This window comes from Rhinolophus hipposideros (assembly GCF_964194185.1).
Source record: "Rhinolophus hipposideros genome assembly, chromosome: 10".
Taxonomy (NCBI): domain Eukaryota; kingdom Metazoa; phylum Chordata; class Mammalia; order Chiroptera; family Rhinolophidae; genus Rhinolophus; species Rhinolophus hipposideros.
The window spans coordinates 12,144,439-12,277,854 of NC_138056.1; the positions used below are offsets into that span (position 1 = coordinate 12,144,439).

The 133,416-nt window shown below is 37.7% G+C and overlaps 7 protein-coding genes and 3 pseudogenes across 10 annotated transcripts in view; 5 read left to right on the top strand and 5 right to left on the bottom strand.

The window, feature by feature from the left end:
* Window positions 1-1,150: 1,150 nt before the first annotated feature.
* LOC308503361 (uncharacterized protein) lies at window positions 1,151-29,215 on the bottom strand (the record flags this gene model as incomplete). The annotated part of the gene is made up of 7 exons (XM_081062681.1): window positions 1,151-2,132; window positions 5,669-5,848; window positions 7,775-8,147; window positions 9,900-9,918; window positions 21,947-22,081; window positions 23,392-23,656; window positions 28,272-29,215. The coding sequence occupies 7 exons, from the start codon at window positions 29,213-29,215 to the stop codon at window positions 1,151-1,153; spliced, it is 2,898 nt and encodes a 965-aa protein (XP_080918807.1).
* A 6,379-nt stretch (window positions 29,216-35,594) lies between these two features.
* Window positions 35,595-52,003, bottom strand: LOC308503362 (olfactory receptor 5L2-like; the record flags this gene model as incomplete). The annotated part of the gene is given in 3 exon segments (XM_081062682.1): window positions 35,595-36,280; window positions 36,283-36,284; window positions 51,759-52,003. Coding segments are annotated over 3 exon segments (933 nt in total).
* On the bottom strand, window positions 38,816-39,727 carry LOC308504326 (olfactory receptor 4C12-like; the record flags this gene model as incomplete). The annotated part of the gene is made up of 1 exon (XM_081064670.1): window positions 38,816-39,727. One exon carries the CDS (start codon window positions 39,725-39,727, stop codon window positions 38,816-38,818), a length of 912 nt encoding a protein of 303 aa, XP_080920796.1.
* Window positions 52,004-63,352: 11,349 nt separating the features above from the next.
* LOC308504313 (olfactory receptor 5W2-like) lies at window positions 63,353-64,291 on the top strand (the record flags this gene model as incomplete). The annotated part of the gene is made up of 1 exon (XM_081064661.1): window positions 63,353-64,291. One exon carries the CDS (start codon window positions 63,353-63,355, stop codon window positions 64,289-64,291), a length of 939 nt encoding a protein of 312 aa, XP_080920787.1.
* A 2,755-nt stretch (window positions 64,292-67,046) lies between these two features.
* Window positions 67,047-69,398, bottom strand: LOC308503363 (olfactory receptor 5I1-like; annotated as a pseudogene). The gene is made up of 2 exons: window positions 69,372-69,398; window positions 67,047-67,965 (listed from the first exon to the last, which is right to left on the bottom strand). The product of its transcript is annotated as an olfactory receptor 5I1-like (transcript).
* Window positions 69,399-76,021: 6,623 nt separating this feature from the next.
* Window positions 76,022-76,900, top strand: LOC308504327 (olfactory receptor 4C45-like; the record flags this gene model as incomplete). The annotated part of the gene is given in 3 exon segments (XM_081064671.1): window positions 76,022-76,106; window positions 76,109-76,190; window positions 76,192-76,900. Coding segments are annotated over 3 exon segments (876 nt in total).
* A 4,481-nt stretch (window positions 76,901-81,381) lies between these two features.
* LOC308504337 (olfactory receptor 4A47-like) lies at window positions 81,382-82,305 on the bottom strand (the record flags this gene model as incomplete). The annotated part of the gene is made up of 1 exon (XM_081064682.1): window positions 81,382-82,305. Exon 1 carries the CDS (start codon window positions 82,297-82,299, stop codon window positions 81,382-81,384), a length of 918 nt encoding a protein of 305 aa, XP_080920808.1. The 5' UTR covers window positions 82,300-82,305.
* Window positions 82,306-94,148: 11,843 nt separating this feature from the next.
* Window positions 94,149-95,134, top strand: LOC308504334 (olfactory receptor 4C5-like; the record flags this gene model as incomplete). The annotated part of the gene is made up of 1 exon (XM_081064679.1): window positions 94,149-95,134. Exon 1 carries the CDS (start codon window positions 94,196-94,198, stop codon window positions 95,132-95,134), a length of 939 nt encoding a protein of 312 aa, XP_080920805.1. The 5' UTR covers window positions 94,149-94,195.
* Window positions 95,135-129,504: 34,370 nt separating this feature from the next.
* Window positions 129,505-130,048, top strand: LOC308503364 (olfactory receptor 10AG1-like; annotated as a pseudogene). The gene has a single exon. The product of its transcript is annotated as an olfactory receptor 10AG1-like (transcript).
* A 2,773-nt stretch (window positions 130,049-132,821) lies between these two features.
* The window catches only part of LOC308504343 (olfactory receptor 10AG1-like), an 847-nt pseudogene continuing 252 nt past the window's right edge, over window positions 132,822-133,416 (top strand). Inside the window, exon 1 of the transcript in view lies at window positions 132,822-133,416. This exon is cut by the window's right edge and continues 252 nt beyond it. The product of the transcript in view is annotated as an olfactory receptor 10AG1-like (transcript).

Consider the following 133,416-nt stretch of genomic DNA (forward strand, 5'->3'; position numbering starts at 1 on the left):
AAAAGCCAATGAATGGGTCTCTGTAGATTTGTGACCGCACACAATTTTATTTGGATCAGAAATATTTCCAGAATAAAAGTCAGATCAATGACAGCAAAATTTATTTTTGCAAAGAATGGAAGAAGGGATAGATCACGAAGAATGAGAAAGAGAGTGGGTAGAGAACAATGGCTTTATTTTCTATTTGAATTTTTTTATATTACATTTAAATTTCATATATAGGAAAATTAACTAGAATATAAAATTTATTTTAAATACTCTGCTCTGTGTTACATCAAAGCATGCATTATAGTTATCATCAAGGTCTAAGGGCTAATGTCAGCAATACGTACAACCTTTGCCAAACTTGACTCTTTAGAGTGTTAGTGTTAAAGAAAGGGTTAGACATGAATATGGGAAGGTACCTCATTTATTCATTTATTCAACAGATATTGACTAAGCCCCTATGTTAATCTATTCTAGACACTAATGACACACCAGTGAACCAAAGAGGAAACAAAAATTCTCTGACTCGTAGCTTCCAGTGTAGGAGAGGACACAGACAAAAAAAAAAAAGTATGTAAATTATCTAATAGATCAGAAAATGATCAGTGCTTTCAATAAAAATAGATATGGAGGAGGTCTGAAAGCCAAGGCGTGAGATGCTGTTTTTCAAAGCACAGAGTAGTCATGTGACACAAAAATACCTACAGTGAGGGAAGGCTTGGATCTCTTCCCTTTCTGAGTTCTAAGTTTTTTCTTATCAGTCACTGACATCAAATGTCCTAAATATAAATTTCTATTCTCTTGAAATAATTTGGGTAAATTTCTGTTCCTAATCTCTAAGGTATTTTTATATTCCTTCCACAAAGCATGAAATGAATGCCAAGAGGTCTGCTAAGTCATTTCTCTTTTCCTTCTTTTTGTGATTTTTAGATTCTAAGTAAGCATAAAATTCAACTCTTTAATTTACACGAGGATACTGAATTGTCAAATCAGAGTTGATAAGTGATCTAAGGGTGAAAACATTACTTCCTGATCCATGTTAATGCTTTTTATATTGCATTCCATTACTTCCTGTCACACAAGGCCCATCCACAAAAAGTTTTATCTAAAACAATTAAGACATTTTTTTACTCTTAAATTTATTTTTTTTTCAAAGTTTAATGTTTTATCTTTCATTACAAACCCCCATTATTCTGTCCCACACTTTCCTCATGGCATTTTTCACTTCCTTGTTCCGGAAGGTGTAAATCAAAGGATTGAGCAAGGGAGTTAGGATGGTGTAAAATATTGCCACTATTTTGTCAAAGGGCAAAGCAGATGGAGGTCGGGCGTACACAAATATGCACGGGACAAAGAATAAAACCACAACAGCAATGTGAGAGCCGCAGGTGGAGAGAGCTTTCCGCTGCCCTTCAGCACTGTGGGTTCTCAGAGAGAGCAAGATGACACCATAGGAGACAAGCAACAAAGAGAAGATCACGATGCAGATAAACCCACTGTTGGCGACCACCAAAAGGCCCAAGACGTAAGTGTCAGTGCAGGCAAGCTCCAGTAGTGGATACAAGTCGCACATGAAGTGATCAATGACATTGGGGCCACAGAAGGGCAGCTGGAAAGTGAAGAGAATTTGGATCATGGAATGCAGGAAGCCCCCTGTCCAGGCCACCCCCATCAGAATGCCGCACAGTCTCCAGTTCATGGTAGAAGAGTAGTGCAGGGGCTTGCAGATGGCCACATAGCGATCATAGGCCATGGCTGCGAGGACAATCACCTCTACCCCAGCAAAGAAGTGCTCGGCAAAGAGCTGGGTCATGCAGCCTTCAAAGGAGATGGTTTTCGTCTCATAGAGAGAGTCCACAATCATCTTTGGGGCGATGACAGTGGAGAAGCACGCATCCAAGAAGGACAGGAAAGCCAAGAAGAAGTACATGGGGGAGCCCAGGAGCGCCGGGCTACTGCCCACGGTCACCACAATTAGCAAATTGGCCCCAACAGTGGCAATGTAGCCGAACAAAAATACAACACATACTATTTTCTGAACATTGGGATTCTCTGAAAGCCCTAGGAGGACAAACTCGGTTACAAAGCTTTGGTTTTGCATGATTTCCAAGGAGAAGTTGAAAAGTGCTACAGTAAGCATGTAGAATCTGCAATTATGAGAAAAGACGAATTCACCTCCGAGCAGTTTAAGGTATTATAGTCAAAGACGTGTTGGTGCATCCATATGAAAAATTAAATTATGCTTCTCTCGTAAGTGAGAACACAAAATTAGAAATTTTTAAATGTGGTCATGAGAGGTCAGGCAGAATTGAGGAGGAGATGGATTACTAAATACATCAAAATAGCCAGAGCTTTAATATAGGAGAAGGGATGTATCTGCCAACTCTGGTCAGTGGTTTCCTGGAGTGACCTGTTGAGAAGGATTCTGAAGGCACATCCAAGTGCTGAGGTGGGAGGGCTGTAATTAGTGACACCTGCCATTAGCAGTGGATGTGAGCTGGGATGACCTGGGCGCCATCCCTGATCAGGAAACTGCCTTATCTACAAACAGAAGAAGAAATAACCGCCAGTTTAAGAGGTGCTATAAAATTATAACTCCATTCCCAATTATTTTTTTACAGTCTGAAATGTCTTGGACCTTTATGATGAATTAATTCATTGCCTATAAAAGAGAACGATTTATGGGAAAGTGTCTAGCTCTATACCAACACATAACAAGTATGCAAGTATCGAATTGGGGTTTTTTCTTCATTTATCATTTAAAATAAGAACAGAAGTTTCTAAAAAGATAATAATACCTATTTACGAGCACTGTCATGATGACTAAGTTAAATAATGCAAAGAAAGCAACTGTTCAGGTCTTAGGGAGTGGGAGACAGTTCACATCACATCTTATTCCTATTTTGCTGGCCAGCAATTCATGCTTCAAGAGCTAAGGCCAAACAAATAACAGAACCTCTGACTCCAGCACCCAAGTACTTTCACTGGATCAACAGAGAGGAGCAAGGATTCTTCTTTTCAAGCTAGCAATTAAGAGCAGGAGTGGCCTTTCTACTGTCTCCCTCCAACTACAGAAATTAAAGCCTCCCGATTCCTTTTTTCATGTTTGAACGAGGCCCCTTATAAATGACACAGAGGAAATGATACAGAGTCAAAAAGTAACGTCCTGTTATTACAGATACAAATTGGCAACACACATGTAGGTAAGGATTAGAAATGGTGTATTGAATACAGCCAGAGTCTTGAGACGTTTTAATCATTTACTAATTATTTATACTACGTGGTCCAATCTGATCAAGTACAGCTTGCCATTCATATGACTATTGTACACTAGGGATGTTCTTACATAACTTACTTGCTCATCTCACAGGAATATAAGGTCAAATTGACAAAGGTAAAAGTTGTTTGTGATAAATGTCCTCACCAATTGTAGTCACTATTTTCTCACTTAAAGCGTCAGCAGCCTTACCCCCAGAAAACTCTTCCATGAGTCACCCCGATAATTATTCCAACTTTTGACTTTGTTTTCCATAGCAAGACAACAGCTTCCGAGAATGACTGTGTCCTCACCTGTACATATCACAGAAATTGATTCATCAAATGGCATGTGTGTGTGTACATATGCATATAATGTGTTTCTTAAATAGGTGAATAACATCAATGAGGTTTAGCATGAACATTAAAACTAATCTGATTTTTGTGAAATCCACTTAGAGCTAACAAAAACAATTTATAATATTGATAAAACTAAAAAAATATACAATTGTGCATACTAGTATCTGTCTTTATGTTTACTTTAAAATAACCATTTCCATGATGTTTCCAGGGTACGAGATGTTCTTAAACAGTGCCTGCAGTATAAACGCCATATCAAACTACAAGCTTTCACCAAGAAAACAGGAATATAAAGTAAACCCTGTAAGGTCACTGGATCAGTCACTAACCATTTATTAAAAAGAAAGAATATTAATGTATGATCCAGAAGTGATCAGCTTATCCTATGGCCAAAGGAGGAGAGATAATGAATTGAAATAAGTACATCAGTTCCAACAACAAACAAAACAGAAACAAATGCATAGCTACAGAGAACAAACTAACAGCACTTCCGTTACTAAGAGTAATACCATTTTTCAATTGAAATGTTCATTAGATGTAAGCAAATCAACCCCCTCTTTTTTTCAGATAAAAGGAAGTTCCAAAGTTAATGTTAAATCTTTGACAATGGAGAGTACAGTGTCCTCAGAGTTTACCACAGCAAGGCTTACGATTTTAAGTCATTTCAAAGGTAATTGTCCTAAATGCAATGTGTTATCCTAGAGTGAAACCTAGAACAAAATAGGGACAGTAATAGAAAAATTAGTGACATCTGATTAAAATCTGGTGTTTCATTAAGAGTAATGTATCAATATTCATTTCATAGGTTTGACAAATACATTCATGGCGATGTAAGAAGATAATACTAGGGAAAACTAAGTGAAGAGTATACAGGAACTCTATACTACCTTGGAAACTTTTCTATTAATCTAAAATTATTCCAAAATAAGAAGTGAATTAAAAATAATATAACAATTGTTCAGTTTCTGCCTTCAAAAAGCTAGCAATTACAGCTTGATCATTTGATAGTCATGTGTCATTGAAAAAGTTACTAAGCCTGAACATTCTCTCCCATGAAATCTATGTAACAACACTAGTCAGAGCTGCCTGGCCCATGAGAGTCAAATTAAGACAGTTATTATGAACATGCTTTGCAACGAGTAATTCAAAAGGAAGATGTGAAATATTGATATCAGCATTATTTTTCAGCAGTGTCTACACACACAGAGTGAGCTAGAAAATTGAATGAATCCTAAGAATGAAATATGTGTTTTAAAATCATGCTTTTTAAATTATACTAATTCTAAAATTGCAAATAAACTACTTCATTCATGTAATCCTTTTGGAAACACTTTACCAAGCATTTCCAGAATCATAGACATGTTTGTATTCCTTATACCAGTAACCCAAACCTAAAAAAAATTTTTCCAAGTGAAATGAGATGGTATAAGTTTTATAATGGAAACCTGTGTGACTTTTATGAGAGAAAATTTAGAAATATCCAAAATGTTCAATAATAGGAGAATGTTTAGGTAAATCAGACTACAAATTAATAGCATATGATGCTATAAATACTAAATAATATGAGGACATGGATGGTGAAGCATTTCTACAGTAAGTTAAGGAGAAAAAAACTGAAATAACTGCCCATTTTTACAGACATTTTAACATAATTTTAAAATATACAAGGGAACATATCAAAATGGCAGACTTATTTTCAATATGTATCTTGATATAATTTTAAGAAGAGTTAACATTCAAAATCAAGTTTAAAACCTATAACATCATATTTTTCCATCATCTAAACAGTTCAGAAAAGGAGATGGGTTTTAAGGATACTTTTATTATCTCCAGTATAATTAATTTGCACAGTGGAACTAACATGCTAATATAATGTAGTATCTTATACTAAAAATATTAAACTATTGTAAACCTTCCAGAAACAGTGGTATCACAGGCCCAGCCCTTCTCACCCTCTATACTCACTTTGATATCAATCCTAAGTTCATATAGTCCTATAGCAAGCAGCTTATTCTGCTCAGGATTCTCCTAGAAGATTCCAAGATCTGTCCTTTCTTGACAGCCGTACACTGTAATATACTGGAGCTGCCACAGAAATTGCTCAGGGCCCCTCCCAGCCAGGAACTGTAGACTCTGGGCCATCTCTTGGGGCTGTGGCCTTGGGAGTTTTGCCTCCCCACCATCCCCAATGCCCACTATTTCCTTCCCATCCATTTTGGCATCAAACTTAATTCTAGCACGAGTCATTCTGAAAATAATAGAAATTCCCGTTTCAACTTTGAAGTCCATATAGTATTTAGGACCACATGACGAATTAGCGGTAAGGTTTTCATAACTAGTGTTCTGTAATTACATTTCAAGCAGTAAAGTTTAGATGCATTTCTAGGTACCTACATGTGCACATCAGTTACATTTGCATATATTTTTCTAAGTAAATATAGTGATTACAAACTAAAAGAATAGCTGAAAACCCCATTCTTAACTACCTTCCTTGTTCTTTAAATCCACTGTATTTTTGATCCAGGATTATTATTTAATTCAGCAATAAAGGATTTTATTTCTTGTCTCTCTACCTAAGCATGTTCCTTTCCCCAACAATCTGGGAAGTATGTTCTCTTCAGATTTCAGGTCCCTTTCTCTCCCCTCCATGTTGCTCTACTAATGGCCCTAAATGTCTCAGCTATTTCTCTTACTATTTCTGGAAATTCAAAAAGGAAAAAAATTTCTCTGGTTCCACCTATGTCCTTTCTGATGCCTGAACCTTCTCTTTTCTATTGTCCTAGTGATTTAGTTCATTTTAAGAGACAAAGCCACATCCACTAGCACTAAAGCATTTCTGAAATTCAGCCATTTCAATATTCCTGAATAATTCAGATGCAGAAACCTAATGCTATTTATGACATCGAATACACTTAGAGGAAACTAACTGAACATATTTAAAATCTTCAAGACTGATGAGAAATTTCTTATCTAGGGACATAAATATGTCACAGACAACTGTGTTTTATCCGAAAGAAAGTAGGACTGAAATTTGGAAGACCTGCATTCAAATTTTTTAGCTGAAACTCTTAGATGTGTGAACTGAAGCAAGTAAATTAGAAAAAAATCCCTTGTCTTCAATTTGCTTCTCTGTAAAATAAGGATAGTAGTATTGGAACTACCAATTTAGTACACAGATACCTCACCTACAGATAAATCATAAGTACAGAGCAACAGCTTTGGAACCTAACCATAGGCCTTTTTGTTGAGATCAAGTAAAAGAAAAGTACCCTTGTCACTTCAAATGGTTCCTCAAGTCTTTGCATGGAAAAAACATAACTTCCTTTATATTCAAGAAAAACTGTGAGCCATAGGACAATTAAGAAAAAGAACAAGTTAAAAGTAATTTCACATTTTCTGGCTTATTATTTTTGTGCCAAAAAAAATTGAGATAGGTTATGAATTATTATTTTTTCTTAAGTGGGGTGGGGGTCTCTCTTTTTGCTTTAGGGAGATTCATAATGCCCCCCAAAAGAAACTCATCAGTGATTTTTCCACTCACGAGCTGTCCCTACCCCATATATCTAAGAATTTTGTACTCTTTTTTGCTCTACCAAGAGATAAGGAAAAATAAAAATTCTGAGACCAAAGTCCTATTGAAAAGCCAATTTCAGCCAAGTAACATACATGTATGAGGAGTTTAATAAAAGATCAGGGAGACACTGGAGAAAAACATATCCTAGAACCATCAAACTATGGATTTATGGCTGTTTTTTCCTTTGTATATCCTGAATATATGTATGTATATCTATATGCATGTATGTATACCATTACATTCTTGGAATTATGAACAGCCTGTTAGTCTCCTCTTCAACAAACTCCTCATGGCATCTTTCACCTCTGTGTTTCTCACTGTGTAAGTGATAGGATTAAACATGGGAGTGAGGATTGCAAAGAACACAGTCACCAACTTGTCCACAGGGTAGGTGACCACAGGACGCATGTAGGTGAATATGCAAGGCATAAAAGAGGGTACAACTACAGTAAAGTGGGAGCCAAAGGTAGAGAGGGCTTTGCACCGTCCTTCGGTGCTGTGGGATTTCAGGGAGCTCAGGATGACTATGTAGGAGATGAGCAGTATGGAAAAATGAGCAAACACACGGCCCCACTGTTGGCCACCACTACTATTCCGAACCTATAGGTGTCGCTGCAGGCAAGTTTCAGCAGTGGGAAGAGATCACACATGAAGTGGTCAATGATATTGGGACCACAGAAGGGCAAGTGGACTATGAAACGAGTCTGTACAGTGGCATGCAGTAGCCCCCCAATCCAGGTTACCATCACCAGGAGGCGGCAGAGCCCTAGTCGCATGATAGTCATGTAGTGCAGGGGCTTGCAGATGGCCACATAGCGATCATAGGCCATGACAATGAGGAGGAGGATCTCTGACCCTCCCAGGAAGTGCTCCACAAAGAGCTGAGTTAGGCAGCTACCCCAGGAGATGGTTCTCCTGGGGTAGAGCAGGTCCATGATCATTTTGGGGGTGGTGACAGAAGTGTAAGAGGCATCTATGAAAGACAAGTATGTGAGAAAGAAGTACATGAGAGCCAAAAGTGTGGGCCTGAAGGAGATGGTAATGACAATGAGCAGATTGGCCAGCACGGTAAATAGGAAAATGAACAAAAAGACAATGAAGAGAATTTTCTGCAAGTGCGGATTCTGTGTGAGTCCCAAGAGAATAAATTCAGTCACATTGTTGGGAGGCGTGAGACGATCCATTCAGGAAGTATTAATAACACCTTCCTGGGCCAAAATTACCTACAAAGAGATAAAGAATGATACCTGTGAATCATGAAAGGATTGTAGTCTGAACTTCATAGTTCAGACACAGGATAGTCTCTGTAACTGGGGAGCATGTCCTTGGCACCCCTCACCCCAGTAATTGTTTCAATTCTTTCTCACTTCCTCCATAACGCTTTCCAACTCTTCAGAATACCTAGTATCTGTTACCTAGAAAACATCTATAGGACAACATTTCATGTATAATTTACTGAGATCGGGATTCTCTTTCTGGTTCCAACTCTCCATGACGATGCTAAGTCAGTTCAGCTCCCCATGCTGACAAGCCCTCCTCTGTGTCCGTGAGCTTACAAATTGCAACTCTCACATGTATTTCATAAGCTGTAAAGTGCTGTATACAGTAAGTTATTTCCTCTTCTAGAAGAATTTACATGTGAACTCATAGCTCTAACTGCAGAAAGAAAGATGTGGTCGATAAATATGTATGATAAGCAGGCAGTTTAGAGAAATGCATAAGTGGTTGGAGACACACCCTCCCTGGTACCTACCATAACACATATATGATCATGTGTGTTTCTCACTGTGCCTGTACAGTCCCTGGCATCACGTCTGCAGTGTCTGGCACCTATTGAGTGATGAATAAGTGGTTGGTGAATTGCCATACTTCCTTCATCTCCACGTGTAAGACTATGCATGCTTTCCCAGCCCTTACGCCTAGGAATTCCATCATTCTCATGCTGGTTAGCATTACTCTCTACTTTATGAGAAACATAAATAAACTTTTGAGAGGAAGCTACATTCCAGTTAATAGTTTCTGACATTTTATAGGATAAGTATGAAAATATTAATTGCCTCTAGGAAAGAATATGTTACTGAGTTATTTTACTTTCATGATAATTACAGTGTTTGTTAATTAATATTTTTTATTCTTCAAAATTCTGTTCCACATACAATTTTAACAGTCACATGACGTACATTTATAGCTTCAGTAGCTGGGATTTAAAAAAAAACAACAGACTATTAGATAGGTGTTCAATACATGAGGATCTATCAAGCAAAGGAAGCCCTGTTTTCAAAGTTTTAAAAACAGAAATTTAATGTACAGAACAGAAACAGTCTAGAGAACATACTCTGTCCAATAAATTACGATGCTTTTGTTTCCTCCTCATCTTAAAAAATCTGTTTTTTAGATCCAGAGTGTTTTTCATAATCTTCCTTAGATTGAGTTTTGATTTGCAGAATGACCCTGAAACCTAAACATGGCAGAAGGTCTCCAAATAATGAACTCTACAGTTTCAAATAAATCTGGGGAATTTTGCCTTGCATCATGCTCTGTTTTATCCTCCTCAGGATATTCTTCTTCCTTCCTGTTTGATGATGTCCTTAGACAATTCTGTTTCAATGTAGTATAAGCTTATAGTCTAACTGTCAGATATATCTTACTGGAACCTCCAACATTCACTCAGTTCAGTTTTTTCTGCAATGTGACTACATCATTCTTAATTTTAAGTTGAATTCACCTGATGTTTTATATTCACCCTGAAACAAAATAAAGACAACAAGAATAATGAACTCTGAAGCTTAGTTTCATCAGATCAAATGACTAGAGAAGACATATGTGAGAATAGACTCTCATGAATTCAAGCCTCTACTCCTCTTATAGGTCCTTTCTTTATTCCTGTTTTCTGTGGGGCAAATAGCAATTGTTGGGAGAATATCCATTCATGTACACTTACAGGAAAGGTGTCTGGAATGTCAACAGCCATAAAACCATGTTTATAGATATGAATCAGTGTGTGTGTGTGTGAGAGAGAGAGAGAGAGAGAGAGACATAGGGATAGGGACAGGGACAGAGAAAGAGAGAGATAGAGAGAGAAGGGCTATGTGTTCATTATGTGACTAATTATAAGGCCCAACTTTAAGTCTTGGGTTTCTCTGCTTGAGGTTTCCACAGTCTTACAGAAAACAATCCTGATAGAAATTACCTGATAGAAATGTAATTGATCAAAATTTATCTGCCACAATTTCAATCCATGTCCTATTCACAGATAAATCAGTTATCCTAATGCCAAAGTGGATTCATGGAGCGAATGAACGTGACAGAATTCATCCTGCTTGGCCTGACACAGAACCTACATGTGCAGAAGTCTTGTTTTCTGTGTTTACAGTCATCTACTGTGTTTAGAGTCATCTACTTTCTCACTGTGGCAGGCAACCTACTAATTGTAGCGACAATCACCACCAGCTGAGCCCTGGGCTCCCCCATGTATTTTTTTCTTTCTTTCTTGTCCTTCATAGATGGCTGCTACTCTTTTACCATAGCTCCCAAAATGATATTTGACTTACTCACTGAAAAGAAAACTATCTCCTTCAGTGGCTGCATGACTCAGCTCTTTGCCGAACATTTCTTTGGGGGAGTCGAGATCATCCTGCTCACGGTGATGGCCTATGACCGCTACGTGGCCACCTGCAAGCCCCTGCACTACATGATCACAATGAACAGGCGAGTGGGTGGCCTCCTGGTGGCCGTGGCCTGGGCTGGGGGATTTCTTCCTGCTCTGATTCAAATTCTTTTTACAGTCTGGTTGCCCTTCTGTGGCCCCAATGTGATTGACCATTTCACCTGTGATCTTTTCCCTCTGCTAAAACTCTCCTGCTCTGACACTCACATCTTTGGATTGTTTGTTGCCGCCAACAGTGGACTGATGTGTATGCTCATTTTTTCTATTCTTGTCACCTCCTATGTCCTCATCCTTTGCTCCCTAAGAACTCACAATACTGAGGGACAGAGGAAGGCTCTCTCCACCTGTGCATTCCATGTTACTGTAGTTGTCCTATTCTTCATTCCCTGTATATTTGTGTACCTTCGGCCCATGATCACCTTCCCCACTGATAAAGCACTGGCTGTACTTTATACTATGGTAACAACCATGTTAAAGCCTTAATTCTACACTCTAAGTAACTCAGAGGTGTAATATGCCGTGTGGAACTTCTGGAGCTAAAGAGTAATCCTGTGTAAAATTCATGTGAAAAGAGAAGACAAAAACAAAATCTATACATATTTTAAGAACAAGTGTGACTGATAGAAAGGATAATGGTCTTGATGTCAAAATATGTGAGTTTAAGTACATTTTTCTCCTCTTACCTTCTGGAATCTTTCTTTTACGGTTTCTCTTTCATAAAACATCAATATTTGATTAAATGATGACTAAAGTTTCTTCCAATTAGAAACTTCTTTGCATTTACAAATTATTGATCAAAGAAACCTATGTAATTTAATTATTGTCACACCAATAAACAAATAAATACTGAATGAATGAATAAATTAAAAAATGGGCATTGTTAATCAACATGGAAATGGCACAATGTATGGAAAATCTCTGAATTTGTGTGTTCCGTAAAACAATTCTCTGTAAACCTTCAAGTATAGGTTATATATATAAAACCAAGAGGCCAAGTAATTAAAGTATTTAAACAAAAAGGCAGCAGTTAAGTATTTTGTTGAAAATGTATAGTTTTAATCTCAACAACTGTAGTTGAAGTAGATTTCTTATTGTAAGAAATAAAGATCAACCAACAATGACTGGGTTTTAAGGAATGAGAGAATGTCATTGAGGCAGGATATATTCCAAAATTAATGCTTCTGTGTTACACAATCCCAGGGGGCACCATTTACATTGTAATAAGGGCTCTTCCCAGAATAAATTATTTTCTCTGTCTAAAGCCATAGAGGGACAGAGAAGTCTTCCAGGTACAGCCAGAGAGAAATCTTGCACGTGATTTCCCAAGCAGAAAACAATCTGTGGAGCATTTTTTTCAAATCAAAGACATCCTATATACCATTTTGACTCCAAACTAGCTTTTATTGGATGGACTTGTGACTAATAGGAACAAAAGTATCTGGTACAAAAGACAGTTGATGACAGCTGAGCAATCAAGACAGATTGTCTGCACATTCAAATTTCAATAGAAAATTTCAAACCACCAATTGCAGATCAATGAGATGAGAGGTAATTTGGGATATAGACATACCATGTTTCCCCGAAAATAAGACCTAGCCAGACAATCAGCTCTAATGCGTCTTTTGGAGGAAAAATTATTATAAGACCCGGTATTTTATATTATATTATGTTATAATATAATATAATATTACATCATATTACATTATATTATATTATATATCATATATTAATTATATTTATTATCTATTTTATTTTATATAATGTCTTATTATATTATATTATACCCGATCTTATAGTAAAATAAGACCAGGTATTATATTAATTTTTGTTCCAAAAGATGCATTAAAGCTGATTGTCTGACTAGGTCTTATTTTTGTGGAAACAAATAGTGCCATTCTAAGAGGGAAAGAAAACCCCAGATAAAAGAAGGCAATCAATATATGGGCTACGACTGAAGTTCTGTAAAAGAAATGGAGAAAATCAAAGTATATCAATATGAAAAAGTCAACAAGATACAAAGGAAATCAGTAAGAAAGGAAAAGAGGGATAAACAACCTATAAGACAGACAGAAAACAATTAAAATGGCAATAGGAAGTCTTTACTTATCAATAATTATTTTAAATGTAAATGGGTTATGCTCCCCAATAATAGGCATAGAGTGGCTAAATGGATTTAAAAAGAAAGATTCAACTGTACAAGAGACTCACTTAAGATTTAAGGACATACATAGGCTCAAAGTGAAGTGATGGAAAAAGATACTGCAGGCAAATGCTAACCAAAATAGAGCAGAGGTGGCTATACTTATGTCACAAAAAATAGACTTTAAGACAAAAACTGTCACAAGAGACAAAGAATAACTTTCTACAATGACAAAAAGGGCAATTCACTATGAAGATATAATAATTAGAAATATATATGCAACCAACATTAGAATTACTAAATAAAGCAAAAATTAACAGTTCTCAAAGAAGAAATAGGCAAGAACACAATAATAGTAGGAAAATATAATACTGTAGTCTCAATGATGGATAGAACACCTAGACAGAAAATTAATATGTACACAATTAATTTGAACAACACTATAGACCAAATGAACCTAACAGACATATATAGAACATTCCATCTAATAGCAGCAGAATATACAATCTTCCCAAGTACACATGAAAGACTATACAGGAGAAATAATAGGTAACAAAACAAATCTTCAAAAATTGAGGAAGATTGGGATCATATAAAGTATCTTTTCTAAATACAATCAATTGAAGTAGATATCAAAAGCAGAAGAAAAATAGGAAAATTTCCCAATATATAGAAATTAGACAACACACTGATGTACCAACCTTGGTTTAAAGAAGAAACAAAACCGGGTATTACAAAATATTTCGGATGTCATCAAAATGGCGGTGAGAGGTGAGCCTCTGTAAAGCTCCCCTGGATTTACAACTAATCAAACAACAATAACTCCACAAAGGACTCCCTGCACAGCAGACAGGCAAGACCAAGAGGCCCACTACTAAATTCACCTAAAGGTGGGAGAATCGTGCAGGCGGGGCAGGAGGGAAGGGAGAAGTGCGGAGACGGAGCCACGCGGGCGCAGGACACAGACCTAGCTCAGTGCTCCAAGCTCACTGCATCCCAGAACTACTGCAGCTGCAGGAGAGGGAAGAACTCGGACTGCTAGGGCTCCGCTTATGGCCCACAGGGCTGAGGGGGCAGCATATAACACGGCTGAACCCAACGCTCATGGCAGAGACCTGGAGAAAAGACTGAGGGAAGAAGGCTGAAAACGGTGGTTTAAGCCCTCACTGCCGTGCAGAGAACGGAAGGCTTAGGCACTGAGACTAGCCGCCCCCTCCCTACCCTCCCAGAGCTCACTCTGCCCCCACACGCCTGGTGCTAGAAGCAGAACAATAGTAGTGTCAGATCAAAAGAAAAGAATATTTACTCTTCTGAGAACTGTGAACCGCAGACACAGATTCACAGCCCAACTAGTTCCGGCAAAAGAGAGGGAGCTGTGGAAGCAGGACAGGCTGTGGTGGAGGTCGCCTCCACTGCTCTGGGCCACCTCTCCGATTTCACCCCGCCCCTGGCCCCACCTATCTGGGCGGATCCCTGCAGGAGTAAACAGAACTGCTGAAACACATGGGCTCTGAATCTGGTGCAGAAAGACATTTGGAACTTCAAAAGCTCTCAGCATACCCACCGGGACACTACACCCTGTGACTAAGGTGAACTACTAACAGAGGAGAAGCCCGTCTCCCAGGGAATCCCCCCATTGTGTGAGAAGCTGGAATAGTGCAGAGAAAACATAGCACTACGGTGCAAGAAAGGAAAAAAAAGTTGCAGTCAGAGAGAAAATAAAACATTCTACCAACAAGTACTGGAGAACATAAGAAAGACCTCTTCCTATCAACCTGTTGCAGAAGCCACACCCTGTAGATGTCTAAGAAGAGAAATAATAAATCAGTAATTGCCATGAATAACCAAGGCAACAAGACAACTCAGAAAGAAAGTGAAAAGTCTCCAGAAAAGGAACTTAAAGATATGGAAATATATGACTTAAATGACAGAGAATTCAAGATTGCAATTCTGAAAAAACTCAACAAGATGCAAGAAAACACAGAAAGGCAGTTTAATGAACTCAGAAACACAATCAAAAAACAACACGAGCATTTTACAAAAGAGATTGCAATTTTAAAAAAGAACCAAATACAATTTCTGGAGATTAAGAACTCAATAGAAGAAATTAAGAATGAAATAACCAGCTTAGGTAGTACAGTTGGCCAGATGGAGGAAACAATCAGTGACATCAAAGATAGAAACCTGCAAATTACACAGATGGAAGAAGAAAGAGACTTGAGACTTAAAAGAAATAAAAGAACTCTACAAGAACTTTCTGTCTCCATCAGAAAGAGCAATGAAGAATAATGGGCATATCAAAAGGAGAAGAAAGAGAGAAGGGAACAGAGAATATATTCAAACAAATTGTTGATGAGAACTTACCAAACTTGTGGACAGAACTGGATCCTCGAATCCAAGAAGCAAATAGAACACCTAATTACCTCAATCCCAACAGGCCTTCTCTAAGGCACATTGTACTGAAGCTGTCTAAAATCAACGACAAAGAATCCTCAAAGCAGCCAGGGAAAAGAAGACGGTAACCTACAAAGGAAAGCCCATTAGATTATCATCAGATTTTTCAGCAGAAACTCTACAAGCCAGGAGGGAGTGGAACCAAATATTCCAACTTTTGAACGAGCGAATTTATGAGCCAAGAACAATATATCCAGCAAAGATATCCTTTAGTTATGAAGGAGGAATAAAGACCTTTCCAGACATATAGTAGCTGAGGGAATTTTCTAATACATGACCTGCATTATAAGAAATACTAAAGGAGGCTATTCGACCACCATCAACAGGGTCAGTTTGTGGCAACCAAAACATAAAAAAGGGAAGAGTAAAGGCCCGAACTGGAATATGGGAATGGAGAAAGTAAGCGTGCTGAAGAAAATGGAATACTCTAAGTATCAAACTTTCTTTTACATAAACTTAAGGGAAGCCACTCAAAAAAAATCCAGAACTGAAATATATACTGTAATAAAACAAGAAACAGAGGGAAACATCATAGAATACCACCACACAGAAATAATAGACAACAACAAAAAGGCAAAGAAGCAATGGAGACACACCTTACCAGAAAATTAAAGATAGAATGACAGGAAATCCTCACGTATTAATAATTACCCTAAATGTAAGTGGACTGAACTCACCAATAAAAAGGCACAGAGGTGTAGCCATAATGATATCAGATGAAACAGACTTCAGGGTGAAAAAGATAACATGAGACAAAAATGGACATTTCATAATGGTAAAGGGGACTACACAACAAGAAGACATAACAGTCATCAATATTTATGCCCCCAATCAGGGAGCACCAAAATATACCAAGCAACTACTAACAGAACTAAAGGGAGAAATTGACCAAAACACAGTTATACTAGGGGACTTAAATACCTCATTGACAGCTATGGATAGATCATCCAAACAGAAAATAAATAAAGAAATAGGAGCCCTAAATGACACAGTAGATGAAATGGACATATTAGATGAAATTGACATGTATAGAGAACTTCATCCTAAAATATCAGACTATACATTCTTTTCGAGTGTACATGGAACATTCTCAAGGATAGACCATATATTGGGACATAAAATCAGCCTCAGCAAATTTAAGACGATTGAAATCATACCAAGCATATTCTCTGATCACAAGGCTTTGAAATTAGATATAAACTGCAAAAAGAAAGCAGGAAAAAACACAAATACATGGGGACTAAACAACATACTTTTAAAGAATGACTGGTTCAAAGAAAAAATTAGAGGAGTGATCAAAAGATACATAAACAAATGACAATGAAAATACATCCTACCAAAATTTTTGGGATGCAGCGACAGCAGTTTTAAGAGGGAAATTTATATCATTACAGGCCTATCTCAAGAAACAAGAAAAATCCAAAATAAATAACCTCATGTTACACCTTAAAGAACTAGAAAAAGAACAAGTGAAACCCAAGGTCAGCAGAAGAAAGGAAATAACAATAATCCGAGCAGAACTTAGTGAAATAGAGAACAAAAAGACAACAGAAAAAGTTAATGTGACAAAGCTGGTTATTTGAAAAGATTAACAAAATTGACAAACCCTTGGCAAGACTCACTAAGATAAAAAGAGAAGAGAAAAGACACTAACAAAATCAAAAATGAAAAAGGGGAAGTTATCACGGACACCACAGAAATACAAAGGATCATCCAAGAATACTAAAAAGGACTATATGACACCAAATTCAATAACCTAGAAGAAATGGACAAGTTCTTAGAAACATGTAGCCTCCCAAGGCTGAACCATGAAGAACCGGAAAATCTAAACAGACCGATAACCAGTAAGAAATTAAATCAGTCATCCAAAACCTTCCCAAAAGCAAAAGTCCGGGACCAGATGGCTTCACTAGTGAATTCTACCAAACCTTCAGAGAGAATCTAATACCAATCCTGCTCAAACTCTTTCAAAAAATTGAAGAAGAGACAGTACTCCCTAACTCATTTTATGAGGCCAACATTACCCTGATACCAAAACCTGGTAATGACAACACATAAAAAAAAAACCACAAACCAATATCTCTGATGAATACAGATGCAAAAATCCTAAACAAAATTCTAGCAAATAGAATACAGCAATGCATTAAAAAGATTATTCATCATGACCAATTAGGGTTCATCCCCGGGGCACAGGGATGGTTTAACATCCGCAAATCCATCAATGTGATACATCAAATAAACAAAATAAAGGTCAAAAATCATACAATTATATCAATTGATGCAGAAAAAGCATTTGACAATACAACATCCATTTATGATTAAAACACTTAATAAAATAGGTATAGAAGGAAAATATCTTAACATAATAAAGTTCATATATGACAAACCCTCATCTAATCTCATAATTAATGGAGAAAAACTGAAGCCCTTTGCTCTACGTTCAGGAACACAGCAGTGCTGTCCCCTATCACCTCTGCTTTTCAACATAGTGTTGGAAGTCCTTGCCAGAGCCATCAGGCAAGAGAAAGAAATAAAAGGCATCCAAATTGGGAATGAAGAAGTTAAAATATCACTCTTTGCAGATGACATGATGCTATACATAGAAAACCCTAAAGACTCCACCAAAAAGCTATTAGAAACAATCAACGAATATAGTAAAGCTGGCTACAAAATCAACGTACAAAAGTCCATTGCATTCCTATATACTAACAGTGAAATCTCAGAAAAAGAAATACAAAAATCAATTCCTTTTGCAATTGCAGCAAAAAGAATAAAATACCTAGGAATACACTTAACCAAGGATGTGAAGGATTTATATGCTGAAAACTAGAAGACATTTTTGAAAGAAATTGAAGAAGACACAAAGAAATGGAAAGCCATTCCATGCTCATGGATTGGAAGAATCAACATAGTTAAAATGGCCATATTACCCAAAGCAATATACAGATTTAATGCAATCCCCATCAAAATCTCAATGGCATTTTTTAAATAAATAGAACAAAACATCATCAGATTTGTTTGGAACCACAAAAGACCCCGAATAGCCAAAGCAATCTTAAGAAAAAAGAACAATACTGCAGGTATCAATCTCCCTGACTTTAGCTTGTACTACAGGGCTACAATAATCAAAACAGTATGGTCTTGGCAGAGAAACAGACACATATATCAATGGAATAGGATTGAGAACCCAGAAATAAAACCACATAAATATGGACAGATAATTTTTGACAAAGAAGCTAAAAACATACAATGGAGGAAAGACAGCCTCTTCAATAAATGGTGCTGGGAGAACTGGATAGCCACGTGTAAAAGAATGAAACTGGACTGCTATCTGTCACCATATACCAAAATTAATTCAAAATGGTTCAAAGACTTAAGCATAAGTACGGACACAATAAACTGCATAAAAGAAAACATCGGTACTAAACTTATGGACCTTGGGTTCAAAGAGCATTTTATGAATTTGACTCCAAAGGCAATGGAAGTGAAAGCTAAAATAAATGAATGGGACTATATGAAACTTAAAAGCTTCTGCACAGCAAAAGAAACCATCGACAAAATAAAGAGGCAACCAACTGAATGGGAGAAGATTTTTGCAAACAGTGCCTCCTATAAGGGGCTAATATCCAAAATATACAAGGAACTCGTGAAACTCAACAAGAAAAATACAAACAACCCAATTGAAAAATGGGCAGAGGACCTGAAGATACATTTCTCCAAAGAGGACATACAAATGACAAATAGACATATGAAAAAATGCTCAACATCACTAATCATCAGAGAAATGCAAATAAAAGCCACAATGAGATATCACCTCACCCCAGTCAGAATGGCTATCATCAACAAGACAAATACTAACAAGTGTTGGAGAGGCTGTGGAGAAAAAGGAACCCTCATACACTGTTGGTAGGAATGCAGACTGGTGCAGCCGTTATGAAAGGCAGTGTGGAGGTTCCTCAAAAAAATTACCAATAGAATTACCATATGACCCAGCAATCCCTCTTCTGGGTATCTACCCAAAAAATCTGAAAACATTTATACATAAAGACATGTGTGCTCCAATGTTCATTGCAGCTTTGTTTAAGGTGGCCAAGGCATAGAAACAACCAGAATGTCCTTCGATAGATGAATGGGTAAAGAAGTTGTGGTATATATACACAATGGACTACTATTCGGCAGTAAGAAAAGATGATATAGGAACATTTGTGACAACATGGATGGATCTTGAGAGTATGATGCTAAGAGAAATAAGTCAGACAAAAAAAGCAGAGAATCCTATGATTTCACTTATATGTGGAATAGAAACCAAAAATAACAAAAGAACAAGACAAACAAATGAGAAACAAAAACTCATAGACACAGACAATAGTTTAGTGGTTACCAGAGGGTAAGGGGGTGTGGGGGGTGGGTGATGAGGGTAAAGGGGATCAAATATATGGTGATGGAAGGAGAACTGACTCAGGGTGGTGAACACACAATGGGATTTATAGATGACGTAATACAGAATTGTACACCTGAAATCTGTGTAATTTCACTAACAATTGTCACCCCAAGAAATTGTAAAATACTGATAAAAATACATAAATTTGAAAAAAGGATGTAACCACAGAGAGCAACAGCCTCATCATCAATGATTCTCAAGCCGAGGGGCAGACTCCGCACACCTACCCTCAGCCAGATTCCAAGACACAGTAGGTAAAATACACCTTAAAATATATTCGACCCAACAGGATTTTGGTTTTAACATGTGAATCCAATAAATTTTTTCTAAAAAATCTGTTTTGAAAAAGAAAATAAATCATAGCTCATTTTTTCTTGGGTTTTCATAATTCCCAAGGAAAAAAAGTGGTTTCGTAATTCTCAAAGAAAAAAACAACAACATGGTAACCAGGAATGTAGATGACTTGCTTATCACCCATCCAAAGCCCCTGGTAGCCCCAACTTCTCATTTGTCATGAGTTACATGTGCAGCTTCACACCCAAGGAACAATACCAGAATCTTGGGAAAGGGCAAAGAAACAATATGGAGATGACAATACACATGTACGTTTAAATAATAAAAGTCCTACAAGATTTTCTTGGCTAGTGAGGATATGCAGAATAAGAAGTAACTTGTGCTTCTCAGAGGAGGGGGTGGGTTACAGTGGGAATGATGGAGGTAGTGTTGGGTGAGGACCTCCATGCAGGCAAGCGTATCAGAATCTACAGGGAGCCACTAAAAAGAGGAAGAAGAGGTATGTGATGGCACCGAAACATATCCATGATGTTGTAAGAGAAAAAAATCACAGGGCAGCATTTTATATAAAATAGGATTCAATTTTTGAAAAATATTCTGTATGTGTTTTCTCTGTGTGTGTGTGTGTGTGTGTGTGTGTACACATGTGTTTTCCTACAGCTGTATATAAAGAAGCCTGTGAAGATATAGCCAAACTGTTAACACTGGCTACTTCTAGGGAGTGGGACTGGGGGAAAGAAAAATATATTCTACATAATTCTGCACTGTCAGATTTTTAAATATCAACAGGTTTATATTTTCAAAATATAAAAAAAAACATAAAAAGAATCTGTATGCAGGTATAAGATTCCTGTGTTTCCCTAAAGAGAATGAAAGATGGAGAACTGCTGCTCTATGGAATTATAGCAGGTAAAAGAAAATGTCTCTTGTGAGCAACACAGGAGGGAGATTCCACTCTTTCCATCACAACCACACCACTGACCCCAAAGCACAAGATGTATCCCGGCCTCTAGAACATTCTTTGCTGGACTCAAAAACAGAGCACATATTCACAGAGTTCTAAATTGGTACAGGGCAACAGCCTGATACAAAATTAATATTCCACTCTCATCCTCGTCAAGGCACATTCACCCTACAGCTTTGAGAAAGGCTATTTCCCAACATATTTGTGGAGACCATGCCTCAAAACCCATGTTTATCGGGAACAGTTCAGAGAAAGCCAAATCCAATAGTCTGACACAAATGATGCTGTGGATACTAGTATTCATTTCCTCAACTGGTCACCATCCTCCTGTAGCTACGATAGTTGACATTCTTCAACATTTGCAAGGCTGGGTGAGGACACATTGCTGTACTGATGCTCAAAGCAGCATTATGCTACTTCACATCATTAAGTTTAATAAATCCATTTCATTAGCTTATTTTAAGGATGCTAAGAGCTTCTTAGAAACATAAGATTGGAAAATGCTAGTTTTACAAGTTTAAAATCCGGACGCCAAAGTTCAGAGACTTGCTGAGATTATTTGGTGAACCAGGTAAAAATCCTGATAATATCGAGGTCTGTAGCTCCATGGCTGATATCGGTACTATGTGTCACTGTATTGGGTAGTTCAATCCCATGCTAGTTTAGGATCTAAAAGAAATCCAGTGTTGTGCCACGGCCCTGGGCCAGAAAGATCTGGAAGGGTGAATGGTTTAACACAAGTTTGTAACATGGTGCAATCTTTTAAAAATGGATGGGAAGGGTGGGCTGTCAAACACAGATGTTGATCTCACCTCTGTTTGCACCATTAAAGGCCTGTGCATTCGAAGGTCATACACAATCCCGTACACATCCACAGTGTTCTCATTCTCTATCTGATAGATAAGACGATTGATGGCAATGAAAGTCCCGTCCTTCCAACCCCCGCCCTGAGAGAAAGGGGAAATGAGCACGTCACCATGTTACCTCTACTGTACAACTCACACATTGCCCCATTCCTGCATATATGTCTGCTCTCTTCCACTACCAGGCTTGCAGTGCAGTGCCCAAGATCATTAAACATTTGTTCAACTGAAATCTCAGCAAGTCACACTGCACTAGCTTGGGACTGGGGTCCAAGTCCTAAAGTTCCTTTGGAGTCAAATGACACAGATAAAACACCTTGCTAGAGATTCTTGAATCCCAGTACCATTCAAGTTGCCACCGTAAACTAGGATGGAAAGTTTCATCAACTTATTCCCCATACGGCAACAAAACCCTTCCGTTCTAATGTCTTAAATTAATTCCTTTAGCATTAAAGCTAATGTCTTACTATTCTAGAGGAGGGAGTGGCAACTTTTTCTGTGAAGGGCCAGACAGTAAATATCTTTGGGTTTGAAGACCAAATGGTCTCTTTCTGCCATTGCAGCATAAAAGTAACTATAAGATAATAGGTAAACAAACGACCATGGCAGTGTACCAATAAAACTTTATTTACAAAAACAGGCAACCAAATATATTGTGGTGATGATTTCATGGGCATATAATTATCCCTAAACTCATCAAGTGGCATAAACTAATTTATGTACAGTTTTTGTATGTCAAAAGTATTTTAAATAAATAAAAGGAATAGAACTATGTATTTCAACATTGTTAAATAACAAACCAACAGGCTGAATGAAGAAAGCAGATGTACATGAAGGATGAAGAATGATGTATATATAGTAAAATCTGGTAAAAGTTTAAAACAATATAAAACCATAGAGATATATGTATGTAATAAAATATAAAAGCATGCAAGGGAATGATGCAGATCAACTTTAGAACCATGTTCACCTGTGTAAGAAGAAGAATGGGATAGGAGGTAAATAGAGACTTTATGTCCATAATGTATCATTAACAAAAAAGGAACATATATTGCCTGATGTTATGCTTTATTAAATTGTTATTCTCTATATTTTTGTAAGGTTGAAATATGTTACAAGAAAATCATATAAATGAGAAATAAATTAAAATACATTATGGCTTAAAAAAGGAAAACACAAGTGCCTACCAGATCTGGCCCCCACACTGTAGTTTGCTAACCCCTGTCTCAGGGCTTAGGGAAAAGTCCATGGACACATATCCAAATCTTTCTTGAATTTGTAAATGCCTACTGCATTCAATCCCACATCTTGCTTTTCAAAAGTGTCCATATTGATAATTGCCTTGGAAGTGTGTCACACATGGAGTGCCCACCACCTGCCTACCTGCAATGCACCAGAACTGGCGATTCGGGGGGACATTGCTTCATGTAGTCACAAACAAGATACCGGAAGTTGATGAGCAAGTCCGTGGTGTTGGGAATGCCATGGTCAGGCCAGGAGGCAGTGGAACTGTCACAGGGGGTGACTTTCACTTTTCTGGTTCTAAAAGCTAAGAAAAGAGGTGAGATCTGGGGAGAAAGGCTGCCTAGCAACATCAGATAGATGAGTAAAATCAAGCAGTACCTGAATGCTGAACCACACCGGATAGCTGAAAGGCACCTAAACAGGAATGGTTACAAGTAAAAATTAGACTTTTACTTTGCTGCAACAGCTAATAAAGTGCTTGCATGGACTTCGACATGATCACTAAATCTTCATAACATGTCCAAGCAGGAGGGTTTATTATCCCCCTTTAAAGACAAGGAAGCGAAGGTTCTGAGAAGTAACGTGACGTCTCCAACACTCAGTCCAGAAGGAGAAGTCCCTCATCCTCTGATTTTTGAGTTCAGACCTCTTTCCTTTTCACCAGTTTCCTGCCAATTGTGTGCTCACATTCTTGTACCTACACCTCCTTAGCGCTTCATGAAACCCATCCCTGAGCCCACCTGGGAATGTCACTAACTACAAATAAATTTACATAAACACAAGTATGGGGCAAGAACTGCCTCATAATTCACACCTTCCAAAGAATCTAATAAAGTGATAGGCAACTAACAAGCACCAAGGAAATATTTAGAATTGTAGGCATTTGAGAAAGGAGCCCAACCCCCCCAAAAAAAATCTATTTCAATGTCCCACAGATGAAAGAGAGTAGACCTTGTTACAACAGTTGTTATTACACAAACTGGTTTCCTACCATGGACCCGAAGCATGGACCTTTAATGACCAGAACTCCATCCAGGCTGGGCCATTCCTGTCCCTGATTCAACTGGACTCAGTATGCCCACAGCTGGGCACTGCCCTCACCCGCATATACCTACATCTGGACTGCAGGCATTTCCGTCTCCTTTATGACAGCTACCCAAGAAAGCTTATTTACTTGTATAAATTCATATATGTTATAAAAGCAGTGCATTCACATTATTCAAAATATGAAAAACAGTAAGGAAAAAAGGCACAGAGAGGGGAGAAAGAACTGTGAAGTCTCATCATGCACAAACACAACATTCACAAAGTTAACCAAAGTATTCATCCAAAGAAAGAAGCCAGCCAGGAGAGGTAAGGGAGGAGAAAGTCAGACTTTTCAGTATTATCTCCACCGAGGGGCAAAGAAGCCCAGATTAGAGATGACAGGTTAAACATTCCCAGGAAATGTTTAACTCTGTCTGTTATGTTCCCACTTTTCAAGTGGAAAACATACTCATGCATTTTCTGTAATCAAAAGGTAATATTTTACTAAATGCCACGTGAAACCCTGGAGGGGATCCTGGAACAAGAAAAGGCTTTAGTATGAAAATGGGAAATCTGAATAAAGCCTGGTGTTTAGTTAATAAAAAATAGCAATAGTAATAATATTTTTCAAATGATGTGAACAATTCCACCCACGATTCTCTTCCACAAGGGTAAATCCTAAGCAGGAAAAGAAACTAAGGATATGTCAGTGCATTTAAAAATGGGTGAAATCTATAGGAATAAGTATGATATTTTAAAGAATTCTGAACTATTGTGAATTGCATTATTTATGCGGAAGGTTCAGTGTACCATAAAAGCTTTGACTGCATTTCCAGGAGAGAAATTGAAATATTATTGGAGGCCAGAGCCACTGAGACATAGCAATAAGTAAAGAGTTAATACTTAATATATTGCACCTATAACTTAAAGAATCTTCAAGGATAATTCTCATAAACTAGAACCTAACCCACTAACCCTCCCATAAGATTCAACTCCACAGAATTTGCTTCCAGGCTTTTCTTTTATGCACTGTTCATAATATGCATAAGATTTTATCTCCTAGTATAATTCACTTAAGGACATTTTAACATCTCTGCATGGTAATTATATAGTCTACATAGCTCACTATCATTTCTAATAGCTGAATAATGATACAGTGACTAGATAACCTACAGTTTAGTAACCCAATCTCCAAAAGCAGGATTTGCATGGTTTCCAAATCTTCCCCTATTACAAATAATGCTGAGATTCATCTTTATGAATAATAAGCCTTCTTCTCCTGTGTTTCAGATTATTTCTTTGGGACAGATTCTCAAATTTAGAATCACCATATCAAAGGGGAATGGACATTTTTTTGTATGCCCTTGATATAAACTACAAAGGATTATACCAATTTACACGCTCACCAAAAGTTATCAGTGGCACTTCCTAACACTGCTTCTACTGTATTTCCACAAAAATAAGACCTAGCCAGACCATTAGCTCTAATGTATCTTTTGGAGCAAAAATTAATATAAGACCTGCTCTTATTTTAATGTAAGTCATTTTGATTTGGGGAAGAGCCAGAAATTTCATGGTGCCAGATCCAGTGAATAAGGTGAATGAGGACACACCATAATGTTTTTATTTGACAGAAATTGACATATACCAGAAGTGATGTGTGACATGGAGTGTTGTAATGATGAAGGATGATTTATGGCACACTTTAAAACACACCTTCTCTTAATCGTAGCTCACACCCGACTGACTGCACAAAACACGCTGAAACTTACCACACTCTGTTACTAGGTTGATACACTGATTCCTGAATGAAAATTCCTGCCTTTCTTTTGGATGGCAGCAGCATTCACCATATTGTTTGATCACAACAGAAAGCCTGCCTGTCACACATTGCTTCTGGTACAGCAATTTCTGTCAAATAAAAACAGTATGGTCTGTCCTCATCCACCTTATTCACCGGATCTGGCACTCTATGCTACTTCTGGTTCTTCCCCAAAGTCAAATGACTATGAAAGGTAAACATTTTGAATCAATTTAGGACATCGAGGCAGCCACGACAGCACAACTAAAGACACTCACGACAGAGGACTTCCAGAACTGCTTCAGAAAGTGGCTGGAGTGATGGGGTAAGTGTGTTTGAAGCAAGGGGGAGTATTTTGAGGCGGATCAATAGCAATGTGTCTTTCACTGTAATAATTTTTTTATAAATTTAAACCTTTACGCTATTTTGTGATCACAGCTCGTAAATCCACCGATAATCTCTAAGGCTCCCAGTTTATCCGCAGTTTACATTTGACAGATTTGAGGTTAAGAAAGTTTAAGCATCTTCCTCAAAATTATTCCTCAGGGTCTGAACCTGCACCTAGGTATTTAATCTCAAGCCACATGCTCTTGCTACTTCACTAAATAACAAGGACCTATGTTGCATTTAAATAAGTGACCCTACTAAAGATATGCACAATAACAAATACCAAATGAAGTGTTAAGAAAGTAATAAAAACAAATGAAGTGTTGACATTGTAGGAACATAGAAAAGGTAAATTATGACTGAGTCTCTAACAGATGGGTGTGATAAGTTTGAAAATGGACTCTCATATAGATCAGGTTCTAATCCCTGGAACCTGTAAGTGCCTCCTTATTTGGAAAACAATTATTTGGAGATGTGATTAGGTTAAGGGCGTAAAATGAGGAGATTTTCCTGGATTATCTAGTTGCTCTCTAAATTCTATCACAGGTATCCTTAGAAAAGAGAAGCAAAAGGTTATTTCACACACACACACACACACACACACACACACCACGAGAAAATGTAGTAAAAATGCAGCAGAGAAAGGTTTGAAGATGCTAGCCTTGAAGAATGAAGTGATATGACCACAAGTCAAGGAATGTCTGCAGCCAACAGAAGCTGAAAGGAACAAGACAAACAAACAAAGAAACGAAAACTCATAGACATAGACAATACAACGGTAAGGGTTACCAGAGGGAGGGGAGGGTAAATGAGGTCACATATATGGTGATGGGAAGAAAACTGAATCTGGGTGGTGAACACACAATGTGATATATAGATGATGTATTATAGAATTTTACACTTGAACCCTATGTAACTTTACTAACCATTGTCACCCCAATAAACTTAAAAAATAAAAAAGCTGAAAGAGCTAAGAAAGGATTGTCCCCAGAACCCCATGAGAGAGTGTGATCTTCCCGACTTCTTCATGTTGGCTCAATGATATCAATTTCAAATTTATGAGCTCTAGAACTGTAAGAGAACAAAGGTCTCATGTTTTAAGACACTAAATTTGCTATTTTTTTAATAAGCCATAGGAAACTAATATAATGGCTTACTATATAATACATTTAGAAAACTTAATGGATGCTTAAGATAAATTCAAGCAGAGCAAACAAAAAATTAACACAGATATAAGACAAAGGTATGGTATCAAATACACGATCTACATTTTTAATAAAGAATTAAGGTAGAATAGAGAACAAAAGGTAAAAGATAAAACAATAGCAATAGAGTGGTAACGAAAAAGAAAATAATCATAAATGGCTAAAAGATAATACCCCAAAATACACATAAACATATAGAAAATTCACTCTAAATTTTTATGAGAAAACAGACTATGAGACAAATGTATACTCATTCCATATAAAAAAATGAAGGCACTTTAACAAGAATGGTTGCATTCATTAAGGATAATGAAAAGATACGACTCTAGATAGATTTATACGACCTCAAACCAAAAAATTGAGTCTAACAATACAATTCCAAAACCCCATTTCAAGCAATTAGAGATTGGAGACCTACAGCAAAGGCAGTAGACGCATATGAACCAGCACATAAAAAGAAATGGATAATAATACAGGAACATGGAAAACAAAAAGAGCATGCATAGTTCTCCCACATGTAAAATCCTTCCCTATTTTACTTTTCTTTCACATCCACCCCAACAAGGTCATCTTTAAAGTCCACTGGAGAAACACTGACTCTAGCTAAAACAAGAGCTTCTCAAAAAGGAATTTGGAGCCCACCACTTTTCTGAGAGCTTCTTTCACGTCCTTGTTCCTCAGGCTGTAGATCAGGGGGTTCAGCATGGGAATCACTACGGTGTAGAACACCGAAGCCACTTTGTCAGTATTCACACTGCTGCCAGAACCAGGCCGGCAATATGTGAAAAGGATTGTTCCCTGGAGGACAACGATGGCTGTGAGGTGGGAGGCACAGGTGGAAAAGGCTTTGCGCCTTCCCTCTGCAGAGCGCATCCTCAGGATGGTGATGACAATAAACAAGTAGGAGGTGAGGATGATCATGCTGGTGATGACCTCATTAGACGTGGCCACAATGTACAGCAGGAGTTCATTCATAGTGACATCAGAGCAAGCAAGAGATAAGAGCGGGGGCAGATCACAAAAGAAGTGGTTAATCACATTGGATCTATAGGACAGGATTTCAAGAGCTAAACACAAGTGAATCAGAGAACACACAGTCCCACACAGGTAGCAGCCAGACACCAGCACCATACGGAGTTTCTGGGACATGGAGACCATGTAGAGCAGTGGGTTACAGATGGCCAGGAAGCGGTCATAGGCCATCACAGCCAACAGGAATAGGTCAGTGATTGCAAATGCGCAAAACAAGTAGAATTGCACCATGCATCCCAGGAAGGAGATGGTTTTTTCCTTGTTTAAGATATTGTACAGCATCTTTGGCACGATAATCGTGGAGTAGCAAAAATCCACAAAGGACAGATGGCTGAGGAAAAAGTACATGGGAGTGTGAAGTCTAGAGCTGACCTGAATCAGTGCAATCATGCCCAGGTTGGCCAGAAACGTGACTCCATAGATCAGAAGGAAGAGCAGGAAGAGAAAGACTCTCAGCTCAGGGACATCTGATAACCCAAGAAGAATGAATTCTGTCACAATGGTACAGTTCTCCTGCCCCATTTCCACCACATGTCAGGTTTGGAAAACCAAATAAGTTTTGTGTTTCTTCTGAAATGGAAATAACACAGAAAACACACATTCATATTAACTAAAGAAAAAATAATACTGATGTTAAACAGTGTATTTGATGTATAATTGTCAATTAATTCTAAATGTTCAGTGTCTCAATGAATCCCACTGAGCAAATTGAAAGTGTCAACAGAAAACTACATGATTCCCAACTGTTATCCCCCACAATAATTGAGTTGATCAATTAAATTAGGTGTTTTGATGGACATTAAAATAGATGCAGTGATGTATTTTTAAAGCCACATGTGATCAGCTCCTGTTCCCTGAAAAATGTAGTAGGTTCTGTTGAAGTAAGATAATAGCTACTGTGACCCTATATACCATACATTATTTTTTTGTTAGGTCAGTCTATCAGTAGCCTAAATTTGCAAATGTATGAAGTCCTGTTCAATTCCTTTGTTAGGGATTGTGACAGTTTCTTCGAGATGAGTGGCTCATGAGTACTTTCTAAATTTAGAATTATGCCTAATTAAAAAAGAGACAAAGTATATACTGAAATCCGTCATCATTTTTACATGTGAAATTAACAAAATGATTTGATTAATCATAATGATAGTGATCAGTGTCCATAGAGACACAGAAAGATATAACTCTTATATAAATTTTTCTGGAAAGCAATTAAGCAACATATACTGAAAGCCCTCACAACAATAAAAGCGGTCTTATGTTTTTTATGGGAGATTTTCATTCTTAGTAAGCTGTCATCAAAAATGTGTAATTACACTGACAAATTGTGAAATACTATATCCAAAGTTACACTGCAACATTGTTTGTTATATTCACAATGGGTAAATTAATTTTCAAAAACAGAGCAATTCTTAAACTATGGTATGACATACCTAGGCAGAAAGTTACATTATTTAAAACGATGTGGAGGTGGCAATTTTTTTAAAAATACCTACTATACTTTTTACATATATATATGTAGATTTAAACAAAATGTACATTTTTGAGGTGTGAATACATATGGTAGAACTATCATATTTGTATGTTATACTTTGATTTGGCTACAACCCTAAAAAGATATATTCTTTACCCATATTGAAAAACAGGTAAGTGAAAACTTTCCCAGCTTCTCTCAAGTACTTGCTTGGGTGAAGTGGTTACATTGAATATTCTATATAATGGGATCTACTATTCAGGCCTGTCCTTAAACAAAAGGTATATGAAAGTTGAGAGGCTTCAACTCTGCCCTACCTTCTTGACAGCAGGAAGACTTTACCCATGACGTCATACACCTATACGTAATGAAAACTAAATAAAGAGACTCTGGACTGAAGCATAAGTTGGCATTTTCTCCGTATCTTGAACTGTTTTTAAAAAAGTGAAATCCTTCCTGAAGTCAAAAAAAACACCTGATTTATTTGCCCACTTAAAAGTTAAAACTGGAATATATAATTGGAAAATTGTCTTCCTAATGATCTAGGCTGAAAATAAGAAATTAGTTTATGGTAAGCCCAAAATAAGGAGCAAGGGGAATGGTAGAGGAGGGTAAAGAGGTTCTAATATAAAGTGATGGAAGGAGAACTGATTCTGGGTGGTGAATATACAATGCAATATATAGATGACAGATTATAGAAATGTATACTTGAAACCTACATAATTTTGCTAACCAATGTCAACCCCAGAAATTTGATGTAATACAGAATTGTACACCTGAAATTATGTAATTTTATTAACAATTGTCACCCCAATAAATAAATTAAAAAAAAAATTTTTAAAGTCTCCAGACATTGTCAAAAGAGTGGGTATGGGGCAGTGTGGAGGTGCATAATGAACAGCTGTTGAGAACTATTCCTTATTTCCTTGATTCTGGTAGATTTTCATATTTCTTCTGTTTGAGTTATTAATATACAAATTAAATACCATGTTTCCTTATATCTTAAATGATGTTATTACATGGATTCAAAAATTTGTATTACCTTTGAATCTGGGAAATGTGGCATGTAAAATTTTCTTCCTAATAATTTCTTCCCAGAAATTTTTTCTTTTTGCCCGTGTGAGCCAGAAGAATTTTTCCCATGGTCTAGAATGTTATTCTGAGCTGTTTATATTTACTAAATTTCTTCAGAAGGTTCACTTTTCTTCCTTTCAATTCAAATTTATTTAAGTACCTGACTTTTCTCCCTTGCACAACCCTTTCAAAAATTCACAAAAGCAGAGAGATACATACCTGAAAACTCTCAGGGTCCTTCTTTCTCCCACTCGCAGGAAACAGTTGTGGGGACACCGCTATGGAGGAGCTCAGTAGCCAGGCCCTCTATTCAAACCTCTGTAGAAAGTGAGCACTTCCTGTTCCAGATAATTCATGTTCTCAGTGTCTCAAATTTCCCCCAATTCATTTTCCATAAGAAAATGAATCTAGGGCACTTTCTAAATACCGTTCATAGAAAGAATATCCCTATTTTCTCAGATCTGACAGTAGAAAAGACAAATCTCAAATAAAAAAGACAGCCCCCTTCTGCCTCTGGAGAAGGCATTTAAGGGACATGCTGAGACTCTTATGTCTACTTCCAATCCCTGTGGGACGAGGACCCAAGAGGAAATAGTTTTCTTTTTCTTGAGGCCTCAAAACAAGCAATTAAAATTAATTATTGTATTCTGGAGTAATTCTGGTTCATTGGGAACCCTGTAGAAAAACAACAGCAGCTTTAGAAACTAAATTATATGCAAGTTATTTAAATGACTTCTCCCCATGTGTCATCATTCCCATATTCTCCAAAAATTTTTGTATAGCAAAAGTTATCTTTATTTACTCAACAAATATTTCTTTTTTAGCACATTGTTTTATTTGATTAAAATTATTATTCTAAATGGACTGAGGTATAATTAACACAAAGTTGTATATATTTAAGGTGTACAACATTGTGTTCTGACATACATATACATTGTGAATAATCACCACAATCAAGCTAATTAATATATCCATTCCTTCACATAGTTACCATTTTCCTTTTTTTTAGGGATGAGAAAACTTAAGTTTTAGCCTCTAAGCAAAATTCAAGTATACAATATAATATTTTTAATACAATATAATCTTTTATGGTGACATTGTTGTACACTTTATCTTAAAAATTTATTCATTTTTCTTAACTGAATTTCATACCCAAAGACCAACATTTGTCCATATTTCCCTCTTCCAACCCCTTGAAATCACATTCTACTTCCTTCATCCATGAGTCTCACTGTTTCAATTACACATACCAGTGACATCATGCTGTACTGGTTTTCTATTAACAAATATTTACTAAGTTTCTACCATATCCTGGTCCCTGTGAGGCATAACCACTCTCTGATTACACTAATCACATTAAGAAAGTGGGAAGACCTGCCTCAGGTCCCTCAGCTGGTCCCTGTTTCACTGTGATCCCGCCAATGGTATTAGGCACAGAGAACCCCCTCATATATATTGTCCCCAAACATGAAGAGTAATGGCTGTTCCCTGCAGTTAATAATCCTTAAATGCAATCATCTGTCGAAGGACACTTTGGTTGTTTCCATGTCTTGACCACTGTAAATAAAGCTGCAATGAACATCGGAGCACATATATCTTTATGGATAAATGTTTTCAGATTTTTTGGGGGAGATAGCCAGGAAAGGGATTGCTGCGTCATGTGGTAATTCTATTCTTAATTTTTGGGCAAACCTCCACACTGCCTTCAATAATGGCTGCACCAATCTGCATCCCCACCAAAAGTATATGAGGGTTTCTTTTTCTCCAACCTCTCCAACACTGTTTATTACTTGTCTTGTTGATGTCAGACATTTTAACTGGTGTGAGGTGATATCTTATTGTGGTTTTTATTTGCATTTCTCAAGTGATTACTGATGTTGAACATCTTTTCATATATCTATTGGCCATCTGCATATATGCACAATGGAATACTATCCTGCCATAAGAAAAGATGAAAAAGTGCCATTTGTGACAACATAGATGGATTTTGAGATTATTATGCAGCAAAACAAGTCAGACAAAAAAAGTTGAGAACTATATGATTTCACTGACATGTGGGATATAAAACTGAAAGAAATAAAAAAAATCAAGACAAACAAAGAAGCAAAAACTGACAGACATAGACAATGGTTTAGTGGTTACAAGAGGATAAAGGGGGAGGAAGGTTATAGAAGAGGGTAAAGGGGTTCAAATATATGGTGATGGAAGGAGAACTGACTCTGGGTGGTGAACATACAATGGGATATATAGATGATGTATTACAGAATTGGACACTTGAAATTTATGTAACTTTACTAACCATTGTCACCCTAATAAACTTTAATTAAAACATAATAATCCTTAAATTAACAACTAGTATCCCCTTTGCACTCTTACAGGCTTCCACATCTAATATTCCAGGTATTAAAGTCCATGGAAGATTTCTTACCTAAGTGGCCCTGACTGATACAACATTCAAACCCTGTGGGATAATTTAGAGGAAATTCACAGATCTTGAAGGTCAACATAGTGCTCTAAATTCATATATTAAGCCCAACATACCATGTTTCCCCAAAGTAAGACCCAGCCGGACAATCAGCTATAAGCGTCTTTTGGAACAAAAATTAATATAACACCCGGTCTTATATTACATAATATATATGGGTATAAAATATGTATACATATACATATATGTATAATATAATATAACTACATTATATAATATAAGATTGGGTCTTATATTATAGAAAACTAAGACTGGGTCTTACATTAATTTTTGCTCCAGAAGAGGCATTAGAGCTGATTTTCATGGCTGGGTCTTATTTGTGGGGAAACACAGTATAATATGAGACCGGGTCTTATATTAAGTTTTGCTCCAAAAGATGCATTAGAGCTGATTGCCTGGCTAGGTCTCCCTTTTGGGGAAACACAGTATATACCATTTATTCACCAGTATTTGTACATACAACTATCTAATAAAAAGAAAAAGAACTAACTTATAAAATACCAGTGATAGTGAAAGAGAAAAAGGTAAATGACCCCAGACCTCAAAGACTTCATTTCATACACACTAGCTGAGTAACTTCCTGGTCCCAGTGAGTACACATATGTTGTCAAAAATTAGTATGAGTATAATGTTGAGAGGTTGTCAGTATTATTTAGTGTTTAAAATTGAGGAAACGGAGGGAACAAAGAAGTTTATACTATTTCTTGAATAAAAAAATCAGGGCCAAATCACCAGTTCTAATTTTCATAAACTGAAACTTCATGGTAACATTATTATAGATACAAGAAGAGCTTCATTGAAGAGCTTCATTGGACAAGTGAATGTAACATAAAATTGGCATGAAAAGGATGACAGTACAAACAAATTATCAGTAGTGCATATGAATCAAAATTCAGTGCGGGAATGTGGTTCAGACACATAGAGAAAGAGTGAAAAAAAGGTCATTTCATCAGGAGCAAAATATAACAAAGAAATTAAACAAAGGCTAGAAATCTACCAATAAGTCCCAGAAAGAAAATGATAGACACAAATTGTAAATTAACCACGATGACAGAAAGTATCAGATAAAGTGAGAAAAAAGCACAAAGTCAGAAATGCTGCCTCTCTTAACACTGGTTATCAAATATATGCATACACTGAATATACATATACACACACACGAACCCAGAGACAGAGAGACAGGGTGACACAGAGATAGAGCTAATTAAGTGCCACAAAGTAATCTATGCTCTTTGCACACGACATGTAATTTAATTCTCCTGAGATTTCTGTGAAAGAATTACCATTAATATCTCCATTTTTCAGATCTGACAGTATCTGAAGTTCCAAAAACACTGGGCACTGAAATAACAAAAAATAATAAAGGGAGCAAGAAATGAACAAACAACTATATACATATACACACACACATATATATATACACATAACATACACACACATACACACAACACCTGGGAATCTAATTCTGTGTATAAACTGATACAGGTGTGTTCTTCACTGTAAAATAATAGGAATTCAATTTTGAAACGATCATAGTTTCCACAATAGACAACAAGTGTGATTCTCATGAGTTCTTCATTAAGCTTATTAAGGATTTATAGCAAACTAAATGTGTATATCTTAACAGTCCATTACCCATACTCATTCAAAACAATTTATTTGGAAAAAAAACTATAAGGTGGGTTTCAAATTTGAAATACAATCAATCTTACCCTTCTCAATTCAAAGGCACAAAGATAAGTGAATTAAAATGACTCACTCACAATAATCTACCACCTGGCTGCTCTCTCTACTCCAAGCCTGCAGCCTGCCCATTCACCCCTCCACCAGCCTCCACATTGGGACCCTGAGTTCTGCTATGAAAATATTCTCTAGCAAAACATTTTAGAACCCAACACTTTTCTGAGAGCTTCTTTCACGTCCCTGTTCCTCAAGCTGTAGATAAGGGGGTTCAACATGGGAATCACTACGGTGTAGAACACTGAAGCCACTTTGTCAGTATTCACACTGCTGCCAGAACCAGGCCGGCAATATGTGAAAAGGATTGTTCCCTGGAGGACAATGATGGCTGTGAGGTGGGAGGCACAGGTGGAAAAGGCTTTGCGCCTTCCCTCTGCAGAGCGCATCCTCAGGATGGTGATGACAATAAACAAGTAGGAGGTGAGGATGATCATGCTGGTGATGACCTCATTGGACGTGGCCACAATGTACAGCAGAAGTTCATTCATAGTGACATCAGAGCAAGCAATAGATAAGAGCGAGGGCAGATCACAAAAGAAACTGTTTATCACATTGGATCTATAGGACAGGATTTCAAGAGCTAAACAGAAGTGAGTCAGAGAACACACAGTCCCACACAGGTAGCAGCCAGACACCAGCACCATACAGAGTTTCTGGGACATGGAGACCATGTAGAGCAGTGGGTTACAGATGGCCAGGAAGCGGTCATAGGCCATCACAGCCAACAGGAATAGGTCAGTGACTGCAATTGCGCAAAACAAGTAGAATTGCACCATGCATCCCAGGAAGGAGATGGTTTTTTCCTTGTTTAAGATATTGTACTTTGGCACGATAGTCGTGGAGTAGCAAAAATCCACAAAGGACAGTTGGCTGAGGAAAAAGTACATGGAAGTGTGAAGTCTAGAGCTGACCTGAATCAGTGCAATCATGCCCAGTTTGGCCAGAAATGTGACTCCGTAGATCAGAAGGAAGAGCATAGAGAGAAAGACTCTCAGCTCAGGGACATCTGATAACCCATGAAGAATGAATTCTGTCACAATGGTACAGTTCTCCTGCCCCATTTCCACCACATGTCAGGTTTGGAAAACCAAATAAGTTTTGTGTTTCTTCTGAAATGGGAGTAACAGAGAAAACACACATTTGCATGAACTTATGAAAACATAACACTGATGTCAAACACCGTGTATTTGAAACTCAATTGTCAAATAATTCTAAATGTTAAGTGTCTTAATGGATCCCAGTGAGCAAATTTAAAGTATCACCAAAACCTATATGATTCCCAGCTGTTATCCACCACAATAAATTGAGTTGATAAGTTATTAAATATAGTCACATTCTATAAAGTACTTGACTGCTATATATCAATAGTTCTTACAAGGTAAAACAATGTTTGGCACATTTATTGAGTGAATGAATGAATGAATGAACGTCTAAAAGAAGATAAATTCAATAAAATGAAGAGCAAAAAGTAGTGTTGGAGGCTAGGGAATTCTTCCCTACAGCTATCTATGTCAACTCTAAGGAGGATTCTGGTGAAGCCTCTTAAGGAACTACAGTTTGCTTTTACTCCTGCTTAAACAGAGGATGAAAAAGAAATGGAAACTGTAATTCTCAGCATATAAGCAAATAGTTGACCTTGATATTCTCCATATGTTCAATAAGATTTTACTATCAGATGAATATGAGCCGAGCTGTTTATGTTATAGTTCTCTGTTAACCAATTTACTTTTTGGTAACATTTCATTATTAAAAGTTGTTTTAAAAAATATGTGACTCCATCTACACAAAAAGCAATTTCAGGATTATTGTGCTTTCACTTATTCTATCCTTCATTTATTCATCAACAAATATTTTTGAGCCTAAGGTATGTATCAGGCATGTTGATAGTTGCTGGGGCTTACATACTGAATAAAAAGAAATTTAGTTCCTGCCTTCACAGAGCTTAGGAGCCACTGAAAATCTCCCGAGAGAGAGAATTACAACACAGTATTAAAAGAAATAAAACAGGGGAAGCACAGAGTACAATAAACCCACATCAGAGGGATACACAACAAAGACCTGCAGGGTCACCAAAAGATTTCTAGATGAAAGGCATAAAAAACAGGATGCAATGGATGAAAAGGAGTCAGCTGACAGAGTGAATAGGCATCAGTTGGAGGACAGTGTCTAGGAGATGTCTAGGAGTGTCTAGGAGATGGACTACATAACAAGGGCCACGATGTGAAAAGATCATGCAGAAAACCTAATCAATTCAACAGAGCCTGGGTTATTAATTCATCCCTTCATTAAACAATTATTTATTGAATCTCCTACTGAATGCTAGGCACTGAATTTGTAAAGGGTAAATGGCAAGACATGAAGCTGAAGACAAGAATAGAGTAGACTGAAAAGGGTTTCATAATCATGTTAAGGCTCAATGCTCAGTGTCATGGAGAAAATATTGAAAGGTGTTTTTAAGCTGATGGGTGATGCAGTTAGATTTGGGGGTTAGAATGATAACTCTAGTTACAGTATGGGAAATGGATTGAAGGGGACAAGACTGACAGCAGGAGAGCTGTTAGGAGATTACGGTAATGATTTGGGTGTGAGAGGATGGAAGCCCAAACTCTGATGGTGCAGTTAGGATGCAGATTTTGGTAGACTCTGCTGCATGCAGCTCTAGTCCCCTTCACCAGGCCAGTGCACCCATGTCCCCTGCTGCTGTGTGCTTGGGCCGCTAACAACTCACAGCCCCAGTATACCAGAACCTACCAGTGGCCAATGAATGACGAGAGCCTTGGTCCACCTGCACCCAAGAGGGTTGTTCCCTGCTTAGCAATCCAGGCCACAGCTCCTTGTTCACCAGCTTCAGCCCACCAGCACCCCAGAGGGAAGCTCCCAGCTTGCCAGTCCCTTTCTTGCATGCCAGTCTTTATTCAGCTACCATGAACTAGTTCTGGCCCAAAGCAACCACCTGAATTTCACACTCCAATGGGCAACAACTACACATTCTCTAAAAGATTGGAATCCCAGTAGTGACCTCATCTCAATGTTACATAATAACATTATTATATTTAATGTCCAATGTTCTAGATTCATACTTTGTAGCTTCGAAAGATATTTCAGATTTCCAGGTAATAGGTAAATATTTATTAAGAAGCAGTAAATTATGATGACAAGAGTTGGGATGGGAGACAGTAAGTCTGGATTGCAGTCATAAGCTTTGCTCGGTGCTTAAGTGGCTGTCTGCAAGTATTGTCCAACCCCTTGACAGCATTGATGTCTTCATCTATAGATCGAGAGGCTTACACAAGATTACCTCCGTTACTTCTATCAGCAATGCTCAATGATTCTATTTGATCATTATTGGAAGTCAATTTTTCCTCCACAGCTTCCTTATAGCATTTTTTACATCAGCATTTCTGAGGGTGTAGATTAAGGGATTTAACATAGGGACCACCATAGTATAAAACACAGCCACAGCTTTATCAATGGGCAGCGTGGTTACTGGGCGCAGATAAACAAACATGCAAGGCACAAAGGAAAAGACGACCACAGTGATGTGAGCCACACAGGTGGAGAGGGCTTTGTGCCTCCCCTCCAGGCTGTAAGTTTTTAGGGAGCGCAAGATGACCACATAGGACACCACCAAGAGGAGGAAAGTTAACAAGCAGATGAACCCACTGTTGGCAGCAACAAAGAGACCAAGGGTATGAGTGTCCATGCAGATAAGTTTCAACAAAGGATACAAGTCACACATGAAATGATCTATGACATTTGGGCCACAGAAGGGCAGCCAGATGATGAAAAGGATCTGAATGGTTGCATGGAGAAATCCTCCAGCCCAGGCCACTCCCACAAGAAGGCCACACACCTGTTGGCTCATGATGGCCGTGTAGTGCAGAGGTTTGCAGATGGCCACATAGCGGTCATAGGCCATTACTGTCAGCAGAATAATCTCAGCAGCACCAAAAATGTGTTCTGCATAGACTTGAGCCATACATCCATTGAAGGAGATAATTTTCTTCTCGTGAAGAGAGTCCACAATCAGCTTAGGAGCTGAAGAAGAAGAATAAATTGTGTCTATCAGGGACAGGTGGGTCAGGAAGAAGTACATGGGGGCATTCAGAGACCGGCTGGTGGTGATGGTAACCACGATGAGCAGGTTGCCTGAGACCGTTACCACATATAGAACCAAAAATACTAGAAACACCAATTTCATCATTTGGTGGTTCTGTGTAAGACCTATTAAAATGAATTCAGTCACATTCCTTTTATTCTCCATCTGTGTGATGTAGGTGATAAAAACTTCAGGAAGGAATACTTTGCCTTTTTAAAAAAAAAGGAGGGAAGGAAGGAAGGAAGGAAGGAAAAAGAAAATTACATCATTGATACTGATAGTCAATAAGTAAAATCTGTACAATCAACCTATTAAGTTTAATGCAAAGTCCATTTCCATTTACTTCATGAGGAATACACCTGTCACTTGGTTAAGCTTTAAGATAATATTTCAAACTAAGTTTTGCCATTATTGATTTTCATTTCTTTTTGGACCTCAGATTCCCTTATTCCCTGTATCTTAATGTATTCCTAAAACACAAAGACAGTAAAGGGTAAGATGAATTGTCCCTGTTACATGAGGGCAACGTACATCATGAGGTACATGGAAAGGAAACCTTTTCCAGATGATCCCAAAAATGCTTCACTGAGAAGCTAGCCTTAGAGTGCCAAGACCCCGCATAGTGGACTCCTTTCTGGATACCCCACTGCACCAGAGAATCCTTCCAGGCACAAGGACCCTTGAGAAGAAGGGTGTGCACACTTCTAATTGCCACCTCTTCTCTAAAGGAGATGGTCCTTGGGAGAACCAACAACTGACTACGAATACGTTTGTATGACTTCCTGAAGGTCTGTGCCAAAGGTCAGATTTCATGATCAAAATCAGACAGAAAACCACAAAATTGACTCATTCATCATCACTATTTCACTTATTCAGTTTCTTGCAAATTTTGAAGTAACTGGAATACATTTCTAAAACACTTCTCTTTTACAATTTTCACCTGCCTCCTTTTGTCCCAGACCACACAGAAACAGATTGGTCTTTTGTCAAAACAAATGTCTTTGATGTCCTCTGTTAACTGACAGACACAAGCATAGATCAGTTCTTTTTCTGTCCTAGTTCAAAGACCAAGAGTGTGCCTATTACTACTCAATGTGTTTAAATGATAAATGGAGAAAAGCATTGACCTAGCGGGATGACTCTGACCTTTAATAAAACGGCCCTCAGACTGCAATTGAAAGGCAAGGACCTAAGAATACATATGTCTTCCAACCAGAGAAACCTTTGTTAATTGTTTAAATTCCACATATTCAAACATTTTGAAATGGAAACTTTTATTGTAACTCTGCTTTCCATCTTCTTAATAGCAGGCAGAGATTTATTTTCACACCATGTAGTTCCTATAATGATAGTTAATTTTTGTTGAGCATTTGCCATGTGGTAGGCACAATAATAGGTAATTTAAATGCAGTATGTCACTTAATCTTCACAACAATGCTTTGAAATGGGTACACTAGTATCTATATTTTAAACAAAAGGAAACTGTGGTTAGGAGGACATAAATGACTTGCCTGAAGTCAAAATGATATAAAAGCAGAGGAACCCGTATTCAAATCCAGGCTGTCTCTAGCTCTTTAACACTTAGTACCTCTCCAGTATAGATCCAGTTTACTTCCAGGAATCAGCAATGTCAGAGTTTGGACAAGTCTGTTGGTACCTAACGCCATTACCTGCGACTATATGAAATCCATGGCAGTGCTTTTGCTAACCTATAAAAGGGAGAGTCAGATGGTAATGAGCTGAGGGTCCACTAGACAAGACCCTAGAGTTGTTGTACATTAGAAATGCTCCAGAACTTTACATTTTATCAACCAATATGCTCTTTAAAGATAAGGAAACTGAGACCCAGAGAAGCCAAGTCCAAGGAAACACAGCTAATTGATTAGTATCAAACCATAAGAATACACGTCTTCTAATGCCCAACACAGTAATTTTTTTCCCACCACATCTCGCCTCCCTTAGGACACCTTAACACACTGTATACAAGGTGACAAAGAGAATTAACTTTTATCTCTTATTTTTAGCAATACCTGTCTTGATTCTTTGAAAAAAGGGCTACGTTAAGGGATGCAGTCATGTTGGGATGACAATCCATTGTAGCAGAAATAAGTTCTTACCTGGTTGGAACAAGATCCAAGAAAGTTTGAATAGAGTCAGAATAAAAAGTGTCCCTGAGCCTGGAGTTTAATACACAAGATGCATTCTATCCTCACAGATCCTCTATTGTAATGCATTCTTCTTATGGGTCACAATGTTAGGACTGAAGATTTCCTTCATGAAACAGATTCCAGATGCTCTGGAATCTTCTCCTCTGTCTCATGCTAACCTGTCTTTGCCACAGAATGTCACACACCTGTCTCAGCTTGACCTCGAATTTGCCTCTTCTCAGCGGCTTCTATCTCCTCCTATCAGTACAAGGTGGGATTCACCTCCCCCCTTCATCCCTGTAAATTATCTAAGTCTGAGCATTGTTTCAAGGAAATAAGTGACTATACATAAGCCAATCTCTGACTATCCAAACCATCACACCATATGTCCGTCACCTGTAGAAAACCCTCAGTGACCCATCCAGCTCCACTCGGCTACACTATTGTAATATCTCCACACTCAAAAGCATAGAAATTGACTCAGGGATCCATAAAATGTAAACCTATTACTGATAACATAGATATAGTCACATATAGTGGGGAGAACAAATATTTCTGCAAAATATCCTAAAACATCTCAAAGTATATCCCCCACCAAATATAGAAAATAATGCTTCAATGGTTTTAATTATGAACCTGTTGGTAGAAAATGGAAATGTGAGAAACTGGATTAAAAATCAGCCATTCTGGTTAACTTACCATGGTTACCTCTGTAGTTAAGGAAAATACCCAATGTGTTCAGGAACCAGAAATAACCATTATATGTAGCTGTTCAAACAGCATATTGTGTAATGTTACTTTTCAAGTCCCTGACTGAACAATATTATAAGAAGCAGAGAAATGTGAACGTGGCACAAATCTATTCAAATGGATTCATCCAGCACTTTCAAAGCTCCAATATCATGAGATTCAAGTCAGGAGACAAGAAAATGAGTTGTTGAAGTTGAAACCCAAAGTCCTCAGGTACTAAGGAGAATCTTCTGATCTTCTCTATAGTTACAAAAAAAGAAAAACACAAATATTTCTATCACTTAATCCCACTCTCTCATTCTGCTCTTACAATAACAAAATCACTTCTTTTTGAGCATTACTGAGTACATTAAATGACCTTGCTTTCTATCTAAGGTTTGGCCCTCCGAGGAATTAATTGTCTCTGTTTTCTAAAGATTTCACCTTAGAAACAGGTATTTGGGAGAATCCCACTATGAACACATCTTCACCTGACTGGTTCTTCTCCCTGGATTTAAGTTGTTATATTAACAGCCTACATTCCTGGTCTAGAAAATTATGGGATAAAGCACCTTTCTTAGAAGCCCTTGTGTATCATGAACTGGGACATGAAGAGCTCTAAATGCTGTGTGAACAACAACATGGGCTTTTAATCAGGTTGCATATCCCTGAGGAAATTTCTTCATGGGTTGAGGTCACCAGAGGTTAAGATACTGAGTCAGTCTCTAAACTGTACTATAAACACACAGGACATACTCTTTTCATAGAAACCTTGCAATTTGATATATTTTCAGGCAGAGTGATATCTAGACTTGGGGACCAAATGAAGGCTAAAATCCTAGTGCCAACTTGTGATGCAAAAATATAAAAAGATAGATTTTTATGCCTTTTCATTGACTATTTTTGGAAGTGTAGGAATTCCACTGGCCACTCAATGAAAGAAGTCTTCCCCAGGCAAAAAATTTCTTCAAATTTTCTTCTCACATAATATCCTCAGGATAGTAGAGATTCAAACAGGCAACCATATTCTGCCATCTTACAAACACATACTGAAGCAAGAACTCAGCAGCATAGAGGGAAGGATGGTGTTTAAACCATATATCCTAAGAGCTGAAGCACCTGCTATATTTTAACGTATAGATAGGCAGTGGATAGAGAACTGGAAGAAATAGTAAGCATTATGTGCCTTATTCTGCTAGTATGTTATATTGTATTGACTGATTTTCATACATGAGGTCTGATTAAGTTCGCAAACTTGTTGCACCAATATTGCTAACCTCTTTTGATATCAGAGGGATTATTCATTATGAATTTGTACCAACTGGACAGTTAACCAAGTTTACTATTTGGAAGTGCTGAAAAGGTTATGTGAAAAAGTTAGATGACTTGAACTTTTCGCCAACAATTCATAACTCTTGTATCACAACAATGCACCAGCTCACACGGCACTGTCTGTGAGGGAGTTTTTAGCCAGTAAACAAATAACTGTATTAGAACTCCCTCCCTAGTCACTTGATCTAGCTCCCAACAATTTCTCTCTTTACCTAAAGATAAAGGAAATATTGAAAGGAAGACATTTTGATGACATTCAGGACATCAAGGGTAATATGATGACAGCTTTGGTGGCCATTCGAGAGAGCTCCAAAATTGTTTTGAAGGGTGGATTAGGCACTGGCATTGGTGCATAGCTTCCCAAGGGGAGTACTTTGAAGGTGTAGTGATATTCAGCAATGAGGTATGTGGCACTTTTTCTAGCATGAATGAGTTCATGAACTTAATTGCCCGACCTCATATTCACCAACCTTCATTTGTAGGATAAATCCCACTTGGTCTCGGTGTATAATCCTTTTTGAAAGGCTACTGAATTCAGTTTGCTAGTATTTTACTGGAATTTTGGTGTCTATATTCATAAGAGATGTTGGTTGTAGTTTTATTTCCTTGTGATATTTTCGTGTCATTTTGATATCAGGGTAATACTTGTTTTATAAAATGAGTTGCAAAGTGGTCCATCCTCTTCTATTTTTTAAAAGAGTTTGTAAAGTATTGGTGTTAATTAGATGATGTAATACAGAAGTGAGGCCCAACTGGTCTGAATTTTTCTTTGTAGAAAGTTTTTTTATTGCTAGTTCAATTTCTTAACTTGTTATAAGTATATTCAGATACCTATTTCAGTTAGGTCAGGTTCAGTAGTTTGTGTCTTACTAAGAATTTGTCCATTTCATCTAAGTTTTGTAAATTGTTGGTATACAACTGTTCATATCCCCTTATAATCCTTTTTGTTTACGTAAGGTTGGTGGTACTGTCCCTATTTTCATTCATGACTTTAGTAATTTGAGTCTTCCATCTCTTTTCAGTCAATCTAGCCAAAGGTTTGTCACTTCACGATCTTTTCAAATAACCCACATTTGGTTTTATTATTTTTCTGTTCTCTATTCTCTAATTCATTTGTTTCTGCTCTAATCCTAGTTATTTCATTTCTTCTTCTTGCTCTGCTTTTATTTTGCTCTTTGTTTTCCATTATCTTAAGTGTGAAGGTTAGGCTATTGATTTGAGATCTTTCTATGTTTATTAACATAGGTATTTATAGCTATAGCATTCTGAGTAAGCACTGATTCAGATGCATCCCACAGGTTATATGTTATGATTTCATTTTCATTCCTCTCAAAGTATTTCCTAAGTCCCCTCATGATTTCCTTTTGACCCACTGGCTATTCAGGAGTATGTTGTTTAATTTCCACATCTTCATGAATTTCTCAAATTTCCTCCTGTCATGATTTTTAATCTCACTACACCGTAGTGAGAGAACACACTTTGTATGATCTCTACTTCTATAGTTATTGAGCATTGTTTAGTGCCTTAGCATATGGTCTAATCTGGAGAATGTTCCATGTGAACTTGAGAAGTTGTTGAATGGAGTATTCTATAGATATCTGGTAGGTGTAATGACTTATAGCATTGTTTAAGTCTTCTGTTTCCTCATTGAACTTCTGGTTAGCTATCTTACCATACTGAATGTGGGTTATTGAAGTCTTCAACTATTCTTTCTGTTAAATTGTCTATTTACCCTTTCTATTGAGCCAATAATATACATGTATTCATGTATTCTGGGGCTCTGTTGTTAGCTGCACATATGTCTATAATTATTATATCTTGATTAATTGACTATTTTATCATTATAAAATGTTATTTTTGGTCTCTAGTCACAAATTATGTATTAAAGTCTGTTTTCTTTTATATTAGTATTAGATGAAATATAGCCACTTCAGCTTTCCTTTGTTTACTGTTTGCATGGTATATATTTTTCTATACTTTCAGCTTCCACCTGTTTGTTTCTTTGAGTCTATAAAGTATATCTACTATACACAAAATAAATTTGGATCATGTCTTTTTATCCATTCTATGAATCTCTGCCTTTTAATTGGCATTCTAAGCCATTTATATTTTGTGTAATTACGATAAGACAGAATTTACATCTTCTGTTTTGCTATTTGTTTCCTATATGTCCTGTTCTGTCTTTTCTATTTCTTTATTTCTCCATCACAATATTTTGGGGTTATATAGATATTTTATAGTGTTCTATTTTAATTCTATTGTTGATTCTTTACTGTATTTTTTAGTTACTGGTTTTCCTGGAGAGTATAATTATTATCTTAATTATAAGAATATAGTTCAGGTAATACCAATGTAATTACAATACTGCACAAGTACTTTGCTCCTATATAGCTCTATTTCCTCCTCCTCCAGTGTGCTGTTATTATCATATATATTATATATTTACACATTGTAAGCCTAGCAATCTAGATTTATAATTGCTGCTTTATGGGTATCCCTTTTAAATCAGGTAGGAGGAAAATCGAGTTACAAAGTGTAATATGTAAATATTATCTTTTATATTTACCAGAGCTCTTGATTTTGTTATGTGGATTCAAGTTACTGTCTAGAGTCATTTTATTCCAGCCTGAAGGACTCTCTTTGTTATTTCTTGTAGAACTGATGGGCTGATGATGAAGCCTCTCATTTTGTTTACCTGAGAATGTCTTAATTTCTCTTTCATTTTTGAAAGATACTTATTGGATATACAATTCCCTATAGACAGTTTTTTTTCCCGTATTTTGAATATTATCCCACTGCCTCCTGCCCTCCACTGTTTCTGATGAGAAATCTTCTATTTGTCCCAATGATTATCCCTTGTACAATGTGAATCACTTCTCTCTTGCTGCTCACAAGATTCTTTCATTGTCTTTGGCTTTTAATAGTTTATAATCCCATAATTTCTGAGTTTATCCTACTTTGAATTTGTTGAGCTTTTTTGATGTGTAGATTAATATTCCATCTTTTTTTAAAGACATTATTTCTTCAAATATTCTTTTTGCCCCATTCTTCTCTCCTTCTGGAACTTCTATTATGCTCATGTCGGTACTCTTGATGGTGTTCTACAGGTCTCTGAGACTCTGTTCCTTTATTCTTCATTCTTTTTCCTTCTTCTCCTCAAACTATATGGTCTCTACTGGTCTATCTTCAAGCGCACTCATTCTTTCTATGACTGCTCAGATCTCAGATGTTCAGTTCCTCTAATGGATTTTTTCATTTGTTATTGTATTTTTTTACTCTAGAATTTATATTTGGTTATTTTTATTAATTTTTATCACTTTATTGATATTATCCATTAGGTGAGACATCATTCTCATACTTTCCTTTAACTTTTTAGACATGATTTCCTTTAGTTCTTTGAATATATTCAAATTGTTAATTTAAAGTCTTTATCTAGTACGTCTAATGCCTGAGCTTCCCTAAAGACAGTTCCTATTGACTAAATATTTCCCTGTTATGGGTCACACTTTACTATTTCATTGTACATATGATATTTTTTCTTGAAAACTGGATATTTTAAATATGTAATGTGGCAACTCTGGAAATTAGATTTCTGCCCTTCCCTATGTTCACTGTTATTGTTGTTTGTTATTTTGTTGTTTGTTTGCTTAGTAATTTTAAAAAATTAATTCTATAAAACTTGTATTCTTTCTCATGTGTGGTCACTAAAGTCTCTGCTCAGTTAGATTAGTGGTAAACTAATGTTTGGACAAATATTTCTTTAGATGCCTGCAACCAATAAATCTTCCAGTCTTTGCTAAGGGGTTATATGTGTATATTGGGGCACAACTTCACCACTTACCCAAGTAGTTCACAACTTCACTTTAGTCTTCATTACTTACTTCCACAAAGTCTCAAGGTAAGCCATACATGAGCAATTTGGCCTTTTCCAGGTCTTTCCTTAACATGCACACTCTGGTCATATGCACAGCTCTATTCATACACATGGGTTTCAAATTCCCAGAAATATGTCATAGTATTTCAAATCCCCCTAGGGTATGTCATTCCTCAGTGTTTCCTTTTAAGCATTTTGGATAGCTTATTGTGTTCTCCAACTGTTATCCACTGCCAAAGGCTGCTGCCATGTCCACAAATTGCCTCTGGTTGTTTTTGACATATGCAATCAGGAAAAAGGATCCAAGTTAAATCAAATAAAGGCAGTCTTATCAGTTAGATCTTCCAAGAAACCACCAGACAGGCCAAATAATTCTCTGGGGAAAGGGCTTTGAATAAGCTCCAATCCCATTCTACCCCATCCAATAGCTGCCAAGTTGCTGTGATTACAGGCTGTTGGTTTTCAGGGCTACAGAGGAGCTGGTGAGAGAGGATGGAAATAGCACAAATTTATTGCTTCACTGTTATTACTGAAATTCAGTCATTTTTTTTCTTGAATAAGTACTTCCAGATTGCAACAAGACTTTGGGTAATTTCCACAATTCCAAAAATGTTGACTCTGACTTTTTTCAGTATTCTCATTGTTTTGTTGGAGGAAAGAATTTTTGAAAGTTCTTCTTCTACCTTTTTCACTGACATTGGCCTACTGAGCACTGTGTGCCAGGACTCATGCTGGGTTTCAGTGTTTGATGAGCATTAACTTTAATCCCAACTATAATTCTACAAGTATATATTATTAGCCCCTCTTTAGGGTTAAGGAAGCAGCCACCAACTTAGTAACTGAAACAAAAATCCAGATGCAAACTGAGGTTTTGATGGTATCAAAGTCCATGCTTTCTCTTTAAATTATATTTCCCTTGGGCCCAAATTATATCAACTGAAAACAAAATATGTGAGGACAAGAGCCAGGTTATTTTTGGATACTGATAGCTTGGAAAGGGAATTATGAAGAATTGTATTTGTGGTTCTGTTTTGTTGTTTGGATGAAAATAAAAGTTGGGTTGCAGGCTGTGGTTATGTGTTTATCCACCATACTTGCTAAATTTACTTATTATGTCTAATATTCTGTTTACATATACATCTAGATTTTCTATATGAGGAGTCTGGCTCTTCGCCAAAAGCTTATACGTAATTGTTCAGGCCTGTTCATAGGCAATTACAAAGGCTTTTTGGTATACTTCATAGGAGAAAGCTGCTCTCCCCACACCAGACTTGGTAAAGAGCCAATGTATTACAACATCTACAAAGAGCTGAAGTCAAGGACTCAGGCCTCCCTGGCCAGCCATGCCCTCATGCATATCTGCATTCCTAGCCAAGGCACTTCCATTTGAAGGTCTTCTTACTAGTGAATCTCGAAGACACTTTTCTCCACTCTGACTCAGGACTTTTCCATTCCTACTAGTCCTTCACCCTTGCCCACCTCCTGGACCCCCAGATCCATAAAACTGCAGGATCCTTTTGTTCAGGGAATCCTTGGCAATGAGATGACTCCAACATCTGTGCTCATCCACCTGACTCTTAACTAGTACTCTGCTCCATGGGGGTTAATGAAACGGGAAGTTGGTGCTTACCCTAGTTTTAGCCTCTTGCTTATACTATCCAAGCAAGTGATTAAAGACTTTACTGATACTATTATTTATGGCTTGTTGATTCAATTTGCTACTCTGTCACATGACAGCTCAGCTCTCATATTCTCTCCAGCTCAGCTTGAGCCCTTGAATCTTTTGCAAGGACAGTCTTTTTGTACCTTTCTTTTCTGTTTATGAGTATGTCCCAGTGAGATATCATGGAAATGGCAATCACACCCATATCAATTTAATTTAGCGTCCTTAAGATTGCTTTAAACATGCATAAATATAATGGGTTTAATAAACTTGCATAGTGAGAAGAGAGTGTTACTGGTTAAGTTAGGTTTGTTTGTTTCCTTCCTATGTACTATATAGTTTCACCCTATAAATATCCCATCATACACTTAGAAGCATATAGTTAGTAAATAAATAACTAGGAACATATTGAAAATCTCCTGTCATAACTCAAATTTCCATGAAGACACATCCCTTCTCTGTCTTGTTCACCATCATTTCTGCTTTGCTATTGACAATGTTCAGCTCCAGGATGCCATTCTAAAATATTTGTTTAATAAATTAATGAGTGTAACCTGAAATAGGATGCAAAAAGGAACTCTCTTCATTAATTCTACTCTAGTATGTTAGTCTTATATGAAATCTGTCGGCACTTCTTTCTTTTGTCCTTGGCTGTGATAACAACCAAGGAAAAGAAGTATCTGATGTAAAACTCTTCTAGGATCCTCTTTTCCTCATCATTATTACCCAGTTATAGCAGCAGACATCTCCAAGAATAAAAGCTCTAGATTTATATTACATCTCACAGTGCACACCAACCTTTGAATTTCCCTTCCTGCCCTCACTCTGGAGAACACACGTAGTGCTCTTGACAATTGTAAAGAAATCACATAAATGGAAGCTGGGGATAAAGTACCTGGACCTTTTCCAAAGGCCAGTGGAAAAGAGGACTGGATCTCCTTTGGTGTGCTCATAGCATCATATGTACTAGTTAAAATTAAAATAAACTTAAAAAGCTGAAATGATGGAATATTACTCAGCCATGAGAAAAGATTAAATAATGCCATTGGTGACAACACGAATGGATCTTGACATCAGCATGCTCAGCAAAATAAGTCAGACAGACAAAGTCAGGAACTGTATGCTTTTACTCACATATATGGGATATAAAACTGAAAGCAACATGTGAACAAGACAAACAAAAACTCATAGACACAGATAACATTAAATGTTTACCAGAGGGTAAGGGGAAGGAGGTGGTAGAAGAGAATAAAGGGGATCAAATATATGGTGATGGAAGGAGAACTGACTCTGGGTGGTGAGTGAATACATACATACATACATACATACATACATACATACATCTGGGAATCTCATTCTGTATATAAAATGGCACAAGTTGTTCTTCACTGTAAAATAATAGGAATTCAATTTTGAAATGATCATAACTTCCACAATAGACAAGAAAGTGTAATTCTCATGAGTTCTTCATTAAGGTTATTAACGATTTATAGCAAATTAAATGTGTGTGTCTTAACAGTCCATTACCCATACTCATTCAAAACAATTTAGTTGGAAAAAAACTATAAGGTAGGCTTCAAATTTGAAATACAATCAATCTTACCATTCTCAATTCAAAGGCACAAACATAAATGAATGAAAACCACTCACTCACAATAACCTACCACCTGGCTGTTCTCTCCACTCTAAGCCTGCAGTCTTCCCATTCACCCCTCCACTAGCCTCTAAGTTGGATCCTGAGTTCTGCTATGAAAATATTCTCTAGGAAAACATTTTAGACCCAACACTTTTCTGAGAGCTTCTTTCACGTCCCTGTTCCTCAAGCTGTAGATCAGGGGGTTCAACATGGGAATCACTACGGTGTAGAACACCGAGGCCACTTTGTCAGTATCCACACTTTTGCCAGAACTGGGCCGGCAATAAGTGGAAAGGACTGTTCCCTGGAGGACAATGATGGCTGTGAGGTGGGAGGCACAGGTGGAAAAGGCTTTGCGCCTTCCCTCTGCAGAGCGCATCCTCAGGATGGTGATGACAATAAACAAGTAGGAGGTGAGGATGATCATGCTGGTGATGACCTCATTGGAAGTGGCCACAATGAATACCATGAGTTCATTAATAGAGACATCACAGCAGGCAAGATTAAAGATCGGGGGCAAATCACAAAAGAAGTGGTTAATCACATTGGATCTATAGGATGGAATTTCAAGAGCTAAACATAAGTGAATCAGAGAACACACAGTCCCACACAGGTAGCAGCCAGACACCAGCACCAAACGGAGTTTCTGGGACATGGAGACCATGTAGAGCAGTGGGTTACAGATGGCCACAAAGCGATCATAGGCCATCACAGCCAACAGGAATAGGTCAGTGATTGCAAATGCGCAAAACAAGTAGAATTGCACCATGCATCCCAGGAAGGAGATGGTTTTTTCCTTGTTTAAGATATTGTACAGCATCTTTGGCATGATAATCGTGGAGTAGCAAAAATCCACAAAGGACAGGTGGCTGAGGAAAAAGTACATGGGAGTGTGAAGTCTAGAGCTGACCTGAATCAGTGCAATCATGCCCAGGTTGGCCAGAAATGTGACTCCATAGATGAGAAGGAAGAGCAGAAACAGAAAGACTCTCAGCTCAGGGACATCTGATAACCCAAGAAGAATGAATTCTGTCACAATGGTACAGTTCTCCTGCCCCATTTCCACCACATGCCACGTTTGGAAAACCAAATAAGTTTTGTGTTTCTTCTGAAATGGGAATAACAGAGAAAACACACATTTGCATGAACTTATGAAAACATAACACTGATGTCAAACACCGTGTATTTGAAACTCAATTGTCAAATAATTCTAAATGTTAAGTTTCTTAATGGATCCCAGTGAGCAAATTTAAAGTATCACCAAAACCTATATGATTCCCAGCTGTTATCCACCACAATAAATTGAGCTGATTAATTAAATTAGGTGATGTATACATTAGATCAGGTGATGTGCTTTAAGACATATGAGATCAACTCCTGTTCCCTGAAAAATGTAGTAAGTTAGGATAAAAGCTATTGTGATCCCATATAACATACACTGATTTTTTTTTTTACGTCAGTCTATCATTAGCTTAAATTCGCAACATATGAGGAACTGTGCAATTCCCATGTTGGGGAGTTTGAAAATTTCTGTGAGATGAGTGGATCATGAGTACTCTCTAAATTGGAAATTCTTCTGAATGAAAACAAGAATTTAAAATATTTACTGAAATACATCACCATTTTTACATACCAAATTAACAAAGTGATTTAATTAATTATAGTGATATTGATCAATATCAATAGTGACTCAGAAAAACTCTTGTATAAATTTTTCTAGACAGTAAGTAGGAAACGTATATCAAAGGCTTAACTCTGACTACAATAAAAGCTATTTGATATTGAGAAATTTTATTCATAGTAAGCTGTCATAAGAATTGTTTAGTTACAATTACCAATCGTGAAAAACTATATCCAAAGTTACATTGCACCGCATATTCACAATGGGAATACTTAATTGTCAAAAACTGAGCAATTGTTAAACTATGGTACAACATATCCTGGCAGAAAGTTTCATTATTTAAAATGACATGGAGATGGTTATTTTAAAAAAAATGTCTATTACACTTGCTCTATACATGTAGATTTTAATAAAATGTATCCTTTGAGGCATGAATACGTATGGTAGAAATATCATACATTAATAATTTGATTTGGCTACAATCATACACAGATAAATCCTTTACCCACACTGAAAAAGAGATAAGTGAAAACTTTCCCAGCTTTTTTCAAGTAGTTGACTGGGAGAAGTGGTTATGTTGTATATTCTATCTAATGGGATCTACCATTCAGGCCTGTCCTTAAACAAAAGCTATATGAAATTTGAGAGATTTTATTCTCTACCCTACCTCCCAGATCAGGAAGAATATACCCATGACGTCATACACATATGTGTAATGAAAACTGAGTGAAGAGATTCTGGAATAGAGGCATAACCTGGTATTATCAACATATCTTGAACTAATTTTAAAGTAGTGAAAATAAATTACCTTCCAGTAGTCATGGTTTTCTCATTACCTGACAAAAAAAACCCTTATTATTGGCTCACTTCAAAGTTAAAACAGGAAAATCTACTTGGAAAATTGTCTTCCTAATGGTCTACGCTTATAAGAAACTATTTTATGGTAAACTCAAAACACGGGGGAAGAGGGGTGGTACAGGAGGGTCAAGGGGGGTCAAATATATGGTGATGGAAGGAGAACTGACTCTGGGTGGTGAACACACAATGTGATATACAGATGATGTATTATCAAAATGTACACTTGAAACCTATGATTTTACTAACCAGTGTCACCCCAAGAAATTTAATAAAAGTTATTAAAAAGTCTCTGGACATTTTCAGTGTCCCCTTGAGGCAGTGGAGGTGTGGGGCACTTTAGGGGTGTATAATCAACAGTCGTTAACAACTACTGCCTTATATCCTTGATTATGTATATGTAGATTTTTATATTTCTTCTGTTTGACTTAAAACTAATGTACAACTCTCGGTTTTTTGTGTCCCCAAAACTGTTTCTGATTAGTTCATACACATATTCTTTTCTTTAGATTCCGCATATAAGAGAGATCATATGGTACTTGTCTTTCTCTTTCTGACTTCACCTCAGGGATGCTGTGGATGCCTGGTCATGGCATTGTACACCAGAGGCTGGACATTAATGAATGCCAACTATAATTTTATGTGTATAATGTGATGGCTCGGTGTGAGGTCGAGGTGGTGGTGGATGGGGGGAGGGGGGTTCACGGTGTGAGGGATGTAAAAATAAAATAAAATAAAATAAAACTGATGGCTAAAAACCTCTAAAATTATCCTTCCAATAAATATAAAATTCTATACAACATTGAAAAAAAAAAACAAAAAACTAATGTACAAATTAAATATGTTTGCTTATCTCTCAAATGATATTATTCTAAGGGTTCAAAAATTTGTATTATCTTTGAAACTAGGAAATCTTGGTATGTAAAATTTTCTTCCTAATAATTTCTTCCCAGAAATTCTTTATTTTTCCCCTTGTGAGCCAGAATGTTTTTTCCATGGTCTAAAATATTACTAAGAGATAGCTCTACTTATTAGATTTCTCCAGAAGTTCCTTTTCTTCCTTTCAATTCAAATTTATTTAAGTACCCGCCTATTCTACCTTGCATGACTCTTCCAAACATTCACAAAAGTAGAGAGATATATTCCGGAAAACTCTCAGGGTCCTTCTTTCTCCCATTCCCAGGAAACAGTGGTGGGGACACTACTATGCAGGAGCTCAGTAGCCAGACCCTCTACTCAAAACTCTGGAAAGTGAGCACTTTCTGTTACAGATAATTAATTTTTCCAAATCATTATTCCCATGAAAAACTGACTGAATCTAAGGCACTTACTAAATAGCGTTCATAGAAAGGATATCCCTATTTTCCCAGATCTGCAAACAAATCTGCCAGTAGAAAAGAGCCCCCTTCTGCCTCTGGAGAATGGATTTGAGGGACATGCTGAGACTTTTATATCTACTTCCACTCCCTGTGCCACCAGGACCCAAGAGAAAATAGCTTCCTTCTTAGTGAGGCCTCAAAACAAGCAATTAAAATTAATTATTGTTTTCTGATGTAATTCTGGTTTCTTGGAAATCCTGAAGAAAATCAACACCATATTTAAAATCATTTCATATAAAAAAGAACCAAAAGTTTAAATGACTTCTCCCCATGCTCCATGATCATTCCCATAACTCCAAAAATTTTGATGTAACAGTCATAGCAAAAGTTATATTTATTTATTCAACAAATCCTTCTGTTTTTAACATTGTTTAATGCTTTTAGTTTTGTAGATTTACTGAAATATAGTTAACAAATAAAAATTGTATATATTTGAGGTATATAACTAACGTTCTGATATACATATACATTCTTTTTTTAATTTATTGGGGTGACATTTGTTAGTAAAATTACATAGATTTCAGGTGTATAATTCTGTATTACATCATCTATAAATCCCATTGTGTTCACCACCCAGGGTCAGTTCTCCTTCCATCACCATATATTTGATTCCCCTTAACCCTCATCTCCCACCCCCCACACCCCTTATCCTCTGGTAACCACTAAACTATTTTCTGTGTCTATAAATTCTTGTTTCTCATTTGTTTCTCTTGTTCTTTTGTTGTTTTTTGTTTATATACCACACATCAGTGAAATCATAGGGTTCTCTGCTTTTTCTGGGTGGCTTATTTTGCTTATCATTATACTCTCAAGATCAATCCATGTAGTCACAAATGTTCCTGTATCATCTTTTCTTACAGCCGAACAGTATTCCATTGTGTATATATACCACAACTTCTTTATCCATTCATTCATCTATCGAAGAACATTTTGGTTGTTTCCATGTCTTGGCCACCGTAGACAAAGCTGCAATGAACATTGGAACACATGTGTCTTTATGTATAAACGTTTTCAGATATTTTGGGTAGATACACAGGAAAGGGATTGCCGGGTCATACGGTAATTCTATTCGTAATTTTTTGAGGAACCTCCACACTGCCTTCCATAATGGCTGCACCACTCTGCATTCCCACCAACAGTGTATGAGGGTTCCTTTTTCTCCACAGCCTCTCCAACACTTGTTACTATTTGTCTTCTTGATGATAGCCATTCTGACTGGGGTGAGGTGATATCTCATTGTGATTTTTATTTGCATTTCTCTGATGATTAGTGATGTTGAGCATTTTTTCATATGTCTATTTGCCATTTGTGTGTCCTCTTTGGAGAAATGTCTCTTCACATTTCTCTTCACGTCCTCTGCCCATTTTTCAATTGGGTTGTTTGTTTTTTTGTTGTTGAGCTACATGAGTTCCTTGTATATTTTGGATATTAGCCCCTTATAGGAGGCACTGTTTGCAAAAATCTTCACCCTTTCAGTTGGTTGCCTCTTTATTTTGTCCACGGTTTCTTGTGCTGTGCAGAACTTTTTAAGTTTCATATAGTCCCATTTGTTTATTTTAGCTTTTACTTCCATTGCTTTTGGAGTCAAATTCATAAAATGCTCTTTGAACCCAAGGTCCATAAGTTTAGTACCTATGTTTTCTTCTATGAAGTTTATTGTGTCAGGTCTTATGCTTAAGTCTTTGATCCATTTTGAATTAAGTTTGGTACATGGTGACAGATAGCAGTCCAGTTTCATTCTATTGCACGTGGCTATCCAATTCTCCCAGCACCATTTATTGAAGAGGCTGTCTTTCCTCCATTGTATGTTTTTAGTTTCTTTCTCAAAAATTATCTGTCCATATTTATGTGGTTTTATTTCTGGGTTCTCAATCCTATTCCATTGGTCTATGTGTCTGTTTCTCTGCCAAGACCATGCTGTTTTGATTATTGTAGCCCTGTAGTAAAAGAGAAAGTCAGGGAGTGCGATACCTACAGAATTGTTCTTTTTTCTTAAGATTGCTTTGGCTATTCGGGGTCTTTTGTGGTTCCAAACAATCTGATGATTTTTGTTTGTTTGTTTGTTTGTTTGTTTGTTTGTTTGTTTGTTTTTCTGGATAATTTTTTTTTAATTTATTACTTTCAGGTGTACAAGGCAAGGTAATACTTAGACGTTTTGTTCTATTTCTTTAAAAAATGCCATTGGGATTTTGATGGGGATTGCATTAAATCTGTATATTGCTTTCGGTAATATGGCCATTTTAACTATGTTGATTCTTCCAATCCATGAGCATGGAATGTCTTTCCATTTCTTTTTGTCTTCTTCAATTTTTTCAAAAATGTCTAATAGTTTTCAGCATATTAGTTCCTTCACATCCTTGGTTAAGTTTATTCCTAGGTATTTTATTCTTTTTGCTGCAATTGCAAAAGGAATTGATTTTTGTATTTCTTTTTCTGAGATTTCACTGTTAGTATATAGGAATGCAATGGACTTTTGTACGTTGATTTTGTAGCCAGCAACTTTACTATATTCGTTGATTGTTTCTAATAGCTTTTTGGTGGAGTCTTTAGGGTTTTCTAAATATAGCATCATGTCATCTGCAAAGAGTGACAATTTAACTTCTTCATTCCCAATTTGGATGCCTTTTATTTATTTCTCTTCCCTGATGGCTCTGGCAAGGACTTCCAAAACTATGTTGAAAAGCAGAGGTGATAGGGGACAGCCCAGTCATGTTCCTGAACATAGAGCAAAGGGCTTCAGTTTTTCACCATAAATTATGAAGTTAGCTGAGGGCTTGTCATCTATGGCCTTTATTATGTTATGGTATTTTCCTTCTATACCTATTTTATTAAGTGTTTTAATCATAAAGGATGTTGTATCTTGTCAAATGCTTTTTCTGCATCAATTGATATAATCATATGATTTTTTTGTCCTTTATTTTGTTTATGTGATGTATCACATTGATGAATTGGCAGATGTTGAACCATCCTTGTGCTCCAGGGATGAACCCCACTTGGTGGTGATGAATAATCTTTTTAATGCATTGTTGTATTCGATTTGCTAGAATTTTGTTTAGGATTTTTGCATCTGTATTCATCAGAGATATTGGTCTGTAGTTTTCTTTTTTTGTGTTGTCCTTACCAGGTTTTGGTATCAGGGTAATGTTGGCCTCATAAAATGACTTAGGGAGTACTGTCTCTTCTTCAATTTTTTGGAAGAATTTGAGCAGGATTCGTATTAGATCCTCTTTGAAGGTTTAGTAGAATTCAGTAGTGAAGGCATCTTGGTCCAGGACTTTAGCTTTCGGGAAGGTTATGGATGACTGATTCAATTTTGTTACTGGTGATCGGTCTGTTTAGATTTTCCAGTTCTTCATGGTTCAGCCTTGGAAGGCTATATGTTTCTGAGAACTTGTCCATTTCTTCTAGGTTATTGAATTTGGTGGCATATAGTCCTTCATAGTATTCTTGGATGATCCTTTGTATTTCTGTGGTGTCCTTGATAACTTCCCCTTTCTCATTATTGATTTTGTTAGTGTCTTGTCTCTTCTTATCTTAGTGAGTCTAGCCAAGGGTTTGTCAATTTTGTTAATCTTTTCAAAGAACCAGCTTTGTCACATTAATTTTTTCTATTGTCTTTTTGTTCTCTATTTCATTTAGTTCTGCTCTGATTTTTGTTACTTCCTTTCTTCTGCTGACCTTGGGTTTCACTTGTTCTTCTTTTTCCAGTTCTTTAAGGTGTAACATGAGGTTATTTATTTGGGATTTTTCTTGTTTCTTGAGATAGGCCTGTAATGATATAAATTTCCCTCTTAAAACTGCTTTCGCTGCATCCCAAAAATTTTTGTAAGATGTATTTTCATTGTCATTTGTTCTATGTATCTTTTGATCACTCCTCTAATTTCCTCTTTGACCCAGTCGTTCTTTAAAAGTATGTTGTTTAATCTCCATGTATTTGTGTTTATCCTGCTTTCTTTTTGCATTTTATATCCAATTTCAAAGCATTGTGATCAGAGAATATGCTTGGTATGATTTCAATCGTCTTAATTTTGCTGAGGCTGATTTTATGTCCCAATATGTGGTCTATCTTGAGAATGTTCCATGTACACTCAAAAAGAATGTATAGTCTGATGTTTTAGGATGAAGTGCTCTGTGTATGTCAATTATGTCCATTTCATCTAATGCATCATTTAGGACTGCTATTTCATTATTTATTTTCTGTTTGGATGATCTATCCATAGCTGCCAATGATGTATTTAAGTCCCCTAGTATAATTGTGTTTTGGTCAATTTCTCCCTTTAGTTCTGTTAGTAGTTGCTTGGTGTATTTTGGTGCTCCCTGATTGGGGGTATAAATATTGATGACTGTTATGTCTTCTTGTTGTACAGTCCTATTTGCCATTATGAAATGTCCATCTTTGTCTCTTGTTATCTTTTTCACCCTGAAGTCTGTTTCATCTGATGCCATTATGGCTACACCTGATTTTCTCTCGGTACCGTTTGTTTGGAGTGTCAATTTCCACCCTTTCTTTCACTTTGATTCTATGCTTGTCCTTGTAGCTGAGATGTGTCTCTTGGAGACAGCATATGGTTGGGTTTAGTTTTTTGGTCCAATCTGCTACTCTGTGCCTTTTTATTGGTGAGTTCAGGCCATTTACATTTAGGGTGATTATTGATACATGAGGATTTCCTGTCATTCTATCTTTAGTTTTCTGGTAAGGCTGTGTCTCCATTGTTTCTTTGCCTGTTTTTTGTTGTCTATTACTTCTGTGCATGTGTGTGTTTCTTAAATCCTCTTCCATGCACATATGCATGTATGATCTATATTAGTTGAAACAGTAACCCAAATCCTCTATATTTCTACCATTGTCCACCACCCACCAGTCTGTCTACTTAAATATTTAAGAATAAATATTAAATTAGACATTAATTGCGTTAGTCTGGTACTAGGGCTGCAGAATATATAGAAATTAGCCAAACACTGCTATTATTTCTAAGGAACTTACAATGTAGTAGAAGACACAAAGCTGAATAAAATAAACATCATGAAAGAAAAAGTATATTAAATATAGTGGATGTTATAGTCATAAAATAATTGTAATCCAGCTGAATGACATTTAGTTGGAGAAATGGAATCACACATGCTTAATTACAATAAAGAATATTTAAACATTGGAGAATTGTTATACTTCTCAGTGGGAAGGTGATGGAGTTTGTTTCAGAAATGAAGGAAATAGGATAAACATAATTAAGGATAATAATAATTAACTAAAATAATTATTTTAGTTAATAAATTTATTTATTAAATAAATTTATTTATTTATTTAATAAATTTATTATGATAAATAAGAATTGAGATTAAATAAATCAATAGAGAGTACATTTGAGTTTTTGTAGCAGTCTGATTTGACTGCAGGAAGGTGGAATAGACTCGGGGTACAATGAATCACACTATAAAAATAATTTTACCTGATGTTGATCAATTTGGTGTAAGTGTGAAAAATTAAAAGTTGTGCCTTTGCTAAAGTTGTTGCAATGTTCTCTGGGGAAAATCAGAACTAGAAATCTAATTAATTATGTGTTTGCATAATAGAGAAGTGGGGGAGCAGAGGCTTTAGGGATTTAAGTCCCAAATGTCACTAAGTAAAAGTAACACATGATCAGCTTATGTTGTTCAGCTACCAGAGCCCATCACAGAAAGACTTGCTCATCACAGGTAGGTTTCTGAGTTGCCAAATATAAAGAAATCAGAAAACCGACCACATTCAAATTTTTCATGTATCAACAGACACATAATATAATGCATACATAGAAACAAGACAGAATGCTATATATCTCAAGAACATTTATTGTTCCTGTATCTACTTTCATTTCAATGGAGAAGACAGCTTAAAATGAAAAGATAAGCAAGTTGGCATTATGTAGTCTATTGTTTTCACCTCTTTTATCAGGTCTCTCTCTGGAAAAAGGATTTGTCATTCAGCAAAGGTCAGTAATACAAATGGGTTATAAACATGGCCTCAAACCAGTGAAGATGAGTGATAGAACAGGTCTATAAAATGTGTTCAATGTTTTAGTAAACACTAAAGTTGTCATACACCAAAACAGTATCATAAAAATTTTCACTTATTAACTTATATGAAATACCATTGTCAGTGACAACATCAATGTTTTGCTTTAGTAAAAACATACGAAATTAGCATGTTGGATATCTTTTTGCATTAAGGCTCAAGGACTGTCACTGAAATGCTTGTTATGTTGTTATTGCCCAGGGTGTTAGTGCAGGGATGTTTTAATTCTGAAAATTCACATGCTTTTTAAAAAATTGAGAACTATATGTATGTGACTTCAAAAGATATATATATATCTATCTTATATATGTACATATATGTATCTCATATATATACATATTTATGTATATATATATATATATATATTACACCCCACCACACACACACATATATAAAGGTTTAAAAGGTTTTCTACAAAGATTACTTACTATCAGATTGTAAATAACTGCAGGATTTCATTAATTTTTAGATCTCATATTTTGAAAACACGTCTTCAAAATATATTTGTAAAATTAATAAAGCATACAACATAAACAGAATTTTAAATTAAATGGCTATCTTTTATTTTGCTTAAATACTATGTTGCTTGTAGAACAGAGATATTTTTAGCAACCCACAAGCCCTACTTTTCTTGTTTCTGGTAACAGGGACACTTACTAAACCACGTTATTTTTGGCAGCATCGTCATGTGAGATAATGGTCCAGGCCTTGGGGTAGACACCATTTTCCAGAAGAAGGAGTTTATAAGAAGACAGTTGCTCAGTTACTATTATGCTATGGATACCAGTGATACCAGAAAAACCAAAAAGACATAGATTCGTTAATTTACATAATTGAAGTACATGTACATGGATACCAGGGATTACAATAAAGTATAAAGATGGATTGTGTCGGTGGTTAGATGTATTTTATTGTAGTAAACTTCTAACCTATTCTTTTATTTATTTCAAATATGTGTATTCATTTTTAGAAGAAAACATATTTTTTGATGATAGGAACAGATATTTAGGCCAAGGGTTTGAAAACCTGCACATTTATCACTAGATTTTATTCACATATTCTCTGTTTTTCACCTACTTTCAACTTCATTTTCCTTATGTTCCCACAGAACCATATGATACCATGTCTCCCCAAAAATAAGACCAGCTCTCATATTAATTTTTGCTCCAAAAGAGGCATTAGGGCATATTTTCAGGGGATGTCTTAATTTTCATGTACAACAATCTACATTTATTCAAATAGAGTCATGTCATCTTCTTCTGGAACATTGTCATAAAGTACTAAATGTGTCCATCTGCCTGACGATCTTAACTGGGGCTTATTTTTGGGTAGTTCTTATTTTCGGGGAAACATGGTATTATGGTTGGGTGAATATAGCAGTGGGACCTAGAATTCCATTGGCCCCCAAGGACCACCAACACCACTGAAGGGAGGCAGGATTCACTGGTATTCAAGTGAAATAGGGATCAGTGAAAACAACAAAGTTATATAACAATTTCTAGGGACTTGGGATGGTGTCAGAGTTTAGACATGAATGTTTCTAAAGTAATGAGACTGTGGACCATGAGTACTTTTAAATGTGTCTTACAGAGCAGATCTTTTGGAGAATAGACCATGTGGATTCCAGTAGATTAGAGTTGAAGGACTCACGCAGTAACCCATACGCTCTTTATCCCTCTCTGTCACTTGTGCTAATAGCATCCCTACAATCAGGTCTCAAACATTCTTCATAATCTGCCCTCAGCTCAGCAGCTGCCAGAGGAGGCACTGTTAACCCTGTCATCTTCCTGACTGCACTCTGGCTCATCATCGTTCATGGAGAATCTTCAAACTTCTTCTCTGGCAACCACCATCCTCCCTGCTTCAGCGGGTCCTGGATCAGACCCTGGTTTATTAAGGGAGAATAGGACCTGAGGGGCTAATAGAATAGTGGGGGATGTTACATCTAGGAAACTGCAATAGCTCTACCTGCTCAACAATTTTGGATGATGAGGAAATAACAAAGAAGTATATTTATTACCTGCACCTCTCATAACTATGCTTCTCTATTACAAGATATAACAATGTTCCTACAACACTGTAAACAAAACCAATCTTGTCAGAACATGTGGTTATCTGGACCAGCTAACGATAAGAACGACTGCCTAGAAAACTGAGAACATCAATTTCTTAATATAAGATAGAAATAGCAAAAAGTATCATAAGTACTACATAAGTTGGTGTGAAAATAGTATGATTTATTTTGGATGAAAGTTCACTACAAACTCTATACAGTGCTATACAAATGTAGGCATTGTTATTATAATTATCATTTCATCAATTTATACTAAATTGGATATATTTCTAAGACAGTCATATTCTCTTAAGCAAAACTAGCGGTGTTTATCTCCTCTTCTAATGACTGGAAAATAGAAAGGACTAGCAGTTTACTATTAAGAGATTAATTTGACTTTACCCCCCACTTCCATCCCTTCCTTCAGACGCAGTGATTCCCAGACCTGAGTTATGGCTGTTGAGAACTGCACTGGCTTCACCGACTTCATACTCCTAGGACTTTCTGGCAGACAGGATGTGCAGCGGGGGCTCTTTGTACTCTTTCTGCTGATTTACAGCATCACTGTGATTGCCAATTTAGGGATGGTTTGGCTGATCAATATGGACCCCAGATTTCACACGCCCATGTATTATTTCCTGAGCAATCTGTCTTTCTGTGATGTCTGCTACTCCTCCACTGTCTCTCCGAAGATGCTGGCTGATTTCTTATCTGAGCAAAAGAGGATTCCATATAATTTATGTGCCATCCAGATGTTTCTTTTTGGCGCCTTTGCAGATGTGGAATGTCTCCTGTTGGCTGTCATGGCCTATGACCGTTATGTAGCCATTTGCAATCCACTTCTTTATACAGTTACCATGTCCAGGAGCATCTGTACCCAGCTGGTAGCCATTGCCTACCTTGTGGGCTTGGTGGATTCAGCAATCCACACCTGCTGCACATTTCGATTGCTTTTCTGCAATTCTAATATCATCAATCACTTTTTCTGTGACATCCCACCCTTACTTGCCCTCTCGTCCTCAGACACATCCATCAATGAGATGGTGATGTTCACTTTCATTGGCTGTGTTGTGGGGTTCAGTATTATCACTATCTGCCTCTCCTACAGCTACATCATAACTACCATCCTTAGAATGAACTCAGCAGAGGGGAGACGCAAAACCTTCTCTACCTGTGCCTCCCACTTAACTGCTGTGGCGATATTCCATGGGACACTCTTGTTCATGTATTTTCGACCCAGCTCAAGTTATTCCATGGACACAGACAAAATGGCCTCTGTTTTCTACACAGTTGTCATACCCATGTTAAACCCACTGATTTATAGCTTAAGGAATAAGGATGTGAAAGGTGCCCTGAAAAAAGCAATTGGCACTAAATTATGTTCTGGGTGAACCAGTGTTTTCACCCCAAAGTTTTATTGAAAGATTCTCAGAGGTAAAGTTCAGGTACTATGACATAGGTTCCTATAGTCTTACCAGTACAATCTTCTGGATATTTTCTGTTCCTTATGTTTGTGTCTAAAATTGAGTGTAAGAAGCAATAATTACTGATCTTAGTTTTCTCTCCAAACTAAGTTAAATAAGAATAGGTCCACTTTGTTCTTTTGCAAGGACGGTCTTTTTATACCTTTCTTTTCTGTTTAGTAGTATGTCCCAGTGAGGTATCGTGAAAATGGCAATCACACCCATGTCAATTTAACTTAGCGTCGTTAAGATGCCTTTAAACATGCATGCATATAATGGGTTTAATAAACTTGCACAGTGAGAAGAGAGTGTTACTGGTTAAGTTAGGTTTGTTTGTTTCCTTCCTATGTACTATATAGTTTCACCCTGTAAATATCCCATCATACACTTAGAAATATATAGTTAGTAGATAAATAAATAGGAATATATTGAAAATCTCCTGTCATAACTCAAACTTCCATGAAGGCACATCCCTTCTCTGTCTTGTTCACCATCATTTCTGCTTTGCTGTTGACAATGTTCAGCTCCAGGATGCTATTCTAAAATGTTTGTTTAATAAATTAATGAGTGTAACCTGAAATAGAATGCAAAAAGGAACTCTCTTCATTAATTCTACTCTAGGATGTTCATCCTGGTTGAAATCTATCAGCGCTTCTTTCTTTTGTCCTTGGCTATGATAAAAATCAGGGAAAATAATTGTCTGACGTAAAAATCTTCTAGGATCCTCTTTTCCTCATCATCATTACCCAGTTATATCAGCAGACATCTCCAGGATCAAAAGCTCTAGATTTATATTACACCTCACAGTGCACACCAACCTTTGAATTTCCCTTCCTGCCCTCACTCTGGAGAACACACGTAGTGCTCTTGACAAATGTAAAGAAATCACATAAATGGAAGCTGGGGATAAAGTACCTGGACCTTTTCCAAAGGCCAGTGGAAAAGAGGACTCGATCTCCTTTGGTGTGCTCATAGAATCATATGTACTAGTTAAAATTAAAATAAACTTAAAAAGCTGAAATGATGGAACATTACTCAGCCATAAGAAAAGATGAAATACTGTCATTGGTGACAATATGAATGGATCTTGACATCAGCATGCTCAGCAAAATAAGTCAGACAGACAAAGTCAGGAACCGTATGATTTCACTCATATATGGGATATAAAACTGAAAGCAACAAGTGAACAAGACAAACAAAAACTCATAGACACAGACAACATTAAATGTTTACCAAAGAGTAAGGGGGAGGAGGTGGTAGAAGGGGTTAAAGGGGATCAAATATATGGTGATGGAAGGAGAACTGACTCTGGGTGGTGAACATGCAATGCAATACATAGATGATATACTATAGAATTGCACACTTTAAATCTATAATGTTATTAACCAATGTCACCCCAATAAATGTAATAAGTTAATTAATTAATTAACTAAATTTTTTAAAACCTGAAATGAAATTGATAGTTTAAGGTAAAAGGAAGATATGTTAAGTTAATAATGTTTTCAACAGAAAAAAAAAACAAAGAACACGATAGTATTTACATTATCGTTTCATTTGTAATCGTCTATATTGGCTCTGTGTATCTGTATCTGTGAAATAAACTAGAATTAAAATTTCTAAATAAAATTTTAGTGGTGATCATTGCTGAGTAGATAGATGTTAGGTAATCCTATGAAGTATTCCTAAAACTCAATTTATTGCATATGCTGTTTGCACTGTACTCAATTAGGAATTTATTTAGTTATAAAAACATAATACAGTTTCCGGTACACAAGAGTATTCATTTTATTTTGGGCGGTTTCCAAGAAAGGGACATGGAGACACTCTTTTCTGGTTTCACGGGGACAGAGTAATGGGTTACATGAGGTTTTTTATTTAAATCCTCTTCCCTAATTTTATATATTCCAGCAGTGTATAAAATGAAGTATTCTGGCCAACTATAATTTTATATATATAATGTGATGGCTCAGTGTGAGGTCGGAGGGATAGTGGATGGGGGGAGGGGGGTTCACAGTGTGAGGGATATAAATGATGAACGTCTAAGTATTACCTTGTCTTGTACACCTGAAACTAATAAATAAATTTTAAAAAAATAAAAATAAAAAATAAAAAAATGAAGTATTCTGTACTTCAAAACATCCTAAGAATAAAACAACACATTAAAAACATGCTATTTTCAGCAAATCACTAGTCTAGCATCACTGTTTGAACAGAGTTTTAACACAAATCAAAATATTTCATTATTTCTTAAATATTTTCTAAAGATTTTAATAGCCTTACATATGGTTAGGATACCAGGGTTTTTTTTCTTTCTTTCGTTTTTTTTTTGTTTGTTTGTTTGTTTTTTACTTATATTCATTTTAAGAAAATGATAACAATGGGAGTAGGTTAAAGATAAAAAGTAGATTTTGAAGTAAAACTGATCTGAGTTCATATCTGTATAATATCATTTCCTTATCAGCTCTGTGTGTGCTTATCCAACACACTCCCTATCCGGGACTAAACTGGTGCTGTCAGAAAAGATGATATTATTCATGGCATCATGCCCTTTTTGATGGCTAAGACTTCATTATCCACAGATTAGGGGAACATCCATAAAAACTAACTTTTCCAACAGTTTTAAGAACTAAAGTTCAAGAAATAGACATTGTTGAAAAGCTGTCAATCTCATTTTCAAGGTTTCTTAAAAAAGAAACATTTGCCTAATGACTTTCCTAAAGGCATGTTTGACATCTTTATTCCTTAGACTGTAAATTAGGGAGTTCAACATGGGTATAATCAATGTATAGAACACAGAGGTCACTTTGTCAATATCCAGTGAATGATCAGCGCTGGGGCGCAAATAAATGAAAATAAGGGTACCATGGTAAATAGTGACCACGGTCAGATGGGAAGCACAAGTGGAAAACCCTTTTCTTCTTCCCTCGGCAGAACCTGTTTTAAGAATAGCTGCTATGATGCACACATAAGAGAGAAGAACTGTCAGAAGACAGATCGCTTCCACCAAACTAGCAAAGACAACAAGAACAATGTCATGTTTGTAAGTGTCAGTGCAGGACAGAGAGAAGAGTGGGGAGATACCACAAAAGAAATGGTTTATTTCTTTGGAGCAAAAAGACAGCTGGAAGGTATTAGTGGTGCGAATAACTGAGCTCATGGGACCCCCAAAAATGCTCCGATAACAAGTTGGCAGCAAATTTTCTTAGACATCATAGTGGTATAAAGCAGTGGGTTACAGATTGCTATATAGCGGTCATAAGCCATGGCAGCCAAGAGGAAAGATAACATGTCAACCAAAGAGCAGAAAAAATATAACTGTGAAACACAGCCATTGTAAGAAATGGTCTTCTTAACGGAAACCAAGTCCACTTTGTGGACTTGTGTGGTACAAGTACTTTGTGGGCAATGAGGGAAGAGTAGCATGTATCGATGAAGGACAAAATGCAGAGGAAAAAGTACATAGGAGTGTGCAAGGGGGAACTGGTTGTGATTAACAAAATCATGCCAAGTTTCCCCATCAAAGTAACAGAGTAGATGCAATAAAACACTGCAAAAAGAACACTCTGAAGTTCTGGATGGTCACTAAATCCCAAGAGAAAGAACTGTTTTCAGAGTGCTCCACATCCTAAACTTCATCCTAGATGTCAAATCAAAGATTTTTCAGTGTATAACAAACTTTATTTTTCTCTTCCATGTGATAGCTTTGTTGTCTCCTTTCTTCTTAAAAGCCCCTCCAATAATGCTGAGGTTTGTTTTAAAATTATCAAATGTTAAATGTGCACTTTTTGTTGCTGCTGTGGTTTTATTGGAAATACCCCGAGGATTTAAACTTGTTTTATTCTAGGCATGTTTTTCTCAAAACATCATTTTGTTATATGTAAAATATGTGACTATAAGAAGAAAAGCATTTAAAATCCTACCAAGCACTAATATCCTAGGATTAAAATAAGAACACTATCTTTTTCATTTGCCTTCTTACTACACTGTTGTCAGCTTTAGTCCATTTTTCACTGGAAAAATTAATTTTGAGACTTAAAGATAAAACAATATTGAGCCATTGCAACATTTTTTGTAATCCATTTACGTAGCCCTTCTGTTCTCATAGAAGAAAGTCGTGCCTCTCTAAGAAGGTTGTGGTTCCCTGGGATAAGGCAGGACCTTTTATATTTTGCTTCGAGGCTTTGAGAATAGATTTCTAATCTCACAACAGGAACACATACTCTGTATCCAAATCCCAGTGGAAAAATTTATGTCAGCAATTAAACGGTTCTACTAAAGAGTTGATTAAACACAAAATGAAAGGATGTAATTTGTTCTTGTACATCTTGAAAATGTCTCCAAGAAAAGTATAGATTGGCTCTCAAAATTGTAAATTATTATATATAACATTGGATTATGATATTTGTCATCTAATTTGATTTAACCAGCTCAAAGCAACTTACTTAACCACTAACAGAATATTCTGTATGTTAGCATGGAGGAATAAACGGGAAAGAAGCAAACACATATCTACCTAGCTGTTGAGAATTAGATCTTGAAAGTCATCATGAAGATGGAAAACCAATTATAAACAAAGTTAATGACTCTGTGTTATACGTGCATCATGTTGAAATGGAATTCTGGCCATCCAAGGCCAGAATAGACCTGAGAGTTTCCAACAAATACATTTACTCTGTGAATATGTTGTGCAAGACAGTGTTCTGGGTATAAAACAGAGAAAAGGAGGATAATTTCAACTGAACATTAAGAATCCTGACAAGTACCAAGTAGTGAATGAGAGACAGTAGAGGAAGCAACATAAGCAATTACATGGGGAATGGAAAGTCCATCACATGACTAGAAACATGAAAATGAGATTTAGAGCGAATGTGTTACCTAATGAAGAAAGACTGTAGGAAAAAAAAAAAATTATATATATATATATATATATATGTATGTATACACACACACACACACACGAGGTAGGGCAATTATGTTTGCAAACTCATCCTAGAAAAGTGCTACATACCTCATTGCTGAACATCACTACGGTCATCTTCGACATAATCCCCTTGGGAAGCTATGCACCAATGTCAGTGCCTAGTCCACTCTTCAAAGCAATTTGGGAACTCTTTCCCAAAAGAGATCCCAAAAGTGATCCCATTTTGATGGAATGGCCATCAAAGCTGTCATCATATTACCCTTGGTGTCCTGAATGTCATCAAAATGTAAAGAAAGAAGGTAAAGAAAGAAGCTACTGGAGGCCAGATCAGGGGAATAAGAAGGGTGTTCCAATACAGTTATTTGTTTACTGGCTAAAAACTCCCTCACAGACAGTGCCCTGTGAGCTGGTGCGTTGTCGTGATGCAAGGGCCATGAATTGTTGGGGAAAAGTTCAGGTAATTTTCAACTAACTTTATCACACTGGCTTTTCAGCACTTCCAAATAGTAAACTTGGTTAACTGTCCAGTTGGTACAAATTCACATTGAATAATCCCTCTGATATCAAAAAAGGTTGGCAACGTGATTGCAATAAGTTTGCAAACTTAATTGCTCTACCTCGTGTGTGTGTGTGTGTGTGTATGAGTGTGTGTGTGAGTGTGTGTGTGTGTGTGTGTAGGCAATGAGAGATATGAGCAGTTTTGAACTTTTATCTGCCCAGAGGATTAACCTCAGTAGAAAGAAACTCTTCTTTTCCAATAATTTCAGCAAAATCCCAGAGGTACATCATTACATTACTATTGTCTGCTCAGAAAGCAATCACTGAGTTTCTTGGTGACTGACCATGAAGATGTCACCAAATACCATTGGGGGCAGAAACAGAAACCCACCCAGAATAGGAGAGGCTGGGTGCCCACCAGGAAATTGAAATGTGATTAATAAAAAAAGGAGAAATACATATGGACACCTACAGTTTGCATGTAAGAGAGAAACCAAAGTATGTATGTAAAATAAAACCACTTACAGAAATACAGAAGAAACTTTTATGTGCTTACTTTTCAGACATGTCTGAGGAGCACTTGGCGTTCCTCCATTATTCCCAGAAAACTGGGGGTGTTACCTATGAAGTAATATTGGAAAAAAAAATAGAAATCAGACATTTCATGTTTTTGTGAATCTAAATGTAATGCAGACTTCCTTTCTGCTAATAAGACAAAACAAATAGCCTTTAGATATAAAAAGTATGCCGAAGATATGTCATCAAAATGGCGGTGTGAGGTGAGCTTCTGTAAAGCTCCCCTGGAATTTACAACTAATCGCACAACAATAACTCCACAAAGGACTCCCTGCACAGCAGACAGGCAAGACGAAGAGGCCCACTACTGAATTCACCTCCAGGTGTGGGAGTCGCGGGAGCGGGAAAGGAGGGAAGGGAGAAGTGCGGGGACAGAGCCCCCTGGCACAGGACGCATACCCAGCTCAGTGCTCCAAGCACTCTGAATCCCGGAACTACCTCAGCTGAGGGAGAGGGAAGAACTCGGACTGCTAGGGCTACGCTTATGGCCCACAGGGCTGAAGGGGAAGCATATAACACGGCTGAACCCAACACTCACGGCAGAGACCTCGGAGCAAAGACTGAGGGAAGAAGGCTGAAAACGGTGGTTTAAGCCCTCACTGCCAAGCAGAAAACAAAAGCCTTAGGCATCGAGACTAACGCCCCCATCCTACCCTACCAGAGCTCGCCCCACCCCCAACTGCCCGGCGCTAGAAGCGATAAAGTAGCAGTGTCACATCAAAAGGACAGGATATTTGCTGTTCTGAGAACTGTGGACCGCAGACACAGATTCGCAGCCCAACTAGTTCCGCCAAAGGGGAGGGAGCTGTGGAAGCAGGACCAGCTGTGGTGGCGGTAGCCGCCATTACTCTGGGCCACCTCTAACAACTCACCCTGCCCCTGGCCCCGCCTACCTGGGCGGATCGCTACAGGAGTAAACAGAACTGCTGAAACAGACGAGCTCTGAATCTGGTGCAGAAAGAGCTTTGGAACTTCAAAAGCTCTCCACATACCCACACGGCTACTGCGCCTGGTGACCCAGGCAAACTATTAACAGAGGAGAAGCTCGTCTCCCAAGGAATCGCCTCATTGTCATAAGCTGGAATAGTACAGAAAACATAGCACTACTGTGTCTGAGAGAAAAAAAGGCTACAGTCGGAAAGATAATAAAACCTTCTACCAACAATTATTGGAAAACAAAAGAAAGACCTCTTCCTATCAACCCATTGCAGAAGCCACTCCTGTAGATGTCTAGGAAGAGAAATAATAAATCAGTAACTGCCATGAATAATGAAGGCAACAAGACAGCTCAGAAAGAAAGTGAAAAATCTCCAGAAAAGGAACTTAAACATATGGAAATATGTGACTTAAATGACAGAGAATTCCAGATTGCAATTCTGAAAACACTCAACGAGATGCAAGAAAACAGAGAAAGGCAGTTTAAAGGATAGACCATATATTGGGGCATAAAATCAGCCTCAGCAAATTTAAGAAGATTGAAATCATACCAAGCATATTGTCTGTTCACAAGGCTTTGAAATTGGATATCATCTGCAAAAAAAAACCAGGAAAAACACAAATACCTGGAGATTATACAACATACTTTTAAAGAATGACTCGGTCAAAGAAGAAATTAGAGGAGAAATCAAACGATACATAGAAACAAATGACAATGAAAACACATCCTACAAAAATTTGGGGGATGCAGCAATAGCAGTTTTAAGAGGGAAATTTATATCATTACAGGCCTATCTCAAGAAACAAGAAACATCCCAAATAAATAACCTCATGTTACACCTTAAAGAACTAGAAAAAGAAGAACAAGTGAAACCCAAGGTGAATAGAAGAAAGAAAATAACAAAAATCAGAGCAGAACTAAATGAAATAGAGAACAAAAAGACAATAGAAAAAATTAATGTGCCAAAGAGCTAGTTCTTTGAAAAAAATAATAAAATCGACAAACCCTTGGCTAGACTCACTAAGATAAAAAGAGAGAAGACACTAATTAACAAAATCAGAAATGAAAAAGGGGAAGTTATCACGGATGCCACAGAAATACAAAGGATCATGCAAGAATACTATGAAGGACTATATGCCACCAAACTCAATAACCTAGAAGAAATGGACAAGTTCTCAGAAACATATAGCCTTCCAAGGCTGAACCATGAAGAACTGGAAAATCTAAACAGACCGATCACCAGTAAAGAAATTGAATCAGTCATCCAAACCTTCCTGAAAGCAAAAGTCCGGGACCAGATGGTTTCACCAATCTACCATTTGGAAGATATGAAATCTACCAAACTTCAAAGAGGACCTAATACCAATCCTGATCAAACTCTTCCAAAAAATTGAAGAAGAGTCAGTACTCCCTAACTCATTTTATGAGGCCAACATTACCCTGATACCAAAACCTGGTAAGGACAACACAAAAAAAGAAACCACAGGTCAATATCTCTAATGAATACAGATGCAAAAATCCTAAACAAAATTCTAGCAAATCGAATACAACAATGCATTAAAAAGATTATTCACCACAATCAAGTGAGGTTCATCCCCGTAGCACAAGGATGGTTCAACATCCGCAAATCCATCATTGTGATACATCACATAAACAAAATAAAGGTCAAAAATCATATGATTATATCAATTGATGCAGAAAAAGCATTTGACAAGATACAACATCCATTTATGATTTAAAAACTTAATAAAATAGGTATAGAAAGAAAATACCTTAACATAATAAAGGCCATAGATGACAAACCCTGAGGTAATCTCATAATTAACGGTGAAAAACTGAAGCCCTTTTCTCTACATTCAGGAACTCGACAGGGCTGTCCCCTATCACCTCTGCTTTTCAACATAGTGTTGGAAGTCCTTGCCAGAGCCATCAGGCAAGAGAAAGAAATAAAAGGCATCCAAATTGGGAATGAAGAAGTTAAATTATCATTCTTTGCAGATGACATGATGCTATATATAGAAAACCCCAAAGACTCCACCAAAAAGCTATTAGAAACAATCAACGAATACAGTAAAGTTGCTGGCTACAAAATCAACGTACAGAAGTCCATTGAATTCCTATATACTAACAATGAAATCTCAGAAAAAGAAATACAAAAAACAATTCCCTTCGCAATTGCAGCAAAAAGAATAAAATACCTAGGAATAAACTTAACCAAGTATGTGAAGGACCCATATGCTGAAAACTATAAGACATTTTGAAAGAAATTGAAGAAGACTCATAGAAAAAGAAAGACAGTCCGTGCTCATGGATTGGAAAAATAATCATAGTTAAAGTGTCCATATTACCCAAAGCAATATACATATTTAATACAATCCCCACCAAAATCCCAATGGCATTTTTTAAAGAAATAGAACAAAAAATCATCAGATTTGTTTGGAACCACAAAAGAACCCAAATATCCAAAACAATCTTAAGAAAAAAGAACAATACTGGAGCTATCACACTCCCTGACTTTATCTTGTACTACAGGGCTACAATAATCAAAACAGCATGGTATTGGCAGCAAAACAGATACATAGACCAATGGAATAGAATTGAAACCCAGAAATAAAACCACATAAATATGGACAGATAATTTTTGACAAAGAAACTAAAAACACACAATGGAGAAAGACAGCCTGTTCAATAAATGGTGCTGGAAGAATTGGATAGCCATGTGCAAAAGAATGAAACTGGACTGCTATCTGTCACCATGTACCAAAATTAATTCAAAATGGATCAAAGACTTAAGCATAAGACCTGACACAATAAACTGCATAGAAGAAAACATAGGTACTAAACTTACGGACCTTGGGTTCAAAGAGCATTTTATGAATTTGACACCAAAGGCAATAGAAGTAAAAGCTAAAATAAACAAATGGGACTATATGAAATTTAAAAGCTTCTGCACAGCAAAAGAAACAATCGACAAAATAATGAGGCTACCAACTGAAAGGGAGAAGATTTTTGCAAACAGTGCCTCCGATAAGGGGCTAATATCCAAAATATATAAGGAACTCATGAAGCTCAACAACAAAAAAAAACACAACCCAATTGAAAAATGGGCAGAGGACCTGAAGAGACATTTCTCCAAAGAGGACATACAAATGACAAATAGACATATGAAAAAATGCTCAACATCACTAATCATCAGAGAAATGCAAATAAAAACCACAATGAGGTATCACCTTACCCCAGTCAGAATGGCTATCATCAAGAAGACAAATAGTAACAAGTGTTGGAGATGCTGTGGAGAAAAAGGAACCCTCATACACTGTTGGTGGGAATGCAGACTGGTGCAGCCATTATGGAAGGCAGTGTGGAGGTTCCTCAAAAAATTAAGAATAGAATTACTGTATGACCCGGCAATCCCTCTCCTGGGTATCTACCCAAAAAATTTGAAAACATTTATACATAAAGACACGTGTGCTCCAATGTTCATTGCAGCTTTGTTTACGGTGACCAAGACATGGAAACAACCAAAATGTCCTTCGATAGATGAATGGATAAAGAACTTGTATATATACACAATGGAATACTGTTCGGCGGTAAGAAAAGATGATATAGGAATTTTTGTGACAACATGGATGGATCTTGAGAATATAATGCTAAGCGAAATAAGTCAGACAGAAAAAGCAGAGAACCCTATGATTTCACTGATATGTGGTATATAAACCAAAAACAACAAAAGAGCAAGACAAACAAATGAGAAACAAAAACTCATAGACACAGACAATAGTTTAGTGGTTACCAGATGGTGAGGAGGGTGGGGGGAGGGAGATGAGGGTAAAGAGGGATCAAATATATGGTGATGGGAGGAGAACTGACCCTGGGTAGTGAACACACAATGGGATTTATAGATGATGTAATACAGAATTGTACACCTGAAATCTACGTAATTTCACTAACAATTGTCACCCCAATAAATTTTAAAAAACGGAATATTGAGACCTTTTTAGGGAAATGTGCATCACTTACACGTCCACGTTCAAAGACCAAAAAGTGAAAAGAGTGAGCATGAAAGAATCATGTTGAGACAGACACAACAACCTAGGCCGTGAGTGAATGCTTTTCCATGAGCTGTTATAAAGACAGTTCCTTGGCATCCTGAAGAGATGAGCTGCCTCAGTGTCTCTATCTGTGTGTGCATGTACATTCATTAGGCAGAAAGGAATAATAACTCACAGAACACATCTGGTATAGACATAGTAAGCCTCGGTACTTTCATGCCTGACACACAGTTGACTTTTGAAAGAATGTTGTGTTCATATACCTATAAATACTCATGCCAGTAGACAAGTATAACTTCAAAACAATTGTTACTAATTCAATGTGTCCCCAAAAGCTATCTGTGAAACTTTTAGAGCTAAAAACAAAGTTTGGAAGTCAATGGTAATCAACATTTATAATTAACACCTTGCTTTTATTGTGGTGTTTGTAAGGAATTCCCACTTTTAATTATATAACTAAAGAGAAATTTATAAGAGAAATGTAACTAAAGAGAAATTTAAACTTCTTCCATTCTTCTTTGTGACTATCTACAAAATAGCAGAGTTGAGTGGAAGGAGCAGTTCACCAATCCCAGAACCAGGACTGAAGAGGTGATGGCATATTGCAGTATTGAATTGAAAGTATCTTCACTCAGGATCACATGCTCACAACCCAAGCTGAATTGAAGGGAAAGATGAGCAACGTAACAGAATTCATCCTACTGGGCCTGACTCAGATTCCAGACCTGAAGGAAGTCTTATTCGCTGTGTTTTTCATCACCTCTTGATCACACTGGCAGGTACCCTGCTCATCTCTGTCACCATCTTCACCAGCTCAGCCCTGGATTCTCCCATGTACTTTTTTATCCATTATAGATGGTTTCTACTCTTCTTCCATAGCACCCAAAATGATCTTTGACTTGATCTCTGAAAAGAACACCATATCTTTCAATGGCTGCATGACTCAGCTCTTTGCTGAACATTTCTTTGCTGGAGCTGAAATCATCTTGTTAGTTGCCATGGCCTATGACCGCTATGTCGCCATCTGTAAGCCCTTGCACTATAGGACCATCATGAGCCGACGTGTGTGTGGTTTCCTGGTGGGAATGGCTGGAGTTTTAGGGTTTGTTCATGGAGGGATCCAGATTTTATGCATAGCCCAGTTACCATTCTGTGGCCCCAATGTCTTTGTCCATTTTATGTGTGATTTAATACCTGTCCTGGAGCTAACCTGCACAGACACTCACATGTTGGGGCCCCTGATTACTGCCAACAGTGGGTCACTGTGCTTGCTCACTTTTTCTGTGCTGCTTGTTTCCTGTGTTGTCATCCTGTGCTCCCTGAGGACTCACAGCTCTAAAGGGAGTCGCAAAGCCCTGTCTACGTGTGCCTCTCATGTCACTGTTGTCATCTTATTCTTTGTACCTTGTTCTTTCCTGTACCTAAGACCCATGACCTCCTTCCCCACAGACAAAGCTGTGACTGTGTTTTGCACCATAGTAACTCCTATGTTGAACCCGTTAATCTACACCCTCAGAAATGCAGAAGTAAAGACTGTCATGAAGAAGCTCTGAGGGCAAATAGTGAATACTGATGATGAATAACTCTTGTGAATAGAGTATTTAAGCAAAAACTTCTAGTGATATTTCATCAGATTTATTCCCCTTAGTTGACTAAACTTGGGATGGTCAATTATCTGCCTGGATCGATTTTCTTCAGGTGCCTACATCCTGTGGGCCGTGCTGATGTAGCCATTAAGGCATCGGACGTGCAGTGCCTAGAGCCCACAACAGATTCATGAGCCCATGAGAAGTTTTCATTACTTTTAAAGAGAGAAAAAAAAGAAACATAATCCAAATACAACTTGGATTATAATCATCTTTAAACCAATACAGTCATAAAACATAATTTTTAACACTTTTATGGAGGAAAGGACCCATGAGGACAAAAGTACCAGAGGCCTACAAAAGTCATAATGTCGCCCTGATTTCGGATATGAAACAAATCAACAGCAATATTCTTTTTTTTAATAGCAATATTCTTAAATACTTTATATACAGCAATACAGCCAGAATAAATTTTTATTTTAAAAGAAGAAAAACAACGGCCAACAGTGAACGATGGTGGTCCCATAAGATTAAAACGGAGCTGAAAAATTGCTATTGTCTAGTGACATCGTAGCTGACATAATGTTGCAGGGCTAGACATTACTGACTGTTTGTGGTGATGCTGGTGAAAACAGACCTACTATGCTGCCAGTCAGATAAAAACATAACACACACAAGTGTACAGTACGGAACACTTGATAATGATAATAAATGACTATGTTATTGGTATATGTATTTACTATGCTATACTTTTTATCATTGCTTTAGAGTGTACTCTTTCTACTTATAAAAAATTTTTGCTGTAGAACAGTATGCCGTGTTATACCATCAGCAACGTCATACATCTCGTGTTGACCGCATCTCATGGTCGCATCTATTTCTTTTGTGCTTGATTTCATCTCATGTTGTTCTGTCCAGTAACGAGCTGTGCAGGCTAGTAACCTATGGGCAATAGGCTGTATGGTGATGCAAGAACAAGTACGTGTCATGAAACTGGACAACAATGATACAAATCTGGATTATAGAAAAGAATCCATATCATGAACATAATGAAATTGTAAGAGATCTGGAAATAGCCAGATGCTTTGAAGTTAGAGTTTGGGAGTTTTGGATCAAATAAGCTTGATTTCTCATCTTGTCCCCAGCTTTAATTAGCCTTGTAAATGTAAGCAAGTTACTTTACCTCATAACGTATATTTTTGTTCATCTGTAAAAGGGAAACAACATTACACACTTAAGTTGTAAGAATTAAATGATTTAAATTGAAAACACGAGTCAGCTGAAAAATAGTGAGACTTGCTCCCACACTGTCACAGCCTTCAGAGATGTCACCAGAGCTCATGGAATGCTGAAGACCGCAGCTCCTGGCAGAGGAGCCCAAGTACACTGCTACTGTCATTCCCCAACCATGATCACGGGAGGACCAAACGTCTTCCTTAGCCTCACTTCACTTCAAAATATGTCATAAATGCCATCCATTTATGAGTGGGGACAGCATAACAGTGAGTTCTTATTTCTGCAAGGAAACAATGGGGAGAGTGAGCCAGTCTGGACACCAAGAACTAGCCCATCGCCATCCCTGCAGTTAGAAATGGGGGAGCTGGTTGGGGCAACTGTGAGATGCCTGAACAGAACTTGTTTCAAAAGCTTTTCAGATATCAACCCCTAATGAGATATCTGATTTGCAAATATTTTCTCCCATTTCGTGGGGTTCCTTTTCATTTTGTTGGTTGTTCACTCTGATGCACAAAAGCAGCCTGGATTTAGAACTTGAGAACCTGGGCTTCAAGCTGATGCCATGATGGGATGAGATCTTAACTTGCCTCAGACCTTTCGTCTCCTCCTGCTGGAAACCCTGACCTGCAATCTTACAAATGTGACAGCCTCCCTGGAGAGACCTTGTCTGTATAGCCAAGCATCTACATGGGAAAGGAGAAGGGCCCAGAAGAGCCTGATCTGCTAACCATCCCTGCTAAGGCACCATTCACATGAGCAAAGTCATCTTGGACTCTCCTTAAAAGCCCAGCAACCAGCTGAAGTTTTCAGACATATAAACCTTGACATATTAAATAGAAAAGGTTCACATTACACTAACATTAATAACAATGTTGGCAGATTATTTTATCTGTTTGTGGGAAATAAGCCAAGGCATTTTTTATCATAAACAAAATAAATTCTAGATGGGTTTTAAAAAGCTTTTTGAAATAACTTCAGAAAACCAAGATGATAAAATTTATAAAATTTATAAGAAGGAAGTGGAATTTTCCAAGAGGGATGTGATAGAATGAAAGTAAAAGAATATTAAAATGTAACATATTTATAGAAAAAGCACCATAAGTATAGCGTAAGTGAGGTATATATTTGTAGCAAATATCACAAATATAGATATAGATACAGATATATAGATTAGAAAGAGTTCATTCAAATTCATCACTCCAATAGATCAAGCAAAAATTCTCACTCCAATAGATCAAGAACGAAAGAAAATAATTGACAAAGTTTATAATTAGATTTTATGTCCCAGACATTGTGCAGGAAACAGAGAGCACAAAGACAATTAAGTAACTTTCCCTGACTTCAGGGCGGTTATATACCAATGAATATAGACAACTGACCAAGATTATTATCACATCTCCTGAAAAATTTATACAAATTTGAAAATTAACTAGAAGTCTTAGTCCATTTCGGCTACTATAACAGAATACCACAGACTAGGTTGTAGACAACACACGTTTACTTCTCCAGTATTACAAGCTGGGAAGACCAAAATCAAGTTACTGGCAGACCACGGTTTCATAAAGGCCTGCTTCCTACTTCATAGACAGCCATCTTTTCACTGTGTCGTAACATGGCAGAAGGGGCAAGTGAGCTCTCTGGAGTCTTTTATAAAGACGCTAATCCCATTCATGAGGGCTCCACCTTCATGACCTAGTCACCTCCCAACGGACTCACCTCCAAATACCACCATATTATAAAAGATTTAAGTCATGAATTGGGAGACACAAACCTTCAATCTATAGCAATGTGCAAAGGTGGAAAAATTAATTACATAAATTCTGATAAAATCAAATGTTTGATATTATTTAGTGAATAGAGTTACATCTGAGAAGACTTTAAGAAGATATAAACACCTCTATGTACTAATAACAGTGATTAAACTCAGGACACAAGGTTTTCACAGTGTGATTTACCCTTGAAAAGGACTCACTGCCCCCTAGTTAGCCTTAGCCCTTTTGAATTCAGACTAGAGAGGCAGAATCATGACTACATGCTCCCTAGCAACTTTCAGGCAAATAATATTTTGTTTTGCAAATAATATCTCAAGAGATGTGATACAATCTTGTTTTAAACTTAATTCAACAGAGAATTTTATGAATGAGATCTCTGTCAAATAAAACAATACATTCTCACCTCTTTGTCACCTAATCTGTATTCCATTAATAACAGAGGTAAGAATAGCATATATAGTTAGCATTTTCTTAACTATGATATCACCCAATTGATGTCAAGCTCTGTAACTGCATATGCGAAGCTCGTGGATTATGGGTTATTCTTATTTTATATACGTGAGACAGGGCCTGGGTCTCCATAGAAGCCTATAAAACACTATAAGCAAAAGAGGAGATGGAATATTGAAAAATGGCAGTGGAATTATCACATATTGTAAACTATCTGGGAAGATAAATGAATCATCTTCATGAAACTATAACAGCAAACAAAGTTGATTAATATGAGGAGATATTATGATTTCCCATTTGGGAAAATACATAAGATTTTAGTTATTTTTCTGCATGTCTGCCTTGCTCATTCAGATTCTTTCTATATACTTAGCCTACTCATGATTAATATTAGAAGTCTGAAGCGTCATTCTCCTTCAATCTTAACATGTTAAGCAATATGAATGAAGAATTATATACTTAAAGTATTTTGCAGATACAAAAATGAGATGTATACTTCAAATATTAATATGGGCTATCTTTGTGTGAAGAGAAGTGAACTAACTTTTTATATTCTATTTCTTATCTTCTGAAATCTGTAGTAAGCACTGTGAATTCTGAAAATGATTACATTATTTAACAGAGAAACACGAGAAAAAAATCTACCATCAACCAAAATAAATTTACAATAATTACTATGGCAAACTCATAATATAGAACATAATCTATAATCTCAACAGAACATTTCACCCACAAAAACTGAATACATATTTTCCCAAGAAGTTATGAAAATATTAAAACTATATTTTAAACTTCATATGTATATATTTAATTAGGAAATTATGACAATCTAAAAATATATGTTGATCATCAGAAGTATTCACATAATAAATGCTTTTTCTCATGCCCAAGTTATAGAACATGAGGAGAAATTTCCTACAGCCATAAACCATGGCTTTCCAGGAAGAAACAATTCTTCATTGAAAATAGGTGACACATTTCTCTGCTGCCTTATTTTCTGTTTCTGGTCCACAGCTTTTTCATGGCACTTTTCATCTCTCCATTTCTCAGAGTATAGATTAAGGGGTTCAACATAGGGGTGATAACGGTGTAAAACACAGTCAAGTATTTATCAATCGGTAAGGTAGAAGGAGGTCTCACATATATAAAAATACAAGGGACAAAGAAGAGGACCACCACAGTAATGTGGGAGCCACAGGTGGATAAGGCTTTGCGCTTCCCCTCCTGACTAAGATTCTTCAGGGAGTGCAGAATGAACCCATAGGAGATGAGTAACAGCACGAAGATGGCCACACAGATCACACCATCATTGGCAACCACAGTGAGGCCAATAAAGTAGGTGTCAGTGCAAGCAAGTCTTAATAGGGGGTACATGTCACAGATGAAGTGGTCAATGACGTTGGGGCCACAGAAGGGAAGGTTGAGAGCAAACAAAAGGTGAACTACAGCATGCAAAAACCCTCCCACCCAGGCCAGCAGCAGCAGCAGAATGCACACTCGTTGATTCATGATCGTCAAGTAATGCAGGGGTTTGCAGATGGCCACGTAGCGGTCATAGGCCATGACCACCAGGAGTAGAATCTCAGCACCACCAAATAAGTGCCCTATAAAAAGCTGGCTCATGCAAGCTTGGAAAGAAATGGTTTTCTTCTCATGGACTAAGTCTATAATCATATTTGGGGTAACTGTAGTAGAATAAACAGCATCCATAAATGATAAGTATGCAAGAAAGAAGTACATAGGGGCACCCAGGGTTGGGCTGACCCCGACAGTCACAACAATGAGTAGGTTGCCCACCATTGTCACAATGTAGATGAACAAGAACACAACAAACAATACTTTCTGACCTTGAAGGCTCTGGGTGAGCCCCAAAAGGACAAACTCAGTCACATTGGTCCTTTGTTCCATAGGTTCTTCTGTATGTCTTATTTCAGGGCTCAGGACACAATTACCTGTAAATATTTGTATTACTAGTGACTTCTGGAAATCAGAGGACAATTTGTTTATTCATTAAACAAATAGGCATTATGATTTCTTAGGATGCAGTGCTTTCAGAGATATAAGAATACAGTGCTGATTAAAACATAGTCCCTAAACTCAACCATCTTACAGACGATTGGAGAGGCAAGTAATTAGAGTCATATGTGAGAAAGGACACGTTATAAAATGAATGGGTTGCCACACGTAGCTTTCCATCTGGAAGCTCAAAAAATTGACAATATAGCTAATACCTTATACAAAAATAAAAATTGAATCAAGTATTAAAGAACAACTAAAGCAAGATTTACTTTATGTTTACTTTCTAGTTAATAAAGGAGATGACTTTCTATATTCTAGGGGTGGAAGAATCACTGAAATTCCAAATAGACAATATCAAATTTTGTTAAGGATTTAGGAATAGATACCATAGTGTTAATAGACAAAAGTAGTTTGAAAAAAGATGTATGTAACAGAGAACATACACAGAGTTCATATGTAAAACAGGTAATTAACACATGAAAGACAAACAGACCAATAGCAAAGTCCATAATTCAAATAAACAGGAAATTAAAGGAAAAATATTTTGAAATGCCCAATAAAAAAATTAAAATTGTTATGATAAAATGCGAAAACTCACCTGTATATTGAAATTGAAGTAACAGTTTACTAAATACAATGTGAACTTGTATTTCTGAAAGTCACTCAATCGAATTCTATATCATCCGCTACTTTTTAAGATTAAACAATGCTTAGAGAACATATTAATTAAACCTGTCATGACATCTAGAAATACCTGCCCATTAAAATGACCCCAAATAGTGACACTTAAAATTAGTTTCCTAGAACAGTGATGTGAGAAAAAATAAATTTATTCCAGATCTTTATAATATGAAAATATTCAAAAGAGTATTACAGAATTGAATTAATCCCCACATATTTCAGTACTCACAAAGGATATAGTTGTTTATGAGAATCACTTCAGAGGTTTCATGACAGTGTAAATTTTCACACCACCAATGCCCTCTTACAAAATGTCAAGTCTAGCTCCAAATCTTAAGGATAAATGCATTCCCTGGGTTTCCTGCATAACGAAAAAGCCATTCAGTATACGTTCTGGGCCGTGGTGCCCTCTTCTTTACCCTCCATGCACTGATGCCATCTCTGAGACACGGAGAGCAAGACAACACATGTCCCATCACTGGCCCTGAGCTGTTTCCATGGGATCAACTTTTTAAAGCTTCTGGGAAATCTGATCCATCTGTTTTTCTGAAAAATCCTGCCTTTCAAATTGTTGGGATTTTCAAAAGGAATATGAATGTCCTGTTACCTACGAACTCTGAATCTTGATTGTGAACAGAGACCCATAATAGTCATTGCTGGCAGAATTTTCCTAATAATAAATATTGTTAAATCAACATTATGACTGGAGAGAAAATTGTAACTTGTGTATAAATTATTTAGATAAATATTTTACAGTTTGCGTTTTGTAGTAACAAAAGATGATGCAGTGAAACAGTCTTTACAACATCATGATGCCTAGTCAGTTAGGCTGGCCTGCCTTCATACAGCATTGTTGCACTTGGGTTACCTAAAGGATGGAGAACAGTTTCATATACATACTCTACGTGGTGAGTTGATCATTTCAATTCCTGAAAAACCCAGTCATGTGAATACACCTATAGACAAACACTCTCTGAGATAAGGACAAAGGACTGTAAACACTTTATCTACACCGGAACTGCAACACAGAGTATTGAGTCATTCAGTTGGTGCATATCCAAGGGGGATTCTTCTCTAATTAAATTCATCAGGACCTTGATCATAATTGTGAGTACTGTGCACTCTGCATCTCCAGAGATGCCACCACGATGATCACCGTGTAGAACAACATTTACAGAACCAAGTCCTTGGGGGAAAATCATAAAAGAATAACTTGAGGTCAAATGACCAAAAGGGAAAAGTCCAGTTTGGGCAGAAATGAAATATGTAAAAACCCTCTTTTTTAAATCATGACCTTCAAAATAGGCAGACCTGTTTAAATTTAAGCTATGTCTTTGCAGATGACATCTGAACTGACTACAGAAGATGATGAGTGCTAATTTCAGAACAAGTGGTTCAAAACTTATTTCAGATGCAGATAAAGTGTGGCAGTTTGTCACACAGTTTCAGTCAGGCAAGTGGGTAGGATCTGTGCTGGAATGGGAGTGGGGAAGAGAAAACAGTGGGACTGCTCGCTCCATTTGTCTCACACGCTCGTCGAACATTCTCCACAATAGACAGTACACTACATGATAAAACAAGCTGCAGTGCATTTCAAAAGACTTAAATCATGTAGAATATAAAAAGGTAATTCAACTAGAATTAATAACAAAAATGTAATTTTCCCAGTGATTTCTAAATTAAGCACCACAAGTGCAAATCACTCTCCTTCTCCAGCTCTAGCTTCTCCAATGTTCCACCTGCAGAATTCCAGCTGCCTTGGACTCCTCAACTCTCAGCTTCATCTCCTCACTCAGGGCATCTACCAGGATCTTCCTGGGTATCCCTGTCTGTACCACAAGAGGGAACCGTTTTAAAGGTAACAAGCTGGGACAATCCCTGGGCTCAACTTGTTTGCTTCCCATCTCTCAGGGATCACTGTCAATTGTTTCCGAGGGCTAGTGTCTTCAAAATCATTATTTCGTATATTTTTTTCTGATTTGTTGGCTCTTTTGAAGCAGCAGGGTGAATCTGGTCCTTGTTTCCCCATCTTGGCCTGAATTAACCTTCCAAGCATAATGAATCAAATGTATTTAAATTTACCTCTATTTTATGAAAATAGGTTAAGGGAAAAAAGATCGTATTTATATGTTCTTAAGCACAGTAAATTAATTTTTACTTTCAGAAATAAATGTATTGTTATATTATAATAGACTTTCCTTAATATAAAATAAAGTATAAAGTTTTGAAAACCAAATCAGTATCATCTTAGTAGTGAAATAAAAACTGCCTTTTTGGGCTGGGCTGGTGGCTCAGGCAGTTAGAGCTCCATGTTCCTAACTCCGAAGGTGTTCGATTCCCACATGGGCCAGTGGGCTTTCAACCACAAGGTTGCCGTACGGCACCCTACACAACTAAGATTGAAAGGACAACAACTTGACTTGGGAAAAAAAAAGGCCTGGAAGTACACACTGTTCCCCAATAAAAGTCGTGTTAAAAAAAAAACTGTCTTTTTTACTTATGATTGTTTTTAAAACAGAATTTTCCTCCTGTTCATGTGAGTCTTTATGCTTATGTCACAATAGAAATACATGAGATATAATTAGAATAATAAGGTTTAAAGATGCCTCTGTTCCTCTTTACCACTGATAGGGAAGAGTACTTACACATTCTAGCCAAAAGCAAGAATTGTAAAATACAGATTCTCACAATTCCCACCAAAACGCGAATGCTTCAATGGAATTGACAACAGAAGAAGGATACAGAAAAACAAATGAGATGAAGAATTTAAAAATCAACAAAATTGACAAACTTTTAATCAGACTGATCTACAATGAAAAGGAGAAAATGCACAAATTACAAATATCTGCAATAAAAGAGAGAACATAATACAAACCTACAGACATTAAGTGGATAATAAAGAAATACTATGGATACTCTATGCTTATAAATGTGGCAATATAAAGAGACTAATTCCAGGTAGCACACAACTGCAAAAGCTCACTCAGAAAAAACAAAAGACTGTCTCTTTTGCTATAAAAATTATATAAATTCATTATAAAAATCCTTTCAACATAGTAGACTCCAAAGGTAAATCACACCACTGATGAATTCTACTAAATACTTAAGGAAGAAATACTATCAATTCAATAGAAATTTTTCCAGAATGCAGCAGAGTATGAAACACCCCATATTCGTTTATGAGGCCAGTGTTACTTTGATACCAAAATCAAACAACTTAACAGAAACATGCAGGTTCATACGTGAACCTAAGTGTAAAAATACTCAACAAAATTCCAGCAGATCAAAAGTTATAAATGATACTAAGTGGGATTTCTCCTGAGAATGCAAGTCTGTTTCAGTATCTTAAGATCAATGTATATAACTCACCACATCAAAAGACTAAGTAAAATCATATAATCATCTCAATATGTAAAAAATACTGAGACAAAATACAACTTTGTTTTGATAAAAACCCTTGACAAATGAGGAATAGACAATAACTTCCCATATGATACCAGACATTTCCAAAAGTCTAGAGTTAGCATCATACTTAATCACAATAACCCAAATGCCTTCACCCCAACATTATGAATAAGGAAAGACGGCCTCTCTCACCACACATATTCAAATCAGATGTAGGTCCTCCCTAGAGCAATAAAGCAAGTAAAAGAAACACAATTCATCATATTTTAAAGGATGGAATTAAGATTGTCTTATCCCCAGACAAAATAGTTGTATGCCTAAGAAATCTAAAAGAATCTACAAAACCAGCTACTATAAGTGAGTTTAGTAAGGTCACAGGCTACACAGTCAAAAGTTAATTGTATATCTCTGTATATTCCTACAAGTAGGAAGAAACGCAGAAATAAAGGACCGTGAGAAAGCTGACAGCGGAAAAATTATTGATACCATAGAGAGATATTCATAGATTCATTAATTTTTACTGAATACCTGTTATTCTACTTATTGTGGTTAGTTTTCAAGTATTATAGAAAAACAAATGAAAAGAACAGTCCTTAACCTTCGGGCACTAGCATATGACTTGGTAGCACTTCTCGACTGCCTCGTCTACTTTAATTTTGAGATGTTTATTACGAGGAAGATTCCTCAATTAAAAAAAAAAACGCTTGTCTTACTTTACTGACTCTCATCTTTTCTAAAAACCGCTGATAAGTATATTGTGTACTACTCTGTGTCAGGCACTATGGCATTATTTCCCACATACTGTGCCATTTAATTATCATAACTATTTTCCCATTATTAAACGAACACTTAGTAAGCTGCTCCTGGGGTCCCAATGTTTTTGTTTGTTTTCTTTTTCTTTTTTACGTTTATTGGGGAGACATTTGCTTAGTAAAATTATATAGGTTTCAAGTGTAAAATTCGGTAATACATTGTCTGTACACTGCACTGTGTGTTCACCACCCAGGGACAGTTCTCCTTCCATCACCATATATTTGATCCCCTTTAACCTCTTCTACCTCTCCCTTCCCCCTTACTCGCTGATAACCACTAAACTGTTCTCTGTGTTTGTGAGTTTTTGTTTGTTTGCTTTGTTTGTATGCCTGAGAAATCTGAAAGAATCTACAAAAGCAGCTACTATAAGTGAGTTTAGTAAGGAAACAGGATACACAGTTAAAAATTAATTATATATCTACTTATATTCCTACAAGTACGAAGAAAAGCAGAAGTAAAGAACCATGAGGAAGCTAAAGCACAAAAATTATTGATACCATAGAGAGATATCCATAGATTCATTTATTTTTACTGAACACCTGTTATTCTAGTAATTGTTAGTTTTCAAGTATTACAGAAAAACAAATGAAAAGAACAGTCCTTAACCTTCGGGCACTAGCATAGTATATGATTCAATAGCACTTCTCGAGTGCCTCGTCTACTTTAATTTTGAGATGTTTATTACAAGGAAAAATTCCTCAATTAAAAACAATGGGTGTCTTACTTTACTGACTCTCATCTTTCCTAAAAACCATTGAAAAGTATATTGTGTACTACTGGGCGTCAGGCACTATGTTATCATTTCCCATACACTGTGCCATTTAATTATCATAAGTTTGTTCCGATTATTAAATGAACATTTATTAAGCTGATCCTGGGATCCCAATATTTTGTTTGTTTGTTTTATTTTTGGGGGGGTTACATTTATTGGGGAGACATTGCTTAGTAAAATTATATAGGTTTCAAGGGTACAATTCTATAATACATCATTCTGTACACTGCATTGTGTGTTCACCGCCCAGGGTCAGTTCTCCTTCCATCACCATATATTTGATCCCATTTACCTTTATCTACCACCTCACTCCCCTGCTTACCCTCTGGTAACCACTAAAGTATTGTCTATGTCTGTGAGTTTTTATTTGTTGAGACAGGTATTATTAAGATTATTTTATAGACTCTGACTGGCTCATGGGCCCATATTTCCATGACTAGAACATTCTGTGCATTAGGTCTCAGTTTCTAGGATCACTTCCTAAACACGGTCATAGAGAGGCTGCTAACCCATCCCAGAGGGCTCCCCTTACCCTTTTGGTCACATATGCCATGACCACAAGAGAGAACAAACTGGTCTGGCTGCCATTTTGGTTGAAGCTGCTAATTCTAATCCCCTGGGAGTTGAGAAGTCAGAGCCTCCTTAACTCCTTGCACATGAGTAATATTCATTTAAATATTTGCCTAAAATCACCGGTGAAAACGTTGGTAAGAACAGATCCAGGAAGACCACATAAGCATCAACAGCCACGGATCACAGAAGCTCTTTGGTTCTGAGGTTCCAACCCAGACTCCCAGCGACCAAAGGAGTTATCTCCAGGCTGAACACAGCCTTACTAAGAAAAACGCTTAAAAGAGCTAAGTTCAGGGGCCTGCTACTCCAAGGCAACTTTCATTTGTGGCTGATTTTATGGTGCTTACAGTCCCTAACTTTTCTGTGATAATGTAATCTATTATTTTCAGGGTTTTAAATCCATTGGCTTTTATGACATACCTCATCTGGTCACCAAGAAAGACCACAAATATATAGAACATGCTTTGGAGAGTGATATCCTTCAATAGTTAGGATTTTTTCCCATCAATTTCTTCTGAAGCCTAAATGTTGGAAGCTGTCTGACTCAAGCAATGCATTATCTGAGCTGGGATACTGTACCTCACCCTCACAAGATAGTGTGACCCTACCAAGGAAAACTAAACCCAGTCCATGAACTCAGCATTATGTAAGAAGTCTCTCTCAGCAACTGTTTTCAAGATATCAAGAAAAAGAAATATTATACTTTAGATAAAAATCGATGAGCCCGCAAAGCAGCCGTTAGTGATTGATCAATGATTGCTACCTCCATGCAAACTGTGCTCCTCAAGTAAGATGCTTTGTTATTGAATGCACCTGTTACTTCTTTCCCAAATGCATTCAGAAAGGTAGGTACAAACTCTGATTTATTGGTATTTTTTTCTCAAGGTGATTCTGTCACAGATTTTTATGAATGACTGGAATACTTAATCTACTAAGAAAAGCAGTAAGGATATTATGGACCCACACCTGAGATAAGAAAAAATTTACATTAATAAATTATTTTACCTATCATAAAGGTAATATATTCTCTTTGTAGAAATCTTGGGTCAGAACATTTTTTTAAAAATCCAAATATTGTCCTTAACTCACAATTTAGATTAGCACTATTAGTCTTAATGCACTTTTTTCAGATACTTTTCTATGGTATATATGTCATTTTGGACAATCTAGATCATAACATAGAAGCCGTTTTATAAGCTAAGTTTTCCACTCATTATATTGTAAAAATATTTCCACACCATTAATTTTCTTGCACATAATGTCAATAATCACCTGATATTTTATAACTATAATTTTTTTAATTGTTCCTCTTTATACAGACATTTGGATTGTTTTCACTTTCTCATTATCATAAAAATGTATTGTGAAATACAAACTGTAAGCATAAATTTTGTCCATATTTCTTTTTATCTATGGTGGATTCCAAGGAACATGACTAGGTATATAAACTTCTTTCCAGAATATACCATATCAGTACACACTCACAGGTAATCTAACTATCATAAATCTTTGCCAATTTGCCAGTTTTTCACTGTTTTTAAATTTTCTTTGATGACTTATAAAATAGAGAAATTTTTAGATGTCTCATTTTTTTCAGATAATTGTATTTGTATTAGTTTTGCCACTATTTTAATAATGGTGTGAGAAGACCTTTTTGTAATGTAAAACCTATTTCTACAATAATGATTATCAGTATATTGTTGCAAGTATTTTTCCAGTGTGTTCCTTATCTATGTAGTTGAATCCATTAGTTTTGTCCTGTATTTATATCATTGCATTTCATTTAAAATTCTCTTCCCCATCCAAGATTTTATATATACTTATTTCTTTGTTTTTCTGTTTGTGAACAGATCCGTTTTATTTGAAGACTTTAATACACACCATTTGGGTTTTTTCTCTTTTTCTGGGGTGTTGTTTTTTTTGTTGTTGTTTTTTTTTTTGGTGATGTCATGAGAAAACACTTTATTTTGAAAATGCCTATCCAGTTATTGAAAAATCATTTATGAACTATGCATATTATTCTCTTTTTTTTTTTTTTTTTTTTTTTTTTTTTTCTTTTTATAATTAATTTATTTATTAGTTTCAGGTGTACAAAACAAGGCAATACCCAGACGTTCATCATCTACATCCCCCACACTGCGAACCCCCCTCCCCCCATCCACCATCCCTCCGACCCCACACTGAACCATCACATTATATATATAAAATTATAGTTGGCATTCATTAATGTTTAGCTTCTGATGTACAATGCCATGATCAGGTATCCACAGTATCCCTGAGGTGGTCTCCCAGATAGGACGCATGTCCATCGGATACCCAACAAAATCTTTACAACATTATAGAATACCTTCCCCAAATTAATTTTCAAAAGGAAAACCCTGAGGCCATCTTGTGGTTACCAGCTGCTTCCAAATCCCTTCACCTTTCCCCTTATCCCCAACCCCCTCCCACACACCCATCTAACCACTCTCGGTTTTTTCTCTGCGTCCCCAAAACTGACTCTGATTAGTTCATTCACATAGTCTTTTCTTTAGATTCCATATATAAGTGAGATCATATGGTACTTGTCTTTCTCTTTCTGACTTATTTCACTTAACATAATGTTCTCTAGATCCATCCATGTTGCTGCAAATGATAAGATTTCTTTCTTCTTTATGGCTGCGTAATACTCCATTGTATAAATGTACCACAGCTTCTTAATCCAGTCATCTACCGATGGGCATTTTGGTTGTTTCCATATCTTGGCTATTGTGTAAAGTGCTGCAATAAACATAGGAGTGCATACAGATTTTTGAATTGGAGTTTTGGATTTCTCCGGGTAGATGCCTAGGAGTGGAATTACTGGATCATAGGGTAGTTCCATTTTCAGATTCCTGAGATACCTCCATACTGTTTTCCATAGTGGCTGCACTAATCTGCAGTCCCACCAACAGTGCACTAGCGTTCCCTTTTCTCCACATCCGCGCCAGCATTTGTTGTTTGTTGATTTATTGATAATAGCCATTTTGACTGGAGTGAGGTGGTATCTCATTGTGGTTTTTATTTGCATTTCTCTGATGGTTAGTGAGGTTGAGCATTTCTTCATATGTCTTCTTGCCTTCTGTATGTCCTTCTTAGAGAAATGTCTCCCCAAGTCCTCTGCCCATTTTTTAATTGGGTTGTTTGTTTTTTTGGAGTTGAGTTGAGTAAGTTTTTTATAGATTTGTGATATTAATCCCTTATCAGATATATCATTGGCAAATATCTTTTCCCATACAGTAGGATCCCTTTTTGTTTTATTGATGGTTTCCTTTGCTGTGAAAAAACTTTTTAGTTTGATGTAATCCCACATGTTTATTTTTTCTCTTACTTCGCTCGCGCGAGGGGATATATCAGTGAAAATCTTACTCCGGGTAATGTCCATGAAGTTTCTTCCTATATTTTCTTCTAGATATTTTATGGTTTCAGATCTTACATTTAAGTCTTTAAGCCATTTTGAATTTGTTTTTGTATATGGTGTAAGGAGGTGGTCCAGCTTCATTTTCTTGCATGTGTCCGTCCAGGTTTCCCAACACCACTTATTGAACAGACTATCTTTACTCCATCGTACATTCTTGCTTCCATTGTCGTAGATTAGATGGGCATATAGGCATGGATTTATGTCTGGACTCTCTATTCTGTTCCATTGTAAAGGATCTGTACTCAGAAAATTATACAACACTGAAGAAAGAAATGAAAGAAGACATAAATAGATGGAAACACATTCCATGTTCATGGATAGGAAGAATTAATATAATTAAAATGTCCATACTGCCTAAGGCAATATACATATTCAACGCAATTCCTATCAAACTACCAACGACGTTTTTCACAGAAATAGAACATATAATCCTAAAATTTATATGGGACCATAAAAGACCCCGGATAGCCTCAGCAATCTTGAGAAATAAGAACAAAGTGGGAGGTATAACGATACCTGATTTCAAACTATACTACAAGGCTACAGTAATCAAAACAACATGGTACTGGCATAAAAATGCATATTATTCTCTTAAATGTTACTTTAAAATAATTTTCTTTTGCAATTTAATCATGCTTGCTTTTTATTAAGCTTATCCCTGCTCATCAGGTTTATTTATATTTTTACAATACTAAAAGGCTTTTGAATTTATTTATTAAGTCCAATATTTTTCTATTGTCTGATATATTGATGTCTGTATTGAACTTTCTTTCTGAACATAATGGGTTGTTTTTCTAACCTCTTGAGTTGAACATCTACTTCATCTATTTTCTCTCTTCACTTATGTTCTTTAATATTATAACGATCAAATATTTCAAGGATAAGAATAATATGGGTGTTTTTTTTTTCATTTTTATTCCCTTATCTAGAATTTGGAATGTGTGGAAAACTATGTGTTTTACCTTTAGGACAAAACTTTGGCCTGTGTAATAATGATAGTCTTCAATTCCTCTTTGCCATTTGGTGTCTTTCCTGTTTTATACCTGAGAAAATTTCGACGCAGTAAGACTAAGATCTGTGTACAACATCACATGGCTACCAATTCAGTGAAAAACAGAATGAAAAAAAAAATAGCCTATCTGACTAGAGAGAACATAGTCTGTCCAACAAATTACGATGCTTTTGTTTCCTCCTCATCTTAAAAGAATGTTTTGTAGATTAAGAGAATTTTTCATGGTCTTCCTTAGATTGAGTTTTGATTTGCAGAATGACCCTAAAACCTAAACATGACAGAAGGTCTCCAAATAATGAACTCTACAGTTTCAAATAAATCTGGGGAATTTTGCCTTGCATCATGCTCTGTTTTATCCTCCTCAGGATATTCTTCTTCCTTCCTGTTTGATAATGTCCTTAGACAATTCTGTTTCAATGTAGTATAAGCATACAGTCTAACTGTCAGGTATATCTTACTGGAACCTCCAACATTCACTCAGTTCAGGTTTTTCTGCAATGTGACTACGTCATTCCTAATTTTAGGTTGAATTCACCTGATGCTTTATATTCACCCTGAAACAAATTAAAAACAACAAGAATAATGAACTCTGAAGCTTAGTTTCATCAGATCAAATGACTAGAGAAGACATATGTGAGAACAGATCCTCATGAATTCAAGCCTCTACTCCTCTTATAGGTCCTTTCTTTATTCCTGTTTTTCTATGGAGCAAATAGCAATTGTTGGGAGAATATCCATCCATGTACAATTACAGGAAAGGTGTCTGGAATGTTAATACTCATAAAACCATGTTTATATTTATGAACACATGTGTGTGTGGGGGGGGGGGCGAGAGGGAGACAGAAAGAGAGAGAGAGATAGAGAGATACAAAGATAGAGAGAGAAGGGCTATGTGTTCATTATGTGACTAATTATATGGCCCCACTTTAAGTCTTGGGTTTCTCTGCTTGGAGGTTTCCACAGTCTTAGAGAAAACAATCCTGATAGAAATTACCTGATAGGAATGTACTTGATCAAAATTTACCTGCCACAATTTCAATCCATGTCCTATTCACAGATAAGTCAATTACCTAAATGCCAAAGTGGATTCATGGAGCGAATGAACAACGTGACAGAATTCATCCTGCTTGGCCTGACACAGAACCCAGATGTGCAGAAAGTCTTGTTTGCTGTGTTTACAGTCATCTACTTTCTCACTGTGGCAGGCAACCTACTCATTGTAGTGACAATCACCACCAGCCGAGCCCTGGGCTCCCCCATGTATTTTTTTCTTTCTTTCTTGTCCTTCATAGATGGCTGCTGCTCTTCTACCATAGCTCCCAAAATGATATTTGACTTACTCACTGAAAGGAAAACTATCTCCTTCAGTGGCTGCATGACTCAGCTCTTTGCCGAACACTTCTTTGGGGGAGTCGAGATCATCCTGCTCACGGTGATGGCCTATGACCGCTACGTGGCCATCTGCAAGCCCCTGCACTACATGATCACAATGAACAGGCGAGTGTGTGGCCTCCTGGTGGCCATGGCCTGGGCTGGGGGTTTTCTTCATGCTCTGATTCAAATTCTTTTTACAGTCTGGTTGCCCTTCTGTGGCCCCAATGTGATTGACCATTTCATCTGTGACCTTTTCCCTCTGCTAAAACTCTCCTGCTCTGACACTCACATCTTTGGATTTTTTGTTGCCGCCAACAGTGGACTGATGTGTATGCTCATTTTTTCTATTCTTGTCACCTCCTATGTCCTCATCCTTTGCTCCCTAAGAACTCACAACACTGAGGGACAGAGGAGGGCCCTCTCCACCTGTACATCCCACATTACTGTAGTTGTCCTATTCTTCATTCCCTGTATATTTGTGTACCTTCGGCCCATGATCACCTTCCCCATTGATAAAGCAGTGGCTGTATTTTATACTATGGTAACACCCATGTTAAACCCTTTAATCTATGCTCTCAGAAACTCAGAAGTGAAAAATGCCATGAGGAGGCTCTGGAGCCACAGAGTGATCCTGGGTAACAATGCATATGAATAGAGAAGATAAAAACAAAATCTATACATATTTTAAGAACAAGTGTGACTGATAGAAAGGATAATGGTCTTGATGTCAAAATATGTGAGTTTAAGTACATTTTGCTCCTCTTACCTTCTGGAATCTTTCTTTAATGGTTTCTCTTTCACAAAATATCAATATTTGATTAAATGATGACTAAAGTTTCTTCCAATTAGAAACTTCTTTGCATTTAGAAATTATTGACCAACAAAACCTATGTAATTTAACCACTGTCACCCCAACAAATAAATGACTAAATAAATAAATGGGACATTGCTAATCAACATGAAAATGGCAGTGTATGAAAAATCTCTGAATTTGTGTTCACTAAAACAATTCTCTGTAAACCTTCAAGTATAGGTTATATATATACATATATAACCAAGAGGCTAAGTATTTAAAATACTTAAACACAAAGGCAGCAGCTACGCCTTTTGTTGAAAATGGATAGTTTTTATCCCAACAACTGTAGTCAAAGTAGATTTATTACTGTAAGAGATAAAGATCAACCAAAAATGAATGGGTTTTAAGGAATGAGACAGTCATTAAGGCAGGATTCATTCCAAAATTAATGCTTCTGTGTTACACAATTCCGAGGGGCACCATTTACACTGTAATAAGTGCTCTTCCAAGACTAAATTATTTTCTCTGTCTAAAGCCATAGAGGGACAGAGAATTCTTCCAGGTATAACCAGAGAGAAATCTTGCACATGATTTCCCAAGCAGAAAACAAATTATGGAGCACTTTTTTTTATCAAACACATCCTATATACCACTTTACCCCCAAACAACCTAACAATGTATCACAAGAAATGAGAAAAAGAGGAACAAAGCCCAAAGTTAGCAGAGGATGGAATAATAAAGATTAGAGAAGAAATAGAGACTAAAAAAACAATTTTAAAAAATCAGTGAAATTGAGAGTTGGGTTTTTTTTTTTTTAAAGAAAACTAAAATTTACAAACTAGCTAGATTGAGGAAAAAAAGTCGAATAAATAAAATCAGAAATGAAAGAGAAGATATTAAAACTGATACCACATAAATCAAAAGACTATAAGAGATTGCTACAATTATACACAACAAATTAAATAATAAGAATTTATCCATTACTGCTAATGGATAAATTACTTCTATCCATTAAAAGTAATCGATAAATTCCTAGAAACATACAAGCTACCAAATCTGAACATTGAAGAAATAGACAATTTGAACAGCCAATAATAGGCAAGAAGATTGAATCAGTAATTACAAACATCCCATGAAAAAAAAGTCTAACTCCATAGAACTCACTGGTGAATACCACGAAACATTAAAGAAGAATCAATGCCTATCCTTCTCAAACTCTTCTAAAAATTTGATAAGGAAAAAAATATATACTTCCAAACTCGTTTTATAACAGCAGAATTACCCTGGTACCAAAGCCAAACTCAAGAAAGAAAACTGTAGGACAATGTTCCTGAACAACATACATGAAAAAAATTCTCAACAAAGAACTAACAATGAAAAGACAACTTATACAAAGGGAGGAAATATTTGCAAACTATGTAATTGTTAAGGGGTTAATATCTCAAACATATAAAGAATTCATACAATTCAATAGCAAAAATAGCCCAATTTAAAAAATGGGCAAAGAACTAGGATAGACATTATTACAAAGAAGATACACAAATGGCCAAAAAGTAAATAAAAATGTTAAATATTAATAAACATTGGGGAAATGTAAATAAATCAAAACCACAATGATATATCACCTCAGATCTTGTTAAAATGGCTATTATCAAAAAGACAAGAGGTGACAAGTGTTGGTGACGTTGTGAAGAAAAGAGAACACTTGTGCACTGTTGCTACAGTGCACTTGGTACAGCCAATGTGGAAAACAGTGTGGAGGCTCCAAAAAATTAAAACTGCCATATGACCCAGTAATCCACTCCTAAGTATTTATGCAAAAATATTGAAATCAGAAGATCAAGGAATTATTTGCACTCTTATGTTCATGTCAGCATTACGCACAAGAGCTAAGATGTGGAAACAACCTAAATTTCCATCGATAGATTCATGGATTTTTTTTTTAAATCTGGTACATACATACATGGAATATTATTCAGCATTACAAAAGAAGGAAATCTGCCATTTGAGACAACATGGATGAATTTTGAGGTCATTATTCTAAGTGAAATAAACCAGTGATAGAAACATTAATACCGTATAACTCTACTTACACCAGGTATCTAATATAGTCAAACTTATAGAAGCAGGAAGTAACTCAGTGGTTTCCGGTGGCTGGTGTACGGGAGGAATGAGCAGTCATTGTGTAATGGATGTGGAGTTTCAGTTGGGAGATAAACACTTTCTGGAGATGGTTGGTGGTGATGGTTGCATTAGCCATGTGAATATACTTAATGCCACTGAACTATACACTTAAATAGTTAAAACAATAAATTTATGCTATGTATATTTTAACACAATAAAAAAAATACTGAGGAAGAGAGACAGACTGTGAGTGAGGTTGGCAGCAAACAGAGGAGCAAAATCAACTGTTGAGGACAGAGCTGAGAGCATTGCTTCATTATCTGGTTCTGGACTTCAGGAGTGTGTCAATTTGATTTAAAGGGAAAGGTTGATGAGAACAAAGAAAGGTGATGCTTTGCAGTTCCAGCCAGCTCTTCATCACCTCAGTAGCTGAGGTGATGAAGACTGTAAAGGAGCTTCCTTTCTATAGTGTTACTATTCTCTACATCTGGATGTCTTTATGCATGAGTGCTTGGCTGAGGATGATTCTCTCGATGGCTACAGCGTAAAAGCAGAGGGCTTTGCTGCACTTCCCCCAAGATCCTCTCTCTGTGGAGCAGACAGAAAGCTGCATTCACCTGAAATACATCTTGAGAATCTGTCATCTAGGTACTCGCTCCAAAGGAAGCTGATATGTCTACAACTCTTAAATTACTCAATCTTTGGTAGATAGGAATCCTGCCATCTAAGACTCCTCAGTAAGTCACTAATAAAAATGGAACAATCTCCCAGGGTATTCTGGCACATAACCTTGAAGACTAGCATTTCCATTCTGAGGGCAGACATATCACTTAGGACAGTCACACTTTCAGAGAGAAATCCAGTCTCTGAACTCTGAACTATACCTAAAACCACCTATATCCCATGCCAGTCTCACCAATGTCAAAATGAGCAACAAAGCTCCATAATGAAGCTTTCCAACTTCCATTACCCAAGTCCAATCCTAAACTATAGCCAGAGACACATGTCCATCCATAGCTCAACTGCATTTCTAAAGCTGGCCTCTAACGAGGTTTGTGGGTGCCAAGTGGAGGTAAATGAAAGACTTTGGCTGATGCTTCAGCAAATCAAATATTTCAGCAGACCCAATTACTAATCCTCTGAGGACTTGAGAGGTCAATGCATTACCAAATCCTGTACTTCATGAAAGCCTATTTAAACGTCTGTCTAGAGACAATGAAGAAAAAAATCACAAAGAAGGACCTTTAAGGAAGTGACAGCAGCAGAGCCATGTACCCGCAAGCTGAAGATTTGTATGGCAGACACTGCTCCCAAGCTTAGTGGGTTAGAAGGAGGGCTTAAATCAGGAAGAGAAAGAATTCTCTACACTTCTCATGGACCTGTTTGGGAAACAAAAATTTAGGAGAATTGATTGAGAAAACAATGTCCAATCAACTTTATTTGATTCACGTATACATTTTATACTTCCATATACTAAGTTTTCCTGATTTAAACAATGTTTGTTGTTCCCATTGTTTCTAATTTTGATTGAATACAGTTCTAAGATATCTGAAAAGATATGTATTTTTGAACATGTATTTATACTTTCATTGGAAGCCAAGAAAGTGAGTAGAAACTCAATCCTAGAGCTACTAACATTTTCTAATGCAAACAGCTCATTTTCTGAGTAAATCCAGACTGATAATGGGGACCAAAATAAACGAAAATGTCCAAGATTGGGAGAGTTGTCGAGAGAGATAAGAATATCCAGCGTTCCAGTTGTCAGTTCATGGAGTCTATTTGTGGGTGTGGAGCCTGTGCCACAAAGGGAAGAAAGCAATGGCTGGGCTCAATCTAAACACTGAGAAACCTACAGTCAACTAGATGCAGGTCAGTGATAACTAAACATTTTTCCCTCAAATTTAAGCAGATTAACTCAATTTAGCCAATTTATTTTCACTGGAATCGTTTTGGTAGAGTCTGTCAATTGAAGGTTAATCTTACTGTCTGAAAATGAACTTAGACACAATGAAATGAAAAGGTCAATAGAAACACTATCTGTGATATTGGCAGACCAGACACTGTTGAGAACTACTGAAAGCATAATTACAACATTGTGGTTCACATTTATGTCTCATTAAGTAACTGATATTGCACTTTCTGTTTGCATCCTAGAAAAAGTGTTACATAACTCATTGCTGAATATCACTATGGTCACCTTTGAAGTACTCCCCTATGGAAGCTATGCACTGAGGCCAGCGCCTAGCCCACCCTTCAAAGCAATTCTGGAACTCTTTTTCTGGAATGGCCATCAGAGCTGTCATCCTATTACTGTTGGTATCCTAAATATCATCCTAATGTCTTCCTTTCAATATTTCCTTTATCTTCGGGTAAAGAAAGAAGTCTTTGAGGGCCAGGTCAGGTGAGTAGGGAGGTTGTTCCTATATAGTCATTTGTTTACTGGCTAAAAATTCCCTCACAGACAGTGCTGTGGGAGCTGGTATATTGCTGTGATGCAAGAGCTATGAATTGTGGCGAAAGTTCAGGTCGTTTTCATCTAACATTTTCACACAGCCTTTTCAGCACTTCCAAATAGTGAACTTAGTTAACTGCTTCTCCAGTTGGTACAAATTCATAATGAATAATCCCTCTGATATCAAAAAAGTTTAGCAACATCATTTTGACTATTTGGATTGACAGAACTTTTTTGATTGTGGAGAATTGGCTGACTTCCATTGTACACTCTGACACTTTGTTTCAGGGTCATATTGGTATACCCATGTTTCATCACCAGTGATAATGTGGCCCAAACTATTGTCTTGCCTGTCCAAAAGGTCTTGGCAAACTTTGACACTCCTTCCTTTTGTTCATTGGTGAGCTCCTTCAAGACCATTTCTGCACACACCTTTCTCATGCCAAGATTTTCAGTTAAGATTTTCCTGTTTCTCTATCGATGTTTACTTAGTCTGCTGTGCTTCTCACAGTCAGCCAACAATTTTGACACACAATTCAATGAATTTCTGCAATTTTTTCATCAGCTCTGCTCCTTACTGGCCATCCTGACCTCTCTTCATCAGTGACATGTTCTCTCCCCTGCCGCAGCCCGCGCGGCCAGGAGAGCTTGGCCTGAGGGAGAATGGCGAAGAGATTGAGAAAAGATGCGGAGACAGGGAAAAGATGCGGAGACAGGAAAGCTGAGAGCGGGAGGTCCACCTTCCACGGATGGCGGAGCAGTGCAGTCTTTATCTCACACAGTTTTTTTATAATGTTAGAACATTAATATAACAAATATTAGCATAACAAGCAGGTGTCAGTAGAACATTCTGTTCTGTGTATTGGTAACTTTGTATGCTTATGGCTGTATTAGCATTATCTTGTACTTTCTGGGAAGATGCTGAGGTGAGGCTTCCCATGGGAATGACCTTACAGGCTGCAAGGCCCTTGTCAGCTCACAGCCCGCTCCCTACTCTCCCCCTTCTCTTTTTGCTTTAAGCCGCAGCCTATGAGTCACATGCTCTACTGACTAAGCCAGCCGGGCCTTATATATAAAACCAGACAAATAGAATTAAACCAAGCCACCCTAGTCTGATAAAAGTGTCATGAATGTAATAGTAATTGAAGTGTGCACCTCTCCAGGGGACAAAAGCTTTATGTTGAAACTTACTGAAAGAATAGATGGAGAACTGATGTCAAACTAAAATCATTGACTATAGCCAATTAGATGACTCCTATTTGACTGTGTCTATCTTAGGTTGTTCTTTCCTTGAGGAATCTTACCTGTCATTGACTAGCCGCCATCTTTTGGGGTCAAGTCTTTTGGATGGCCCCTATGCAGCTGTGCCTGGCTTAGGTCATTTTTACCTGTCATTGACTAACCAGCTATCATTTTGGGGTCGAGTACTCCAGATGGCCCCTATATGGCTGTGTCTGGCTTAGGTCGTTCCTCCCTTGAGGAATCTTACCCGTCATTGACTAGCCAGCCATCTTTTGGGGCCGAGTCTTTTGGATGGCCCCTATGCAGCTGTGCCTGGCTTAGGTCATTTTTACCCATCATTGACTAACCAGCCATCATTTTGGGGTCGAGTACTCCAGATGGCCCCTATGTGGCTGTGTCTGGCTTAGGTCGTTCCTCCCTTGAGGAATCTTACCCGTCATTGACTAGCCAGCCATCTTTTTGGGGCCAAACAGGGAGGCATAAGGTGTAAGTACAAAGGTGAGGTAAAGTCCCCAAAAGGATCTGTCTCACAGACTCTAATTTGTATTATATAATTTTTTCTGTGGTGAGATATTGGGGCAAGATCTCCCATGAATAACCTTGCAAACTGCAAGGACCCTGTCAGCCCACAACCCACTCTCCACATCTCCTTCTTCTCTTTTTGCTTTAAGCCGTAGCTGATGTTGATTAAGAAGGAGGTGTACAAGTCGGTGTTGGGTGACTCAGTAGCCGACTGAAAAAATACAAAACAGAGTAAATACTAGAACAAAGATACCACATAGAAACCAGAATGAATGTCAGAGAAGGTTAAACCCTTTGAGTTGGGTAAGCAACTGTTGAGCTATATTGGCCAGGTGAGAATGGGATTGTGCGTATGTTGAATGTCAAGAATTTTTTGATGAAAAAGAACTTATGATGAGGGGGCTGTCTGTTAACCTGTGAGAACTAAACAAAATCAACATAAAACAATAAACAGAATAGCAATAGCACCCGCAAACCCTTCACCTAAAGTCTTTATCCAATTGACAGAGTCTAAAGTAGAAAGTCCTTCTGTAGCCACAGAAAGTGTCTCTTCTCCATGGAGGAGTTGAAGCTTGGCATTAGACATGTGATCAACTTCTTGTTGTAGTTGTAAAATGTCCACAGTGAGATTGGGCATATGTCCCAGGAGATGGGCTCGTACCTTAAACCAAGAGGTACGAATTTAATTAAAAGAGAAAGGGGTTACACAATAGGTAGATATATTCCAATCACATTTTAAAATAATTATAGTATGGAGATTTTCCAATTGATTACCAAGAAATACAACAGTAGTTGCTAAGTCAGCTAATCTAGCATTACTTTTTTGATCTTCACTTGTTGATTCCAAGATGTACTAGCATTTTCATGCCATTTTTGTACAAATTCAGTGGTCTGTACCGTTTGGTGTAGAGCTACTCCAGAAATGGCAGCTACTGTGGCTATAGCAATTATTTCCATAATAGCTGCAATTGAAAGTCCAATAAATCTTTTGGTTCTTCCTGCAGCTGACTGTCAGGCTGGGCTTCAGTGCGTTATTCATGATATGGTTTAATACACCGACTGGGCAACCACAAAGGACGTTCTTCCGGTCCTTGAGAAACACAAGTATAACCTCGCCCCCATTTAACAAGGTTCCTAACTGCCATTGATTAGTTTGAATATCTTTCCCCCAAATGGGCCCATTCTCTAAGGCTTTAGGACTATGGAGATTGTTAAAATGTCTTTTTGCAGCTGTGTGCCCAAGGTGTGGTTCTGTGCTTGAACCACAAGAATTTTAAAAATTTTAAAGTAAACCTAGTTCTTGTTAATTGTGTCTGTGGGGGGTCCCCTATTTCTCCCCCATTTTGTTAACTGTCTTTCTGTAGCTGTAGGAGTGTGGCGAGAAACAGGTGGCAGAGCAGGGGGTTCATGGTACCCACGGGTACCACGCGCCGGAGGCCCCTGCACTGCCCTAGCCCGGCAGCACCAGGGGTGGTGGTAGCCAAATCCCTATGGCACGGGCCTGGGCGAGCAGGCAGCTTTTCCACAGCCTTCTTCCAAGCCCTGAGTGCAGGTAGTGCAGCTGCGTTGGAGGGAAAAGCCGGGAGGCTGGTGGCAGCCAGGATCAACGGGAGGTAAGAGGGGGCGCTTGTGGCGGTTCAGATGACCAACGTCTCAGGTTCAGTAAGATGACCACATAGGAGATGATAAGGATGATGAAGGATACGAAAAAGATGATGCCACTGTTGGCGACCATGAGGATTCCCATCACAGCCGGTCTGCACAGGACAGCTTAGCAGAGGATGAACATCACAGAAGAAGCTGTCAATCTGATGGGCCCACAAAAGGGCAGCTGCACTGTAAGGAGGGTCTGCAGGATGGAATGGAGGAAGCCAGCCGCTCAGGAGGCCCCATCAGGAATCCACACTTCCGTCGATCCATGATGGTTGTATAGTGCAGCAGCCTACAGATGGCCACATAGTGGTCATAGACCATGGCTGCGAGGAGGAAGATCTCAGAGCCACCAAAGAAGTAGGCCGCAAAGAGTTGGGTCATGCAACTGAGACAGGTTAGTTAGCATGTCCTTAGGGAGACAAGGAGGTCCCTGTGGGCCTTTGTGGACAACAGACGGATCGTGACCATGGCTACTCTATGGTGGATCCCAAAGGTCCCTTTGGTCCCTTCCCAGCTGGACTGCCCGTAAGGGTGCCCACAGAATGACTCCTTTGTCTCTGCTGTCCTTTCATCCTGTCACTGTCTCTCCTCAACTTTTGAGACGCTGGTCTGAGGTCTCTTCCCTGCGAGACCTCTGTAACTCCCTGCCCTCCTTCAGATATCTTAAGGTAAGAACATGAACCTTTGCCTCCATAGTACATCTCGTCACTCACGGTAACATTTACTGACATTTAACATTCCCTCTCAAATCATCCCCTCTGTTCTTCCACAAACTCACTGTACTCCTCTGTACAGTACCTCACACAGCTTCTCTGCTACCTGGCTCCGCCCGCAGCTTGGCAAAGCTGCAGCAACAGTGGAGAGGGGAAAGGGTCACAAGAGAGCAGCTTCTCCAGAGTCCCACCAGCCAGGCCACCTCAGCCATCTCCAGGCAAAGGTTTTAAGGAGGACCAACATATTCTGGATTTGCTTTTCCTTAAGGAAACAGCCTTCTCCAAAGGCCTTTGGGGCTTCAGATATCTCTTGTTGTCCCTCCTCACGTATTGAGCTTCAGGGCCGCATTCCACTCCCTCTTGCCTAGGTTGTATGGCTTCCCTACAAGCTTTAAGTATATACTCCCTTTTTAAATATGTTTATTTAGAAGGCCACTATTATATTAGTAGTGCCATCAATTTTTGTGATGCCCAGAGTCAGGGTATACACCCCTCTACCTTAAGGCACCTCATTTTGGCCACAGCCTTTATCGGCCTGTGGGCCAGGGCCAAACATTCAGCTGGGACAGGGAAAGCGCCCATCCGGAGGCACAGGCCAGGCTGCCCAGGTAAGCACGACTAACCCTGGCACACCATGTCACCCCACTCGCCCCGGAATCGGTCCTGAAATGTCCATGTCCCAGGCGTCTGGGAGACACCCTAGAGCAGGTTGTGGGAGATGAATTGCAAAGGGACGCCTTTCTCTTCTTCCTCCTTTTCAGATGGGCAATAAACCCTCAGTGCCTACACCCCCCTGAACGGCATCTTGAAACATTGAGACAAATTTGACCCTCAGATTTTGAAGAAGTGGCACCTGATTTTCTTTTGTTCAGAGTTTGGCCTAAATACATGTTAGAAGATGGGGAGACATGGCCTTCTGAGGAAAGTATTAATTACAATACTATCATACAGCGAGACCTGTTTTACAGACAGGAACACAAATGGTCAGAAGTTCCATATGTTCAGGTTTTTTTTGCCCTGAGAGACAACCCAGACCTCTGTCAAAGGTGTAAATTGGATCCAACTCTTTTGGCCATGATCTCTTGTCTCCCTCCTCCTAAGGAGACTCCTCCTAAGGAGACTCCTTCTAAGAAGACTCTCCCGAGGAGACCCCTTCTAAAGAGACTCCTCCAAAGGAACCTCCAGGGGGATCCTCCTCTCCTGAGAGGACCCTTCAACAAACACCCATCTCCTAATCCACCTATAAACAGAAATGCCTGAGGCTGAGGTAACTGAAGGAAAAAAAGTGGTACTTTTAAAAACCAAATAGCTAATTCTCAAGCCAGACCCCACCTCCCCCCCTTACTCTGCTGCTCTAACACTAAGTCCTGCAGGGACCACCTCCAGTGGGATTCATTGTAAAGGAAATCACCTTTATATTGGAGTCCCAGAGTACTAAAGTCATGTTATCTCTCTTACAGAATTTGTCAAGAAAATTGCTTAGATCAAATATCTAGGTATTTCAAAATAACAAAATGCTGAAGTGTTAATTATTAGGTAGGTCTAAGTTCATCTATTTCTAACTTCTTGTCACAGGAATGTTAAGAAACATATTAAGATCTGTTAGTAAATATATCTTATATTGTATTACAAAAGCCTATGCCTTTAAAAGTTGCCAAATATATTTCTGGATTTGCCAGTGGAAATGCTAATTGTTTGCTTTTGGTTGTCAGTATGTATGTCACCAGAATAATTTTCTGTGTTTTATATTTTCTCAATCAGGTCCTTGGTTACTCAAAAATTAAATCTAAAAACTAAGGTTTGCTAATAGTTAAGTAAACTTTTATATTGTAGAACTGCTGGAGTTCATGTGCTTTCCTCGGTATCAGCTACAGGCCAATATAAGGTGATGGGGAAACTGACCTTAAAATGGTTCCCTGCCACATGGAACTGAGCTAAAATGGTGGCCCCAGTGGAGAGAGAAGTCCCCAGCCTAAGCCCCAGCCCACTTCCGCATAACCCCCTCCAAGCCACACCTTGAGCCAATCACCAGATGACACCTACTCCTGCCCCAACTCAAGGAAGTCCCCAACCTGCTCAAAACCTTGCTAGGGGTTCAGTCTTTTGGGAAGGATCCCGCTGAGCCCACCGGCGTAATAAAGCCGACTCTCCTAACTCTCTGAGTGCCACTTCGGCTCTTTCTGGTCTTGGATTCTGCAACAAAGGAAGCTTAGCCTGATGTTTTCCCCTAACTGGCAGGGAATTCTAATGATTCTGACCCACTGTTACACATCCCTGATTAAGAGGTTCAAATCCTAGAGAAGGCCAGGAATTTGTTTAAATGTCTTTAACAACCAAGACAGAAAAACGAGGGATAAAGGAACAGTGAGACCAGAGGATAAGACCAGAGACATTTGGCCACAGTTATAAACAACCCAGGGCTGAAACCACCTCAGAACATTCCAAAAGCCCCAGAGAAAAAGCTCCAGATAGAAGAGCCTACTCTGAATATACAAGCCCAGATCACTGGATTCCTAATCCTCCAAAACAGCCTATACAGACTAAAGGGCACTATAGGAGAGAGTACGCCTTGTTCTGAAGGGAGCAAGGACCAACTGCCTCCCCAAAATTGGCTGTCATCACTGTTGGGCCTGAAATTCCCAGAGGCTCCCAAGCTGTTCTCATCACAGGGGGTAAACTGTGGGTGACCCTGACATGGCAGGTAAGCCTATTAATCTCCTAATTAATATAGAAGCCATTTATTCTGTTTCAACTACTTATTCTGGACCTTTTCCCTCTGAAAACTGCTTGGTTGTAAAGATAAAGACAGCCCCCAGATTTGGGCTCATTTTACTCAGCCTGTTTCTTATCATTGGTCTATACCTTAAAGAAAATGTAAAATAAACAAGTTTAACTTAAAAAAAAAAAAAGACTCTAGAACTATTTAAGTAAGGAGCTAAACTTCCTAGCACTGGGCTAGCCATCTTGCCTCCAGGCCATAGTTACAGCTGCCTTCCTAGTTCCCAAAGCCACTAAACTCACAATGGGACAAGACTTAACCATTTTCACCACACACCACATTCAAGGGCTTTTAAACGCTAATAAGAGTCACAGGCTCACTGACAGCAGCCTCCTGCAGCACAACAGGCCTCTTGTTTAAAGGTCTCCAATTCAAAAATCTGTATGCACTCCTATGTTTATTGCAGCACTATACACAATAGCCAAGACATGGAAACAACCGAAATGCCCATCGGTAGATGACTGGATTAAGAAACTGTGGTACATTTATACAATGGAGTGTTACGCAGCCATAAAGAAGAAAGAAATCTTACCATTTGCAACAACATGGATGGATCTAGAGAACATTATGTTAAGTGAAATAAGTCAGAAAGAGAAAGACAAATACCATATGATCTCACTTATATGCGGAATCTAAAGAAAAGAATAAGTGAATGAACTAATCAGAAACAGTTTTGGGGACAAAGAGGAAAAACTGAGGGTTGTTAGATGGGTGGGGGGGTGGGGATAAGGGGGAAGGTGAGGGGATTAGAAAACAGTCAGTAACCACAAGATGGCCTCAGGGTTTTCAAAAATTAATTTGGGGAACGTAATCAATAATGTTGTAAAGATTTTGTAGGGTATCCGATGGACACGTGTCCCATTTGGGAGACCCCCTCAGGGATACTGTGGATGCCTGACCACAGCACTGTACACCAGAAGCTAAACAATAATGAATGCCAACTATAATTTTATATATATAATGTGATGGCTCAGTGCGATGTGGAGGGATAGTGGATGTGGGGAGGGGGGTTCACAGTGTGAGGGATATAAATGATGAATGTCTAAGTATTACCTTCTCTTGTGCACCAGAAACTAATAAAAATAGATAGATAAATAAATAACAACAAAACAAAAAAAGACAAAGACCAACCTGCTCCACCCTTAATCCTGTCACCTTCCTCCCAGAGACAGAGGAAAAATTAACTGCCAGTAAATTTTAATGCAAACCTATGCTGCCAGAACATATTTACAAAAAATACCCCTAGACAACCCAGATTGGATGCTCTTCACTGATGAGAGTTCTTTTGTAGAAAAGGACATACAAAAGGCTAGATAGTCAAATAGCTTACTCAATGACAGAAACCCTAAACCCACCTCACAGGCTATCCATGCTATGAAACAAGAGTTAGGACAAGCCAGAGAAACAGTTCTCAAACAAAGCTGCCATAGATTATCTACTTCTCAAACACAGTCAAGGAGGTAAAAAGTTTAAAGGGTTATACATGCTACTTCAGTCTCTCTCATAATACACAGCTGACCTTTTCTTCCTTACTTCCTAGCTTCCCAGTTTAACAGGACTTAAGGAAACTTTTCTCATTTCTCTTTTATTCATTATTATAGATATAACCCCATGCTATTGCCTATAATGCATCTCAGCTTACAGATTACCCACTGGCCTACAACACAACATCCTCACCTGGACTTGTTCATCTACCAAGGACCCTTAGATAGACCTCTGGACAAGCCCTAGCTACCGGTCTTTCTCTACTACGCCCCTCCTCAGCCTGAAGCAGCCAGAAAGGTCATCATCCCTACCCCTAACAGCAGTCAGGGTTTCATCTTCAGAAGGGAGATTGAGACAGGTTAGTTAGCATGTCCCTAGGTAGACAGGGAGTTCCCTGGTGGAATAAACAAAGACAGCCATATCCTAAAACTCCAGGTTTTGAAATCACTCCTTCTCTCCAGGACAAAATGTAACAAGGCCTTGAGGTCAATCATAAAATTCCTTTTGGCCTGACAAATGGAGCAGATCTGATAGATAAGAGTGGGTTATTTTGCTAATTCCCTCAGGATGGGCAAGCAGAACAAACCTGGTAGAGGAATTTCATTAGAAGGCACCAGTTCCCTTCTTCAAACAGCTCCCCTCCCCCAAGCAGGCAAGGGAAGGTATAAAAGTAAGAGCTTTTGCCAGTCACTAGGCACCCCCATTCGGGACCCCCTCCCATTCAGGAGCTATGATTCTTTGCTTTCAATAAACCATCCTCTTTGTAAAACTCTTTGCCTCTCCTAGGTCCTTGTTTCCATTCTTTGGTCTCACAAGACACAATCCCGGCTCACACCCAGAAATTGCTGGAAGATCCAGCATCACCTATATCACAACCATTGAGGAAATGGTCTTGCACTCCACAAAAGCATCAGCAATCATCTTTGGTGTGGTAGCAGATAGATGGCACATGTCAACAAAAGACAACTGGCTGAGGAAGAAATACATAGGAGCATGCAGGGCCTTGCTGGCATTGATGGTGATGATGACCAGAAGGTTCCCCAGGACAATGAGCACGTGAAAGAGGGAGAAGACCACGAAGCACGCATGCTGCAATTCCCTGCTCTGGAAAAGGCTGAACAACACAACTCAGTCACGTTGTTCTTGGTGCCCATGGCACTGACAAAGTGGTTAGCTCTGCAAGGACACAAATTACATGACAAAAAAAGTTCCCTAATATATATATAGTCACAGAATGTGGAATACAGCACAGGGAACAGAGTCAATGGAATTGTAACAGCTACATAGAATGTGACAGGGGTAGTTAATGGATTAGCGGAGAGAGGGTTATCACTTTGCAAGGGGTGTAAATATCTAAGTATTACATTGTTTTGTACGCCTGAATCTAATTAAAAAACAGAAAGTTTCCCAAATCCAGAGAGTCAGAAAACTGTAATCCATGTCTAATAATCATTCTAACACCCAATTTCAATTGGTGGAGAGAGGTTCCCCACACCTCCAAGCAATTCTCAGATACCAGCTGAGTCCTACAAATCAACTCAACTCTGACACTGTCTACCTGGAGAGAGCATCATATATATCCCTCAGGTTAAGGGTTCAGTCCTACAAGACTGCCCTCACCTACTTCAAGTGGCAGCTGCAAGCCTAGGTTATCACCTGTGTGCTTCTGACCTAATGGCCATATATCGGAGGTTCCAACGAACCCCCCTTGGGCACCGCTGATTTGCTTGAGAGACTCGCAGCAATCAGACAGATTTTACTTGCAAGATTGCCAGTTTATTATAAAAGAATATTATAACTCAAGAACAGCCAGATGGAAGAGATGCATAAGGCAAGGTGTGCGGTAAGCTCTTTCATGCTCTCTGAGCACATGACCCTCCCCAATCTCTACCCGTTCACCAATCTGGAAGCTCTGTAAACCCCATCCTTTTGGGGTTTTATGGAGGCTTCATTACATAGTCATGCTTGATTAATCATTGGCCATTTGAGATCAATTCAACCTCCAGCCCCTTTTCCCTCCCCCAGGCTGAGGGATGGGACTGAAAGTACCAACCCTGAAATCACAGGGTTCCCTGGCAACCAGCCCCCACCCTTAGTTGATCTAGGGGCATTCCAAAAGTCACCTCATTGACACAACAAAAGACACCTTTCTCTCTCTCACTGGTCAGGAAATTCCAGAAGTGTTAAAGCTCTATGTTACAAATAGGACAAAGACCAAATATTTCTTATTACAAGTCACAGTATCACAAGGTTCCAGCTGTGTTATATACTAACTGTGAACTTTGGCAACTCAATTAACTTTTCAGTACCTCACTTTCAAAGTTTAAAAAGATTCCCAAATTAGAAAAAGCTAAAGGAGTTCATCACCACCAAACCAGTATTATAAGAAATGTTAAAGGAACTTCTCTAAGGCGAAAGCAGGGTGGGGGATCAAGAATATGAATAAAATGGCAATAACTACATATCTATCAATAATTACTTTAAGTGCAAATGAATTAAATGCTCCAATCAAAAGACATAGGATGGCTGAATGGATAAGAAAACAAGACACTTACATATGCTGCCTACAAAAGACTCACTTCAGATCAAGACACACACAGACTAAAAGTAAAGAGATGGAAAAAGATATTTCATGAAAATGGAAACAAACAAACGAAAAAACCTGCAGTAGCAATACTTATTCCAGACAAAACAGACTTTAAAACAAAGGCTATAATAAGAGACAAAGAAGGGCCCAGTAATTCCACTTCTGGGTAATTATCCAAAGAAATCCAAAACACTAATTCAAAAAGATACATGCAACAGTATGTTTATTGCAGCATTGTTTACAACAGCCAATATATGGAGGCAACCTCCATAAGTTTCCATCAATAGATGTGTGGATAAATAAGAACAGGTACATACAGAGGGTGCCAAAAAATTGTATACATGTTTTAAGAAAGGAAAACTGTATTAAAATTGTACTACTCAATATACATCAATAACAAAAGATGAATATAAATCATGTGTATACATCTTTTTTGGCACCTCTGGTATACTCAAATACAGTGGAATATTATTTGGTCATAAATAATGAAATCTTGCCTGGAATATTATTTGGTCAAAAAAAATGAAATTTTACCATCTGCAAAAACATGGATGGACATAGAGGGTATCATACAAAGTGAAATAAGGACAGAGAAAGACAAATACCATATAATTTCACTTTTATGTGTAAACTAAAAACAAACAAAATGAACAAACAAAACAGAAACAAACTCATAGAGAACATTTTGATGGTTGCCAGACAGGAGGGGAATTGGGAGGATGGGTGAAAAAAGGGAAGGAATTAAGAAGTACAAATTGACAGTTACAAAATAGTCAACGGGATGTTAAGCACAGCATAGGGAAACTAGTCGATAATATTGTAATAACCACGTATGGTGCCAGGTGGGTACTAGATTTATTGGGGGGATCACTTTGTAAGTAGTATAAATGTCTATCTAATCACTATGTTGTATACTTGAAACTAATATAATATTGAATGTCACCTGTAATTGAAAAATAAAAATTATTTTTAAAAAACAGTTTTAAAAGATAAGGATATCTGTCACTTCCTCTGTGTTCCACTGTCCCTGGTACACACTGCCATCATATTTGTAACATTGTTCTGTAATTGTTTATTCACATGTCCACTCTCCCCACTCAGCTGTGAGCTGCTTGATAACAAAGCTCCTGAACACTTGGCTCTAGATAATGTTCACTATTTGGCACATAGTATGCTAGTAAATGTTTCTGGAATAAGGAATTAATCAATGCATGCCCTGCCCACTTCAAGATGTCCAAAAATAAACTCCTGATCTTTCCCCTCAAACATATTCTTCTGCAAGCCTACTACCACAGTTGATGGCAGCTCCTACTGTCTGAAGGCTCAGCCGGAAAATCTTGAAGTCATCCTTGATTCCTTTTTTCTCATATCTCACATCGAATCATTTACAAACTCCTGTTATCTTTAGCTGCACAATGTAAGGAGAATCTGTTCTCACCACCTCCACAGCTCCCCTACCCCCCCACCTCACTCCTACTCCACCCCGCTCCCGTTCTGAGCCAGAGTCACTTCTCCCTCGCTTCCTAACGGGTGTCCCTAACTCTCCTCTTACCACAGACCTTACCTGCAGTGCAATTTGATGACAACAGAGAGCTCTCTCAAAGCCCTGCAATGGATGCCCTTTCCATTCACAGTAAAAACCAGAACCTTTGCCATGACACACAGCGCTGAAGGATCTTATCCCCATTGCCTCTCGAACCTCATCTCCTCACTCTCCCCCATTCACTCCTTTCCAAGCACACTGGCCTCCTTGTTATTCATCTCACACATCAGGCACCCTGACACCCTGGGAACTTTGCACAGCTTGTGACTTCTACCGAGAACATTCTTACCTAGATATCTATTAGCAACTCCCTCAGCTCCCTGAAGTCGTTGTGCAAATGACACTTTCTCAAGCAGGCTATATGATCATTCTATTTAAAATCACAACCTCTCAGCACTCCCAGTCTCCCTTACCCTGTTGGGCTTTTACTTCTTTCCATCCACACATTGCTTTCAAACACATTTTATAATTACTATATTTTATTGTCTGCCTCCCCCACTAGAATATGAGCCCCATGAGGCAGGATTCACTGTGTATTAGGTTCTCCAATGCATCCTAAATCCTTGGAACATTGACTGGCACATTGTAGGTGCTCAATTAGTATTTCCTGAATGAATAAATGATAGGTATAGAGGTCAAAAATAATAATACCAATCTATACATATATAAGACTTTACAGTTGTACATAATCTTATTTCATTGAGCTAATATTGACTAATCCTAATGGGTACCAGACACAGGCTTAGCTCCCTGCACATATTAGCCCAAATCAACACAACCACCTTTGGAAATGCATTTTATTTATTCCCTCCTTTTACACGGGCAGGATCAAAAACTCAGTTATTTTCTCAAGGTCATAACTAACAGCAATAACTCCTTCTATGCCACACATAAAATATTGTATGTAGAAAGCATTTTGTTATCTAGAAACTATGAGGTTGATGCAAATGTCTGCCCTGGAACATGTCTAGTGTCAGGACACAGACCAGAAACAGACTTAAGAAAACAGTGAAAGCATGTTAAATAAATGAATGAATGAGTAAGTGAATGTGCAAACAAATGTCTCAGAGTCTAAGTAATTTGTGAAGCAATGATTAAAAGATTTAAAACTGTTTAAATTCAACAAAGATAGTTGAGTCCCTAAGTGCCAACAAAGATTGTCACTGACCCTACGTGTCTACGACCATATAGAATGCATTTCTCAACGGGGCTGTTTTAAGGACAAAATAAGGTTTTTAAAGGCAAGAGAGAGATGTTAACATTAGGAAGTTGGGCTTCAGCCTTCTCTTCTGGATACATCAATCAACAATCACGGAAAATTGCAATAACTTCCACCGTGAGTACATCAGCCAACAACTGGATGAAGCTGGTGGTTATTAATGATTCATTGTCAAGGGCAATTTAGAAAGTGGGGACAAAGGAAGTGAACTCCCATAGGATTCTGTTTGAGCATTGCTTTTATCACATTTTGTTACTGTGGCTTCAAAAATATCAAGTCAAATGACATTTTTTCCACGGGGATATGAAAGACAGTTTGCGGAATATAATCAACAATGTTGTAAAGATTTTGTAGGGTATCTGATGGACACTTGTCTTATTAGGGAGACCACTTCGTGGATGGTGTAGATGTCTGACCACTGCAGTGTACACCTGAAGCTGAAGCTGAATAACAATGAAAGTCAACGATATATATTTATATTTACAGGAAGTGGAGTACAGCATAAGGAATAGAGTCAGTGGAACTGTAGCAGCTATATATGATGTCAGAGGGGTAGTAGGTGGGGAGGGGGGTTATCACTTTGTGAGGGGTATAAATGTCTAACTATTACATTGTTTTGTACACCTTAAACTGATTTTAAAAAATGACACTTGTTACTAGGAAAGTGAAGAGGTTTCTCCACTGTGCTAAAGAGTTAGATGAGCTCCAGTCTCTGCATCTCCAGAAACAGGATCCTACTGATGGATTCACAGAAGTCTGAGAAGAGACTCAAACTGCCTGGGGCACAGTCTCATTGAAGTTGGCACAAAGGGTGTGACTCAGGCAAAATTAAGGTACAGCTGAAAGTGAGAACAATAAGCAATGACACTGCCCAAGGCAGAAATAAGGAAATCATCATTCCTCAGGATATTCTGCCCAGGCTTATTATCATCTCCCACTCCCAGAAATTTCCCACCAGGAAAAGTATGTGTTTTACAGCAAAACTCTTCTTCTATCCTCTTCTAACATTCTGAAAATGGTTTGATCAGATGGTTACATTTACCCACAGGTTAGAGAGGAGAGATTGTCCTGGAAATAGTCAGCCAGTTCCTATCATGAAAGGAGAATACTATAACCAAAAATAATATGCTCATTGTGTGCATCCCAAAAAAGAATCTGGTAGCAGGTAGATACCCTAAACATTAGCTCATGAAAAAGAAATCCTATCGTATTTTGTTTTGACTTAGGCTTACAAGAAGTGTAAAGCATGCACACTGTTTCTATCTGGTCTTTTGTTAACACTCCAAAAAGGATCAGTAAGGACATTGGGATATAAGACCAAATGCCTGCATGGGGTTGCACAGTTGGTACTGGGGCCGTCATGAAAACTCCCCCAGGAGACAGCATCACAGTCAGCAAGACCTCAGGGGCCAGTTCCATGGGACTGACTCCCAGCTCTGCCACTCCCCAGCTGAATGGCATTTGGCAACTTACTTGACCTCTCAGAAACTCGGTTTCCTCATATTCAGATGGAGCTAATAATCCATATCATCTAGGATGGCTGTTGTGGGATCATATAAGAGTACAATCATGCATCGCTTAATGATGGGGATATGTTCTGAGTAATGCGTTACTAGGCGATCCCATCATTGTACGAACATACAGAGTGCAATTATACAAACCTAGATACCTAGGCTACGTGGTAGAGCCTACTGCTTAGTCTATAAGCTTGTACAGCATGTTACTGGACAAAATAACATGAGATTAAGTCAAGAGCAAGAGAAAATTATGCCATCAAGGGAGCAGTGAACATGAGACGTATGAGGCTGCTGCCAGCGGCATACTGTTCTATAGCCAACTCTGTGTTTGTAAGTACAAAGAGTACACTCTAAAATAGCAATAAAAAGTACAATAGAGTGAATACATAAATCAGTAACATAGTCATTTATTATCATTATCAAGTATTATGTATTGCACGTAATTCTGTGTGTTATACTTTTATAAGACTGGCAGTACAGTAGGTTTGGTTACACCAGAATCAAAACAAAAATGAGTAATATGTTACACTACAATGCTAGAATGGCTACAATGTCACTAGCTGATAAGAATTTTTCAGCTCCATTATAATCTTATCTGACCAGTGTCATATATAAAATTCATCATCGACTGAAACATTATTATGCAGTGCGTACGTAGCACACTACCTGGCACTTAGTAGGTGCTCAGTATGTATCAAATATTATTAGATCTCCATAGTTACGTGGCAGACTCAAGTGGGAGATTGGAAATAAATCCTATGGCATTGCCCTTGTAAACCAAAGTTATTTTTCATTTCTGTTCATTTCAAACATTTTTTTATTAAATTTCAAGTACAAAGAATCATAAGACTTGGGATACCAAATGGGCACAATGTTCAGCCACTTGCTCATAGAGCCAATCCCTCTAACGATAAAGAGGGAACAACATTGTGGGTGCTCCAGTCAAGATTTATTCTCTTTTCCCGTCCATTCACGAGATTCTATTCTGACCCAGACTCTCACAGAGAAAATCATCACAATTTGCATTTTAATTTTTATGATTTGTATTACAAAACAATACCTACCTTGTGTTACTTGATCCTCGAAACATTCTATTATATATTTATTATTCTTATCCCCATTTTACAGATAAGGAAAGTGAGATTCAGAGAGATTAAGTAATTTATCCAATACAGAGATATTTTGGAAAGTAAAAAAAAAAAAAAATGCAGTGAGAAATTAGCTCACTATGAAATCATTAATATAATGGTGAATTTCTTTCCATTGTTTCCTTTCAATCATGCAAACATTTCTTACAAATCTGAATGAAATATATACATAATTTTATATTGTTTTTTCTCTTAAATCTTTATTTAAGAATTCCCCCAAGGTGATAATCTTTAACAGATGTGATTAATGGTGCATTTTTTTAAAGTACCATAATTCATTTGATCATTTCTCTATTTATGAGCTTTTATGTTACTCCCTATTTGGTACTATAGTAAATGACCTTCCTCTATAAATACTGGACAATTTTTCTTAAGTCAATTCCTTAAACTGGGACAGCTGAGGTAAAGGGCTTGAATATCATTTAGGGTCCAGATAGAATCTCATGCAATATGAAGACAACATCATTTCCTCTTCCAGGAATTAGGGACGACACTGATAAAACAAAAATGATCATTAACTCAACCCAGACTACTTTTCTCCAACCTAAACATCTTCAAACACCTGCAACCTCTCCTCCTGTCCTTATTTCCTCCTCTCTCATTCTGTACAAATTCCTCACACCATCCTTAGGCCATGAACATGCCCTTGGAACTCATGTGAGGACCTGAACAAGACTGAATTGAGTGTTAAAAGGACTTCCCACTTCCTACAGCTCATGTTGCTACCAAGTTTCCCGGAAAATAAGACCTAGCCAGACAATCAGCTCTAATGCATCTTCTGGAGTAAAAATTAATGTAAGACCTGGTATTATATTACATTATATCATATAATATATCATATTATATAAGACCCAGTTTTATATTATAGTAAAATAAGACCAGGACTTACATTAATTTTTTCTCCAAAAGATGCATTAGAGCTGATTGTACGGCTAGGTCTTATTTTCAGGGAAACAGGGTATCACCATGTGGAGCTGCCGTGGGTCAGGCATTGTTCATGAGCTTCACACATTATCCTAGTTCACTCATCACAACCCTCTGAGATAACTGTTAATATCCTCACTTTAAAGATGAGGAAAAGGAAGCTCAAAACATTTAGTGTTTAAGTGACTTGCTCAAAGTCACAGAAAGCAAGCGCTGTAACAGGAATTACAATCAAATCTGGGAGACATTGCATATCTCATTGTCAGAGAGTTTTCTCCATTGCAGTAGTCCTTTACTCGTATTTCCCCTACCTCATCCCCTTGCAAGGCTTTTTTGCTACACCCTCCTACTTTCTCTAGTCTCACATTACTGAAAAACTTAACATTGGACTTGAGATTGCCCAAAGAAGGCAGCATGACACCATGAAAAGGGCACTGGTCTGGAAGCCAGAACACCACAGTTTTAGTCCCAACTTTGTCCCTCGTATCTCAGTGACCTCCACCAATTCCCTCCATCTGCTTGGTGCTGTATTTCTCCATCTACACAAAATGATGGTTGGAGTAAGCGCTGTGATTCTAAGCTGGAAAAGTAGAAATACACCCCAAAGATTAATTTCACTGATAGTGATAATCAAGATTTGATGAATTTAAAAATAACTAGAAAGCACATAAGTAGCTTTACACCATTACTAAGTCTATTCACTGTTTTGCCTGAGGACTGATACAGGGGACTGAGGTTCACATGACATTTGCCATGCGAACTGAATTTGACTTCTTACCAGTTTTCAGATAGTTTCTGTCTTGAAAGAGAAATTGGTAATGCAACTTAGAAACACTTCTACCTTAAGAGATTAAAATGTAAATAAGTCTTTTAAGAGTCTTTCAAGCTTCAGGTATCAGAGGATTGATTCATTTAGATGAAACAAGGCCTTGTCAGGTGGACCTGGGCTTTGGGGAAAGGTACCATGATCACACCTCAGTGAAATCCACTCTAGAATTGCTCTAATTTCCAAAATGTTAAGGTGGTGTCAGGGCCTGCCTACCAGGACAGCTCATGAGAAAGGCTGGGAAACTCAGCAGCTGTCAGCCATGAGCTAGGCATTCATATAACAAGCCCTAAATAACATAGGTGTGAAAGTGCTCGCTGAGTCTGAACATCTCCACAAGTTAAAGGAAGAGTAACCACAGAAGCATAACGTGTGTTTGCATTTATTGAGCAATGCTGTATGCCAGGGTCCGTGCAGAGCAGTTTAAATGCATCGTTTCATTTTATCCATTCAACATCACTTCGAAGAAGCTACTATGATTGTTCCTATTTTTCAGATGAGGAAAATGAGGATTAGAGCAAATGAGTGACTTAGATAAGTTTTCACACCAGTAATTGTTAGAGCCAGAAATGCAAGCCATTGTGGCCACTTCAAAGGTGTGCTCTTAGTCACTATACAACACTCCTGATGAGGGAAGTAGGAGCATCTGATCACCCAAAGAGGGCATATCCTTAGCAGCTAAAGGGTAAGCAAGAAAATGGCTGAAAGAAGACTCTTGAGATGCCATGGGAATCTGGATTTAAAAAAAAAAATCAACTCACAGGATGCATTTGAAGGCAGGAACCTAACAAAGACTCAGATACTCTGAGGCAGGACTTTCATCTGGGCATCGAGCACAAGACAGAGAGAGAGCAAAGCAAGTGAGGACATCTGTTTCCTATAAGGGTCCTCGGTCAGTTCTGGTTTACCCTAGCCAGAGATTCCCCAGTAGACCAAGACTATATGAGAACTGACCTGAGGGAGCTCTACCCTCCTGAGGTGAGTGGTGCAAGTCAAAAAGTCTGGCCAGGAGATGTTCAAGCACAGAGGGTTTGGGGACATTCATGCGGAATCACCCCAGCCAATGCCATTGCCTGACATGAACACCTCTGCTTTGGAAGCTGGAGCGCATTCATGGCTACCAAAAGTACCTAGAGGCTTGCTAATGAGACCCTAGGAGCACTACATCCCAATTAAATGAGTGGGCCATAGGGACAGCCATACACTCTTGGCATATTAACTTAGTGGGTCAGACAACCTTTACAAGACAAGGAAGCCACTGTTTTTATCCTGACTTTGGATTTCTATACTGAATCATCCCAAACACATTCCTTCAACAATAGTTATTAAGCAGCTACTATATAAAGTTTTGTGCCATCTATTTTGGGAAATAGCTGCTGTTAAATAGCTGTGGATTTTTTTTTAGTAGCAAAGACAAGTTTGAACTGAACTAGTGCTTTGATTACTACCTTATGTTAACATAGCACTTGGAAGTGTTTCCACCTGTGAGGAGGGTAAGACAGACAAGAGGCATAATATGGTGCTTAAAAACATGAACTAAGGCTGACTTAGCCACCTGGTAGATACTTAACCTTTAACAAGTGGCTTAACATCTCGGGATACCATTTTCTTTTTCAGGTTTAAAGAAATCAATACACAATTCCACAATAATAGTTAGAGACACTAATACCACCATCACCCTCCAACAAGTGGGAGTATGATTCAAATTTAAAAATTAGTAAAGACACAGATTTGAACAACATATGAACCACCTTAACCTAACTGATATTTATAAAGCGTTACACTTTAAAATTAAAAAACGTATTCTTTCAAGCGTATGTGGCACATTCACCAAGATAGACCTTCTATCAGGCCATGAAACAAGTTTCATAAATGTAAAAGGAATGACATAACTCATAATGGAATTAAATTAGAAGTCAGTAACAATAAGATATCAAAGAAAAAACAAACATTTTTAAAATGAACAACACACTTGTAAACAATGCATTGGTCAAAGAAATCATTTTAAAAATTAGAATACATTTTAACTGAATAATAATGAAAACACATGTGGAATTTTATGGGATGCTGCTAAAACATTGCTGTTGTGCAGGGTCTCCGCTCCCACTCCCCACCCAAGAACGCAGGACATGGTAAGCCAAAAAGGAACACCCTTGGAGCCATAGATAGGGGAGTCAAACCAATATATTCTCGCTGGCGGCTGGGCTGGAGACACAGGAAGCAGGATCTACATAATCTGCCTAACAGCAGTCCGCGCTTGCCAGCCACCATCTTTTTGCTAGCCCCCATTCCTCTTCTCTGCTAGCGTAGCCACAGCCGTTATATTAGTGGCCAATGGCTTACGGGTTACAGCTGACGGCCAACTAGCCACAGCTGCTGGCATCTGATCACAGTTGATGGCCATTTACTACCCGAGCCAGCACCTTTCTATGTGAGGCCGAGAGCCTGGAAACTGTTTTTTGGGGTTTTGTCCCCACACTCCACCCCTACAGGGTCTCGCCTCACAATCTACGCGACAAGCGTCTTCTGCGAGGGTCCCTGTGCAAGGAGCCTGGAGGTGAATACACTATCCTGAACACAACCAGGCTCTCTGAGCACAGCCAGGGTTTCTCAGAGCACCACCACAGTACTTCTGGGCACAGCCAGACATCCTGGGCTTCTTAGGGTACCACCTGTTTTCCCCGGGCACAGCCAGGTTTTCTCAGGGCACCACCACAGTACTTCTGGGCACAGCCAGACTTCCTGGGCTTCTTAGGGTACCACCAGTCTCCCCGGGCACAGCCAGAGTTTCTCAGGGCACTGCCACTCTCTCTGGACACAGCCAGACTTCCTGGACTCAGCCAGGGCCTCTCAGGGCACTGCCACTCTCTCTGGACACAGCCAGATTTCCTGGACACAGCCAGGGCCTCAGGGCACTGCCACTCTCTCTGGACACAGCCAGACTTCCTGGACACAGCCAGGGCCTCAGGGCACTGCCACTCTCTCTGGACACAGCCAGACTTCCTGGACACAGCCAGGGCTCTCAGGGCACTGCCACTCTCTCTGGACACAGCCAGACTTCCTGGACTCAGCCAGGGCTCTCAGGGCACTGCCACTCTCTCTCTGGGCCTCTCGGGGTACTGTGCTGGAACAACAGCGGCTCACATCAAGGTGCTTACATATTATCAATGGCGGCCAGTCAAGACACAAAAGCAAACATCCGCCAGTCCCACTACATCAAACCAGTCTCACTACATGGTGGTATGTTCCCAAATAGTCAAGCGTCCATTAAATCAGGCATAGAAGGCAATTCCCCATAGTCCATAGTTATTCGCCAGGGCTGTCCTGGGGGTGAGGGATGACCTTGACCTCACCCTCATCTCCCACGGAGGACTCAGCAAGCGTTTCCTCCTGGGACTAAAAGTCCTGCATCCCGGCTGCCTCAGCAAGCAGTTCCCAGCCCACAGGGCAGCAACAACCTTCGCTTTCTCCGCTTTCTCCGGCCTCTGCTGGTTGGGGAACCATCCACCTCTTTCCACCCCTCCACGGGAATCGAGCTCTCCGGCAGCTGCTCCTCCTGGTCTTCCTCAGACTGAGCTTTCATACGCACAAACTGCTCCACTGCCCTTCGGAAAGCTTTGGCCAGCACCGAATCCTGCCGACTACGCCATGTGTCACGCAGGGGACCCTGCTCGCTGCGCCATTTGTTGTGCAGGGTCTCCGCTCCCACTCCCCACCCAAGAACGCAGGACATGGTAAGCCAAAAAGGAACACCCTTGGAGCCATAGATAGGGGAGTCAAACCAATATATTCTCGCTGGCGGCTGGGCTGGAGACACAGGAAGCAGGATCTACATAATCTGCCTAACAGCAGTCCGCGCTTGCCAGAAACCATCTTCTTGCTAGCCCCCATTCCTCTTCTCTGCTAGCGTAGCCACAGCCGTTATATTAGTGGCCAATGGCTTACGGGTTACAGCTGACGGCCAACTAGCCACAGCTGCTGGCATCTGATCACAGTTGATGGCCATTTACTACCCGAGCCAGCACCTTTCTATGTGAGGCCGAGAGCCTGGAAACTGTTTTTTGGGGTTTTGTCCCCACAATTGCTTAAAGAAACTTTACAGTTTTAAATTCTTATATTGTAAGTGAAGAAAGTGCTAAAATTTATGAACTAAGTTTACACCTTAAGAAATAGAAAAAAATAAAGAGTAAATTTAAATACAATCAAAGTAGAGGAAGGACATAAGAAAGAAAACAGAAATTGAATCACATAGAAAACAAAAACTGAAAAAAAAATCTGGACAAAAACCAGACTTTTATGAGACATAATGAGTGAATGTTATGATCAACCTTTACTTTTAATATTAATGTCTCTTATTGACCTAAAGTTATCAAGTTCTACAACTTAGGTAAGAAGTGCAAATTTATAGAAAAATACAACTTACACAATTGACCAAAAAATGAAACAGGCAATCTGAATAGTCCTCTATTTATTAAACAAATTGAATTTATAGCTTACAAACATTACACACACCAAAAAACTACAAGCCAAGTGGTTTAATTGATTTCATCAAGTATTTAAAAATAAAGAAAGAACACCAAATTTACACAAATGTTTTCAAAAACAGAAAACTTCCCAGCATAACTCTGCCACCAAACCTGACCAAAAAAAGAAAACTTAAAGAAAATCACAAACAATACTCATGAACACAGATGCAATAAAATACTTAATAAAACATATTTAAATCAAATGTATACAATGGATATCATGACCAAGTGGGCTTATCCTAGGAAAGCAAGGTTGTTTTAATGTTAAAAATAATCAGAGGCAATTCAAGATGGCAACATAGGACCAGCCTGAACTCCCCTCCTCTCATGGACACACTGAAGCTACAGCTACTTATGGAACAATTTCCTCTGCAAACTAACTGAGCAACTCCTTCACACGAGGAAAACGAGAAAAAGTCCATGTCCAAGCCGATAGGAAAGCAACACGCTCCACATAAACCTCACCCAGGCGCAGGCACCCATAATTAGCAGGGAACTCACAAACCAAGCGCTTCTCTTTGAGGAGCCCAGGGTTCATGTCCCACATTAGGCACCCCGACTTTGAAGACCTGCACTTGAGAGACAAACCCCCAAAACATCTGGCTTTGAAAACCAACAGGACTCATGTCCACGAGACCCAAAGAGCTGTAACAAACTGAGAAAAGGCTCTTACAGAGCCGACATGCAGACTCACCACCCCAGGGCCCAGCGCAGAAGCAGCCATCTCAAAAGCTCCCAGACGTCACCTGAAAAGGGAGTCACCTGCTGCTCTTATAGCATCTGCGGAGGGGTGGGGCCCTGCTGGGAGCCTCTGGGTAAGGAGGCCTGCGGGGGACCAGTTTCCTGCTCTCCCTCTGCCCAGCTCCAGGGCCCGACCAGTATGCGGAGGGGGGAAGAGTTCACACACATCCGGTGCCCACGTTTTTGCAACTCAGGGGACACACTTGCAGATTTTATATTGAATAAAACGTGGAATATTAAGTGACTTTCAGTTGCACTAAACATTTTTAAAGAGGTTTCTACTCTGAAAGGAAGATGTGAGTTCGATTCCCAGGTGGTGTGAGTGTTAGGTATGAAGAATATGACTTCCAGAATTAACAATTGGGAGAGCAAGTCTCCATTCTACCTATCTACTCTGTGATTTAAGCCAACATTATCTCAGTATTAGCTGAATCCGTGTAAAATAGGGGTCGTTAACACCTTCCCGAAGGCCCCTGAGCCATGATGCCCTGTTCGTGATGGCTATGACTATGCCAGCTCTACCACTGTGCAGGATTCTACAGGGTGGGTTTTCACCCACACACAGGAAAGCCATTTCCAGAAGATACACCATGATAACTACTTGTTATTCATTCCATTGCAACACCTGGCTTCTCAGACTTTTCCAAGAGGAGCCATATCTCTATCTGATGTCTCTGCCTCCCAGAAATGCCACTGAATGTGGAGGCTCAGCAAAGATAAGAAGAGAGGGAACCATAATGATGTCTCTGGACATAGCTTCTCAGACTGCTGAGAAGTCTTAACACCTAGAATTCTTGGAATAATTTAGAAATAATATAAATTTCACCCAATTCTCTTGACATTAACTTTACACATAAAAATCAAAGCACAGAACTAATTCTATATAAGTCACACATTTTTTGAAAATTATAAAGAAGACTCTGAATGACAGAAGCCTCATGGCACAGTGTGCAATCATAATGAAAAAATGTCATAGAGACATAATGCCAAGAGGTGAGGCAATTTCAGAGCGAGCTGTGTCAACATTGCACATTCAAGGGAGTTCACCCCAATTGGACAAGCTACATTTTTTGAGTCATGTCTTCACTCTGATTGAAGATGCTCTTGCCATGACTCTCTGGACTTGACCTTTAGAAGAAGGCTTGGCTCTGCTTCCCCCTCTAAGAATGAAGGTCATATCCTAAAGTCTCCATAACCGAGCCATACCTGGCTATGACGAATCAAGAAAGAAGAGTAAACATAGTATATTATAGTGGCTTTTGAACTTTCTTTAGGATTTGAATACCTTTTATCAACATAAATATATAAAAAAGATTTTTATAATTGATAATCAGTTGCTTTGAAGTCCCACACACACGTTTGGCTGCCTCCTAGCCTCTCCTGCTCTTCCTGCCCCAGTCCCTGAGGTCCCTGAAGAATTCTGGAGTCCGAGTCATAGTTTGCAAACAACTGGTGTAGCACAAACATCAGCGCTTTGATCAGTACTTGATCTTCAGTTTCCTCAGCTGCAAAGTGAGCAGCGTTGTCCTGAGATTTAATTTTAGGAAATTTATTGGTGGATGTTCAATTCTTATTAGTCTTCTGCCGCCTACTTCTCATTTTATGATCTGAACGGTGTTCTCAAGAACGCTGCCATTTTCAACACTATGTCACTAAAAAATAAACAAATCTCTTCTTGGGCAACACACTGAATTTTGATCCCATGCTTCAGGTACCCCTTGCAGCTCATGCCCAGGTTTTGCCTACATAAAAAAAGGAGCCAGAGCTGAAGCAGCATATCTTCCTACTTTCCTATCCTCCAATTCCAGATCTGGCATCTCAGGTTTTCTGTGGACCAAGGAATACCTGTGAACACCCATAAGGCAGTTCATGCTATATGTATTTTCTAAACTTTTCCTTTACTTTGAAGTCGTTCCAGAGAGAAGTACCTGACAATAAGGAGATTATCAGGCCTCAGATTTAGAATTCAGAGACTTAGATGTATTTATGTTCTGTTGATCTTTAGAGAGAAGCAGAGGAATGCACAGAGAAATGAGGGGCTTAGCAATCAGGCAGACCTAGGTTTGCACTCAGGCTCTGTGAGTTACTATGTGACCTTGATCAAGACACTGACCTCTCAAGATTCAGTCCCCTCATCTATAAAACAAAGACCTCGTACCAACCTCACCAGAGTGCGTTAGGATCAAATGAGGTAAAATATATGAAATCTCTTGGTTAATAGCAAAATATACACACACATACATCCTCCTTATTTCTTTATAAATATCAATCTCATGAAACAATACCAAGAGTGCTTATTGTGTTTTCTTAAGTGGTGTAACATTGGTATATTATTTAATAACTGAGATGAAAATAGAGATATAACAACAACAATGACCAGAAACTTAATCACCCCAATATTTATTGAGTTTTACTATATGTCATTTAGAGCAAGGTACAAAGATGAGTAAGATTTAGACCATATTCTCAAGAGAGTGACAGTCTTGGGGGACAGGGAGGGAAATCAACACTGAAATACAGGTAGTAATGCTTCTTATGTTGTTATTGTCCAGGGTGTTAGTGCTGGGATGTTTTCATTCTGAAAATTCACATGCTTTTTAAAAAAATGAGAAATATATGTATGTGACTTCAAAAGATATGTATTATATACATGTATATAACTTTGAAAGGTTTTCTACAGAGATTACTTACTATCAGATTGTAAGTAACTTCAGGATTTCATTATTTTTTAGATCTCTAGCAGTTTATTTTACACAGTTTATTTGTTTATAAAATTAATTAAGCATACAACATAAACAGAATATTGAATTAAATTACTATCTTGTATTTTGCTAAAATACTATGTTGCTTATAGAACAGAGATATTTTTAGCAACCCACAAGCCCTACTTTTCTTGTTTCTGGTAACAGGGACACTTACTAAACCACGTTATTTTCGGCAGCATCGTCATGTGTGATAATGGTCCAGGCCTTGGGGCAGACACCATTTTCCGGAAGAAGGAGTTTATAAGAAGACAGTTGCTCACTTAGTGTTATGCTATGGATACCAGTGATACCAGAAAAGCCATGTAGATACAGATTTTGTTAATTTATATAATTGAAGTACATGTACATGGATAGCAGGGATTGCAATAAAGTGTAAAGATGGACTGTGTGAGTGGTTAGATATTTTTTATTGTTGTAAACTTCTAACCTATTCTTTCATGTATTTTAAATACATATATTCATTTTTAAAGGAAAACACATTTTTTGATGATGTGTCTATAGGAACAGGTATTTAAGCCAAGCGTTTGAAAACCTGCTTGTTTATCATTAGATTATTATTCATTCATATATTCTTTGTTTGTCACCTACTTTCAACTCTACTTTCCTTATGTTCCCACAGAACCAAAGAGGTCACATATGATACCGTGTTTCCCCGAAAATAAGACTGGGTCTTATATTAATTTTTGTTCCAAAAGACGCTTAGGGCTTATATTCAAGGAATGTCAGCCTGAAAAATCATGGTAGGGCTTATTTTCCGGTTAGGTCTTATTTTCGGGGAAACAGGGTGGTTGCCTTTCTCTTGCTATTATATGATCCAGCAATCCCACTTCTGGGTATATATTCAAAGGAAATGAAATCTCTTAGCTCTTACTCAAATATTGCAGGAAATGATTCGGCTTGATCTATATTTGGCATAATATTCACTGTTGAACCAATCAGCTGTGGTCAGGTGTGTGTAGTCATGTGGTATATAATGACCATTTAAAACATAGTGGATGAGTGAAGAAAGTTCTTAGATAATTCATATAAGGGTGAGTAGAAAAACTAGACTAACCGAGGGGATTACTGCATAAATTATGTAAATATCTAATCGCCAAGCTGTACACCTGAAACTGATATAAAATAATACTGAATGTCAACTGTAACTAAAAAAGATAATTAAAAATAATTATTAAAAAAATCATACTAAATATGTTAATCTAAGTGAAGAATAAGAAATCCTTATGACACTAAAATCTGAGGCCTTTAAAGAATTATCTAGGACAGGAATTATCTACTAAACCAGGGATGGTTTAGTGTGAGGCTCAATTCTAAACAATCATTCAGAGACAGGTGGCTTTGACATTTTCTGCTGGTGGCTTCCATGGTTGCTATGGTTATTCCAGGCCAGCCAGCTCAAGTATGAAGTAGAATTCCAGGAGACGTCCTCTTAAGCAAGTGTAAATGTGTAAATCAGCACACATTGTTTTTTCTCCTATTTCATTGCCATGAACTAAATCACATGATCATGCAAGTTTCAGGAGAGACTGGAAACACATCCCGGCTACTATAGAAATTAAAAAACGAAATAAAGGAGAACTGAATTTGGAAGACACATTTATCAGTCGCTAGTATGGTGCATAGTACAGTCAAGAGAACCAAGGAGAGCCAATGAAGGAAATAAAGGGAAAAAATGCCATGATTTGATTTATATCTTAGAAAAACATTATCCTTGAATTAAGAAAGAGAATAGTGATGAAAGCAAAATAGTACTGAAAATGTAGAATATTTTTAAAGTATGTCAACTTAAAAAGATTATAAAGGTATGAACTTAGGAAGTTCCCATGAAAACAGAAATGAATGGAATTGATAGAAGACAGAGTTAGCATGATTTTGGTAACTGACTAGACATGTGGGTAAAAAAGATGGAGAGTTGATAGATATGTCATATTTTCTAATGTGGCCTGGCTTGGTACCACAAGTGCAGATCACTATTCAGCCCATAGTGTTGCAATTTGGCTAATTCCTTTCGGATGCCTCTTGTTTTACCATCACTAAACGATCTGAGAGGTAAGGACTGTAACTATTTTTCTACTTGGGAACAACATAGATCTTATAAAATGCCTGAACATCTAATATGGTGCTTAGCATTTGATTCTTTTTTTTTTTTTACTTAAAATTTATTGGGATGACAATGATTAGTAAAGTTACATAGGTTTCAAGAATACAATTCTGTAATACATCATCTATATGTCACATTGTGTGCTCACCACCCAGAGTCAGTTCTCATTCCATCACCATATATTTGATCCTGTTTACCCTCATCTATCACCCTCCTCCCCTCTTACCCTCTGGTAACCAGTAAACTATTGTTTGTGTCTATGAGTTTTTGTTTCTTTATTTGTTTGTCTTGTTCCTTTTTTGCTTTCAGTTTTATATCCCACATGTCAGTGAAATCATATGGTTCTTGACTTTTTCTGTGTGACTTATTTCTCTTAGCTAATAATCTCAAGATCCATCCATGCTGTTGCAAGTGGCACTATTTCATAGATGATTGGATAAAGAAGATGTGGTATATATACACAATTGAATACTACTCTGCCATAAGAAAACATGAAATAGCATTTGATTCTGAAATTAAGCAAAAGACACTTTTTAAATAAAACCATTACTCTTAAAAGGGAGAAAAGGATAAACAGAGATTTTTGATCTAGCGGTACTAAAGTGTGATAGAGACAATTCATAGACAAGTAAAACAGGATTGCCAAGAAATATGATTAATTAAAAGTGAAATCATCTGGCAAAGCTATGGGTCTATCTTCAATGACTGCCGATTTTTCCAGTGTCTGTGCTGAGCAAGGCAAAATTTGGTTTATCTTGGGCTATATTCAGAAAACACATAGAATGATCTTAAAGGAAATTTCAGAGGAAATTTACAGTGATAATCCATAGGATCTAAACTGAGGAAGTGGGAAATACAGAAATAGTAACATTCTTCAATTAGAAACAATAGCACTGATCATGAAAACCAATCTCAATATCCTGATATGATTTAGATAACATGCACAAATCTTCCAAGGTGGAGAGCACCTGGTAAATTTCCTCTTTCCACAGATGACACACCAAGAAAAACCACCAGAAGAAAATCTAACAAAATTGATGGAATTTGTTCTCTTGGACTTTGATGATGTGCCTTGTCTCCAGAGGTTTCTATTTGGATTGTTCTTAATCATCTAAGTCATTATCTTGATGGGAAATGGAACCGTATTTCTAATAACAAAACTGGACCCTGCTCTTTTTATCCTCATGTATGTTTTCCTTGGAAATGTTCTTATTTTTGGAAATCTGCTGTGTATCATTTGCACAATCCAGAATGCTCACGTATTTTTGAACCCAAAGAAGAGTAATTTCTTCAGTTGCCTGTGCGGCACACATGTACTGGATTCTTATGCTGGGAGCTACCAAGTGTTTCCTTCTGGTCATGATGGCCTGTAACCACTATATGGCCATTTGTAACCCTCTGAATTACCCTTGAGTCATGAACTATAAGGTCTGTGTCCAACTGGTGGCTGGCTCCTGGATCAGTGGAATTCCAGTCCAAATAGAGCAGACATTCCAGATTTTCTCTCTGCTCCTTTGTGATTCTAACTCATCAACCACTTCTTCTGTAAAATCCCAACAAAACTCAAGCTAGCCTGTGGGGACACCTTTGTGAATGAAATGATGGTCTACATAGTTGCTGTATTGCTTATCATGATTCCATTTCTGTTGATACTTGTCTCCTATGGCAAAATCATCACTACAATCCTTAAATTACCATCAGCCACAAGTAGGGTCAAAGCTTTTTCCACCTGCTTATCTCATAATAGTTCTTTGGATCAGCCATTATCACATATTTAAGACCCAACACCCAGGACTCAGCAGGAACTGACAAAATACCTTCTCTTTTCTACACTCTTGTGATTCCCTTTTTTAACCACATGATACACAGCCTAAGGAACAAAGATGTGATAATGGCACTGAGATAATTGCTATGTAAATAATTTACATCATTTACAAAACGAATTTATTTATAGGAATTGATTTCTTACATATTTTTAATAAAATTTTAATAGCTATTTATCTTAAATTCAATTTATCTGTCTACATATTGGGAATTATTTCCAAATTTAAAATTGCTTACAACGTTGAGACATTTCTGTCTCTACTTATGTAGTTACGTATGTGTCCACAAATAGCAAATCACTCTTTTGGGAATTCTATATTTTATTGTGAAATGTCCCTTCTCAGTAAGAACTTTTGATGAGGATTGATGTAATAGATTCAATTGTAATATAGTACGCTATATCACATACTGGAAACCATGTCATTCATTTGCATAGAGTTGTAACAGTCATTTTTAAAACCAGGGTGGTAATGGACATTAATTAAAATTATGTGTACATTTAGACCTAGCAATGACTCTATAGAGAAATCATTTCTTAGAGAAAAATCACCTTTCATTGGGAATCTAGTTTATAAATGATGATAGTACAGTGATAGATGACAATGAAAAAGAGTAGAAAAAATGAAATTAATTAGAAACATTTCCAGAGGGTTGGAAATCAATTGATGAATAGCAAGAAGAAAATAGAAACATTAGAAAATAAGTGATCTATGGAGAATCAATATAACATTCAACTATGTCCCATGTCTCCAAACAGCAGTAGGCTCTGAACGTCCAGGAAGGTAGCAGACCTTCCATGATTCAAGCATATCATGAGAAGCCAAGGCAGAAGGCACTCCACTCAAAGGGTTAAAAAGGCAGGGAAATTTGAAAATTGTTATAAAAGGATTTACATTAACATTGTTTAAATTTTAAAAAGTCATCATTTAAATGAGTAGCTTTCATTCTATGAAAAACTAGATTTCATCAAATGCATCCTTCTCTAACATTCTTGCATTTTCCAATACGACTCTTTGGATCCAAGATCATGATTATATTTTCATAATATCGCTGTGACATATTTAACGATAGTAGGTATTATTACATTTTATAGACAGAGAAATTGATACAAAAGAAGATTGGAGATACTCAAGGATGCATTTTATAATAAATTAGACATAAAAATCAGTTAATAAAAATGTATTTTTATGTATTGTCTCTACTACATCTTCCCAACTCTTGTTCTTGACTCTTTTTTATTAGCGTCATTCTAGTGAGTGTGAAGTTGTTTTACACTGTGGTTTTAATTTGGTTTTCCATAATGAGCTGTGATTTTGATTATTTTTGTGTATATGCTTGTGATCGTTTTTGGTGTCATACCTATTCAAATCTTTTGCATACTTTAAATGGGGTTGTCTTTTACTACTGAGTTGGAAGGATTCTTTATATACTCTGCATACAAATGCTTTACCAAATATAGATATACAAATATTTTCTGTCTGTGTCTTCTCTTTTACTTTCTTAATGATTTAGCTTGGAATACAAAGGTTTTAAGGTTTGATGTATTTTACTTTATTTTATGGATTGTGGCTTGCTCCCCCACCTCTTTCTGTGGTCTGGGAGATGAGTCCTGCCTGGCTGACATGAATGTGCAGAAGAAAGAGTGAGTCATGTTGAAGATGACATTATCGCTCCAACAGTCCTAGACTTATTTCTTTTGCATTTTAATGACAGAGAAATAAATTTCTAATTTAAGACACTACACATTTGTATTTTAAAAGATATTAGTTTATATCATAAGTCACATGTAATTATAAATTTCTGATTTTCAATCCTATATTTTTTAATAATCACAAAAAAGAGAGGTAGAGAATTTAGAGGAGTCATATGGCAAAAATAGGTGTTTGGTTGTTGTACCAAACTCCTTGAGTGGCAGGCAGAATGGTTTAATTCAATTGGGAAATTAGCTGATTCCCCAGGGTAAAGAATATTTTCTACTTAAAGAGCACTATTTGTTATGAACATAGAATATATTTTAGAAGCTGGTTAACCTCTGTGTCAAAAAAAAGTAAATTATCTAATCTTAAAAAAAAAATAAAAAGAACCCAAAACTGTTTTTTTTCCCTCGTGTTCTCTCTATCTTTTAATTCAGTAAGTAAAGGTAAATATTATATTTAACGTCAATCCAAACAGGTCAGTGTGAATTATTCTTTTACAATTTATTTTTACATTTAGCTGTATTTATTTAAGCATTGGCAAAGAATACTTATTTACAGAAATCTTTAAAAAGAATCTTTGTTGTTGTTGCTTAGTATTAAAAGCACTGACTTAGGTAGATTTTGTTCTTTTCTGATTCATTATTGTAACATCAAATGGGAAAATACAAATTGCATTTAATAAAATGGGCCAATATATCAAAATTACTGTCATTGTCATTACAGTCATCGTAATAATCATGGTTATCTTAGGTGCTAATGTTCATTGATTACATGTGCTAAGCACATATTTAAGTATTTTGCATGAATTAAATCTGGGGATCACATAAGAATTTAATTATATATAATTAAGGAGGAGCAACATAGTGAATGCACTTTACTGCAATGGTTTTGTATCCTATTAGTAGCAAAAGGATCCCTTGTTTGTTAATAGTTAAGTTCCAGGATAAATGAATCTGAAAATACTAAAGAGATTAGCATGTTTTCATTTTTATCTTTAGAGACTTCTAGAGAAAAAAGCCTTCAAATTGCATTCACCAATTTCTGATTTCTATTTCCTATCTTCAATTTGATTTTAGAATCTTGTCCTGAATATAAGCATTATATGCATTAGAATGATAGTTTGTGTAATTGATATCACAATCTCCACATCATGGGTTACTATTTGTGGTGTTCTCCATCATTTACATGATTATCTTAATTGGAAATAGTCTAATAATAATAATAACCAGGCTGGACATTGCACTACAGAAACCCAGGTATTTTTTCCTGGCAAATTTTTCCTTGTTGGAAATCTGTTACGTGTCCGTCACTCTCCCTAGGATTCTGGTGAACCTTTAGACTCAGGATAGAATCATTTCTGTGCTGGACTATGCCATCCAAATGTGCTTCTTCCTTATGCTGGGAGCCACTGAATGTTTCCTCCTGGTGGTGATGGCCTATGACTGCTACGTGGCCATTTGTAACCCTCTACACTATCCTCTTGTCATGAACCAAAAGGTGTGTACCCACTGGCTATTGGCTCCTGGATCAGTGGAATTCCAGTCCAGATAGGACAAACATGCCAGATTTTTTCTCTACATTTCTGTGATTGCAATCAAATTAACCACTTCTTCTGTGACATACCCCCCATTCTCAAGCTAGCATGTGGGGACACTTCTGTACATGAGGTGTCGGTCTATGTGGTAGCTATTTTATTCATTGCAGTCCCTTTTGTGTTGATACTTGCCTCTTACAGCAAAATCATTTTCACCAT